The sequence below is a fragment of the Haemaphysalis longicornis genome, unplaced genomic scaffold (genome assembly GCF_048455015.1).
Source record: "Haemaphysalis longicornis isolate Haplotype H1 unplaced genomic scaffold, Haemaphysalis longicornis Haplotype H1 scaffold_7, whole genome shotgun sequence".
Lineage (NCBI taxonomy): Eukaryota > Metazoa > Arthropoda > Arachnida > Ixodida > Ixodidae > Haemaphysalis > Haemaphysalis longicornis.
This window is the reverse complement of record NW_027526422.1, coordinates 129,692,145-129,836,323: the sequence shown is the minus strand read 5'-3', so window position 1 is coordinate 129,836,323 and position 144,179 is coordinate 129,692,145. Positions and strand designations below refer to the sequence as shown.

At 45.7% G+C, this 144,179-nt stretch overlaps 4 protein-coding genes across 6 annotated transcripts in view; all 4 read left to right on the top strand.

Annotated features, from left to right (window-relative positions):
• The window catches only part of LOC144146974 (uncharacterized), a 35,928-nt gene extending 21,754 nt beyond the window's left edge, over positions 1-14,174 (top strand). Inside the window, exons 4-5 of the mRNA XM_077678963.1 lie at positions 1,062-1,145; positions 13,333-14,174. Coding sequence (XP_077535089.1) covers positions 1,062-1,145; positions 13,333-13,454 — 206 coding nt within the window. The 3' untranslated portion in view covers positions 13,455-14,174. The remainder of the gene's footprint in view (positions 1-1,061; positions 1,146-13,332) is intronic.
• Positions 14,175-23,015: 8,841 nt separating this feature from the next.
• Positions 23,016-46,026, top strand: LOC144146530 (uncharacterized). The gene is made up of 5 exons (XM_077678472.1): positions 23,016-23,042; positions 28,449-28,585; positions 40,712-40,779; positions 42,833-42,916; positions 45,006-46,026. The coding sequence occupies exons 1-5, from the start codon at positions 23,016-23,018 to the stop codon at positions 45,143-45,145; spliced, it is 456 nt and encodes a 151-aa protein (XP_077534598.1). The 3' UTR covers positions 45,146-46,026.
• Positions 46,027-62,872: 16,846 nt separating this feature from the next.
• Positions 62,873-87,779, top strand: LOC144145122 (uncharacterized). Of its 3 annotated transcripts, none has more exons than XM_077676627.1 (6): positions 62,873-63,015; positions 63,139-63,185; positions 66,783-66,916; positions 74,625-74,692; positions 80,279-80,362; positions 84,754-87,779. In XM_077676627.1, exons 3-6 carry the CDS (start codon positions 66,834-66,836, stop codon positions 84,882-84,884), a joined length of 366 nt encoding a protein of 121 aa, XP_077532753.1. In that variant the 5' UTR covers positions 62,873-63,015; positions 63,139-63,185; positions 66,783-66,833; the 3' UTR covers positions 84,885-87,779. The 3 variants fall into 3 exon arrangements, with proteins under 3 accessions (XP_077532753.1, XP_077532752.1, XP_077532751.1); XM_077676626.1 differs by having other exon boundaries at positions 62,885-63,057; XM_077676625.1 differs by lacking the exon at positions 62,873-63,015 and having other exon boundaries at positions 63,037-63,185.
• A 29,268-nt stretch (positions 87,780-117,047) lies between these two features.
• On the top strand, positions 117,048-139,275 carry LOC144146973 (uncharacterized). Its single transcript, XM_077678962.1, has 5 exons — positions 117,048-117,420; positions 120,576-120,709; positions 121,320-121,381; positions 127,217-127,300; positions 137,941-139,275. The coding sequence occupies exons 1-5, from the start codon at positions 117,316-117,318 to the stop codon at positions 138,069-138,071; spliced, it is 516 nt and encodes a 171-aa protein (XP_077535088.1). The 5' UTR covers positions 117,048-117,315; the 3' UTR covers positions 138,072-139,275.
• Positions 139,276-144,179: the final 4,904 nt, after the last annotated feature.

Genomic DNA, 144,179 nt, shown 5'->3' with positions numbered 1-144,179 from the left:
GGCGTGGATATGCTGATGATGATGATGATTATAAAGGAAACAGGACATTAGGCATAGCATCGGGCGTCTAAAACATACCAAAGGAGGACCATCACTGTAACACAATGCTGCCTACAATATTGGATGGGACGAAAGACAGGTGACTCTGCTATGGAATGAAGAGTGAAAATTCGGAGTTAAAAAATGAATGGAAAGCGGCGTTTCATATGCGTGGTTGTTATGGAAGGGGCGTAGTGCTGGAGCCAACGTATGTGGACTGACGCTGTAAATGTTTTGCGGCATTTTAGACGAAAACCTTAAGTGCCACATTAATCGAAACACCAATGAACGTTCTTGTGGCTGCGTTTCGATAGAGGAAATGGTCGCTGGTGTAAAGAGTAAACGACACAGTTTAGTGTGTAGGGGGTTTACACCCGAAGCTACAGGGTGGGAGCTGAATGATTTACCGCCTTGCTACCTCAACACGTTAGCAGTGGTACACCAGAAGTTACAACATTGCGTGCCGTCTGAAACACGACTGCTACGGCACGTGAGTAGAACAAATGTATCCCTGTCTCAACACTGGGGACGCAGCGCCGTGTGTTTTCAGTGTAGTTTTTCATTTATTTCCTGCCAAAATACGAAAAAACTAACAGGAAGCAAAAACGCGAACTTTCTGTACCAGTAAAAAAGTCTAAGTAATCTTCGCCCAGAGGTGCGTAAATAAAAGCAACGAAAGAAACAGAAATACAATGAAGTAGGAAAGCAGTCTCTGACAAGTATCAGAAGGCTCTCGCCTTCGAAGCACGTAAGCAGACGTACTTGCCCTAAGAACAATTTTTTTTGCGGCGTGCGCCAATACCTTTTACCCACCATAACATTACTATAATCAGTAAATTATTGATTCGCAGAGATATGGTGGGACATTAGGGCCGCAATAAAAAGGCAATAGCCCCAGCAGCAGAGAAACGTTGGAGCAGATACAATAGGGAAATTAATGATTTGTCTTGTGTGATTGTGGGTAATGACAGTAAAACAAATTTGGTGCACGCGCATTTTCTCTTTAACCTTCATATTTACAGACCCCGACACGACTTACGAAGTACAGATTCCTTTTGGTGACTACGAATCCTGCTATGTTGCCAAGTACGACAACGCAACTTTAGGTAAGAGAACTTTATAGTTTAAAGGAAACTGTATCACCCTCACTCTGCTCTCACTATTAGCAGTGTCTATTTCAAGGTTATCCCTCCGCAATTGTAATTCTGTGAACAGTACATTCAGACAACTGGATGTTTACAGGAGCTGCTTGTGATATATAAAAGTGTACTACAATTCAAATCCCTGTCGGTGAGAATTGCTGCATTTTGGCATTATAGCGAACAAGACGAGAAAGAAAATTAACAGACAATCGATTACTGGTGATTGAAGGGCTTGTGACACAAAAATACGACGTCGTCGGCGGCATATATGTTGTTCTGGGTACGTTTGCTTTTTAGCCGCAGGAGTGAACTTACTGATAGGGTGTTAGGATTGTATGTATTAAACACGTTTATCGTGTACGGTATAGTTAGATGCTGGCGATAGGACCGTGGAGCGACATTGGACAGCGACGGTATTCTCAAACATTCAGTCCTGCCACCATCAAATATTGGTGCGTTTCACGGTCTGCTAGAGAACGGTGCAAAACTAGAAAAGACAAACAATTTTTTTCATACAATCCCGTGGCGCATAAAGCAGTTCAAACTGACCTCCTGGTCTCAAAAAAACATTTCCATGGGCCTCATCATGATGAGGTGCCGGTCCTCTTGGCAGGCTAGTGGTCAACCCGACGAGGCTGGTGGTAGTTCTCAAGACGTGAGAGGAACTTTTCAAAATTGTTCGCTCCTGAAAAGACAAGAGCAAAACGAAAGCGGCATTAAGAATAATAGGTTTAGTGAGGCTCTAAAATGTTAAGAAATATGAGAAGCCAGTGATTGTTTTACTGCGGTATTGTGAGCGTACACTAAAAAGTGTAGTGTCCTAGTTCTTTGTGTCAGGGATGATAAAAATAGAGATGATTTTAGAGGCGGCACGGTGACATCTGTGATTCCGTTGATTAGTTTGAGGATAGGAGCTCAACGTCCAGTTTTCGGTTGTGCCAGTAGCCCAAATAAATAGCGGAAGAAGTGCTGAGAAGAATGTTTTCCCGCGGTCGGTAAGAAGAATGGGGGTAGGCCGTGACTCAAAATGTCATGCACAAAGAGCTCAAAGAGTTCTGATGCGCAGCTGCTAGAATTTGGGGCTGTTTCGTTGAACCAAGTTAACCGACGTACCTCCGGGACGCCCTGTCGGTTACCTGTTATGCCGTACGGATGAAAAAGGCTTATAAAAAATAATTTCGACAATGTAGAATGGAGCGGATGGAGATGGAGCGTTCTTCACCCGGCCTTCAGGCACTGTTGATTTGTTTGCGTTGTCGGCAAAAAACGCAAGACGTAGGGCACTTGGCGGCACCCGTGAATAGTTCAGGCCAAGAACGCCGGCTAATGACGGGATGGTACGTTTTGGGGAAAGCGAGGCGGCAAACATGCGTATCATCGCTGGACGCTCCTAAACGCTCCTTTCGAAACGAACTTAAGTCGCGGGAACCTGACTCTGGAGAGATGGTAGTTGTCCTGATAAAAAGTGGAAATAAGGAAGGAAAATGTGCGGCGTTACCGGCGCCCGTGACCGTTAGATGATGTCCCGACAGTACATGCAGGGTCACTGTTGGGAGATTAGGGTGTTTGCAAAGTTCCACCGGACGGTTATCGCTTGTTTTCCTCGCTAGCTAGGTTCTCTCCTCTAGGGAAGTCCTCTCTAAATATGCCCTCCTTGTTGTCAAGGAACCACAGCTACAACCGTGAGGTAGAAACCAATGTTTAAAAACCAGCTCGTCGTGCCTGATTCAACAAGCTAATTTGGCTAGAATCGTCTAGTCAGTGAGTACGAAATTTCAATCCATCCCTAAATGAAATTGAGGGAAGCCCGACATCTTTTTGCCGACAAAAGTCTATCCAAAGTGCGTCAAAAATATCGCTGAAAGTACGTCCAACTTCCGCTGAAAGTGCGGCCAAGTCCTCTAGCCTTCAAAGGCCCAAATCGCAAAAGAAGAACGAGCCCATGCGAAGATTATCCGCCCATAAGTATACATATCTAAGAATGGTCTAAATGTATGTTATACGCAGTTTATGATATAGTAATACACGGTTGTACTCCTTCTTCATCATCGGTGGGTGTAATGTCTTATGAAGGAGCGTTCCTCTTTCGGGATTTTTATGTAACCATTGTGACACAATAAAAGCCGGTTTCGCGTACGCGCCGCGTGTCCAGTGATCTTATCAGAGCTTTTCGGTCGACTATCCTGTCTATGGGGAATTTGCATTACACTAAGAGAGCTTCCTCTAAAATTTGGCGCGTCGCCCAGCCGGCCAGTGTCGGCCCAAATTGGAGGAAAAGAGCGCTGACAGGCTTTTCGCCCTCAGCAGGGCAGATATTACCCCCTTCCCAAGTGTTTAGAGCCGAGACAGGCACGCTCAAGGTGCTCGTGGGTCGAGAGACACCCTCATTACTTCCGAGTATCGAACATGACAAAATTTTGAGAATGCGAGCTATCGCAGCTCCACCATTTGCGGGTGATGTGAAGCTATATATATATATATATATATATATATATATATATATATATATATATATATATATATATATATAGAATATTATGTCAGCAGTCTACAACGCCAAAGGAGGCATAGGGGTGTGGTTAGGCTCTTTCTGTTTTTCACTACGGTTAATTAAATAAACATTTTTTTTAATTATACAGCAGAAAGAAAGAAAAACACGCGCCCAGAGTGGGGACCGAACCCACGCCTTTCGATTACATGTCGAATGCCTTACCCATTCGGCTATCTGGGCGATTGTGTGCTCCTTCACTTTCTGGGCTATTTATATTTACTAGAAGTGTATCTGACGCTTGAGGGTGGTAGCCAGCGCCACATATATATATATATATATATATACTGAGGGAGACGTCAAGGCCAGCCGCCACCCAGAAGACACGTCGCAGAGGTAGTGGAAACAGCGCGTTTATTCCGAGCGGCAACCAAGAACTCCAGCCCCAGGAGTGATGATGAGGATAGGTATGAAGAATAGATGAGGTACGGCATGATGATGATAATTGTCCTGTCCTGGGAAGCAGACGAACTATACGATGAATTGGCCATGACAGTACAAGGGCCCTTATCCATGTCTCCTTGAAGTGGGCACTATCGCATCGGACAGATTGATTCTCACAATATATATATATATATATATATATATATATATATATATATATATATATATATATATGGAGAGAGAGAGAGAGAGATGAGACAATTCGAAGGAGCAGTATAAAAACTGGAAGTGGATATATTGCCGGCAGCCGCACTTCCTACGGCAGTGATATTTGACCGCCCTGTCTTCCGATTGGCGGCCTAGGCTTACCCCATTGTGGCTGCTATGTCTGCCTTTGCCAGGCACAGAATCAGCCGCGGTGAATCTGGCTCTCTGGTTACTCCTTTGGTGTCTGATCTCGAGGTCGCACGTTCGATCCCGCCTCCATTCATATTCTGTGGTGATTTTTGTAAGGTTTGTTCCTTATGATTGCCTTTGCCTTGTTCGCTGGGTTTATTCACTCAAAAGCTCCGCTATGTTGCAGCATTCCGTCTTTTTTAATGCGAAAGTGTTTGATTCCCGGATACAAAAACATTTCGGTGACGTCATATCTGTCACGGAAGTGACGCCAGTACAAAGAAGCAAAAGGCTGTAAAGGGTGCACCCCTGCACGAAAGGTCTTCTTGCTGGGAAGGAACCTTCAGTACTAAAGAGTACGCCATATTTAGGGTTGTTCATGTTTGTGTTTTATAATTTACCGCCAAAGTGTTTTATGCCCCGATAGCCCAATATGCTCTAAAAAACGGAGGCATCCTGAAAGCAGTGAACAGGCGTTTAGGCATGAGGAGAAATCAGATGTATGCACTTGAAGAGAAGCATGACAATGCCATCAAAAATACCAATAAAATAGTCATAGCCGCCGAGTAGTTCTACAGAGATCTGTACAACAGCCGGGACATCCAGGATAATGCCGAACGAGGAAGTAGTTCAGAGGAGATGGACATCCCACCAGTAAAGACAGAAGTAATGAAGGCTTTGAAAGGAATGAAAGCGGCCAAAGCACCTGCTGAAGATCAGATAACAGCAGACCTTTAAAGTATGGCGGGGCAATTGTACTACTAAAACTGGCAAACGTGTACACGCAATGCCTAATGACCGCGAGTGTACCAGAATCTTGGAAGTACGCGAAGATCAACCAAATACTTAAGAAAGGTCACATAAAGGACTTGAAAAATTACTGGCCGGTCAGCTTACTGTCAGTCGTCAACAGGCTACTTACCAATGTAATCGCTACGAGAATTTCTGCCTCCTTAGATATCAGTCAACCTAAAGAAAAAGCAGGGCTTTGTAGATGGTATCAACAATGAACCATATTCACACGACCAATCAGGTAATAGAGGAGTGCAAGTAGTATACTTAACCCCTTTATATAGCCTTCATTGATAATGCGAAAGCATTTTACTCGGTCGAAACCTCAGCAGTCATTCAGGCGTTACGGAACCACGGTGTAGACGAACATTATGTAAAAATACTAGGTGATATTTACAATGGGTCTACAGCTACCATCATCCTCCAGAAGGAAAGCGGTAAAATACCCATAACAAAGGGCGTCAGACAAGGCGACACTATCTCTGAATGGTTATTCATACCATGTTTACAAGAAGTATTTAGAACATTGGATTGGGAGCAGGTGGGAGTAAGGGTTAATGGAGATTACCTCAGTAACCTCAGATTTGCTGACGACGTTGCCTTGCTAAGTAACTCGAAGGACGAATTGCAAACCATGCTTTCCGCACTGGATAAACAAAGTAGAACAGTGGGCCTGAAAATTATTAAGCAGAAAACTAAAGTTATTATCAATAACCTCGGAACAGCACAGCGATTTGAGGTAGGTGGTGAGGCAGTAGAAGTGTTAAGCGAATATAGAGCACTGCACGGGCCTGATTTTAGGGCCAGAGCCCGGCCCGAGCCCGCTTTGTGAAGCCGGAGCCCGACCAGGGCCCGTAACACCGAGCCCGGGCCCGGCCCGGGCTTTGGCATTCATAGGTGAGCCTAGCCCTGGCCTGGCCCGGGCCCGTCGTCTCAATCCCAGGCCCGGTCCGGGCCCGTCGTCTCAAGCCCACGCCCAGCCCGGGCACAGTCTTTTTTCTGAGCCTAGGGAAGGCCCGCATGTGTGTGACCAGGCCTGATCTTAGACGTTGAAGAAAACTTGTTTATTATATTTCGTCGAGTGTCTTCGTAGCGGGAAATCAGACGGAGCCTCTAGTCTGTACAAGCACCCCCTGAATTGTAACGCAAAAATTAAGGGTTTAAAAACACGCAGTTTAGCTCACACCGTCTGCAGTTCAGGCCACATTGGCGTAATAATAGCTCGTATTCTCACACGAGAGACACCATCACCTTTGATGACCAGACTCTTGCAACGTCATGTGGTTGTCTCGGTCACAAGTTGGTATTAATCAAATTTCTTGCTCTCCATTTGAATCCACGAGTATGTGCGTGCGTTGAAATATTTCCCCTGGAGTGGTTGTTAAGCGGTGGCGCTGATCTAGGTCGCGAGTTTGATTTCCAGCCACGGCAGCCGCATTTAGATTGGTTCGACATCTAAAACACACGTACACGGACATAGGTGCAGAGCTCCAGGGTGGCTTAATCAATTTCGTCTCCGCTACATCATTTCTTGTAACCCTATCTTTGATATGTTATACACCAAAATATAGAATATTGATGCAGTACATGAAATGTCAATAGAGTTGCAGTGTAGTGACCATCAGCCCTAGCAAAACACGTTTTTGAAACAATGTGCACAACTAACATCAAGAAGCGCGTAAAAGTATACTCAGAATATTCAATTTTATGCTCTTTTCTACACGTCACGTCGAAAGTATTAACGGCCGGGGCTATGAATTCAAGCCCGAGCCCGGCCCGGCCCCGTGGCGTCGAGCCCGAGCCCGGCCCGGGCCCGTGGCGTCGAGCCCAAGCTCGGCCCGGGTCCACTGTACTGAGCCCGAGCCCAGCCCGGGCCCGCGGCACGGAGCCCGTGCCCGGCACTGGCCCCTCGATATTCAACTTCAGGAGGCCCGGCCCGGCCCGCGGGCCGGGCCGGGCTTGGGCTTTCGGGCCGGCCCGGGCCCGTGCAGTGCTCTAAGCGAATATATCTAGTTAATCCGAATTGTAACCCCGGATCCCAACCATGAGGCCGAGATAATTAGAAGGATAAGAATGAGGTGGAGTGCATTCGGAAGGCATTTTCAGATAATGAATGGGAGCCTACCATTGACCCTGAAGAAGAAAGTGTATGACAGTTGCACCTTACCGGTACTCACTTACGGGGCAGAAACGTGGAGGCTCACTAAGAGGGTTCAACTGAGATTGAGGGTGACTCAGCGAGCAATGGAACGGAAGATGATAGGTGTAGCATTATGAAACAAGTAGAGAGCGGAGTAGATCAGGAAAAAAACGCGTGTTAAGGACGTATTAGTCGAAATTAGGAAGAAGAAATGGACCTGGGCAGGGCATGTAATGCGAATGCAAGATAACCATTGATCATTAAGGGTAGCAGAGTGGATCCCTAAAGAAGGCAAGCTTGGCAGAGGGCGGCAGAAAGTTAGATGGGCAGATCAGGTCCAGAAGTTTGCGGGGATAAATTGGTCGCAGTTAGCACAGGACCGGGTTAATTAAAGATTAAAGGGAGAGGCCCTTGCCTTGCAGTGGGCGTAGATAGGCTGGTGATGAGGATGATGATGATTATGCTAACCCCAACGTTTTACTGACGTCATATCCGTCACGAAAATGACTCCAGTACACTTTTTCCGAAGCGACCCTCCAGCAAGACGTCGCTCGCCAAGCACACCCAGGTGCCCACCCGCAAATCATGCTCAGCTGTAGATTTCGCTGCACATTTCACTTTCGTGTTTTACTGAATCTTAAGACAGAGGAATCAACGACAGATTTTTTGCTTATTCGACACCCGCCTTTTTGCGTGTGGTATGGAGTGTTGTGTTGTGTTGTGTTGTGTTGGGTTAGGGTAGGTTAGGTTAGGATAGCTTGGTAGGACACACTTTGCGGATTTATTGGTTTGGGTTAGGTTGGGTTAGGTAGGACTAGATAGGTTAGATGTTTGTTTAAAATACATATGCGAATAAACAATGCCCGAGAAAAAATTCATTAGCTCGGAAGATCGTAGAATACCGACTACCGGCAAGAAATGCCGACCGATAGTTCACTTGGTCGCGACAAACAAAATATTGTGTTTGTTCATATTTGAACACATTAATCCCCCAATGGAATACAGCCGGCACGATATCTGGGCAAGATAAATTGCCAGCTTCTAGCACAATATCCGGGGACGGTAAAATGCCGGTGGCCGGCAAGATATCTGCGACCGACGAAATGCCGGTGCCGGCACTAAACCCACACACATAAAAAAAAATCCCCCCACCTCCCCGAAGGGGATCGTGCGGAAATGCGAATGCATTGGGTGCGCCGATGAGTGCGGTGCGAGTAATTATTATTAATGGCGTACTTAATGAAGAATCGCTATCAAGGCGCCAGGCGCACGCTCCACTGCATTATATAGATTCCGAGCACAGCGAGCGGAGAGAGGGTACGCGGAGAGGAGAGAGAGCCCGCCGAGCTCCGCGATGCGAGCGCCCTCACACGCCCGAGCGCGCTCCTCCTCTCCCCTTGCCCTCCGCTACTCCCGCCCTAGCTACCACCTGCTCCGGTTGCTAGGCGCGCCACAGCTGTTGCTAGGGGCGAGGAGGAGCGCGGGGAGATAACACCTGCGGGTGCACGCCGACGGAGCACGACAACCCCCGACTAAGAAATGCATTCGCATTTAAAAGCAGAGGAGGAGAAAGAGGAACTTGCACGCGCTTTGAACGAGGAGGAAGTAGAGAAGAAGAAGAAGAAGGCGAGCTTGCTCGCGGCATCTCGTGTTCTCTCGCGCAAGGTACACCTGCGGGCGCACGCCGACGGAGCACGACAACCCCCGACTAAGAAATGCATTCGCATTTAAAAGTGAAAAAATTTTTTCCTTCGGCCGACGAGAACACCAGCCACGTCCATCACAAGGTGCAGCATAGCCGGCCGGCAAGTCCCATCATGTTCGCCGGTGTTACAACAAAAGAGATGCGCCAACAGCAACAGCTGGGCAAGACGCTAGACAACTGCATGAAGATGGCATCGGCAGAGTCCTCTTCGGATAAAGAGAACTCCTGCAAGTTTGTCTGGCAAAAGGGGTTGTTGTACCGTCGGTACTCGTTGCCGTCTGGCCGCCCCATACAGCAACTTGTAATTCCGCATCCTTTTAGAGACGCGGTAATGAAGAAGGCACATGAAGGAGTACCAGGCCATCATAGATTCCTGAAAACAAGTAAAAGAATTCTCGGGATTTTTATTGGCCAAATGTTTACGCTGACGTCCGAAGATTCCTTAGGACCTGTGAGCCGTGCAAGACGGCAAATCTAAAAAGGGAAGTGGGCGTCAGTCCTTTGAGAAAGATGCCGACTGTTGGCCTGTGCGTAACTAAAAGTACGGTTTTAACGAAAACGACAAGCCCATAGCGCACATACCGACCACGATGAGCCTAAGCATCTGTGCCCTAAGGTCAACATTTTCAACCTTGTTTTGGCGTCTCACCAGTGAGGTGTAGTGGTGTCCGGACGATGCTTAGGGCCGGTTCGAAAAAATTGTTGACTGTGCAAACAGTGTTTTGTTTTCTTTTCCTGCACCACCTTTCGCCCACCGGTGTCTTCTGAAAGTCTGTGTGTGGCCTCACCCCAAACCACTTTCTGCAGCCGGGGGTAATGTGATGAGCTGCAGTGAGAAAACAGGCGCAGAAAAGAAAACAGCGGAAGGAGAGGAGGCCAATCACCCTCTAATGGGTATGCGCCTCGAGGAAAGAAAAGATCCTGGAAGAAGAGGAAGAGGCGAAGGAACGCAATCGGGCTTTTGGGCGGACGAGCGTTCGGGGTGCGCCAGCATCAGCTGCGAATACACCCATCGACGGCACCCGTGCGACTGCACCGGGACATCACCAGGTACCACTTGGTCACCAACCGGATCCGTTACTGCACCGGGAAACAGCGCCGGTATCTCTCTCCTGACGTTTTCGCTGCGCCTGGTGGCTTCGCCTTCCATTTCGGTCCGCGTGGAGCCATTGAGCCACTCGCAACCGAGCCTCAATGGACTGCACGAGTGAGACTGTTCTGGTTTTCTTTACGCTTGTGCGCCTTCCCATGAATCGCCAAGAAACTGCTACAGAAAGGACTTCGTCACGCTTTCCTCTCTCGTTGTGTTTCATTCTTTTATTTCTCTATTTTGTTATTCTTTGTCCGTCCCGTTCTGCGCATCCCAGCTTTCCGGCTCTCTGCAATATATTGCATCTATGCTTCACCTTCGTGTTGACGTCTCTGTCGTCATTGATCTTGCGTACACGTTTCGTGGTTACCACCACCGAACACTGAGATCATCACAATATATATATATATATATATATATCTGTCTCACGGTATCTGTCTCGCAGAACAAATTAGAGACCACCCTTTACCGAAAACCGACGGACTCCCATCAATATTTGGATTTTCAAAGTAGTCACATTAAGCACTGGAAAACGGGCATACCCTACACTCAAGCGCACCGCTTCAGCCGGATATGCTCCAAGGAAACAGATTTTCTTTCAAACTGTGAGGGACTAAAAAACAATCTGCTCAAACAAAAGTACCCGCTCCAATTAATTGACGATTCCATTTGCCGAGCAGGAGCGCTGAGCCGCAATGAACTCCTTAACTCCAGGAAGCCGGCCGACCGACCCCCTTCAAGTAACCTAGTTCTCACTCACTCCGCATCTGTGCCGAATGTTTCTGGCATACTTCGAAAGCATCACAACATATTAAATCAAAGTCCTCGACTAGCATCTATATTTTCCGAACCACCACGTGTTGTCTATAGGCGAAACAAAAACCTGCGCGACATTCTGACATCTTCGAGGCTCAGCCATTCACCAGTGACCGGTTGTGGGCCCTGCAACAAGCCTCGTTGTCAGGTATGCCCCCACATGACGAAAACAAAACCGCCTCTAGCACCGCCTCGCACTTCTCTGTAAAACTGAAGGGAAATTTTAACTGTGACAGCGCCAACGTAGTTTACCTGCTCGAGTGCAATACCTGCCACCTGCAATATATTGGCCAGACGGCGAACGCTTTTAGATTAAGGTTCAACAATAATAGGGCACACGCCAAGTCTCTTCCTAACCTTCCTTTGTCCCGTCACGTCGGAATCCCGGGTCATTCATTAATAATTTGAAGGTAACAATAATTGAATCCAATTTCAACAGCAACCACGCACGCGAAGTTCGCGAATCATATCTCATATTTAAGTTCAAAACCGCATCCTCTGGGCTGAACGAAGGCGTAGGCGCGTTGACATGTTTGCCACAATAATTACTCGCCTTTCTTCCGTTCGCTTCTTGCGTGACCAATCCTCTTTTTAGGCATACCAGCGCCGGCTTTATCCCTCCAGGTTCACTCAATTAGCCTCTTAGCGCCGGCTTAGCCACATAGCGCCGGCTTCACGTGACACATTCCTAAGACGAAAAGCGAAGGCGCGCTGACGCGTGCTCCCCAGTTCCTTATCTCGTTCTGCCGCTTTCACCCCGCTTCTTCTGTTGACACGTTCCTAAGACGAAAAGCGATGACGTGATGACGCGCGTTCCCCACTTCCTTATCTCGTTCTGCCGCCTTTACTCCTTTCTCTTCCCCGCCCCCGCTTCTTCTGTTAATTCCTATGAGGAGAGGCGCCAATTTACCTCCTTCCTAGACGCCCCTTTGCATTTTTCTCTTCTCTTTGTTGTACCACTTGCCAATAACTTGCCAATAACTTGCCAAACAGGGCGCATTGTAGCGCACCTTTTCTCCCAAAAAAGAGGGAGGGCAGTGCATTCCCTCTCATGTGTATGTCTTGCGTTTTTTCTTGTTTTGCTGAATGATGACGTATGATTTCTTTCAAAGAGGGCGCACTGTAGCGCAACTGCCTCCTCTCTCCACACGCACCTATAAAAGCGTTCTGCAGTGTACTGTAAATGTTACTCCGATGAAGACTGGACCACCAGTCGAAACGTTAGTAAACGTGTTTGTTTTTGTTTTTTGAGACTTGCGTCGGACTCTACTTTTTGATATTTTTTCTGGACCATTGGAAACTTCTTTTGTTCGACCGTATATATATATATATATATATATATATATATATATATATATATATATATATATATATATATATTCAGGTAAAAGATATGACCAACTTTGCGGTTAACTTGTTTATTATAAATTAGTCCAAGAGTTTCGGAGGTGGAACTTCCTTCTTCAGGGAGAATCTTACAAGGCGTTGTAAGATTGTCCCTACAGAAGGAAGTTCCACTTCCATGACTGTTGGACCAATTTATAAAAAGAAGTTAATCGCAAAGTTGTTCATATCTTTTACCTGAAAGTTTCTTCTGGCCCGTTGCAAAACTCATGGAATTCATATATATATATATATATATATATATATATATATATATATATATATATATATATATATATATATCTACATATTTATATATGTAGTGAAGAAATGAGGGGCTCGTTGAGGAAATGCAGAAAGATAGGTCGGCAGTCTACAACGCCAAAGGAGGCATAGGGGTGTGGTTACTCTCTTTTTTTACTATGGTTAATGAAGTTAACATTTCTTTTAAATATACGAAAGAAAGAAAGAAAGAAAAACACGCACCCAGAGTGGGGACCGAACAAAAGGCGTGGGTTCGGTTTCCACTCTGGGCGCGTGTTTTTCTTTCTTTATTTCTTCCGTATATAAAAAATCGTAACTTCATTAACCGTAGTAAAAAAAGAGCCTAACCACACCCCTATGCCTCCTTTGGCGTAGTAGACTGCCGACCTATCTTTCTGTATTTATATATGTATATATAGATATAGATATTTGTGGGTGCGTGTGTGTGTCTGTCTGTGTGAAGATATGCAGGCTTACATGTATAACCTCCTGGGCGTGTGGATGACCCTGCATGCGTCTTTGCATGCCAGAAATATGCGGAGCATGTATCTAGCTTGCGTAACATTTGGTAGAATGTGATCGAGAATACCGCACTAATCCAATCACTATGAACATCATTCTTTGTGCGTACAGGTTGCCGGCTGTGGATATCGAATAACAGGACGGGCGCACAGATCGAAGAATGTATGAACGGCCTTGCCCAGGTTTGCTCAGGAACTGTCTACGACACCTGGAACGAAGAGGTGTGCGTCTAAAGATGGAGTCTACCGATGATTGTAACAACCTCAGGCGCTGTTTCATATTTAGCGGACTGCACTTGCAAGGGTCCTAGCGAGAGATATACTAGTTCGACCGTGATCTTGTGTTTCGCAGGTGCTTTTGCGTACGATTGTTCCCTCCCCTCCTTTTTACTCTGAATTGTCGATGTGCTAGTTTACTAGTTTATTTGATTAGGTGAAACACTCTAAGCGAAATATAGGTGCCTTTTGTGATGCTGCCATCTTATCCAAGAAGACGTGGACACAAATCATTGATAGAGCAGTTTTATATCAGGAATTTGTCATGACAAGGCAACCTTGATAAAAGGTGCTCAACATATATTTTCTTGAATTACTTACAACAGATAAATCTCACCGCAATACCACAGATTGGTCGATGTGGAACAGTTGCCACATGCTTTATCAGTCAAACACATTGTTGCGGAAAAGCCCCCATACTTTTTCTAAAAATAGGAGAGACATAAACACAACGACACTGATGAAGAACGCCGAAAGGAGCGCAGGCCTGTTTGTTCCGCCCTTCTTCTTGTGTGTGGGTTTGTTTAACGTGCTCTATTTCTTGGAACAAATGATCTACCCTGCCAAGGAGTGTCTGGGGAACGAGCTCAAAGTAATCTGTGGACACTATACATGTATAATTCATGTTACGCTGCTATTTTTATTATTCTTTCAATAATAAATGTCGTTGCTGCTGTGCTCGTATTTAAATTTCTCTACACGCATGGGATAATTGCCCCGCCATGTTGCTGCTCAGATGTATGTTACATGTGCTGTCTCGCTTTCTACATTGTTTGAGTGCTTGCGTCCGCACTAATGTCTATGCTGTACGTTAAATGACCACCGTCCCCCCCCTCCCGCCCCCCATTGTTCCTGTTTAACCACTATGCACTACTGCTGACAATCTCGAACACAGAATTTCTCAGGTAAGCCTGCAATCTCTGCGTACTACAGTTGATCAGCCTGAGGAAAAACATGGAAAAAGAAAGCGTTCAGCGCTATCGCTCGCGACCTGCCAGGTGCCAATGAAGAGGACAGACCAACTACGCATGAGGCACTACTCAACAGTGTCAATGCCGCCCTTCCGCAGTGCCAGATGCTTGTTTAGAATATAATTTTACGGGGAAGCTGGTGCAAGGCACCTGCATTTCTTGAAAAACCAGCATAAACAGCCGTGGTGAAGGGAAGCTGGCGATCATGCCCTAGGTTCCTAGCCTCCTCTTTTCCTCGTGGGATTGTGCGCCGTGATACCTAATATGGGCCCCCTTTGTGTTCTATATTCTCCGTACACGTGGTCTATAAACGAGGTACACTTTGCTTAGTGAACCGGTCCCGGAAAGTCACCTTCCCACCTAGCTCCCGTGGCGCTAAATCAAAGAGCGAGAGCGGAGTAGGAAACGCAACATGTGTTGAAGAAGCAGTAATACTTCAGACGAATGAAATCATGCATGTCTGTGGCTCACTGATGAGTCTAGCAGAAGTAACAGGATGCCAAATCTCGTTAGTGCCGGTAATGACCTGAATGATTACGAAGTAAGTACCGGTGCACTATGGAACAAGTTTTTCAGAGGTCCACGTGACGAGAATTTGAGTGCAACAAGGCAGGTCATAATGCAGGAAAAGGGTAGCTTTCGTTTTTGAGGTAACGAGAAATTTTTTTGCTATCTGAGAAGCAGACCTACGGGTACGGGCAAACTGACAGGAGTAATCCGCCAGAGCTATGACATCAGTGGTGCACTGTGTCGGTGATGCAAGCGAGGGCAATAAGGTGTTCAGAAACAGGGTAGCCTCAGGGACGTGCAGAAGAGAGAAAATCTTCGAGAATGTTTACCGGCTCAATTTTATGCAAATGTGACGGAAGAAAATTAAATCTCCTAGTGGAAGGGACGGGTGGACACGAACAGGGAGTTGTTGTTCAACACGTTTATTTCACATTTTTATGCCTCCGAGACCCCCAGCAGTAATGCTGGGCCGTCCGAGCGGAAAGGAACTATCAAGTGAGGGGAAACCCAGACGGCTACTATCGCTCGTAGGGAAGCACTGCGAAACAATGTAAAAATAAGAACGGTGACAATAAAATTGCGAAGGTAAACGTTCTGTCGCTTGATCAATGGCTTCAGCCGTGAGGGGAAAGCAATCTAATGTTTGTGTGGTTTTGTCCTTCCGGGGGACCATGAGTTTGCTAAGCCCAAGGTTGCGGGTACGATTTCGGCAAGCGGTGGCTGGTTTTAGGGGAATGCGAAAGGCCAAAATACTTGTACATTGATATTTCGGCGCGCGATAAACATCCCCAGATTCCCAACATTACTCCGGAGTGCTCCACTACGGCACCCTTCATACCCAAGGTGTAGGTTCGGCGCATTAAACCCCATAATCTGATAGCTTCAATGAAGAGTGCGTAAACTTTGACTAGCAAACAAGTACGAGAAAGACTACAAAACAGGATGAAGTGCAAACTAATTGTTCAGTTGTTAGTTTGCGCTTCGTCCTGTTTTGTGGTCTTTCTCGTCCTTGTTTACTAGTCAAAGTTTAAGCGCTTTAAATTCAAGCTACCCAGCACCAAGAAGCCCCTACAGATGCCCTGTTGACCCAATATCTGAGACCATTGATTTATGTGTGGCACGCAGCGGCGAGGTCGCGCTCTGTCGCTTAAGGTCGGGAGGGTGGTGGAACATTTGAAAGAAGCAGCGGCCTGTGCTAGCAAGCAGTTGCTGAGAAGCGCCGTAGTGCAAAATCAAATCGTGGCCGAGAGAATCAGTGTCCTTAGAAGCACAGCGGGTGGGGATTGCACGGGTAATTGCATAAACCTTGCGGTATATTGTTGTAACCGCTACGCAGGTGTTTTTGATGCAGATGTAATATAATGCCGAACGGTCCATTCCCACGCAAAACAACTGCAGAAAGGGTACTTTGAGCGGTTGGAAAGCGCCATCAGGAAGTGTGGGTGGCCATTGGTGTTTTTGGCAGGGGTTCGGCGTTGACACAGCGCCGTGCGCACCGATAAACTCTCTGCCAAAAGAAACACCGCTGTGCTAAATCGTACGTGCGTGCCAGACACACACGATCAGCCCTAATCCCGTTGGGGAACTAATCAAGAACAACTGATCGATGTTGCTCCGAGACCACCTGCAATAATGCTGGACCATCCTAGCGGAAAGGAACTATCAACTGAGGGGAAACGAAGACGGCTAATATCTGTTGTAAGGAAGCATTGTGGTACAGCGATCGTGTATGTGAGCAGGTTGACGGTGTTGAGGACGTGACTGTCTGATTGATGCTCAGCAAAGTCTCGGGGGGCCCAGAGGATGGGGATTCCGCCGGTCGGTATGCTCTTTAATTTGCCAGACGTATATCGCTTACCGAGAGGTATGTTCCTGGAGGATCAAGTTGCACCAAAAATTCCTGTTTCTAGGTTTTCTTTAAGAAGGAAGCAAACCCATAACGGGATCTGCGGCAAATTAGAAAGGGCTCCCACAAAGGTAGGGGTGGAAATTTGGAACTGCAAGTACAAAAGATGCGCCCTTACTTGTGTGGACGGTTATGCTCTTATGACCAAATTAATCTGATGGCACACACTGTAGTTCTCTGCGAACGTGTTGACGCTGGCCGAAAACGACTATTTTATCGTTGCCAATGACGCCTGTGCATATTTGTGCGGTCTCGGAAGGGTCAAGGGGCCCAGATATATGACTACCTTAGATAGCCAATAACCACAATAAATGTATGTACCTGAAGTCCTGTGAGGAAACGGGCGGTGTTTGCAAACAAGTAAACCATAGAAACCTTCGCGTCGTCATGTGCAATAAGCGAACACATGATGGGAACATAGAGCATTCACCTTTCATCTCTCCACTGTTCCCAAGACCTTCTGCGCGAATATTTCGCCTTAAAATTTCATTTGGCGACCACAGGAGTAGCATTCTTAACAACGATGAAACGGGCAGTCAGACTCAGATAAAAATTGCGATAAAAGCAGAAGTGCAGCTTATGTCCGCAACTTTAAAAAAAAGGTATTTGGTAGATTTGCCGCCAAGCAAAACGGGAGGAAGAAACTCAAATAAGGCTTGCTGTTGTATAGTTAGTTCTAGCACGCTACATACGGACACGCACTGTCGGCGCAAAATTCCAAGTACAAAAACAATGATGACTGTGCCCCCTGGAAAGTCCCTTGTTTCGGCAGAACGCAGAGATCATGCAACTCTACGAGGAAATCCTATGGTGCTATGGCGTTGTGAAGAAAACACGACTGGTTTCAGAAAGTTATTTAGGAAATTTTGTCGGCATCTGCTAGAACACTGCCAAAAGATCTTCGCAAGTAGCCAGTCTTACCGCTGGACCTTCAGTCACTGAGTCCCTAAAAGATACAGGCGCTCGCAAAGGCGTCCTGCCCATGCACGCGATAGCATACACGTGACACTACGATATCAGGATTGTACGTTCAAATCAGAGCTACGCAAGCAACATTCTAACAAACCCTTGGTATTTTCTTACTGTGAAATCGGAGTGCATTAAACCTAGTTGGGGCTGTAAATTAGGTCATTATATAACGATATTTGTTCTAGCAGTAGAGGTAACAGTAGAGCTGCAAGTAATCGGCAATCTGGGTCGCGAAAAAAATTCAATACTAAAACGCATTACTCTAGGTGGTGAACACACTATAAACAAGGTGATCATTACCTTTCTTCTTGTGGCATTTAAAACTAAACGCAAGGAACACGACAACGTGACATTACAACAGAAGAAAGTTCTGTTGTACATTTCTACATTGCTATTCATTTAAAAAAGCATGTGATGTTCATCTGGTGGCTTCCACAGCACTGTAGGATGAAGTTTTCTACAAGTCTACGCCCGCAAGAGCTTCTTCTACTTTTATAGTTTTATAAACTGCTATGCTCTATTTTTAAGATAGCTTGCGAGAGAGAGAGAGAGAGAGAGAGAGAGAGAGAGAGAGAGAGAGAGAGAGAGAGAGAAAGAACTTTATGAAACCAATTTTACGACGTCTTCTCCCGGCATCGTCAATGGGAATGGTTTCCTATTCTTTCGACTCATATGCCTCTCTGGCCTTTTGTCCCCTGGTAGCCAGCTTGATTTGGTCTTCCAAAGTGGGGCTGATTAGTATGGTCTCCCATCGCTCGGGGAGGGAGGGGGTAGTGGGGGAATGGTTGAGGGATGGAGGGGTGTTTTTGGTAAAATCACATTCTCCGATTATGTGGCGGAGCATGCCGGGTTCTTTTTTCCGAAAGGGGCAATTTCGGGTGTAGCGTTCAGAAAACGTCTTATTTTGAAGGATAGGGTGTGGAAAGGACCCAGACTGTATTTGTCTGTACATTGATTGCTGGTCTCGTTTCTGTGACTTGTGTTGGTCAGAGAACAGGTTTCTTTGTTTTTGTAGTATTGCGTTATGTCGCGATAGCTAGTGATGGCGTGTGGCTCTGACTGCTCTGTCTGGTATTCCATTTCTCGGGCGAGTTGGTGGGCTAGTTCATTGCCCTCCATCCCGAAGTGTGCCGGCGTCCATATATGCTCCACCTTTCCGTTGGTGGAAGTGCGGCATTTCTTGAGTACTTTAAGTGCTTCGATAGACACCCCCCAACCTGCTCTGTAGATGACGTATGCCTTTTTGGAATCCATGAGTATTTTATTCACTTGTTGTTGTGTTAGTAAAAGCGCAAATACTGTTTCTTCGGCCACTCCTGGATGGGACGTCCTGATGGAGGCGCAGGTGACGAGTTCACTCCGTGTTGTTATCGCCAAGGTGGCCCTTGTGGTGCCCTTATTTATTATTGCGTCGGTGTATAGCGTATAACAGTGCTTCTCCGGGAAAATTTTCTGTGATGCGAGGAACCTCCAGTAAGAGAAGGACTTTCAGAAATCAATGCCGTGACATGAAATCGTGCAGAGATTTTGGCAGCGGGAGCTCTGCTGGGACTTTTGTGATACCGCATGTCACTAAAGAAACAAAATAATGGGAAATTTAAGCTTCGTAAGTGATTTGAAGGCGACAGCCTGTGAATATCAAAGAGTTCTTCACTGCAAGATTGTGTTAGCGGTGCCGTCACGTTCACGTCTCACGCGGCACGCATCCAAGTAATTCTTGTTCACGGCTGGCACGGTACCCGGTTGGCACTGTAGCTACCACACTTGAACGCGGATCTTGCGGCTGAGGTTTAAACCCCATTCGAAACCAAATTGGTTTCTGTGCATAATTTAGTCGTTTTGTTTTACATCAGCTGTAATTCAGTAAGTACGGTACGTTTTCGCGTTTCATGGAGGTATGTCATGGTTGTGATAGATCTATGCGGAATCGACTTTTTTTCAATTTTGGTATATACATTGAACTTCCTTTAAGACGAAACAGTTAACACAAATATTGGCATATTACGAACAACATGGGAACATTTGTTTAGTTTTCCATAGACCCAATGCAAAACAAATTCGTTTTAGGGAAACAGCCTTGCACGTACTCTTCGGTTAAGAAAAACAACGTTCGGGGTGACCACAACTACTGGCGCATTTGGGTAGCGAACATGGCAGTCTTGGCGGGGTGCTGTGGGGTATCCACGTTACCAGAGAGAAAGAAAAGTAAAATAAAACCACAGTACCAAGCAAACTCCTGCCCGGAGGAAGGGAGGGAGCGAGAAAAAAAAAGACATGAGGATAAGCGCACAACGTCTCCCGCCCTTCAACCAGTGGGCCCAGAGGCAAAGATAAAATGGGCGATGGCGAGTTTCATGGCCGGTCTGTTCTGAAGGAGAGGGGCGCAAAACTAGAAGGATTATACAAGTAAAAAAAACGCGATGACGAAGATTTCCTGTTTGCAAGGTAGAAGCTCTCCTGACCAATGCTGTTTCTCAGCGGGAGCATGTGAGTTCGCGTCGGTTCGCATCGCGAGTCCCACACTGTCACCGCCGAGAAGGCGAGCAGTTCCCTTTTTGTGTCTGCTGCGTTGCCATTTGAGGTAGCGGGTTTACAGCCACCGTCCAAAGTAATAACGGTCTCCTAAATTTACGGGAATTTCTTCTTTCGGATACAGCCTGGCTGCATTGAAGTGGACGTAAAGTAGTCCTCCCTAATATAAAAGGCTTCCTGTTAGGAGCTAATGGCTGTCATAAAGGAAGTAAGACAAATATTTTTCGATATTCACAAATCGTTGTTCTAATTTCATATTACGGCACCTGTACCCTCTGGTCAGCGCTTGCATTGGATAAAACCCCACAAGAGCACTCAAAACCAGTCTACCATAAAGTTCCGCAATGAAAAAAGATTTTCGTTTCTTTTCCTCCATTAAAAGTCTACTTCATTCACTGTCTTCAAGCAGTATATTGGCATCCACCTGGGTGTGTTGCCAATATTTTTTGAGCGCTATTGATAAGAAAAATGTCTGATAATACGAACACACCATCATGGTCCCTTCGAGTTTTCCTTAACGGGAGTTCACTGTATTTTTAGAAAAACACGAAAGAAACCCATATTTTTTCACCCCCTTCAAAATGTTATGAAAAGTTACATCTGTGTTCTTGGCCTCTGCACAGTAGTTGTGCTATTCCTCCCTGTGCCGTGGATCGGCAGAGTTCAAGCTTGCGCTCGGAGTCGCGGCCTTGTAAGCGGCCTTGTTCTGCTTGATGGGAACCATATCCGTCTGATGGGTAAAGTAACGAATTTGGGAAGTTGGTGTAAGCTCATATCGTATATCGGGCAGAATACGTCACGTGGTCTTAAGAGGATCCCATTGCGTTTGTGGCAAGATGACACTTTAGGCACTAATTTACAGCTAATTTACAGTTGTGTGTAGAGGGGTCACTAACCCTCATTAAGCCCCATTCCATTTACAAGACACCTCAAGAAACGAGAGTTTTCTGCACTCAGAATTTCGTTTGTGTTTTCTTTCTCTTTCTTGCGGACGTCTCTCGGAGACGTCAGCAAGAAGAAGGACGAGCTTACGCCACATACCGACGCCGTGACACCAGCCCGCCACACGACTACAGTCACCAGCCTTTCGACCACCGTCAGCACTCTTATGCTTCTTCCCGCCGGCTCTCCATCTCCTTGGACACCCGCGATTTCCAACCCAACTCCCGTCTTCGGAGAGGTCGTTCTTCTTCACGTTTTCGTCACTCCTCCTCTCCTCTTCACCCAGCTACTCAAGCCTTCAACCTTAGCCCGGAAAACTAGAAGGAGCAGTTTTTGGTGACATACCTCCATTATTTTAAAATTTAACTCCTCCATTACGCCCAACAATGACATTAACTGTTTTCGTGAAATGCATTCGTGTAGAAGCTCTAGTAGACAACGGTCCTAGCAATTCCGTTATTCAACCCGCCGCGGTGGCTCAGTGGCTAAGGCGTTGCGCTGCTGAGCACGAGGTCGCGGGTTCGATTCCCGGCCGCGGCGGCCGCTTTTCTGATGGTGGCGAAAAGTAAAAACGCCTGCGTGTACGAGATTTCGGCGCACGTTAAAGATCCCCAGGTGGTCAAAATTAATCCGGAGCCCTTTACTACGGCGCGCCTCATCGCCTTCGTTGCGTCGGCGCGTTAAACCCTACAATCAATCAATCAATCAATCAATCAATCAATCAATCAATTCCGTTATTCATTCTGACTTGCGCCCGCGGCTGAGTAAGTTTATAACACTCTATTGTGGGCCAGTTCTGCGTGGTGCTAACGGTGTCGCGATAAAACCCAGCGGATATTGTCAACACGCGTGTTCATCGACGCCGTGCGCCCTCATATCCAGTTTGCTGTGCTATCACCCTGTGCGGATCAGCTAAACCTGGGATGGCACTTTCCATCCTCTGCCTCTGCTGTTATTTCTTGTCGGCAGCCTTCTATTCACACCAGTGACACCGATATTGCCAAGATTGCGGAAACGGCAGAGTCACGGTTAGTGACAGCTACTGATTTTGTTTTGCCGCCTGGCCAGGAATGTGTTATTTCCACTTCGTCAAGGGATATCAGTGTTCGTTGCGCCAACTAGAAATGTCGCACCTAAATGGGTAGAGATGGCTCCTTGCTTATTACGATTTTAGCACTGCTCCGCCCTGCTGGCCGTACAGAACACTACCCTGGAACCTGTCCTACTGCTACAGGAAGCCCCTATCACTTCTGTTCCCCGTGATAATGTTTTTATGTCTGCGGTATTGGCCCATTGCTTCTAATGTGCCTGCATGCAAATCCAAACTTCAGCGTCGGCCTTGGATACGACAGTAAGCGCAGAACTTACGCCCGGTCACCTGAAAGCTCTACGAGGTCTCCTGAATAAACACAAAACACTCATTCTCCAGTCCTGGGGCATACAGAAGCCACGACTCACCGAATAAAAACGGATGGGTCCGGCATTTTACGTCGTCTCCAGTACCTCGTTTCTTCTGCTGAGCGTAAAGTGGTACACGACAATGTTGATGACATGCTCAAGCGGGACATTGTGCGTCCATCATCGAGCTCCTGGTCTTCAACCGTTGGTCGGGTTAAGAAAAAGGACAGTTTCGTGCGATTCTGTGTCGATTACAGCGCCCTTAAAATCACCTTATTGATCCATTGTGACATGGCTGAAGCGAACGCCAAACCGCAGGTACCGATTCGCGTCGTACACCCAGAGCCCAAACATTCTGCCTACGGAGTGCGCACGCGAGAGATGAAGTAGGTATTTTAGAAAAGTGGCGCGAACCTCAAGAGTAGCACACACTCACGGTGTTAAATTAACCAACGAAAGAATCCATCCCAAGAGAGCTTCGGGTTCAAATATCGTCGTCGTTAGACGGAGGGGTGCATGATTACTTTTTGGTTTGCATCGATTGCTTAACCCGGCGGATTGCGAGATGCGGGGCAGCCTCTAGGAGTGCTGCTGTTACGACTGCGAGAAGCAGCGAAACACGGTGGCACGGCCTATATGGTGTTGTCGTAAGAAACGTACGTCGGAGCAATGCTTCAGCGACAGCGGCGTCCAGCTTCCGCTTCTGGGGAGGGTTGGGGGAAGGCAAAAAGAAGCGACCTCGAGAAATGAAACTCGTGAGAAGCCATTAGGTGAAGTTTGAAGTTTATTAGGAAGATTGCACATAATACAGTACATACATTGGTAAAGAATACAGAAAGAGGTCCCATAGTTTATCACTGTGGGGGGACCTCTTGTTAAAAAGTACCTAAAAAACGGTAAAGCAAGATCAGTCAGAAGAGATAAGCAGAAATATGAAGTAGATTTATACACAACCCAAATGGACATGGTATAACGGTATAATGAACAATTGCGATGATCGTTCATTAATGATTAGGCCAAAATTTCAGAGCGGAGGTTTAAAAAAAATGACACGTCACTGGACATCAACAGTGTCGAAATATAGAACAACCGAGTTTAATTGCGCCAAAACAGCCTAGGCTCATTTGTTCAGCCTTCATAAAGAAAGCAGAGCATCAAAACAGAATTAATGTAAATTAATATTACACAATAAACGCATTAATGGGATCAGTCAGGCAACATTATTGTTATTATTGTGTTATTGCATGAAATGGTAATAAGCAATATGTTTTTGAAATTGTGCGTGTAACCTAAGCTCTCTCCGCTAAGCTGTCAACGAAAAGGGGGTCGGGGCCCCGTCAAGCTGTTCAAACAGCTTTTTGTCTCGCCTCCTCCTGTAAAAAAGGAAATAAAAGAATGAATGAATGAATGAATGAATGAATGAATGAATGAATGAATGAATGAATGAATGAATGAACATGCTTTCACTGGGATGGATTAAAAAAAAATTGCAACACAGAAATCAACGTCGGCGAACTGGAGACATACAGTTTCCCGGATTTTATACACTTTCCTTGGATTTATAGGGTGAGAGTGAATGAAGGACTATTTAGGAAGAAACATTTAAGTGATCTCTTAATGGTTGATAATGGCTTTCGACTTTTCAAGGCTACCGGCAGGTTGTTCCACAATCTTATCATGTTGAATTCAACTGACTGTTTTCCGTGGTACGCGTGGACTGGAGGAAACAAGAAATTATTTAGCATTGCCAAACGCGTGTTGTTATTGTTGGTAAGACTTGTTCGCCCTATTACATAACGAAGGTGAGAGTGGCTGAGTGAGTTATGAGTGGTAATTCCTAAGTTGTACAAAACGAGCTCACTGATTGGGAGAAGGTTGAGTGATCGCAAAAGAGGGCTTACATGGGTGTATCTTAGGCTAAAGGTGATTATTCTGGCTGCTTGGTTTTGAATATGCTGCAGTGACGCAAGGTGAGACGAGTAAGTGTTCCCCCAAGATGTTATGCAGTAATTTATGCGACTAGGGATGAAAGCACTATAAAAAGTAATTAATGTGGGCAAGCAAAATAACGCCGAGCTTTCACCAGTACCCGAATTCCAAAGGCTGTTTTTTTTACTAAGTAAGAAATATGTAAATTAAACTTGAGGTGCCTGTCTAGTTGAACATTAAGGAAAGAGCTCTGAGAAGTACTTGTTATGTGGTGCGAGTTAATCATAACAGTGACACTATCAGTGTGCTGGACACTAGAGCCGAATATCATAAATTGAGTTTTCGTAAGATATATTTTTAAATTATTTTTTTGACACCACAAGTTAAGGTTTCGGAGGTCAGAGGTTAATCTCTCAGTTATGGCTTCAGTACTTGCATGGGACGTAAAACTTGTGGTGTCATCAGCATACAATAGGCATTCCATTTCCCGGCTGAGGCACTGCGGTAGATCATTAATATATAACAAGAATAAAATTGGTCCTAGGATGGAACCCTGAGGAACCCCAATGTTAATTATTTTGGTATCTAACAGCACATCAGATAAAGAAACAATTTGTTTGCGGTTAAGTAGATAGCTTTCAATCAGTTTCAGGGGGGCCCAATTATTCCATATGAAGCAAGCTTACGGAAAAATATGGTATGGGTAATCGTGTCAATGGCTTTGGCAAAGTCTATGAGCACAGACCCTACAATTTTTCCCTGGTCGATTTCTTTTTTAAGTTTGTTAGTTAAGGCTATTAGAGCAAGGTTGGTTGGTAAGCCATAACGAAAACCCAATTGCCTTTTGGTTAACTTACTCTATTCTTTTGTTCGAGGTAATTAGATAAACGCTGTTGGAATAATTTTTCAACACCTTTACTGAGAAATGGAAGAATTGAGATCGGTCGGTAGTTTGAAATCAAGGTTCTGTCACCCTTTTTAAACACAGGTTATGCACTTCGCGAAACGCCACTACGAATATTCGCCTTATGGAAACAGTCACGTTTTTTTAGCAGTGGCGGAGGGGGAGGTGGGTAGGTTGGTCCTGCACCGACATTAAAGTTAAGCTCCTAAAATGCGACTAGGCTGTATGTAAAAAACCGACAACGTGAGATTAACCTTCTTTTTTTACATGCTCGACTCAGTCTTGTGCCGGCACTTGCATCCGGGCAAGTATCGACCGATACAAACCTGGTTTACTTTTTTTTCGTCTTTACCAATGAAATATTCATTTGTGTGCTAGCACAGTGACAGTGAGTAAGAAGATCTTTACGGTTAGAACCTAGAAAATATCGGTACGGTGAAATCATAGGTAGCCGAAATGATCGCTGGCCATGTGGGGACAGAACGACGAACAATAGAAAATTAATATGATGGGATGAAGTCAGCGCACAATTTTCTTCGATAATTTCTCGTCGCAGTTTGTACGAACAATATCCCCATGCGTGATTCCAGCGATAGGTTACCTAAAGTGATCGCAGTTAGGGCTCACATGTGTTTACGTACTAACCTTCACGATGAAGGACAAACCAAGGTTATCATAACGACCGCTGCTGTACACAGCGGGGGAACATTGGACCAGCTAAATGCAACTAATACAAAAAATTCCAGTTTCACGAAGGCCAGTGCCATATTTTTTGAAAAAAAAAACTAATTTTCGCGACAATATTTCTCAACTATTTCCTGTTGCTACTTTCGCAAAAGGAAGGGAAGTTGGTTGTTTTTGTTTTTGTAAACCCTGCTTTGGTAAAAAGTGTTGAGCGAATCACACTGAAAATATTGCCAACCACTGTCGCAGGTCGGAATAGAGACGCAGAAACGTGATAAATAAAAATTAAAAGTAGTAAAAAAATCCAACAAAGCAATCGCAAACTCGTTTTCGGAATATAGTGCGTACATGCGTAGACCGCAGCCACGAGGTTAAAAAGTAAGTAGAGGTAGCGGCCTTGTAAAGCAAGGTTGAGCTGTATAACGTTTATTGTACAAAACAGAAAACGCTATGAAAACAGCCTCACTCTCGGTAGTAGGGGCGGCTCAGATACAGTCTATTTTTGCGCTTTTACCGAGAGCGTTATTTACGTTGCATTAGAAAGCGGACCTGATTGGGCAGAGATGCGGGATGCCTGAACTGTTTGCCGGAAAGATAAGGTACTGCGGGAGTCAGAAGCGCACATACAAGCCTTGCGCTGAACACTGAGTTAGTGGGTGCGAATCAAGCACCACAAACAAGATGGTCTTACTGTTCTCTCCTTTCCTGTTTTGCACATTCATGCCCGTGGCTATCAACGCGGAGATATGCGGCGGAACTAATGGTCAGCCATGCAACGCATCAGCGGGGAGAAAACATATTTCCTTGATCTCTGCGAAAACTTGAAATAAATCTACATCAGTCTAAGTACGTATTGTAAAAACAACGTTCGGAAATGAAGCAGGTTGCAATGTCTAGAAATGCACAGCAGTTTCATTCATGTGCCTGGATTTCTCGATTAAAATCTTTAGCCCTGCTTAGCGCTGTGATTTTTATTTTATACAGACGAAACCCGTTGGTACGTACCGGGTTAAGATGATTTCCCGATTACTACACTCTCAAATGCGAGCACTACAATATGCCCCATAGCTTTTGGGAGTTTTTCTAGGTGCGGAGTACCTTGGGGCCACACAATATTCGTCCACGTCAGTGGGCATAGCATTTACAATCGAAAAAAAGCACACAGGCACTGGGAGGTTTCGAGCCTCTGTTTGGTAGACCAGAGTTAGTGTCAGTCGTATTACCCATTAGGCTACGACCGCGAGTTAGTACCCTGGGAGACAAACGGTTTATTCTATCGCCTGTAACGGTGGGGAGTACCTTAGGACCTCCCAATGTCCGTCCGCGTCCATCCGTGGGCACACCACCACCAAGTGAAAATCAAGCGAAATTCGATTTGAGCCGTGAGTTGCAGTTTTATACAGGGAATAGTCAAGGAGCAACTCACGACTAAAATCAAATGATGGTTGGGGCACACATCGGATATCACTCGGGGTGCAATATAGATGTGATTTTGAGTACCCGAACTCCGCACCCTCACCCTCATCCACGGAGTGGAGATGCTGTCATTTTTTTCCATTACTGCGTTCCCGGATAGCACAATTTCTATGCTCAAAATTTAAAAATTGTATGCGAGGACCACCTGAAGATACGTTTTTATGGAATTCAAAACCAGCTGACTATCGAGGTGCAGATCATTTACAAGTTTAGGACTCCGTTCTCATCTCGAAAAAAAAAACTTGCAGTAGATATTGTTGCACATATATAAGACCAGTGTTCACTTCCAGTGTCTTTTCAATACGGGTGCTCTGTGAGATGCCGACGCACGTCAGTATTTTAAAGATTCAAATGATTTAGCATATTGCACACAATGAACGCATTATTCAACTTTATTGCTTTTTGGATAAATGCTGGTTTAAGTGGTGGTCTGCCCTCAGCATGTGGCTCAAGGCCTTTTCCTTCAGGGCCATCAAAGTTACGCAAATCTACGCTTTCGAAAATGAGCAAATATGAATTTGCCACCAGCCAGAAAGAGCGCACACAAACTATAAAAGATGTAATAGATTTCTTGTTCATTTCATAAACCAAAACGCTCGTTAAATCTGCGGACCAATTTATGACCCGGTTTCCCAAAAAAGGGCGGTTGTTTATAATTATCAGTTGCTATAAAAAGCAACGTGATTACGCTCGAACTATGAAGCAATACCGTATGTTCTGTCCTCTTTTAGCTGTACGCGGACTTCGCAAGCGTCTACCTTGCAGCCGCCACGTCAAATTTGACCCAAGGATTGTGCATTAGCCTGGAACGCCAGCCAGATGAACAGGCCGTCACCGTTCATTACGGACTGGGGAACGGATCAGAAATGTGAGAAATGTGGCCAATGTGTTCGGTTTGATGTCTTGCAGTAGCGTGCACTCAGTACAGGGACCACGCCATGCACTAACTAAGTAGTTGTCAAACACGACTGACCACTGAGAACGTTGTTTTTTATAAAATAACACACCCCGGGTAGAACGACGACTGGGTGGGCACTGGGCATGGCGTATAATCGCATCTTCAGCGTTTAGGTAGCTTTTGCCTGCCAGCTAAAACGACGGTGAAGCTTTCTTCACATGCGGCGTCAATCGCCGTGGAGCCTAAATTTCTTTCATCGGCTTTTTGCTGATAAAGAGACTTTCGTTAGGACAGGGAAAGGAGAAAACTCTTGCAGGGAGGCAGAAGCTCTTCGAAGCGTGCATGTTTGGTAGGGCCTGACGTAAAAGCTGCGGAGAAATTCATGTTCCGGTCTTGCTTCGGCATTTCCCCCAGCGGTATAGGGTGTGTTTTAAAAGTAGTTTCGGAGTAACTGCTCTTCGATGGAGCAGGGTGCACTGCGCCAGAGCTCGGCGACAGCTCCCAATCTGGCAGTGACATTTAACATAAGTAAAATTGCCGCTTGGAGAGTTTCGAACCAAGGTACTTATAAATGTGAGCCACACAGAACACCTCGACCACCGTTTCTTTTTGTTTTCTAAATAATATTTTTTCGATGAAATCACTGTAGGAAATAACACTTACACAGATATTCACACCTCTGTACACATAGATACTGATTGGTAAACAAGGCGAAAACGAAGGCAAAATGAATAAAAAATAAACACGTGTACCACTCAGGGCAAGAGTCATTTTGTTCGTAGATAACTTTCAGATTGAACATCATTTGCCAAATGTGTGATCTTGAAGAAGTCATAGGCGATTGAATGCAGTATCACCAAACTTCGACGATCTTCGCTAAGTCGAAGTTAACCTTGTAAATGAAAGGCGACCGTCGACTAATATACGTGTATTGTTGCGCATAAACTAAGCACTGCAAGATAATTTTGAGGATTACATTTCAAGAAGCAGCAATTAGATGAATACCAAAGTACCCTTCTGCTAATTGCGTAATTGCGCGAATTAGAAGGTCGTTTGGTGAAGTAAATTAAAGAGGGAGGTAACTTCTCATAGGCAAAAGGGGAATTAAGATGACAATGATGATAATGAAAGGACATGTGCACACCACTGGACACGAGCCTTTATTGACACCTCGTTATTACGGCGCATAATACGTAGGCACTGGTTTTAGCCCAAGTACCGCTCAAAAAACTTCATTTGTACGCCTTCCGCGGCGATCGCCTCTGCCCATCTACATTAAACTGTCGCAGACAACATCGCCGTAATTGTTCCACAGTTCACCAATAATGCATTCGTATTCGGGACATCACAGATTGCTTAGGTGTCCGGAGAGTTCTTGAAATAAACAACCCTATAAATACGCAATGTTTACAAAAAGGGTTTATTCGAACTCATTAAACATAAACGCTTAAGTCTCGCATAGATAACTTTAGGCAGATAGCGTTCGGCCGCCATCACTGTAAATCTTACTAGAGCTAAAGCATAAGCAACCGCGTCTGTATGTCTTGTAGCCTGCGATGCACCTTTTATTTCATGCCACTTCATACTGAATGGCCCGGATACTAGATTCTTGGATACAATACCTATGCTTGGACGTATGTGATATTTCGCACGCGAAAAAAAAAAACAGAAAAAACTACTACACACAGACGGTTGCTAGAGTGCGGTTGAATAGCTATACACCTTTGCTCGCAGTAATCTCACTAGTCTGTTGATGCTACTTAAAACAAGAGAACTGGTATGACCTCTAGCTTATTTGGGAATATGGAGAAAACATGGTATTAACTTCAGGTTACTTTTGCACGAAAAGAAGCTTCCACATCGTGCGAACCGTCGGAGTGACTAGATTAAAAAAAAACGAACGTAGCAAAGAAGACCTACAGGAATACCCTCACACGCGCGGACGCAACAAGTAAAAGACGCCGTGCTCAAAAATCATAGTCCGCGGCATCCACGCGATTCCGACAACTGCCGAGCCCCACAAGGACTGAACCTGACAGAGACCAACTCAATCCCGACATTATAAACAGAACTTATGAGCTTTTTTTTTCTGCCCCCCCCCGCCCCTTTCCCACACAAAAAAATACGTTTTAAGAAGCTTGGTCATTAAACTCCCCTTCAATGTTGTTTCGCATGCTTCTGCGTGCTGTATACTTTTTTGATGTAATTTAAACGCAATGCATATTTTCAGCTCAAATATTTCTACATGCATAGACAAAAGAACACCATTTGACCATTTAAACAATTTTTATTGCTGGTGGGTAAACTCTTGTCGGAGTTGGTAATTCAACAACCACAGACATTTTCCACAATTATAAGCGAAGAGTTTTTAGGTTAGGGCTCGGTGTGTTTTTCATGTCAGTCAGCAAAAACGACCAGCAGCAAAGTAGCTTTAGGTTAATGCTCACCAGAAAATGCGTGTAACCTTTGTTTTACTCAGCCTTTTCCAAAACAACTTTATTGGAGTGGGCCATTAAGATGATTTAAATTCTTCCGAGTTTGTTTTACTTGCCATTAACGACTTCAAAGACAAAGAAGCTCATACCCTCGGTTTAGACTGCTCTTGATGCTTTTTTATGTTTCTTTTATGGTTCTTTGTTCAGTATCTCCGTGAAATAGATTAGTGTGACCGTGAAGGCACCCGAAGTCGGACAGTACTCATCAGTTTTGCTGGAGTGGACACTGACAGTCTGCCTGACTCAACACACGCGAACCACCTCGAGTGTTCGGCTAACCTTAACCGAGAAGTTGTGGCCCTTGCCGCGTGGCAACTGTAGCTGCTACCGCTGTGGTCCCGACTATTCTCCTCTCCACCATGCCAACTCGAGTACCTGCAACAGGACAGGCTAAAGACGCAGCTAAAAATCTATGAGAGACCCTGCCGGAAACCAAGCTATAGCGCCTCCTCCTCGCTCCCACGCCGCGGTGTACCCTCACCAAAGCACGAGTGACAGAGCTTATTTTCAATAGGAAAAAAACACGGAAACTGCTGACACTCATCCGGAGATCCTTCCGGAACACCACACCATGGAAGACGACTACAACAGCGGTCGTTCCTGCGCTCCAGGAAGACCGTCCGCAAACAAGAAAATAGTCAAGAATAGCCCAAATCTTTAAACACACCCCTACCCCAGTTCAACCTGGACGTTCCAATACAGCCAAAGAACCAATGCGTAAACACATCTCTCAACCCTGCGAGGGGCCCAGAAACGTAACAGCAGCTAACCAATCCCGCCGGCCTATCCTACTCAAGCTCGCCGACAGCGACACAAAATTATCTACCGCCCATCCGGTGTGGCTTTGCCCGTCACACTAGCCCGAGAAAATAATCCCGCTAAGATATGCCACACCTGCGAACGTACCTTTGATAGATTTCTACACCCAAGTTACCATTCCCAGTGTGATCAAAACCTGGTCGTCGCTATTCGCAAGCGAAGGCCTGGCAGCACCATCACTAAACTTAAACTCGAAGGCCAGCCCTACGAACTATCTGCGTAAGTCAAGCGCCTCTATATACATTCCGCGGGGTTATTCACGGCCTCAGAAATCTCGCAGCTATTTTAATCACCACTGGCCTCCCGATTATTCATGTCAGGATGGTGGGACGGCGTTCTACCGATGCGGTAACAATTCGAAGAACCCGACGTTTTTTTACGTCAAGAAACTCTGCCCCTTTACCTGATGCCGACCTTACAAGGGAAAACACCACTACGGTTTTCTCTGCGGGCGCCTGGTCATAGACTGGACGTATGCCCTACTACGGTTAAGAATCTCTGTCCCTGGTGTGGCTTGTACAATCCGCTGCCTGATAGCCAGGCGCCAAAAAGTGCAAACTATTTGCTGTGTCAAACGAATCCGCAAGCAACGACTACGAAGGCAAGATAAAGCCAACCCCCCCACTGCATGACCTCAGGAGCTAAGCGGACAAGACCAAAACAAAAAAAAAAACTTAACATCCATGGGTATGCGGAACCCTCTAAAGGACAGGGAACAATGCCCCCATTCCGGCCCACCGAAGACCCACAAAAGAAGCAAGAACAACCAACAAGGATAGCTGGGGGCAGACGATTACCACTCCTCATCCTCCCATTGCTCAACCTCTCCCTTCACACCCTAGACAATTTCTCAGCAGGCAGCAAATACGCAATAAAAACAACCTACTGCATTGCAGCCGCCCTCAACAGCAAAGACCACAACTCAGATTTACGAGGACGAAAATGGTGGCAACCCAGGATGTACTTCAGTGTCCAGATAGAGCCAATCATACATGTCATTGCAAAACAAGATGAAGTTCAATTTAGCCTCGTCACGGCAAACATTACGGCAAGCATAAACTTGTTAATGCAGCTAGGCGGAAAGACAAATGAACGCGTAGCTGCAATAGAACCCCGCATGGCAACCTTAGAAGAAGCACTTCAGCAACAACTGTCCTGCTTCGACTATGCCTTTAGGCAACAACAATCGCATGTCGAACAAGATATACATCAATCACTCGCACAGCTTGATAGGATAGATCAGCAACTCTCCAACCTAAAAGAGAGGAGTGATCAAGCTCACAAGAAACAAAAAACATCCCTGACGAAAACTCAACCTGCATGACACCCCTTCCTTCCGGATGACCGGTCTGCAGAATACTGCCCGAATATCCAACAAACTCCAAATGTGGCTTTGAAACAGCAAATCCATAAGTAGCAAAAACATAATTTTGCTCAGTACGTCCAGTTACAAGACCCAAGTGTCATCGCAATTCTGACGGCTGAGACAGGCCACAACTATCCCCGTGGTTAAACACCCATTTACTACAGGCATGTACCGCAGTCTACTAATCATCTTCAGGAAAGACCACACCACAGCGAGGACCATTTTCCTTCGTTACTGCAATGCATGTTTATTGCGCTGCTGCCAAAGACAAAAGTCCGAGCAAGCCCCTACCTCTTGAACATCTAAAGTCCACCACATCCATCCTTCCTCCGTTCGAATCATCTGATAAAACTAGCAGAACAGCAAGCACGGGGGGAAAAACCCCTCCTCTTAGGTCACTTCACTGCACGCCATGTAACCTGGGGCAATCGCGTAACCACAAAAAAAGAAGCAGACGTGCAATACATGGGACAGCGATGTCAGCTAACTCTCTAGAATGACCTAACCACGCCTACCAGAATATAAAATTGTGTTGGCCGTGGTGGCTGAGTGGCTTAGGCGTTGTGCTGCTGAGCACGAGGACGTGGGTTCGATTGCGGGCCGCGGCGGCCGCTTTTGTGATGGAGCCGAAAAGCAAAACGCCCGTGTGACTGAGACTTCGGCGCACGTTGAAGATCCCCAGGTGGTCAGAATTGATCTGTAGTCCTACGCTACGTTCGCGCTTTATCGCCTGCGTTGCGGCGGAGCGCTAAACCATACAATCAAAATCAAAATAATGTTTCCTGGGTCACAACCCCTGATATAACCTTCCCCTACACTATCAGAAACCTGTAGTGGCCCCGACTGGATGAGACATTTGGGAGCGACCACTGCATAACGGTATGTTGGTGCCCTTCACAGAACCACGACACGCCTAGGAATATGAAAGATACTGACTGGAAGGTATTCCGTGAGGACACCAAACCACCAACTTTATTTCCATCGAGCAATGGTCTAAAGAAATAAACCTATCAGTTTCAAAACAGACCAAACCAATTCAGCTTACTTCCGATTACCATAGCTCTGATCCGCACCTCCTACACCAATGAAAGATTCGAAGAGGCATGAACAAGCGATGCTAAAAAAGAAAAAGCAACAGTGCCCTGAAGTTTTGCGTAGGCCAAATTACTGTGGAGGTCATAGAATATGCACGTCACCTCAGCTGAAATAATTGGAACAAATCTTGCGACACAATACTAGGCACGCAGAGAAATTGCCAGACTTGGTACATTCTCAAGAAACTCATCGGCAATACGGAAACGAAGGCAGTCGCCACACACCATGTACGCCGAAATATTGCCCGATATGAAGGGGATGATCAACTGCTCAGAGACCTGGCCGGCAGTTACATAGGCCATATCCCGCCACACCTGCTCTGCTCCACTCCTACACTGTTAACCCCAACCCATACTTTGACAGTCCCTTTACGGAGGCAGAAATCACCACGGCTTCTGGCAACCTGCAAGCGACAAGAAACACAACGCCTGGCCACGACAAAATCAACAAGACACTTAGACACCTGGACTCTGATTCCATAGAATGCGTACTGCAAGGGTCAACTATCCGCTTTCTGGAAGCACACCGACCTCAGCCTAATTCCCAAACCTAAAAAACCCATAAATTTCGCAAATTTACGTCCCATCTCTCTGGCATCTTGCGGGGGCAAATTATATGCACAATTGGTGCGCAATAGGCTTTCTTCTTACATCGAACAGTAATCACTGTCCTCACAGCTTGTATGACTTTTGCTCCCACATCTATACTCGATATACTCCTACAAATAAAGGAAGACGTCCTCTACAAAGTAAACAACCTACACCCAAGTGACATTTTGTCCCTTGACGTCAAAGCGGCCTCCGATTATGTCGCACACCACGCTATGTTAGGTCTACAGTCCAGCCACTGCGGCAAGAGGACATACAAGTTTGTGAAAAACGTCTTGACAGCCCGCACTGCGACAACTGGCATCGGAAACCTCAGAACAGACAAGCTACCGACTCCCCCGAAAGGGCTCTGTCATATCGCCGCTGTTTTTCAATCTGGCCATAAAACGCCCACCCGCACCATTGAAGAGTATCACAGGCGTCAGCCACGCTATCTACGCCTATATCACAATATGTACATGCGCGGGCTCTGCCGGCTAACAGCAAGAAAAACTGCAAGAAGCAATTGAAACCACGCAACAAAACTTCCGCCGATCTGGCTTTCACTGATCTCCAGATAAATCCAAGTTAGCGCTTCTTAGAAAACAGACCAGAGGCCGATCCCCGTGCCCATTCCCGATATAGAACTTCAGATAAACAACGCTCCGATTCCAAATGTCAAAACTTTCCGCCTACTAGGACTTGCGTTATAGCCAGACTAGACAAGGAGAGCTGCGGGCTCCCAGGGCATGGCAACGCTTCATAACCGGCTAGCCACAATCGATCAAGTTCCACATTTCATCCGCCATGTCACCAATAGTCGACGTGGATTCAAAGAATCGCACACCATTAAAATTGTACAACCGTTAATAACGGGTAGAATTACGCATGCAATTTCATATCTAGCAAATAAAAACAACAAGAAAAAAACCTAATATCTTCATGCCAAACCCTGTTTTTCCTCGCGTTACCCGTCACAGCTTGTAAAGATAAATTACTGCAATTAGGCTTGCACAAAACTTAGAGGAATTGGCTGAAGCCCACGAAACTAGCCAATTGCAAAGCCCAAAATTCACCCAGACGACAAAACCCACCTACAAAAACTGGGTTGTGATGTGCCAACAGAGGATAACGCTGACAAACGAATTCCTCTGCATGTTAGAGAGTAGATCACTTTGGACCCGATACCAAGGAACCTGCATCCAATTCACAAAACAAGCACGACGCGAGGCAAGAGTTAAAGCCCTTGGAACTATATACGGAAAACCGCCTGACGACAGGTATGCAGACGCATCAGTATACACCAGTCGAGTAGCCCACGCCATCAGCATAGTTATTAAAGGCCAACTGCACTCAATTTTTTTTTTGTCCAAATAAGTAGTCTATGCTCTTAAAATCACCATGGCGAAATCCTTAGCTTCGTAATCACAGAGAGCGCTAGGTACCGCCGTTCAAAGTACCTCCGAGCAGACGACGTTTGCACCTGGCGGAGAGTCGCCGTAACAAGTTCCGAGCGGCCTGTGACGGAGGTTGGGGAACCTGTCCCGTGAAGCTCGCGCTTCTCCGGCGACTTGCAGGGCGCTCCGCCGGGCGCAGGGATGCGTTCGCCCGGGGTTTCTCTGCTACACCAGCGCGCTGTACCGGCGTCGCCATCAAATGTTTAAACTAACCGCATACGCAGTAATATCCCCCATTTTTCTCAATGCAAAAAAAAATGTTTAGAAGCCTAAACCTATTCAGGCGCTTGCGAACGTGTTGGAGTTAGCAAAACTCTTTTTACTTGAAAATAATATTTTTACTCAAAGAAAAAAACAGCGCGAAAGGAGCACTTGCCTTACATTTGTCATTCCTATTGCATTTACCACAGAAAAAAAAGATATATTATAAATTATTGACCACTTGCACTTCCGCGTCCAATATTGGCCTCATTTGGGCTGGCCCAACGCCACCTCTATCCTTTAGACATTTTCCAAAAGTTTTACGACCCAAATAGAGTTCTTGTACACGCGGCTATAAACATTTGTGCGACTTTTGTCTCCCTAGCTAAGTGAACCCAAATCAGCCTTTCTCGTAGTAACAAATACACCCGCACAAATATTGGCCGTCGTATTTGGGAAGTGCGAAAACTAAACTGCTCCTCTCCTAAACAATAGATTATATTTTTGTTCGATTCCCAAGTGAAGTATTTACTTTGAGCGTTAGATTTAATTTATTTGAAAGTAAAACATTTTCAACAGTACCTGTCTCTGGTTAAAGTAGAAAATAGCGGTAGATAGGAAGTGTTTTCGTGTTTTAGTGCGTCATTTAGCTCTGGAGGCGGGCTTATAGTTTCAGATCCCTTTTATAATTCTATTCTCGATGTGCACACAGGTGGAAAAATACTGGGCCGATATTCACGAAGCTGTTTGCATGTAATGTATAGTAGAAATAGTGATTTATCTCCGCCCGCGTGCGATTTGTTCCCTTCAGAGAGGGCGACGTGATAGCCGAGGGGTCGGCTATAATAAAAGATGCTTTTCGATATCGTATACGAGCAAATAGCTTTGTAAATGAGGGTCCGTTTTTTACTCGCAATGCCGAAAATTGCTATTCTGGCAGTTATTAAGATGGAAAAAATTACTGTCGGGCGGTCTACTTCATCTCGATTGATAGCAACGGGATGCCGGAATTGCGCCCAACTCCATTATCATGGGAAAACGTTAGTGGAAGCTCTTCTGTGGAAATAAAAAAGCGAAACGCGGCGCTACCACGCGCATTTGAAGGCGGCTCTGAGCGGCCGCCGGCTCTGGCGCGGTCGCTTCCGTTCCCTCACGTACGTCACGTCCGGCCGCTGCTATGGGCGCCTTTTCTATTCAGTTTCGGTTCCGAAAACGCGAATGTCGCGAGCCGTTTGCGTAGCGCGCGTTGATGTTTGAAGCGCAGTATTTTGCATTTCGCACCCTTTTTATGTGAACTGTTAGGTGACATTATTTTTACGTTGTCGAAAATTTGAGTGCAGTTGGCCTTTAACCAGGGACTGGAATTTGCCTCTGCTGACATACATTCCACGGACATCCACGCCGACGAAGAAGCAGCCATTGTTGCCCTTGCCGTCACCACAGATGTCACCGACACATGGCACTACCAAACTGTGTGTCTAAACTTCCTAGTGGCACGCATTTTATCAGCAGCTGGAAACATTCTGCCTACCGAACTTGATTTACCGGATATTTTCATCACTTCAACACCGGCACATTCATCCCTGGAACGGAGTGAGACGACTTGTGCCGCAGCCCGAGGTCACACACACCAGGCGTCTCCTTCTGCGATATAAGCCAGTCTTTGCGTTGGCGGAACGCGAGAAATTATTCCCAGAAGATACACTGACATCGTGGAATATTACCGCTTGGGACAAAAAACCTTCCCACCTACACGTATGAACATGCAGTTCAATTTTTGCGCGTTCGTTGATGCTTTCTCTAATCACAGGCGTACCGTAAAAGCCTGTGCTATTTATTATAGAAACAAAGAATCAAAGTTTCCTGGAGTGAGCTGGACAAAATACATAACAACACACAGACAAGTGTCCCAAAGTCAATGAAAGTACCAGGACCTTCGGACTGTGGCTGATGTTTGCCAACCTCACCTACTGAGATAACACTTCCTATGGATGAGTAGTTGTTAGAGCACACTATGTGTCACAGAATTGAGCGAGGTAATAATTTAGTGGCCGATGTCTCGGACGGGAGGAGCGACAAACAACTCCCCCTTACGTGCGAATTCGAGAATGTGGTTCGGACCTGCTAACCGGCGATAGGTCCACGCCTGATTGGCCGCTGGCGTGAGGCACGAGACGGGGCACGGGAAAACAGTTTCAAAACAACGGACATTTACTTCACATTCACAGGAAATTCGAAACAGACAGACAGGAGGGTTGACGAGTTAATACACACTGCAGTTGACACCCCGTTGGGGTCAGAGCTGCCAAGACACCGACACGAAGTACATTAATCACAATGAAAGAAAAGGTACACGCCGTTACGAGCCCGAGGAGAAGACGACAGTAAATGAAGGGGACAGTAGAGTATACAATAGGCGGGGTTGGAGGCTTCCCCCAACTACTAACAATAGGCCCGCTAGAAACACATACCGCGTGGTGCACTGAAGGAGGCGGATAAGCCCGTGCAGTCCGCTTAGGGAAATACAACACAGAAGATGAATAGGAAGAGTCCGAAGAAAGATGGAGAAGGGGAGAACATCTTAGCTGCGGTCCGGCTGATGGTCTCGCCGGGGTGACGGAGGCTGTCGGTCGTCTGTGGTGGGGCACCGCTGATCAGCGACGCAATTTGGGTGAACTCCGGCCGCGCACTGTCGCCTCCTTGAGGAATCTTCGGGGGCCCGAAGTTCACCGCCGTCGTCGCTCGGCCTCCCCAGCACAGCCCTCAAGGCCGACGCCGCGTCCCGGCCGTACGTCCGGCCACCACCAGTTCTCAGCCCATTCTCCCCGGAAACCCCGCGCTGCACCACGCACACAGTCCACCGGGCCGCGCGTCTTCCGAGAATTCCCGGGGCGCAGCCTTCAGTAGGCCGCGGCACTCTCGCCCACCTCTCTCCCCGAAACACATGGCCAGCCGACCCGGGTGCGACAATGGCGGCGAGAACATTCCTTCGCTTTGCGGTACGGCTCCTCTCGGCGAACGGCAAGAAATGGCGAGCGGCAAGAAAACCCGTCAAGGAGGGACATGAATTTCGCGACACTATGTTTGTAGAATTTCTTACGGGATAGTTCCAATAAATGACGACATTCAGCCGTTTCCCAAAACTACACGCCATCGAGAGGAGCGCATGTATTCACAGTACGCAGGACTTTACAATTGTTCACAACTCCAAAGGTAACTAACAAAGTCTGTAATGGAACATATGATTGATATATTGATTGATTGATTGATTGATTGATTGATTGATTGATTGATTGATTGATTGATTGATTGATTGATTGATTGATTGATTGATTGATTGATTGATTGATTGATTGTAGGGTTTAACGCGCCGACACAACGCGGGCATTGAGGCGCGCCGTAGTCGAGGGCTCCGGAATAATTTTAGCCACCTGGGGATCTTTAACGCGCCCCAAAATCTCGTACATACAGGCGTTTTTGCTTTCAGCCACCATAATAAAAGCGGCGGCCGCTGCCGGGAATCGCACCTGCGTCCTTATGCTGAACAGTACAACGCCTTAGCCACTGAGCCACCGCGTGGGTGCCACGGAACAGATAACTCATCTTGTGTTGTACGCATTAGTGTCAGTAGTATAGTTAGTTGATGTGTAATTTATAATTATTGAGTTGGCATTGATATAGTTAAATCACTCCAAATTTTTTTCTGTCCCTTCTTTAGGCTGTGCACCATGCTGTTGATTTTTAGCCAGTTTTTTTCGAAAGTTCTGGCCCTTCTTTCGCTCAGTAACAATGTGGCCTCAGCTGCAAACTATCACCGGCATTGAGCACCCTTCGTCAATGACAAACCTCAGCTGGTTTTGGAAACGTGGCTTTCGGACTACCGTTATTTCTGCAGTTTTTTCCCAAATTATGTAGCTCGCCTACTTAGTAAAAAAACCTTATTTTTAACACAACATTCAAATGCCACATTCGCAACGAGATTTTTATAGTTTTTCTTGTACTGTGCCGAATTCTATACGCGGCATAGTGTTCGTCTAACCACGCTTCTGACTACCAAAATGTGCGTATCTTTTCAGATTCCAAGATGAATTCACTTATACGGTTACTGATGCTGCCGATGTGATTAATATCACTTATGAAAGTGGTAAGTAACAGCGGTTATTCCAAAAATTCTACAACTTTCTGACGCAGTCACAAAGCCGATCATTCGTCCTGTGTTTCTTTTACCCAATGTCAAGAATGACGGTCCCGGTATAGAGGTGTGTCTTGCGAGAATCTCTTCAGATCGGTGTAAAAGTTCTTCTAATAGGTGCATACTATTGTTCATTGTGCAACCTATGTGTTCATTAGTTTGACATACAATCATCGAAAGGCCTGCTTGGCTTTTGTGCCTTAGCGCCACTAAACACAAGCACAAACACCACCATGAAAGTAGGACACCATCTGGGCGCCTCCGTTTAATACGAAACGCACTACGCCAATTCGAGGAAGGACGGTGTAATTTCGCTGGCAGGTCGAAAATTTCTGGTTTTGTGCTGGGTGCCCCCGCTCACGTGGCGCCGCAATTTCATGCTGGATATGGCATACGAGATGGGTGACGATGTTGGCTGCAGTGTTACAGCGGGCAAGACTGGTGGCTTGGCTGTTGCGGCTAGGCCGAGGTGGCGGCCGTTCGAGCACGGTTTGCGTTACTCGGTGTGTTTTGCACGGCTGGCGGATTTTGCTCGCAGAGGGCGTGCGATGAACACCCTGTTGCGGGCTTTCGAAGCGTGAATAATCCTTCCAGAAGATCGACTCGAAAAACCAAAAAGCATATAAAACACAAAAAAGGCATTTTAGACGTTAAACACGAGTATAGGCCCATATAAAGGCACAATAAAGTTTGGCTTGTGATGCTCGCATTTCTAGTTCATTCTTATATGCTGAATAGGCCGCATACGGACTCAATAGAAAAATAGGCATTTCACATAAAGTTCCGGTCCGTGGTGATGGGTGTGCTCGAAGTTCTTTCCTGAATGCCGAATCAGCAATAAATGAAATACACGCTGAGTGCATAATTGTGATCCGGGCTTCAAAAAAAAAGTTTCTGCGTTTTTGCGGCCGCCCCTTTCGATAGGGGCGATTTCAAGTGCAAGCCGAATGAACTTCGCAAGCGTTGTAGTCCCACACAAGGGTCGAGCGCCAGGCCGGGGAGTCGCTTGTACCTATTTTACCGGTAGGTGCCCTGCACCACCAAGGCACACGAATGCACATGGTGCCTTCCACAGCCACGGTAGACGCTCAACTCGCTACCGACTGTGGCAGGACATTCCGCGAGACTCTTTCACCACCGGACTATGGTGCAACGCGGCATGATGGCCGAGCGCCCCGCCAGATGGACAAGGGTCAGGGGAACCTCGAAAGGGTAAAGGCTGTTAGAAATGAAGCAAGTAGTAGAAAAGTCGGGGCAATGTTTCGAACTGCCAAACGATACAGTCGGGGTGAGGAACTGGTTGAACTTCTGAAAAGAAATAATCTGGGTATAACGAACACAAGTATGCTGCTTTAAACGTGTACGCGTCATATTGAGCTTCCCTTTGGGAGGGAAGGGGGGAAGGGAAGGAGCCGGTCAAGCTTTTCCTACAGTATTTTGTCCTTCTCTCCCTCATCTAAAACGATGAAATATGAAGGAGTTATTATTATTGTTTTTATAACAAAAGCCAGAAGTGCTCCATTTCCCAAAAAAAAAGAGAAAAACTCGTGGCTGTCAATATTATGGGGTCAAGAAAATTTCTTCCACTGTAAATAGTAAATCAAAAGCGCATGTGTGAAAGATTTGATGTGAACCCATATCTTCACATTGGCAGCTTGATGCGCTAGCACTTCGCATCGTGAGCGCTGGATAATACGTTATGATGGTTGTTTCTTTATGTTTAGCACATACGCACATTTCCGCATGCCTACAGAAATTTTTTACCGCGCCTAAAAGCACTATTGCAAAGAAATGGGCATATCTGATAACTGTAGTTATTTTTATTGATTAGAAGAAACCGGAAGGCAGCCGCCTAAAGTAGCGGAAGAAACTTTATAAATAGGAACATCGAGTTGGTGATCGCAGTACGCTGCTTGTCTTGTGTTTTTGTGCTCTTCGCTGCTTGTGAAGGCAACAAAGCCAGTTTCATACATACTCTGTTTATCGTCGACGTCTGTATTTGCAGATCCCAACACTACTCGCCAAGTCCAGGTTCCGTTTGCGGACTATGCTGCCTGCTTCGTTACGGAGTATGATTATCCATTTCCTGGTAAGACGAGTTTACGTCTCGAAACCAATGAGTGTCGTACTATTGCTCTTGTCGCTACTAAAAAGATGTATAACAGTTTGCGGATACACAAGAAAAACTAAGGGTGAAAATTATATGTGCAGTCGCCTGAGAGGCACATGACGTAATCTTCTGGTATATTTTTACGGTAATTAGGCGGAGTTGGTGTGAGATGGTGTGAATACAATTTTTGCATCGTGCGGTAAAAGGACATAAAAGAAAAATGGCTGGGCAAGCGGTCACTGAGAAGAGGAAAGTTTTTTGGAGCGGACATACAATTGGGACTCCGTCAGCTTTACTAGGTTGCAGCTGTGAGCACTTGATTTTAATGACATAGGCTTTCGTAGTGGCAAGAACGGTTTAGGTGGCGTGACTTCGGTGGAAGACGCCCGACGTGTATTTGGTTCAATATGCACGTATAGGGTAACGTCAAGGTAAGTCATCGAAGAAAAAAAGCTCTTCGAAGACGAAAATACAAAAAGACAGGATTCTCCAAAGGCATGTTCAAAAATTGATACAGTTAAGCACGGAGCACATCAACAGGCAACAGGAGTCCTCATTAGAAGGTCCAGAAAATAGCTGCCCACTTGTCGGATATTTTATGGAGTATTCGCTCTTTACGCCACTCTTTCGCTGAATTGCACTAGCATATGTGGCCGCTGTTTATTTAAAGGGCGAGCACATTCACTATACTCTGAAATTTCCCACTAAGTGTGTGCGTTTGACATTTTTTTCTGAATAATGGCTTGCTATGCCCTTTTTCTCACTTATAGTCTCCTGTCACGCGGTCAGCAATGAAAGTAGATCGACCATATTTAGGCTATGAAGCCGACTCGCCAACGTTCAGCCTGCACTAGCGCAATCTGTTGGGTAATATGATAGAGCCGGAAGCGAACCTCCATTCGTTGGCCACCGCAGAGATCTCCTCATCGCTGTCGTTGTTGACCCATTTTGCGGAGTACATTCTTGTCTTTAGTTCAAGACAGCTATTTTCTGTTTGTGGCGAAAAAAATGTATAAAAAGAAGCCGTGGTTGATTCCTGTGTCATAGGAGTCGGTAAAACACGAAAGTGAAATGTGCAGCGAAATCTGTAGCTGAGCATGATTTGTGGGTCGGCGGCAGTATCGTTCGTGTGCTTGGGGAGCGACATCCTGCTGGCGGGTGGCTTCGGCAGAGGTGTGCTGGCATCATTTCCGTGACGGATATGAGGTCAGTGAAACCTTGGCGTATCCCGGCATAAAACACGTTCGTGTTAAAATATAAAACTCGAAAACGAACAACCCTAATAATAACATACTCTTTAGTAAAGGTTGCTTCCCCGCAAGAAGACCCTATGTGCAAGGGTGCACCCTTTACAGACTGCTTGCTCCGTTGTCATGACGTCACTTCCGTGACGGATATGGCGTAAGTGAAATCTTCGTGAATCCAGGAATACAACACTCTCGTGTTAAAAACACAACGCATGTAATAACCAACGTTGCACGCTTTCACCAGCACAACCACCGTCAATGGGAGATTTTTTTTATAGAGAACATACTATATTTCATCTCACAAGCTAGCTGCAGCACTGTGGAGGCTACATTGTTGTCCCCCTCAGGGCGCCCAACTCACCGCGAAGGAAGCGACAAAAGGCGCCGGGGCCGTGCGGTGCCACTTGCCGAGAGGGGAGAAGGGAGTGTCCTTTCAGGGCCCCCTTCACGGCGGATTAGGCGCCCTCAGTGGGCGCACTATTGATAACAATGTAGCCTCCACAGTGCGGCAGCTAGCTTGTGAGATGAACTATAGGTCTGTACGTTACAAGGAACCGGTGAGGTGCACAACATTCTTGTGACGCACAAGAAATCGAGGAGATGACCGGTGCGAGCGCCTGGAAAGGCAGGCAGAGTGTGACTTTGAGATAGGGAAATGGAGCGCATGCCGGGAAACGGACACTGCAGCTCTTAAGGAAAGCGCTCGTGTTGCGTGACCACAGCGTGTATGATACGTTCCGAAATTCGGCACACGTACACATTGCATGTGGGCCGCAATATGGTGTCAGAAGCTCCTGAATTTATTATATTGGTTCTCGCAGGCTGCCGCCTGTGGTTAAGCGATACCGCAACGAGCGACCAGATGACTGCATGCATGAATGGCCTCGCCGAGGTTTGCCAAGGAAGTACCTACGATACCTGGGACGAAGAGTTGTGCGCTTCGACTACGGAGTCTACTTAACCTTCGGAGCAATCTGAACCCTCGGAGCAGTCTGTGGCGCATTTAGTTTTCATACAAAGCACTACTGTTTCGGAAGAGCGGGCGCGAAAGCATTTTATCCGCGCATGGTCTTGGGTGCCGGCAATCATATTTTCACTAATTATTGCCTAATTATTTCTTATTCTCAACTGGAGACCTGTTACTTATTAAAAATACCTTAAACGCACGGTGTTGAGACATGTTTGCCTTTTCTGTGTCTGCCGCGTCGACCAAGAAACGATCTGAATAGTATTCGCGATATAGCAACTTTTTTTGGTCATGTTTATTATGCCAGTAGTTCTCGGTAGAGAAGTCTAGAGGCTAGAGTTTCATACCGATACGTTGCGCGAGGATATTGTGCGGAAGAGCTTCATTTGCAACAGCGCGGTAACGGAATAATGTGCTCTGAAATTACAACACTTAACTTGCGAAGCAGCTCAATACATTTCGTAGTTCCAATAAATTTTCTTTACTTTATCATTTGATTTGCTATGTGCACAAGAAAGTGCAAGAACTGTGGCACAGGTTTGCGGGGCGGTTTTTCTTTGATGCACGCAGGAGAAAATAAACTCACTTGATTGCACGTTGAACGCAAAGACCGGAGCTTTAATGTATGTTTGTTTATTGATTACTTTACCTGATCTGATGTTGTCTCGCGTTTGTGCGAATGAAAATTATGTGTAACCGATACTCTAGCGCGCTTCCTGTTATTGCAAAAACTGCCGATTGTTTGTTTTCCTCTTATTGGTGATGTGTTTTTTCTTAGTTGCCCTGTTTCATTTTTGCAGAGTATGCTGCTTTAAACTTGAACGCGTCAAATTGTACTTCAAGTTGGGAAGGGGGCGGCGGCGGGAGCTAGTCTAGCTGTTTCCCTGCGTCCCTCAAATGGAGGAATTGAAAACAAAGGAATAGTTAACGTACGCCGTTCTGCCGGCGCGATTGTTAAGCTGTAGTCACAAGGACCCGACATACTGCAGGTGTCTGCACATTCTTTGCTTGCACAAATAAATATCTTCTTGTATACTAAACATATTACCAGCCACAACAAAAGCTTGAACGAAAAAATTAATATCGGCAAGGGAGCTCCGCAAGACGCTGACCTTGAGGCAAGGTAAGTAATAATGGAACTCTGCCTCGTGTTGCCTATATGTCAGATAACTACAGCGCCAAATGTCACTGTAGCATATCCAAGTACAAAATGGTCTACTCTGGAAGGCTGTTTGCAAACTGACTATAATATACAGTAGCAGGGCGGACTGTATCTCTGTTTCAGCGGTCCGCCACAAGCTTCAGTTCTCAATAAAGGTTTTATCACACCGTTATTCTTACGTAATAAGGTTCAATTTTCTGTATTTCTACTGATACATTCTTCTTCACAATACGGATCGTAAGGCGTTTTTGTGTTCGCTAGCTGTTTTCCAGAAAATTTTCCCTTCCAATACATTTATGTGTGAATTATTATCAATAACAGCCATATCTGATGCATAGGCTGATCATTTTGTTGCATGCAGGTGGCGTTTTATCGTGTATCTGGTTATTTTAAATCATTTCTATTGCTTCAAAATGTGTTGTTTGGCTGTCTGAACCGCCTTGAACAATCAAATTTCCGTTTTTCCTTACACTTTCCAAATAATTGAGCACATAATGTGGGGAGCGCTACCTTCTGCACTAAGGCTGCGGCTGGTTTCCATCAAAAGTAACTTCTGGGAATGCAACTGCGTAAAACTAGTCAGCTCACAAGTGGTGTTTTAACACCAGTAACCCCCTTTCGTGTACCACTGAGAGCACGGCCATTTCTTTTTTCAAGAAATTATCGGCAAATTGGAAGTCTTGAGCAGAATTATTAAAAGCCACGTGAAATACTACGCACAAAGCTTGCAAAAAAACAACGGACAAAGAAACGGAGCGACGGTATTGTGGCCCTCCATGGTAGCAGAATGAACAGATCCCTGCTTTCATGGAAGTGGGAGGGTGAAGTGGAGAAGGGTGTAAAGTACAGACTTCTCGCTTTGTTTGCTTCACTGCTAATGACACATAACAGCTGCCGTGTTCGATGCACGAAAGGGGAGGCCAAGTTTGTGCCGCCTCCATGCACCGTAAAAATATTTTCCCCGATCACAGCCGCTGCACAGCTAAAGTTTGGCTTCGTGAGTGGGCCACTTCCGCTCTATAGCGAATGCGCCATTTCTGTTATGCACGGGGTGCACAACGCAAGGCCGACAATGCGCAAATGTGACAGGCTCGAGGAGTACGGTGTTCTATTCCGGTATTTGGCAAGGGCGTTTGATGACACGTGCTTCCTGCTTACACTGTTTTGATGCTGCTGCAGGTGTTTTTTGAATTCCGTTCCCTCCCGTGCGTACATACGGGCAATCTCCGCAACAAACGACGTAGAAAATGCCGGGATACTTTCGTTTCCACGTTTGAAGCACAGCATGCGCGCAGAATGCCCGGTGTACTAGAAGTGCACGTGATGTCGCCTTGCTGATTCCGAATACGTACGGAATTGCAGATCGCTACTGATCGCCGACGGCGAGTGCACAAGTAGTATGAGTCCCGAGTTTACTGAAACAAGTCGATAAGGAACTCAGGATAGCAGCGCGAACATGTTTTATGTCCCACTCGACAGCAGTCCACAACCCGTCCTCAATTCATGAAGCAACATAATCAGCTAACTCTGGTCGTCGGTACTTCGGCATCGATGGCGCACAAAATGGAGGACGGCTCAGAGATAAATAGCTGGTCAATGCATGCTTGGGATTATTCTCCATATCAGACGAGCGTCTCTAAACCAAGTAATTATTTCAGTTAAAACAATTAGGTGAATGCCTATTTAGCTGGTATTCCAAACATGACCCACAGGAATCACAGGCGAGCAGGGCACTTCTGGACCACCATAACTTTGATTCCAACTGGCATGGGGTGAACCTAGGTAAAGGTTGGCGGCCTCCGACTTCGAAACACCTGCTAAAGATGCTGCTCGGTGATGCAGAGAAATTTCAGCATGAAATTTAAGAAGTTACCAATAATTTGAGCAACAAAACACATTCACGCTAGTAGCCTGGATATAGGGGAAACTAGGGCGATTTTCACATACGTTCAGTCAATTTACCGGAAAAAAGAAAACGCGCAAGAGAGAGCGGGAGAGAGAGAGAGAATAAAGGTTTATTAGAGCAAAACGGGGGTGGTTCAGCCGTCACTCGGTGCAGTGGGTTCGCATCAGACCAGGTACACTTCGGCCTTGGTTATAGCCCTGGCACGGGTGACCAGAAATATCTGCTCAGCGTGACAGGAGCTGGTCAGCAGGCCCTCCGACTGCTCGGGGAAAGGGGGGGGGGATTATAAATGAGCGATGGGGTGTGCTGACAAGAGAAAAAGGATATGGTTGTAATAAAAGGACGTGCGTATGACTGGATACGTACCGCTATGAGGACGTGTTTGGAATAATAAGAAACGCACCACCTTCCAAACGACAGTAAATCTATAAATTCTATCACTGCGGTGTAAATGGGGAAGGGGGGGGGGGTGGACCATGAATCATGGGTGTTAACCGTAGTTTCCAGAACTGCCGGCGCGCACAAACGTGGCATATCGGTTTCTAATTCAACCAATGATTTTTCGTCCACTGCACCGAAAGGAGCGCTCAGGTGTCCTGGAATTTTCGCGATGTGCCACGTGATGAAAAAATAATTCGGGAAGCTTGCACACAGAGCAAGACTTGAACGTCGAAGTTGTTGTAGGTGAGCATTGCCGGACACATAGTTAAGTTTCAGTATCATTCTTTATTTTCACTGTTGCGGGTCTAGTTATCCTTGTCATATGCATCGATGAGGTCGTCGGCTTCTTCCCGACGAGTGGTGGATGCAAAGTCATCCTCAGGATTGTAGACGTTCACCAGCTAAACTGGCCAAGCTTGGCCTACGTCCTTCAAGGCTTCAATCATGGCGTAGTTACAGGATTTCTTTATACGGGAACACTGAATTACACATCACCACGCATTTTTACAAGTTTGAAATTGTTAATTTACATCTTCCGTCTTTGCTTTGCAGTGTGTAAGTAGTAGTCATTGTTATATGCATTGATATCGTCGTGTTCCTCATGCCAAGCGCTTGATGACAAGGCTGGATTTTTTTGCTAAAGCCAATGCGGATTGAGGGAAAACTCGGTTGTCGCCGCAAGGCACGCGCTCATGAGTGCTACGCATTTTCTTGGTATCTTGTACTGAAACCCCGAACTAACGGCTTCTACATCAGCTCCGCTATTAATAATTATGCCCGTCACTACGGATTGCGTTATATATACGTCTGCAGAGCTCCCCGTCGTATTTCTCAGTGATATTAGGCAAAATGTACTATTCAGTGTTTCCGCGACGCGTGGGTCGGGTGTAAAGAAACCGGTCTCCTTGTTGGAAATAAAGAAGGAGATGGGCGTAGGCAGAGGGCGACAGATTGTCACGTTGGATTATTACAGCATACCGGTCACCCGCCATGGCTAGTCCCCCCAATGCATTTAGGCAAAGGGCCATATCGTCATGGAAGCGCCGAAGCCTCTCGACGTCCGAAGAAGTCTTCGCTGGAGTTATGGCGAGGAGGGCATCGGCCTGATCCGCCATACGATAGTAATCCGCCATACGATAAGAAAATTAAATATTTCTATTAAAAAAAGAAGAAATACAGCCCTCTGGGGTTCGAATCCAAGTCGTCAACGCCAGTAATGAGCACTCTACATCGAGGCCACAGATCCCGAACGGTAGGCTCTGTTTAGAAAGTGCTCACGAGAATAGCGCGTGCAGTGACATCACAAATTTGAGGTGGGTGCTCTGTGCAGCGAAGTGTTTGGAATCATGGAGCAGGGGACGCCCGGCGCTCGCCGCGAGGCAGGGGCTCACGTTCGCTAGGCATTTTCTTTGTACTTTTTAACTGTCTTCGCTAGACGTTTTTGTGTCGCCCTCAGCAGCTTCGCTGTTAATAAGTACTTCGTACAATGCAACATAAAAGTAGGAACAGAATTTCCGCGACATAAAACAAGCATACGTATATTACGTATGCCCTCCAGCAGCTCGGGAGGTTGCTTTATTAGGTCTCTCTCCCGCCGTACGAAGTGTTCGTCATTGGCTTGCTACACTACAGCAGGGATCGGCAACCTGTTAAGTCACAAGGCCGAGTTGCATGACGCCGGCATGGCGGGGGCCGCATGGAAGATCGAGAGGGGAGGGGGAAGGAGGGCTTGGAGGCAGACAAGTTCGAGAAATATAAAATATGAATGAAATATGAAAATATAAAATGAAATATAACTGGCCTTAGATGTTTCTACTAGTGCCCCAGTCAGCGAAGCGTCGCCTGTGCGCCTGTGAGAAGGAACTTGAACTTGGAGCTTGATACAGTCTAAAAACTAACCAACAAAAGGCTTATTCTTCTGGGCTCCAACGTGTCGTGGCTTAGCTTAAACTGAGCGAATGAATTGATACGACCCGCTGGCGGACGGGCGACTAAAAGCTGAGCCGACCGATGCTGTCGGAGGTTGGTTGAGCCGTGGTTCAGCGCAATCAAGTCAAGCCAGCGTGTTTTGTCGTCATACGAAACATCACAGGAAATCGGCAAGAAGGATGCAGAGATGACGACAGTATTTTTTAATTGATGTTTCTATGAAATGAAGTCGCGTAAACGCAGCGATAGTGATCGAAACATGGCCTAGAGGCTCCAAGTTACAATTTACGTTAGTAATGCTGGAATGCTTACAAGTAACTTCAGTGTCCCTTTCAAACAAGCTTACTTTCCACCTCTTTTCTACGAGGTGGTTTTCCACCTCTTTTCTAAGAAACGAAAAGGGGCCTTAATTTCATAATCAATTCCAGCAAGGTGCCTGCAATGGCTGTGCAGATCTGTGAAGGAAGATTAACTAGCTACTTAATGTGAGAGTACACTTCGCTGCTGTCGAAGAGCTCGTTTCTCAAGGCCGTCGTGTGCACGGAGGAAATGGTGAAGCGTGATGAATACCAATACATGCAGCAGGACACATGTGCATGATGCAGAAAAAAACTGTAAACGTGGATGAATTCTTCAGCATAAGCGAAAGATTCGCAGTCATTGTGATCAAGTTAAACAAGTGATATACGTTAAAGACAGTCGTAGCATATGCACTAACAGCCAGCTAGAAAGACGAAGCCTTAGGCAGTTTAAACGAGGACTTAGAATCAGTAATGAAGAAGAGACCAGCTCAGTTCTTGACTGTGAAGAACGATTGAACGAAAATGTGGGGAACGCGGAAGTGGGAGGAATGTCAATGGGAAACTTTGGAATAGGCCGTCGCAACAGACGTGGAGGTACAATGGCAAGATTTTCAGAGAGAAATAACCGGATAGTAATGAAGACAATCTGCTGCAACCGCAAGAACAAAAACTGGTCATTGAAACGTTCCAACGATATAACAAGAAATGCGATTGACATCTATTTAAGTGACAACCCAGGTGTTGTGCAGGACGTAGAGGTGCTAAGCAAAATTCGGAGCAGCGATCATAGGATGGTTAGGAGCAACGTAAGGTTGAAGCTCCGGATAGAAAAAAGAAACTCGGGGAAACTAAAAAACCCAACATGGAATAAGCCAGAGCTACGAAGCGGGAATTTTAAATAACCAATCGAAGAAACAGCGCTCTTCTAAACGACGAGAACAAGAATAGTGTGGACAGTCTAAATAACAACCCAACAACGGCAGTCACAAAACCAGCAGAAGCTGAGGGAGAAGGAGTCTGTAGGAAACAAACTGGAAACCTAACTCAGAGAACGAAGGACCTAATTGAGAAACGTAACATTAAACTTTCTAGTCTGCCGGAACAAATTTATTTACCAGGGCCGTCGAAATTGAATTAAAATGAACTACACTCGTGCGTACAACAAGGAAGGAAGCAAGCAAACGCTGGAAATAGGAAGAAACATGAAAAGAACCCAGAGGAAGCAAGATATCGGCAAAGACAGGATGTACGCACTCAGTAACGAGCAAGGTAACATCACGCACAACATGGACGAAATCAAAACATTAACTGAACGAGTATACACCAGACTATACAGCAGCGACGTTAAGCCAGGGGCAACTTCTTAGCGTACAAGCTTCGCTTGTGATGTCCTCCTTCAGAGGAAGTAACTAAAAAGAAAGTAGAAAGCCCTTTCAAAAGCATGAGAAGATGAAAAGCTGCTGGTGGTGATGTCATTCCCGTGGATCTATTAAAGTAGGGAGGAGATATTGCACTAGAAAAGCATGCTGCCTTATCTTCAGAATGCTTAAGGAGACTACAAGTGCCCACAGCGTCGAAAAAGATAACATGATTCTCATTCGCAAAAAAACAGATTCAAGAGAGCTTAAGAATTCCATGCCCATTACCCAACTATCAGTTGAATACAAGCTATTTACAAATAGTGATTGCTTAAGTGACAGCCTAGATTTCCAACCACCCATAGAGCAGGCTGGGGGTAGAAAACGGTGTGCAACAAATTTGATATTACTGCATCAATCAAATAGGAAAATCTGCGGATTACTCTAAGACCCTTTAGTAGGCATTTATAGACGCGTTGGACTCAGTACAGTCTGCAGCAGGGCTTGAAACAATAAAGGACCGGGGATTAGAGGAGACCTACATACGTCTCCTAGACGACTGATATAAGCAACCTATTGGCTGCAAAACCCTCCGCAACCAAAGTTATAAAATTCCCTACCCGAAAGGGCGTACGACAAGGAGATACAACTCGCCAAATTAGTTTACAGCATGTCTGGAGGGGTATTGACAAAACTTGACAAAGAAAACACAGAATTACGGATAAACAAAAAACGCTTTAGTGATTTGAGGTTTACAAAAGATATAGTCTTGCTCAGTGTCTCTGCAGAACACCGCGAAAAATGTATGAGGAACTACAATCAAAAAGCATTACCATGAGGCCGAAATAATTAACGTGAGACTGCCGGCTAGTTGGTACTCCATTAAATTATTGCATACAGCGCGAACAATTGCACAAAGAGAGTGGCTACATAATGAAATATTTGCATAAATAAATAACTAGATCAGTAGATATGAATAAATCGAAAGGAATGTTTACTCCTCATGCCAAGGGTGCCCTCTTCAGCAAATGTCATGAAATACTAGATCAAGTAGAGGAATATTGTCACGACAGCGCTTGCTGTGGAGTGAAGATATGAATACGACGACGACAACTAAGTCTTCCTCAGCGCGGCGCGTGGAGGAAAGCTCGTGCAACTGCTCCCGCTGAAAAACGCTGATTCCGCAGGCCGCTGCCTCGCATTTGACCGCGTTTTTCGGTTGCTCCTTCTTCTGGAACAAGTTCGCCTTGTTAAATCTCCCTTTTCTATCACCTCCGGATGTCAATTCTTGACACGCAACACTGGGGGGAGGAGCTGGGTAAGCCGCTATATGTCTAACACGGCGCCTGGCAGCCGTGCGTCGAGCTCCGCGAGGCCTCCGCTCATCGACACCCCTGATCACCACAGCAGCCGTCGCATGCTAGGCCTCACCCCCGAGTTCGGCCTCCTTTCTGGGTGCGCAACGGCATGCAAAAGTCGCTAAACGCCAGCTATGGAGCAACTGTCCACCCCCCAGGTTACTTTCCAGCAGCATCGGGAGCAAATCAACTTTCATAGATGTGTTTGAGGTTGTCCACCACTTGCTTGACCAATTCGAATAGGTAGCGTCGTTGAATCTTTGGAATACTTACCAGAAACTAAAGCACGTGTATTTTTCGTTATAAGGCGGTGCCGGGACGTGGTTCGAAAACCGTGAAGAGAGTCTTCGTACAAAGGAAGACTTCCTCTACCGGGTTCGCGACACCTTCTGGAGCACGGACCTAATAGACGACACACTGCGACTCCTTGATTAGCGCATGCTATTCAACAAAATCATAGCCATGTATGCTGAAGACATGGCGCGTCTCTTTCGACTGGCAGACCCCGAGATGTCGGAGCCTAAGAAGCTACTGTACCTCATGCACAACGTAAAGGAGCAGCTTTTTGCTGGCCTCGTGCGAAACCCAGACCCTGCAGTAGTCTTTTAAAGAAGCTACGGCCATCGAGCGAGCGCTACGGGATCGTTGCCGCCAGTACAATAGCTGGAAGGCCCAGCTTCGAGACAGGCTTTCATCATTTCTACAACCAACAAAGCTCGCTGCGTGATCTTGTCAGGAGCATTGTGCTAGAAGACATGTGAAAACTCAACGCCAGTTCTGTCCAGCCCAACGTTGGTGTCATCACCGAAGTAGTACGCCGTATGATCCAACGAGCGTCCGCTCCGCCACCACCAAGCCCCGAACCGGTGAACGTGCGCTACGTGAGTGCCCTTGGTCATCAGCCGTCTATTCCTTTTGCAGCACATCGACAGCCGCGTTTGAAAGCGAGGCCTCGATCCGAGCCTTGCCGGCAGCCGTCGATTTGCAGGACTGACCTGTGGCCCACCACAGACAACCGACCGCTGGGTTACCATTGCGGAGAAGCGGGTCACGCGTTCCGTCACTGCCCTTATCTTGAATTTGGACTGCCTGGCTTTTTATACGCCGCTCGTCGCCCTCGTTTCGGGGAAAGGTCACCTGAGATCGACACCTGTATAACAAAAAGACAAGAGCAGCCTGCGTGGCTACGTCCTCGCTCTCATTTGCCTTCTTGTATGAACACCCCGCTAAATCATCGAAGCTCACCGGATGCTACAAGGGGTAGGTCCCCAATGCCTCGGCGAGAAAACTAGAAGGCGCATCCTCTGGGGGAAGGTTGCCAACGACTGAACCCTCAAGACACTCCAATGTAGCAGGCATACGATCAGGGACAGCAGAAGAATGTGCAGATAAAGACGTTAGCACTGAGCTGTTCGTTTGGATCGACGGGTAGGAAATGAGGCCTCTGATTGGCACCGGCGCGGATTTTTCAATTATGAGCCAACAACTCACCTACAGGCTCAGGAAAGTGCAAACTCAATGGATTGAGCCACAGACTCGTTCCGCTGGTTGTGACCTTATAAAGCCAATTGGCAAGTGTACACCAAGAATCCGCATTGATTGATTGATTGTAGGGTTTAACGCGCCGACGCAACGCAGGCGATGAGGCGCGCCGTAGTGGAGGGCTCCGGATTTATTTTGACCACCTGGGGATCTTTAACGTGCGCCGAAATCTCGCATACGCGGGCGTTTTTGCTTTTCGCCTCCATCAGAAAAGCGGCCGCCCCGGCCGGGAATCGAGCCCGCGACCTCATGCTCAGCAGCGCAACGCCTTAGCCACTGAGCCACCGCGGTGGGTGAGAATCCGCATCCAGTCTTCGGACTTTATCTCCACATTTACAATGCTTCAATGTTGCAAAGACCTTTTCCTGGGCATGTAGGGGTTTCGAGAATACCATGCCGTTACAAATATTTTGGAACGTTCAGTCACATTCTCCACGACCTGCACGACGCAAAATATTGAAAGCAAACGATGCTCGAGGGGACGAATAGCGGGCGTAGATGTGTTCATTTTCTCGCGATCATGCGCTTTGGTTTCTGTTAATTGCGAGGATTTGTGGTGCTGCGAAGGGGTAGGAGAACCAACTAGTGCCCTCTTGTTTAACCGTGGCGGTTTCATCGCCCGAGGAATAGTGAACCAGTTTGATGGCTGCAACGGCGTTCTGCTTACAAACTTTAATAAGGAACGGCAACAAATTGCAAGAGCACGCACCGGCTTAGGCAGCTTTAAGGACCTCGCCGACAGCTCAGAATGTTGCGCTTCACAGGCAGAAGAAACAATTAGTAGCACACAAGCTCACTTCCTCGACTTCGGTCCTGGTATATCAGCTGCAAAGCAACAGCCGCTCGACCTGCTGCATCAGTTTACGGACTGTTTTTCTTCGACTACAGAGGTGCGACAGACGCCGCTTACGAAACATACCCTCATTACTCCAGATAACGAGAGACCTATGCATCAAAACCCCTACTGCGTCTGTCCCAAAGAACGAGATGCCATACAGAATCAGGCGAAACAAATTCTGGAGGATGATGTGATGCAGCCGTCACAAAGTTGGTGGGCATCTCCCTGTGTTTTTGGTAAGGAATAAAGAAGGTAGCCTACGCTTCTGCTTTGACTATCGCAAACTCAAACAAGTCACCAAAAAGTATGTATACCCTCTATCACGAGTCAGTGACTCTTTAGATAGACTGTGGCAGGCTCAGTATTTTTCGTCGATGAATCTCAAGAGCGGTTACTGGCATATCGAGGTCAATAAGCGAGATTAACAAAAAACTGCCTTCGTGAAAGCAGATAAGGCGTACGAATTCAAGATGCTCACTTTCAGATTATGCTCTGGCCCCACAACGCTTCCAAGGCTAATGAAAGCTGTGCTGACCGGCTTGAACTGGCAAACTTGCTTGGTGTACCTTGATGACGTAGTGGTGTATTCCATAACTTTAGAGGAACACTTGCAAAGACTCGCGTTTGCTCTTGAGGCCGTAAGACCTGCCAGACCCACACTCAAGCCGGAGAAGTGTCGTTTTGAATACGAGGAGCTTCTCTTCTTCGGCCATGTCATCAGCCGCCCCGGCACCCAACAAGACACTGGGAAAGTTTCTGCCGCCAGTGAATGTCCTACACGCTCGATTAAAAAGCGGTACGTCGCTTTTTGGGCGTGTGTTCGTATTATCAAAGTTTCATTGCGGGCTAGTCTCACATTGCGTCCTTCTGACCTGTCTAACCAGAGAAGATGATACATTTGTGTGTACCGAGGCGCAGGAAGCGGCTTTCAAGGAGCTAAAGCAGCGTATGCAGACGCCACGTGTATTAGCTCATTTCGATGAAGATGCTGAAACAATGATCAGCACGGATGCTCGCAATGTTTCAGCACGGCGGTGAGTCGCATTGGACCGCGTTTTTTAGTTGTTCCCTTTTCTGACACGATTTCGCCCTAATAAATCTCCCTTTCAAATCCCCTCCGGTTGTCAATCTTGACTCGCAACGATATAACTACCCTGAACATGTAACCAGTGCCGATCCTAACCACGAGAGAGAAATCAGGCGCAGATTAGTTATAGGCTGCGGTGCACTCTTCACGCCCCACCAGATAATAAAAGGGAAGGTACCTCTACTACTCAAAACAAGAACATACTACCCATGCATGTTAGCGGGGAGGACATATGCAGCAAAAATGTGGTGGTTTTCTAAACAACTTAAAGCAACCTTAGCCCTCCTCATTGGGCAAAGGAAAAAATATTGATAGGAGTAACACCTCGGGACAGGAAACGATCTTCTTGGATCCGGGAACAAGCCGGAGTGGATGATATCATGGGTGACATAAGGAAAACGAAATGAACTTGGGTGTCCATTCAGTGAGACACCACGACAACCATTGGACCCCCAGGGTAACCAAATGGATATCGAGAGAGGGGTCTAGAGGAAGGGGAAAGACAATAACTCCAAGTAAAGATGAAATAACGACGTTCGAAGGCATGCCTCTAGCAGCGCCAGGCCGGAGTGGTTGTAGGTGAAAGGGAGAGGCCCTCGTCCTACACTCAAGTAAAGTGCTGTAGATGATGGTGTTAGATGTTCGTATTTGCGGAGCAAGTTCTCGTTCCAACGCCACCTGTCCGGAGCATGAGCCTGGATCGCGCAGGTGCGAAATGAACGCAAGCTGTGTAGCCGATCCTTCTTAGGCAGAACACATGCACGTTCACCCACGCTTGTCCGGCCCCGTATTCCCAAATGCATATCTCGTGCGGGCCCGCGCTTTGGGGTGGCACGTATCACAGTCTAGAATAGACTTACATAATGCAGACAATAAGCATCTTGAAGGAAGCAATGACAGGCAAAACCAATTTAAACTGCATAAACCACACCAATTAAAAAATCCCGGGCCATCTGCACTAGCGTGAATCCTTGGGAGGGCTCGAGCATGCAGTGTATAATGTATTCTTGGCGCCTTGCGTTTTTGCCAACGGAGATAAAACCGTTGAGAGCTATACGTTTGCAGCTTTGCTGTAAAAGTATATTTTCTTTGAACCACGAAGCTCTCTATCGCGTGGTGTTAATGAGTGTCCCGGTGTTCTTTTAGTACGCGTTTCTCCAGAGCGAGCGTAAACAAAAGTCCCGGTCTTTTTTAGTGCGCGTTACGTTCTAGCGCTGGGCGTAGACGAGTTTTCCGGTATTTAATTACCGTGACGACATAAAACGACGACTACTACTATGACGACGACAGGAAACACCAACAGCCCCGGCCCTAAAACCCTCTTCCTTACGCTTGTGCAGACCTCGTTAAGCTAGCTACGGGAGCCTTAAAACCTACACAAAGGGGACAAAGCACCCAACTGACAAAAAGTTCTCAACCGGAGCCCACCTAACATTCATAAAATCATGCTGTGCAAAAATATTCTTGACAAGCAGCTGAAACCGAAATAAACTGGGATCAAACAACTCAAACAAAAATTACAGTAAAAACCGACTCAAAGAAAACAAAACCACGCGAAACTGTGTTTAAACGCTCAAATGTGCCACACAATACATAACACGCGTTGCAAACAGATATTTCTTTCAAGTAAAACAAGCAAATTAAACGAAAAAGAAAGCACTCCAGAGGGAAGTGAACGTGGGATTTACGATGTCTAACAAGAACCTCAACCTCTTCGGTACGAGACATGTCAACCCACACCGATTTATACCTTGTATAAATGCACGTCGATATACATTCAAAGGCTCCATCACAAGGCTCATGTGTCAGAGGCCCCTATGGGATGCCGAATTCTAATGGGCTACCTGTCGCTCGGGAGCTCTGCGATGGTGTGCTACCACCGATGTTACGCAGTGGGTAGTGAATGTTTGCATCAGCTAAATAATTGATTGAATCTATGCACAAACGAATTACAATGCAGGCCCAAAGTTTTCCGTGCCCCACTTTATCACCCTGTTGCGGGAACCCATGAGCCCACAAATGCCCATCAGTACCGAACCAGCGTCAATAAGCAGCCCAGCACCACCCGCGTAGAAGGCAGGGTAGCCATGGCTGCATTGAAGAGACTTGGCGACAGAACATCGGTCAAAAGCTCGCTTGTCAATATATGCGGATGACAGCTGGATCTGGCTCACCGGATATCAGACAAAGAGATTCTGTGTAATAGCGCAACATGCTGTTTCGTCTCTTCAAGCATATTTTTAAACAGTAGGGGTGACACTATCAGAGGATAAATCGTGTTTTGTTGTATTTCCTGGTGTACGACGCAGGTCTGCACATATCAGAATAAAACTGAATGGCATCCCCATCCGCAAAGCTACTCATGCACCATTGCTAGGAATCGCTTTCGACCGTAGGTTGTATAGGCGAGAGGCGGTCGACTCGATGGCTTCCTCTGTGGCGCCCAGACTTAATGTACTACGGAGAATTGCCGGTGTGACGTGGGGAAATCACCCAGCCTCTATGGCCAAATTGCACGAAGACGTGACCTCAAACCGAATGCTCTATCAGATGCCTCTCATATCGCCTTCAGAGACTCAATACAAGCGTTTGGAACACTTACACAGTAAAGAGCTTAGGCTATCTCTCGGCGTTCCTCAAGCAGCTGGAAACAACGAAATCCTCCGCCAGGCGCAGCCAACTCCTCTTCGTCTTCAGGTGTCTCAAAGTTTGCTCATGCAAGTGTGGCGCCTAGGCGAAACAAGTACTGGATTAGCATTACTGCGGCATCTACGATTCAGGGTAGAGCCTCATGCCCATGCAACCCTAAATACTCTTAGAGTGCTGTGTCCCAAATGGCCAGGGAACAGGGCTACCTTGGACCCGCCTTAGTCCCACGAGAGTGTGGATTGTGCATTGACCATCCCTCATATGCACTCGACACGTTGCGTATACCTATTCCTGTAGCACGATCACTGGTGCTGGAGCATTTGGAACGGGAGTGGAGGACTGTCTTCACATATACACTGATGGATCGGTTGGCACAAAATGGGGAGTGTGTGCGGGGGATTTTTTTATACCCAGGTTCAATATTTCGTGGGCTGCCAGGGTGACGCCTTTGGTTTCATCTACAGGGAGTGAGAGTGTTGCCATAGAAGGTGTGTTGCTCCAACTGTCATCGCTGGAAACGCAAAAAGTCGCAATATTCAGCTATTCAGTCAGCCCTTCACCTACCGCGGCGGGCTGTACCTGTGGAAAAGACGTGTCAGCGATCCCTAGTTATACTAAAGCGGCTCAATCATGAAGGCTTCACAGTGCAATTCCAGTGGATCCCGTCGGACCTCGGTGTAGCGAGAAACGAACATGCTGACAGCTTAGCCAAGGACGCGTTATCATCTACAAGGATGGTGCAAACGCGGTGCAATTTCGAACGCACACAGAAACCGACCGTTCGCGAGCACTTTAGGCAGCTGTGACGTCTACTACATCAACCAGTCGTGACGAAAGGCCTGAAAAGAGCCAAAGCCTGTCTGCTCCACCGAGTAAGAGCAGACACAGTGCGTACACTAGCTTGGCTATATAAAATCAAGGTTGTTTTATTCCCTTTGTGTCTCTTGTGGAGTGTGACTGGCGACATTGATCAATACATTATCAACTGCTCCAAAACCAACTCTGAGCGGACGAATTTTTTCCGTGATCGCCAGAAGTTAGGAGTGCCTCATGCTACATCGGAGGATATTATTTTTCCTAGGGACCCCTGGTTTGTGCCAAGAGAGGTGTCTCGTCTCCTGCTGGGATTCTTGCAGCCCATAGGACTAAGTGAGATGTGGTCACTTTGTGTGTATGTTATTATAGGACTAACTGAGGTATGGTGACTGGTCCTGATATCGTACTGGGGACGATTAGGCGAAGGAATTGCCGGCAGCCATGCAAGGCTAAGTCCGCCTCATTCAACAATACATACATACACACCTACATACCTACATACACAACCCTCGTGGTTTCGTTCCGCTAGCGGAACAATGCTAGGTTTAGTTGTTTCGCTCAAACGAACAATAAGCGTTAGTCTGGTGCCCGTCAATTGAATATATGTCGGGTAACAGACAATGACAATATTTCACACGTGATTACAGGTTATGACATCCAAAATAAATGGTTAGGTATTGATATTAATCATTATTTGAGTGAATCTAAAGCTGAGCGCGAAGAATTACAAAGAAATAATCTAAATTGAAAAGATTTGGGTAACAGCTAATGACGACAATTGACACGTGATTCCAGGTAATGATAACCTAATTAAGTGATTAGTAATAGATAGCAATTATTGTTTGGTTGAATGTAAGGTTGAGTAAGAAGAATTAGGGTGAAATAAATTGAATATAAGAGATTCAGGCGAAAGATTGCTAAGACTAAATATTGATTGATTTGTGATTGTTAGTGATCAATACTTTGGTGGGATTAAAGTAGATTATAATAAATGACGATGATCTAAAGTAATGAAGGGAGATTAGGCTCCAGTAAATACGGAGTGAAAGGTTCAAGTGAGATGAAGAATAAACTAAGGCTAATTAGGATATCATTAGGTTGGATTAAAATAAATTAGGGCGGAATAATAGGATTTATGGCGCATTCCTATCAAATAACATGAACTTAAGTGGACTTTCACAAATTAAGAGGAATTCCAAAAGACAAAATAGCCTTGCTGCGGCATCGGCGGGAGGACTTCTATACAAAAAACAAGCCTCACAATAGCATGTCAGAATCCACATTCAAAACGACGTAATGAGACTTTACTTAAGTCCCGTGATATTTCTTTAGTGGCATGAAGAAATGAACCAGCAATAATTATGCAACGACAAATTCATGTCCCCATTTCCTATCATGGAACCATACAGCCATTTAATAACCAGAACGATAATAGTGCCCTTCACACGCTTGCCGCTCGGCTTTAGAATGCGCGTACTTATTCTTATGCCCAATATAGCAGACGAACGGAATAAGCAGCGACAAATGTAGTTCACACAAAGCGGGAACCTGGAACAAGTCAAATGAAGTTATTTCAGAAAAGTAAAGTTTTTTTAAATAAGCCTGGTTGACTGTATTCTCGAAACCCGGCTATTCTGTGGACGACTGTTCTATTTTTTTTTTCGCTGCTGCTTTTCAATACTTCCGTTGTCGAGAGGGGACGGGGTTCTTGTTTTGTTTTTCAGGGCGGCCTAGAGTGAAACGTTCTACTTTTGTTACACATATAAAAATTTTATGGGTTTTAACATATTTTCGTTTTCTTCATTCTGGGATCTTCCATTTTATCAGTGGGCTTTTTTGCGGCCCTACAATTGCCACAGTCGACAGGAGAAAGTAACTAGGCATGCGCACCACAGCCCAAAACATGCCCTGATCTTAGTAAAGATAAACGGATTAAAGGGTTTGTAGGCACGCTGCCAGAAAAATTCCACAACGATGTCCTAAATTGCAATCATTCCGATTTTGCGGGCAGCTTAAAAGCAAGGTTGGTGGCAAGCCGGAATGAAAGGCAAGTGCCCTCCTAACCTGGAAGTGTTCTAATATTTTCAGAACGATAAACGAAGCCAGAGCTTACGGGCACCTTGAAATGAAAACACTATGACGCCCTAAATAAACTGAGAACCGAATATAGAAAACTATACCGGAAACGGCACACTTTTTATGGAAGTGCGCACGTGCGTAGGGTATCTACACGTGGCTCCAAACAAGTAAAGATACGGAAGGGCTCACGCACGAACAAGGACAGAACACATAACGTTCCAGCAAAAAAGGAAACAAAACCAAATGAGCAATAAGGCCGTTGGTAGGGATGGCTTGCCTAGATGTCTTTCTGCCACTTTTATGAAACATATGTTTTGTGTTGCATTTAACAACGGTTCTGATTGGTCAGAGGCGCGGCCTGGCTGATGCAGTAACGGGAATATAAGCTACCGCTCAGGTCAGCAGGACACATCAAATTCATGAGCTGAATGCTGAGTCAGTAAGTCAAACATCACGAACAAGATGCTGTTACTTTTTTGTTCCTGCCTCCTTTGCGTGCTCATGCCAATCACTGTTACAGCGGATGTATGCGGTGGCACTTCTGGTCAACGCTGCAACTACTCGTTGGTAAGAAAACCTACAGCTTTCTGGTCACAGGAGATTGTCATAAGAGCAGGTGCATCCTGCATAGCTACCGTATATATCATGTCCTGGAAAATACGCAGAAAAAAACCTAAAAGCAAGCAGAGCAGGTCCATCGGTATGCCTAACTTCCTATGTTTGAATGCTTGGGCTCTCTTCACAAATGTCTCTCATGGTTTGTGTTGATTCAGTTTTCAAGGCGGAGCTCTTTGGCGCTCGGTACCTGGGTTTGGCGAAACCAGCGTCCCTAAATATCCGCGTAACCGAGTGAGCAAAGGAGGGAGCGAACGCAGCAACATAACCGCGACGAGTGACTGGCGAAAGTGTGAGGTGAGAGCGGCACGCGTGGCTATGGCGTCATCTCTGTCACTGCCTCCCCCTCACATTTTCGCCATACGTGACCGCGAAGTAGCGCCCTCCACCTCACACTTCCTCGGGCGCTGTTATGTTTGCCGGTCATCCGAGCGCCGCGAAACTTGCGGAGGAGGTTCAAACGTGGTTTGTAACAACATACTCGGCGGCGGCGTCGCGCTGCGAGATAACATCAGATTAGCGCGCTCTGCCATGCGTCGGCTGATCGCGCGATAAATTCTTCAGAAGAACAGATATGTGTCATGACCGAGAAGACAGTATTTCGCGCTGCGCACTAATTGTGCATTGGGAGGTCTAGTATTCGTGAGTGCTTCTTAATGGAGATCGGATTGCACAGTTCATACATTTCCTTGGCTGAGAGCTTAGCGCCAATGTTCCACCGCATTTTCTAGTATAATCAGGTAATGCCAGCATTGGCATGATGACGTGTTTCTGCGGAAACTTCATGAGCGCGGCTGCTCAGGACAACTAATACCGGCAAAAAATAACCAAGTCAGCCTAATAACGGTATAGCGCAAATACACAGAAAAAAATGTATAACTTGGAGCTGGCAAAAAAGAAATTTGTGTTGGTGTGATCTAGCGCTTGGTGGTGATTTTGGTTAAAAAGCGATATTGTTGTTCCAAGCACCAGTAGGAGATACTCCGTAAAAGGAGACTGCTATTTGCGGTGGAATCAACATAGGGTAAAAACTAAGAATCGCCCCGTCCTTTTGTCACCCCCAGGAGTGTGTCGTCGACATAACCAGGGAGCAGCAGAATGAAAAAAAGCACCATAATTAGGACTATAATGAAGAGCAAGTTGGAATGAACCAACCGTAGCACCAAACCTACTGCAAAGAATCCTTTATGAACACCACCTACGCAAATCCCTAATTTTTGCATCCGATGTCCATGCATTTTTGAGAGTATCAAGCACATCAGGATTTTCCACACGCAGCCAGGTACCTCGCCCCAAAGATTACGAATATGTCTGAGTGCTCTTCGCTAATTACCTGACCAGCAGGCATCGACACCCTTTCCGGACAATTCATTCATTCATTCATTCATTCATTCATTCATTCATTCATTCATTCATTCATTCATTCATGCACTCATTCATTCATTCATTCATTCATTCAGTCATTCAATCATCGATAAGGTGATTTACTGCCGATGCCGTGCAGCTCCTCTCCCAAAATGGAATGTATCAGAAGAGTGGTCAAACAGCGTGACCAGTTCATACTCTGATTAGGGTGGGTTGCTTCTCCCTCAGAAAACATTACTTATCTGCACTGCAACCCCTGGGCAATTGGTACATCCTAGTAACATATGTAATTGCTTCAAAGTGTGAAATGATATCACGCTGAATATGAGCTCAATGTTACTGAATAGATGAAACGGCGTACGCTCGCCGCAAAGCGGAAATGAGCGGTACTACAAAACCAGGATGCACAAACCAGACACACCAGCAGTGGCAGTGAAGTGTACGGCGGCCGGTGATGCGCAAGTGGCACTTAATGTCAGTGACGGGATTTTGTTCGTTACATCGTATTGACGTATACGGACATAATTATGCGAGAAGCCTTCTCCATATATGTCAGTATGTTTACCCAACTGTTCAAAACGAGGCAAATCACCATTTCGCGAAATTCACCACTGCTGTAAGTGTTTGTAAAGCTTTTGTAATGCCACCGAACGTCTGCCGAATAGATTATTCTGTGAGCCGACGCTACATTCCTCAGCAAAAGTGACGAGGCAGCAGTATAGGCAGCATACAAAACATTGGAACGCGTATGGGTAAAGCATCAGGAGTTCTGATTATATCGTACGTCTCTTCCGGTACCGCGGGCATCAGTCAGATGATCACGCCTTGCTCCCTTTTTGACGAAGGTAAGATGCGGCGCTTCTTATTCCCCAACTGTGCCAGCAGTCGAAGCGTTTAGCAGTCACACCCGTTTTCTTCAGCAGCGGCACCACCTAGTACTATTTTCCCGAATGTTCGCCTTCCAGCACAAAACTTTTGTCATCATACCTATTGATTTCTCTGTAGCTGTCATGCAAGCTGCACATTTCATTTACAACGCGTACAAGTAACGGCGCCAATCAAAGCGAGCGGCGAGACGCCATGCGACAGGCGCATTGGCAGAGGCAGGGGGCCAGCCGAGCTTCGACTTGATGTTTCCAGAGAAACTTCGCAACTTGTCAAGCGGAGAGGAGGCAACGCCAGTTAAGACACGCAGTTTCCTTCTCTCTTCTTTCGCTCCCTGGACGGATTAACGGCGAAATCGGGTAAACATATGTCATACCCCAATTTATTTCTCAGCAATGATAAATAAGTCGCACATTGTGAAGATCCGCACTGACCTACAAAATTCCGTACTGAAGAAATTTACATAGCAGAAAACAAGCCCAACTCTACTTTTCTGGAAGTTTTTTTGTGCGGCTACCAACTAAAATATTAATCTAGAACAAATAATAGGAGCAGGATTGTGGTTTAACGGTCAGTATTGTTACCCAATTAATAAAGACGGCGCCAATGTTATTTTTGTTCTAATGAATTATGAATATGTCGTTCCTGCTATTGTGAATAATAGGAAACGTAATGCACATTGTTTTCTGCTATTGAAAACCCGCCTATCAGTAATAAAATGTTTTTCAAAACGCGCAGGTGTTTACTAGAATATCAAAGAGCTTGTAATGGGAATTTTTTTTGGTACATGACAAAACATTCCCTTCCGGTGCAGTTCTCACCGTACGGTCTTTTGAAGCAGCCGAAAGTTGTCAGCCTGTGGCAGCTTTGTTCTTTTTGTTACTTGAAAGTGCTGCCCTAAGAATCAGAATACTTCGAGGGTAAAGCAAACACTCCACTATTTCTTGCTTATTATAAAATTGACTGCTGGTTTACACGGGGGGCTCATCTAAAGGGAGGTCATTTCTGCCAAGAGTCCTCGAAGCTAGAATATATATACCTAGAATCTATAAACACGTACCCATACCGGCTTGGTTCAATCCACCAACGCTTTGGAAACGCAAGTAGCACCACAAATTCCTGTATTTGTTGTTCAGGATACCAATGAAGGTGTCCATTAGAGCCCCGGCTCATTTCCTGCAGTATTTCCTAAAGAGGGGACCTCGAATAGAGATCGGTTCAGATTCTATAAGCCTTTGCTAATCCCAGTGTAAGAAACTTAAGATAATTTAATGGTTTTCATGTTCTCCTTGCCTTCAGGTATACGATACCTTCGAAAGCGCCTACATTTCCGCCTCGACGACGAACACAATGAATGGACTGTGCGTTAGCCTGAGACGAGAGGAAAATAAACAGGCTAGCGTCATTTACAACTTCGAAAATGGAACACGAGCGTGAGCATTTTCTTCCAGTTTGTGGTTTTGATGTCCTTAAGTACATTGGCCCCATATTATTGAATTGTAACATTTTTTATACAGTTTACCTAGAACTGATGCTTCCAGCATGGAACACGAAGCGTGATGCGGGCCTTTAAAAATACCCAATATGAACCTGTTTTGGGGGGGGGGGGTGCTTTCACGGTATAATTTTTCATGTAATAGCACAAAAACGTGCGAGCTTTTTGAAAAAAAAACACCACCAGTTAAGTTAAGCTACTCAAGTTTAAAAGTAAGGCCAAGGATACGGACTTCTTACCAAACGCTTGAAAGAACCATTGTAAATAAAATGGTGTCAACGGCGTATGTACAATTTGAGGATGCTCCACAATGCGAGATTCTCCTTCAAGGTGATCGAACTGTACTGTTTAGACAGAGTCAGTCACAGGAGCACTTGTTGCTGGGAATGTTGGTTTCTCTCTAAGAACCTACTGAGCAGCGCTAAAATCAACACCAAAAAGAGGACACGGACAGGTGCTCCACAGAGAGGTGTTTGCCAGCACAGACAGCATCGTACATTTATACATACATCCAGACATGCGCAAAAAACGTTCCAAAAAACTCAGGGAAAAGATTTTTTTATCTAAACACCCAAAGTCAGCGTTGAACAATGTCATCAAAGTATCACTAATGCAATCTCTTGCCATCAATCTTATGCGACGCGCCTCCAGCAGTTATCGGGCCTTCCGATTCCTTCTTTTCCCCAATATCTTGGTCTCAGAAAATGGTGGGTCGCATTGTGTGCAGGAATGACAACGCGTTCTCAAACCCGCGCCATTATTAGACTCAAAATTTTGCCCATGCTCCCTCGGGAGGTTGTTGGAACATTTTCCACTTTTCCTGATAAACGGCGTTCCACAGGCTAGGGTTTTTTTTATACCACCCCCCCCCCCCCTAAGCAATCAACGAACGGCTTCTCATGCCGTTTTACACAGGCCGTCTTTTAAAGCAAAGCTTTTTACCTCTACCCCCGAAAGGTTCTTCCGCGATCGTTGGTGTCAGCAGAAAACTCCCGTGAACAAATAATTTACTGGCACCACCAGGGATCGAACATGGAACTAACAGAGTAACAAAGCCAGAGGCCGTTGTCTTACCGATTTCACTACGAGCTCACGCGGAGTCGGGCAAGACAAGTGGTGCACTCACCAAGCACATCTACGGGTTTAACCCATGCATTCCCGCTGAATGCCAGGCGATAGCGAATAAAGAACGCTCACACCAACCCATGGCATCTCACTTCTAGTACGCCAATGTGCTGAAGCCTGTGGCTTCCAGTGTTCACGTAAAAAACCTCAGCTTTCTGTCATCCGCCCTCACCCCAAACGACACCTAAAGGAACAGATTCAAATAGTCTTTGAAGGCCAGGCCATCACTCCAAGCCCCAGCATCAAGATCGTCGGACTGTATCTTCAGGCCAACACCAAGAGTGACGCATCCTTGCAGCCCCTCAAAAGCAGCATCAATAAAATCATACACACAATCAGGCGAGTTGCTACCAAGAAGCGAAGCCTGAAGAAATCTGATACCCTTCGATTAGTTAAATTAGTTCAAGCCTTTGTCCTCTCGACAATCACTTACTTGAACCCCCTGTCTTCTTCTCGGTACGGAGGACACAAAGATGCTTTATAAAAGAATTCGAAAGGCAGTTGAGCGAGCCAGTGGTCTTCCCATGAGTGCGTCGACAGAGAGGCTGCTTAGCACGGGGGCTCTACAACACGGCGGAAGAGCTGATAAAGGGCCATCTTTCAATCCAGAAGCTCCGAATGAGTAGAACTGCAGTGGATCGCCGCATCCTTCACCACATGTGCGGGACAGCACAGAATGTCACTCGGCTTGATGTACTCCTGGACGTTTGGCGAAAGGAACTAAAGATGCTCCCTTTGCTTAAAAATGTGAACCCCTCCCATGACGAGGGGCACCGACAAGCACGGGCTCAAGCGCTCAACACCACCTTCGGTAAGAATCATGCAGTTATCTACAGAGACGCCTCCCAACATCGAGGTTAGCAGTACGCCATCATCGTGGCTACCTCCGGAACCAACATTCTTTCTTGTGCATCATTCAAGACCGAAGACATGACGACAGCAGAAGAGGCAGCCATCACGTTGGCTCTCGCTCAACCTGGGGTCCGTAATGTAGTCGGGTTTAGTGTCGTATCCCGACCTGCATTGGGTGTGCTGAAACACGCCTCCCCAAATGGTTCCAATCAGGTCATCTAGACAACCCCTCACGCTTCCATAGAGGGAAACGAATACGCCCACAAAGCCTGCGCTTTTACCCCCCGTGCTATGCAGCTGCACGAGGACAGTCATCCGCTTGTCTCGTTCAGGGACATAGCTCAGCATTACCGCCTTCTGAAACAGACCCTACCTTAGCCTTACCCTCAGCTTTCCATAGAACAACAAACTACCCTACGGCTCATACAATCCGGCTCCTTCCCACCACTGACGCGTCTTCACCAAATGTACCCGAATCTCTACGACACTGAATGTAAATTTTGCTCAGAAGTAGGTACACTCTTCCACGTTGGGGGTTTGCGACTTTAGCGCTGAGAACCCTCCTCTTTTTCCGTAAACTACCGAACAAGAGCAACGGGAGATGTTGCTGTACAGCCCCTCTCTGCCTACCCAACTTCAGCTCGTGGAGACAGCACAGACGGCGCGGTCTCAATATGGGCTACAATGAAGAAGGAACCACTCCCCAGGCCGCTCTTAGGGTCGTTCAGAAATCTTTATAGAAGTATTTCCCCCTGCTTCTCCTCCTTCTCCTCCTCCTGAGCCACCTCTCTCTCTGCCGCCGATCTCGTCACCTCCGTCCGTGACGGCAGAGACGGATAAGTGAGATCGTCTAAAACCGGGGTTGAGCTTTCATTTTATAAAAAAAACCTTCCACTCATGTGCTACACCAATACAACTGAACCAACCACCATTAAAGCATCATGCATTAATTTAACCTGACCGAAAATATCTCTTTGAAGTCATAGAGGGAGCGGTTAAGTGCATTTTACTCCTCTCTGTTTTCACTATTTGTAAAGCACCGCGATTGAAGTTAAGTGACGTCACATGGGTAATCGTTGTGGGTTCCGTTTACAGCTTTGCTTTCCAACCACATTCACCGGGTAGATTGGCGCTAATTTTTTTTTTTTGGTCCATCAGTTTATAGGACCACATATTTATGACTACACTAGTAGTAGTACTCGGCGATGCCCAGGTCGGCACCTATACAACTTACGAGAAAGGTTAGAGCCAGAGTTAGTCGATTTATAACTGTTGCGGAGGTCTCCATAGGCCCGACGTGTCAAATACTGGTCTTCGGTTTGCCTCCTTGGGCTGGGGTAAGCACGGGGTAAGTGGGTCGTCTATCTTAAGAAAGTTGAAGTAGCGCTCAAGTGCTTTCGGCTGATGCTGTAACTCATAAAACGAAAAACCGTAAAAACAAAAGTAAGTGGCAGCTAATCATGTTTTCTAGTTTGAAAAGCAACCTTTATTTTCGTAAAAGTTTGTGATTGAGTAATGGCTTAGCGAAGTCCAGTTTTTGCCCCCTAGGGGCGCGCCATTAACTTTGCCCATTAACGCAGACGACATTGTTCTTTTAGCTGATAACCAAAGAGATATGCAGCGGCTAATAAATATTAGCGGCCAGGAAGCCGCTAATATTTAGTGCAGAATTAAATTTTAGTGCAGAAAAATCAGGAATAATGGTTTTCAATGACGCTACCACCGACGTAGTGTCTATCCAGCAAGGCGAATTACCTAGAGTGAAGGAATATAAATATTTGGGAGTGTGGATAAACGAAGGGGAGAACTATTTAAGTACTCACGAGGAGCAAATTAAGGGTAAGGGAAAGCGAAACGCAGCTATAATGAAGCATGGAGCTCTGGGGGGTATAAACAAATATGAAGTAGTAAGAGGAATGTGGAAAGGAGTAATGGTTCCGGGTCTCACGTTTGCGAATGCTGTACTCTGCTTAAAATCAGACGTTCTATCAGGCCTTGAAGTAAACCAGAGAACGGTAGGACGTTTGGCCTTAGACGCGCATGGAAAAACAACTAACGAAGCGGTTCAGGGCGATATGGGCTGGGCGTCGTTTGAAGTTAGAGAAGCTCAGAGTAAAATATGCTTTGAGATGAGGTTGAGGGTAATGGATCAGCGAAGGTGGGCAGCTAAGGTTTTTAGGTACCTATACTTGAAAACCGTGGACACGCAGTGGTTAAGAAAGACTAGAAGGCTAACGATAAAATATGGAAAGAACAGTGGAGAATCCAAAACAGCCAAGGTAACCAAAAAGAGGCAAGGCAGATTGAAACGAATAAGTGGAGGGAAAAAATGGAAGCTAAAACGTCGTTAGAGATGTACAGGGCTGAGAAAATGAACATCAGAAAGGAAAACTTCTACGATAATTCCCAGGGCAGTGCTTTGCTTTTTGAGGCTAGAGCAGGTTGCCTGCGAACTAAGAGTTTTGTGGGGAAATATTCACAAAATGATGGGGTATGTGCGGTCTGCGGAAAAGAAACAGAAACTATGCGGCACATAGTGTTAGAATGTGAGGGTATCCATCCAAATCTACATGAAGGGAATATTGGGCTTCCAAGGCCCTAGGATTTAAGGGTATCAGAGAGGAAGTTAACTTCAAGGCTGTCTCGAGGGGACGAAAAGAAGATTAGAATGCTGGTGGACGAAAAGCAGAGAGGGGAATATTGCCTAGGACAGTTACCACCTGTAACAGGGAAAAGAAAGTATTTCGGGCCTAATAAGCTTTAGTGCCTGCCCTAAGCAGCGCTAGTAATAAACCAATAGTGTGAAACAAGGTTATATTAATCCTTTTTGGTAAGATGGCATGTCATCACCCCGCTTCAAAGGGGAAACCAATCGTAATCATCATCAATCATCATCATCACCCCCACATTCAACGGAGCAAGGGGGCCCACGCCACCGGGATTTCGAAACGGAGTTTCGTAACTACTATATATCGAAAAACTCTGGGTAGCACGGTTGTTGAGTTATCTCTTATGCGTCATAACTGGGAAGTTCACCATGTAGAAGTACAAAATTAGTAACTCCTGCTTGGTTTCAATCCATGGCCTCATCCTAGACGCGTGTGGTTATTGAAAACGAATGGGACTCGTGCTTTCTACGGTTTATGTATAGAGAAATTGTACAAGGAGGGGTGCTGACAGGACTACTTCCTCATGGGAACTATTAATTGGAAGGGGTGAGGAATAGCCATCAGGCACCGATACATAATGAATGACACGGGCTCCAGCCGTAGGCGTGTAGTTGCAGATATCCCCACCACATGCCGAGCGCTAGCTATGCTACGCGGTAAAATTGAACTGGATTCAACTCGATAGGAGTGTAATTTGAAGAATCCCGCTCACCACCTTATACACTTGTTGAGCAGAGCCCTGAAATTTGTTTTAGGACGATTATATGGACAGCCTTTATAAGCAAAAATAAATTAGACATATTAACGGATTGAATGGTTTTCGGGAAAATCCTAAAAATGGGTAATTTGCCCAATGCACAGATTCTCCCTGTTACGTGAATGTTATGAAAAAATTTTGTGAAACAGTTTTTGCGAATTTGCAATGCTTACCTATATCAACAAAAACTTGTCCGATATCGAGCGGGCCTTCCATAGAAACAAAAATTTGGGAACAAATTATGGCATTTCTTACTCTCTCAAATGTGTAATTCTTTAAAACTTCCGCCGTATTGATATCCCAGATGATAATAGAAATGTGCTCCTCAAATCTGCACCTTCTACAACCAGTAGTTTGCGTTGGCTTTCACCTCAAATGTTACGCCTTTTTTGGCGCGTCATGGGTGTAATTTCAGAAAATTCTTTTCGCCCTTTTAGTGGCGTGGCTGGGCCAAATCTGTAAAATTGTTTTTCTTCTTTTTTTAGGAAGGACATTTAGCAACTAAAATATTTGGTTGTACCAAGCAATGGAATATATATATATATATATATATATATATATATATATATATATATATATATATATATATATATATATATATATATATATATCAAAGTTGCAGTCCTTATTGCCAGTGCTGTTTGGCGCTTTAACACCGTTTTATAGTGCCGAATGAGGTATGATTGCATTTTGTTGGTAGGAATAAATAATTGAAAATTCAAGTCGAGAAAAAATGCGCCGTTTTTTCCGGAAGCGGGAATCGAACCCACAACCTCCGCATAACGCGTGCGGTGCTCTACCATTGAGCTAGTTCCGCGGCGACTTCTCTCTCGACTATACAGCGGGGTTTTGTATTTACGACTGTTCAGAGCCCGGTCAACTAGCGCCGCCCCTCAACCACCGCGGGGAGACGTAGAACGTCTTTTCCCAGCGGCCGCACGTAAGACGTGGTCGGAAGTCGGGGATAGCCAAAGGCATTTCAGACTGCTGAAGCCAGAACCCTCGTAATGCATTTTGTAGAACAGAGACGTACGGGACGAGGGATTCCGTAAGGACACATATCAAAGTTGCAGTCCTTATTGCCAGTGCTGTTTGGCGTTTTTAACAGTGTTTTATAGTGCCGAATGAGATATGATTGCCTTTTTTTTTATGCAGAAATAAATTATCAAAAATTCAAGTTGAGAAAAAATGCGCCGTTCTTTCCGGAAGCGGGAATTTTCGATAATTTATTCCTGCATAAAAAAAAAGGCAATCATATCTCATTCGGCACTATAAAACACTGTCAAAAAACGCCAAACAGCACAGGCAATAAGGACTGCAACTTTGATATATATATATATATATAAATATATATAGGAGAATCTGTAAAGTCTCAATTCGCTCCGAAACGCATATTCACTCTATTAGTGTTAATTATGCAATAACCGGAAAACCGCTTTTGAAACACCACTTACGTAGCCCGTTAGACTACTTTTACGGGGTACATATATCAGCAAAAAAATACTTGGACATCCGAAATGGTGAGGCAGAAAATCATTAATTTAGAAAAACAATCTCCTCCCTCTTCTCTTCCTCGGTTAGGGGCATAATTATTCGAAAATCCCACCTTTGCGATCCCCTACGCCCTGAGAAACATACTACCAAAGTTTCATGTCGCTAGGTCCAACAGATTCGTCTGGCCGCTGATGAATCAGTCAGTGAGTCAGTCAGTCAGTCCGTCAGTCGGGTACATCATTGAATAGCTATATATATGTAAAGAACAATAATTGAGGCCTGGAAACAATTCCGCGACGTATGTCCTGGCCGAATTTTAGCTGACAGGCCACCCTTCCCAATTCCCTTAAAGATTGTGTCATTTTTCTGTCCGTTTTTTCTCATAACCACCTGTTTACGTGGTATTCATTTCCAGCAAAACGAGCTTCAAAATTTATGGGCTTTTATTTGTTTCGTATAATAGTGACACCAGTAGAACACTGCCGTGCACATTAAAGATTCGCTTGGTAGCCTCAACTGTTTTTCTTCCTACAACACTGACTGAAAGAATTCAATTCCACGCAATTTTGGGCCCTTACTGCCTTATTTGCTTGCCTACACTTATAAGCTGGTTGGGCTTGAAAAATTGCTGAAATTCAACGTACGTACCGAAATCTGCACTGCCTCATGTTCCGCGCCAAAGCAGCTCATCGAAACATTGTGGTTTCTATGCATACCACTGACTAGAGTACGTGTGCTGCTACTTTTAGATATGAAGACACGCAGACATATACACCTACGAATGCGCCCGATGTGATCAACCTGAATTTTTCGAGTGGTAAGTGCATCTCTTTTTGACATCTTTTACAACTCTTCAAATCAGTCATCAGGCTGATCATCCCAATTGGATTCTTCTGGGGAACGTCCATACAGATGTAGTCATCAAAACAAAAAAAAGGATAGCTTCAAGTTTGCACACACCCACTCACCATCTTGATATTATGAGGGTGAGGCTGCTTACAATGCTCGCAAGAATGTCTAACGGGCAATAAAAAAAGGTAAATATTCAAACACAACACTGACGAACGACTTCGACACGAAAATGAGAGGGAAAAGCGTCTTTGCATCTTGGTTATAAAAAAACCTACGACCGCATTAGCAGTCGCTACTTCTGGCCTGGACTCCACAGAAATGGCCAAGTATGTTTCCTCTGGCGCCAAATGCCAACACCGGACCAAACCTTTATCATAACTTTATTCTATTTTTTAACGCGAAAGATCATGCGTGTTTTTCCCATGCCTCGGAAGAAGCGCTCCCTAATATAAGGAAATATCTGAAGCTAAACGGACATATTATGCAGCCTGTAGTCAAGGGTTTGACAAAAGTTCGTCTGGTCAGGCATTGTTTGAAGAAACAGTAAGGTAGTCACCGACCAAGTCAAAAAAGTAAAAAGACATTTCCGAACCCGTACGGGTTCCGAACGTCTTTTTGTACGGGTTCCGAACGTCTTTTTACTTTTTTGACTTGGTCAGTGACTGCCTTACTGTTTCTTCATTATGCAGCCTGTCGCAAGATGTAGTGCACGAGTGTTCATCGGGAAAAATCGTCATCGTATCCAATTTGCGGTCCTGTCACCGTGATCTCACGAACTAATTTTGGGTTGGAACTTCCTCTCTTCAGCTTCCGCCGTCATATCATGTCACCTCCCTGCCATTCAAATCAGCGATACCGCGTTTACATCTGCTGCGACCTTACGACGTCAGGTTTGGATTCTGCCATGTCCTGCCATGTCTGCTGGACATGGCAGGACATGTCCTGCCGTCTGGTAGTGAAGAAGTCCTGACGGTTTCATCCGGAAACGTTTTTGAAGGCGACGGGATAGATTCTCCAGCGATCCGCTTGATTCCCCGCCGAATCGCCATGTCTACCTGCCTTTTTCGCTTTTCGCGGATATTTGCAGCTCTGGAAGCGCTCAACACCACCGGTGAGCCAATATTGCTACGCAAGGGAACGGCTGTTGTTTCTGTATTAAACAGCGAGCCTCTTTCTATCTTGTCTAACACCAGTACACCTTCGCGCATGTGGAATTCGGCACCCTCGGCTGTTCTGCCTAGCATCGCTGCCACTGTTAGCCTAGACCTCACGGCTGCACAGACAAAAAAATTGCTGACGGTTCTGCAATTTCGACGTTATTTCGACGTCGACGTTTCGACGTTCGACTGTTCTGCATCATTCGACGTTACATCCAACACACTCAAACGTACATCTGTCACCGCGCATCGGATTGAAATAGACAGCTCAGCCATTTTACGCCGTAGTCTGTACCGAGTATCTTCGCACGAATGTAAAATTATGGAAGAACAAGTTTCTGACATGCTGAACCGCGATGTCATACGCACCTCATCAAGTTCATGGTCATCGCCGGTTGTGCTTGTGCAGAAGGATGGTTCCGTTCGGTTTTGCATTGAATACCATGTGCTAAATAAGATAACTCGAAAGGATGTATATCCGATGCCTCACATACATGACGCGTTGGACAGTCTCGTAGGGGCAGTACACTTCTCTAGTCTAGACTTACGCTCCGGATATTGGCAGATACCGACGCACGAAAATGACAAGGAAAAAACTAATTTCGCTAGTCCAGACGGCCTCTACGAACTCAATGTGATGCCCTTTGGCCTGTGTAATGCCCCTGCGCCATTTGAGCGAATGATAGACACTGTGCTCTGCGGGCTCAATAGGAAACGCTGTCTGTGCTATCTGGGCGACATCGTTGTTTTTTCGATTACGTTTGATCAACATCTGCCACGTCCAGACGAAGTGCTTAGATGCCTCTCCAATGCAGGAACGCAGCTGAATACAAAAAAGTGACTTTAGCCAGAAATTCGATAAAAGTATTGGGACACGTCGTCAGAAAAAACGGTATCCAACCCGACCCAGAGCAAATTTCTGCGGTTTTAAATTTTCCCCGACCAGTACAACAGAGAGATCTCCGCAGCTTCCTCGGGCTAACATCCTATTTTCCGCCGCTTCATACAAAATTTTGCGACAATTGCTTCTCTCCTGCACCACCTCCTGCTTTCTGGCATCGCTTTTGTTTGGAATAAGGAATGCGAACGGGTTTTGCAGTCCTTTAAACACGCCCTAACATCGAGTCCAGTGCTTGCCCATTTTGATGATGCTGCGCCAACCATTCTGCACACGGACGCCAGTGGCCAAGGCATCGGCGCGGGTTTGTTACAACTTGACTCTCACCAGAGGGAGCGAGTAGTCGCCTATTCCAGCCGGTCCTTCACCTCAGCAGAGCAGAACTACACCATAACGGAGCAGGAGTGCCTCGCTGTTGTATGGGCCATTTAAAAGTTCCGCCCCTACTTATGCAGCCGGCACTTCACAGTCGTCACGAAACACCACGGCTTACGCTATTTGTCCACGCTCAAGAACATTTCCGGCCGCCTGGGTCGTTGGATTCTTCGTCTCCAGGAGTACAATTTTACCGTTGCCTACAAGTCGGGAAAGGAGCACATAGACGCAGACGCTTTTTCACGCCTTTGCCTCAGTTGTCCGCATCTGCCTCCGTTGCAAACCAAGCTGCTCTCCCGATCGTACACATTCTTTCTGCAATGGTTGATATTCCAGACGACTAACCGGCAATGCAGCGAAGCGACACTTATTGTCGTACCATAACGAACAGGATGGAGGGCTCCGCCCCACCTTCCAACAGCCGTCTACGTCGACAGCTAAAGAATTACCGGCTTGTTGGTGGAATTCTTAATCGTTGTAGCCATCATCCTGAAGGCAGCACTTGGGTCCCAGTGGTAACGCAGCCACTATGGAGAGCCACCTTGAAGGCGTTTCATGATGAAGCCACAGCAGGACATCTTGGTTATGCAAAAACTTACTACCGCATTCGCAGTCATTACTTCTGGCCTGGACTCTCTAAAGACGTGGCCAAGTATGTTTCCTCTTGCGCCAAATGCGAACACCGAAGCGCAGTACGTCTCCCGCACCAGGTATGCTACAACCGCTTCCTTGTCCGTCGCTGCCTTTCGAATCAGTGGGCATTGATCTCTACGGACCGCTTCCATGCACACCAGCCGGTTACCGCTGGATTGTCACTGCAGTTGATCAATTAACCCGGTACGCTGAGACATTACCCCTGCGATCCAGATGCGCCCAAAAAATTGCAGATTTCGTCCTGCGGAGCATCATGCTGCGGCACGGTGCGCCTGGCATGCTTTTGAGCGACCGAGGCAAGGTCTTTTTATCCCAAGTTCTTGCGAAAGTGCTTCGAGTTGCCAATATCGTTCATAAAACGAGTAGCAGCTACCACCCTGAGAATAACGGCCTCACCAAACGATTTCATAAAACTCTCTCCGACATGCCCTCAATGTACATCAGGCCAGACCATACCAACTGGGACCACGTTCTGCCTTTCGCAGCATTCGCCTATAATTCGGCTTTTCAGCGCACCACCGGCTACTCCTCTTTCTTCCTCGTTTTCAGCCGTTCCTCTTCCTTTGTTATGGACACAGTTTTCCTCTCTGCTCCGTGTCTCCTGCAGCTCCATTTTCCGACCAGTTCATCTCTCGGATCAGTCACTACCGTTAGCTAGCCCGCATAAACAATGAAGCCCCGCAGCAACAACGGAAAACACAATATGAGGCCACTTACCGCGACGTCCATTTCTACTCCGGAGATCAAGTGTTACTCTCGACGCCAATTCGCTCAACTGGCTGGTGCGAGAAGTTTTTACACCGATATGTTTACCCAAACTTCTCCGGTAAACTACCGAGTGTCGCCAACAACTGTTTCCACGGACCGTCGCCGAAGCGGAAGTGAAACTGTGCGCGTTTCTCGCATGAAGCATTTCATCGAACGTGCATATTAAAGGAGCCGTCAAGAGAAAAAACAAGTTTGGTTCATTGAAAAGATTGCCTCGTTAGAATCATACTGGCACGTTTTAACGTAAACTTCGCTCAAATAAGCTACATAATTAAGAAAAAAGAGAAAGGCCTTGCGACCCACTACCACATTCCCCGCAACAGAACCTATGATTTCATACAAGACAGCTCTGCGATTCCTACCAGACAGCTCTTCTTCAAAAATCATGCATCCCTCCGTTGAACGACGACGATGATTGAACGCGAAGCTTTCCCCTGACGCATTCTTTGGTTGTCGTCTAAGTTTGAACTACGTTCTGACTATGTCCAAATGAAACAATCAGGAAGACGCTGGCTTTGTAACGCGTGGGACCTAGTTTCAATTTCGGCCACTGAAGCATTTTTTTTCAGTTTACACACAAATATTAATCATCATCTACAGAGAAAGGCCTTTTCTGCAGGGCGTTTTTGTGTTACAAATGCCATCACTGCGAACACTCAGGTGGCGCTTTAATACGTAGGAACACTTTTGGAGATAGAGGAATATAACTATCTCGGTCTCCAGGTCAGTCCTACTAAAACTGCACACATGGAATTACGCCTACAATTACGGGAGTCCATTCTACAAGCACTCACAAGTAATAAGCCCGTGTCTTAATAACGGGACAGTTTTGGTGAGTTGGTACTTCATTGAATTATTGCTTACAAGTGCAACACGTAGACTAAGGACGAATAGAGTGACACACGGACTGCGCTCTCTTCGTCCCTCACTTCGTCCTTCGTCCAATTGTTCGTGCGGTAAGCATTAATTCAATTACCTGAGCCACTCAAAATTTGCTACTGTGTGCAAGCAATCCTTTATTTCGAAAATAATGAATAAGATCGAAACTGAGTGTGTCTTACCAAGCGCCTTGAAATCAAACAAAAACTTATACCAGACCAGGCAGCTACGCGAAACCGAATGATGGCGAAATACAGGAGGGTAAAAACTGACTTTATACTAGAAATCAATATTCCAGTGGAAGACTATTCACCTCCACTTACTTAAAATACCTTCGGGTGACCACGTAACACATAAATCGTAACATCAGTGGAAGCCCTGCATTACAGAACGGCTACCGTAAACGTTGCTACACAAAAGGAAGTCATATGGTTATTTTGACGTCATAAAAGAAGTTTCACAGAAAAACTGTATTCTGATCGCAGACGAGAGGAATGGTTAGACACCTTTGCGAGAGATGTCCGTCGCGTAGTAAACATACGCAGCCGGAAGATGACAAATTCCAAGCCACTTTTTGCGTGGTGGTCAGCGTAATATGGCACCGAACAAACAATTACTGTACCAATATAATTGTTGCTTCTGAGAACCAAGGCGCTGCCGAAATTGGAGAGCGAGAAAGAAAACAGTCCACAGCAGACCCGGAAAAGCTTCAGGAACGGGAGGTTAAGAGTTTCTCTGTGTGATTTGTGGTCCGCCATGCTAGCGGTGGCAATAAGACCATATCGGCCTATTAATGTTATCGTCGACGTTCATTTTACAGACCCCAGCAGCACTTTTCAAGTCCAGATTCCGTATGCTGATTACGAAGCCTGCTTCGTTATGAAGTTCACCATTGAGGCCATTGGTAAGCAAACGCCTCGAGAGAAAGCGTGTGTTATGCTTGCTGTTCTCGCCATGAATGTAGTATTTTGGCTGTTTACGGGCACACTGTAAAACATTTGGGTTGAAACAGGACGCTTAGACGTTCGAAGTTTCGCATGGTTGTCATGTGATTCTAATCAGCACGTAGCTACGTGAACAACCGGTTACTGACGACTCAAAAGGTAAGTGAGGTGAACTCATAAATATACACTTCAGGGCGTGTTGCTATTCCAAGTGCCTTTATTTGATAGTGGCAAGGGTAATAGAATGCGAAGAATCCAAGGTCATGGCTACGTTATGATTGCATCCTCAAAACCAGTTTAGGGCTTAGGATATCGTTAAATCACAAGAGGTGGACTCGACCGTTCACATACGGATGCTGGTGTGTCTTATGGCAAATCCCCTTCTGTCATCGCCATATGAATTGTTGAATGTCCACTTGCAATTGCCAGGTTTTGCATTGGTCATGAAGTAAGAGCAGATTGGGGATCTGTCTGGTCTCCTATAGCCTCTTTGTTCTGTAAGTGCGGGCAAGTGTATAGACCACCCATTAACCGGACTGTCCGTTGTAGCGCCGTTTCCCCCCTGGTGAGGTCCCAGGGCCGGGGGGATCAAACACGGTGGTATAAAGGCACGCGTAAACGGTGAGCAATAACAAGCGCGGAATATCACGTTAGGTTTATGTCGTAAACTTGGGTGCCCTGTATTTATGTCATCGTTTCTATATCAATCACGCTACCTACAAAATACCCACATACCGCTAATAAAACACGTCCACCGTTCTCATGAGACCGTCACGGCAATACACAGGTTGCGACTTTTATAGCTATGGGAAAGTTCCCTGTTTCTAATAGAGTCGCTCAACAATTTTTCGTTTAACAAAGCATCGGTAACGGTATGTCACATGATGTAAAAAGACATCTAGGTCATGACATGTGTATATTAGTCAAAATCGTTGGCTGCTGATATTGAAGACAGCAGATAAATGCAGAGACATTTGAAAATGGGATGTAAACATTCCTCTAGCTATTGCGATTGAAAGCGCACATACATTGATTGGTAGCACGTGGGCTTGTGGCTTCTGCCTTGTGGACAAGTGCGCTCGGGGAGCGTAGCTTGTAATTTACGCTGACTTGACCACTTGGCGGGCAGTATGTGTAGCCCTATTTGATTAAAAACAGTTCATTGTTTTGCAATATATGATTCATTCGGGCGCAGTTTCCTTGGAGAATTCAGTGATTCGCCCGCTTTAGGCGTGCGGGACTCAACAATGAATGTCTATTAACGTTGCACTCAGGTTGCTTTTTTTATAGCTGCATACTTACAGTAATCCCTCTTTATAACGAAATCGCTTTACTCGAAATATCACATTATTCGAAATTTATTGTGGTCCCAACCCGAACGCATGCATTTTAGGCCGCATTACTCGAAGTGCACGAAACGTCTGACCCGCTCACAGCGAAGTGGCGAGCAGAGGCTTGGCCGAGCGGTGGCGACCCAGCGGCGAGTCAGGCTGCCAAAATGGCAGGTAAACGCAAGCTGGCCTTTCCCCGGTGATTTTCACGAGCCGATCATCCTTGATTCGTGCCATCCGACATTACACAAACGTTCCGAATGCGTGGTAGGGTCATTGAATTTTGTTCATAGACAATGGTCAATGGCGTGGACGCGACGCTGCGCGAACACCGACAATCGAACAGTACAATTAGCAGTGTCGTCGACGACGGGGCGCCGAAAAACTTTTTTTTTATTACATTACGATAAAATAGGAGAGGTCGACGCCTTATATGAGCGCCGGCTACTCTTTCTCGCTTGAGGTACTGTTCTTAGAAGACATTTCGAAACACTAGAACTCACTGCCCAGTTCGGAAAAGGTGAGCTCTTCTGATCAAGTTCTTCCAAAGTTCATGGAGTCAAGTAGACTACACTCAATATACCGCAAACGCAAATTTGTCCTCGTTGTCTCCTAATGGAAGTCAATTATCGCGTTAGTCTCTTGATGCGGATCAGGGTAAATGCCGAAAAAATTACCTCACCTTCCCGCGAGGGGAACCCTGTGGAGATGCGACGCATCTTGGGGGTTCACTTGGTATTTTCCGTTGGGTTCATTCTCTAATTGCGTGAAACGTGTGAGGAACGCGTATGATGTTGCTCGCTCTCGGCCTGAACTTGAAACAGCTACCGCTCAGTGCCCTTTTTGCACCTGAATAAAGTTGTGCTTCAATGAACACATGGTGTTTTGATTCCTTGCTGTTGTGGTGCAATTAAAGCTCAACTACTATAGCTTTTTTCGAGTGGTCACTTACATCGAATACCGCTTAGAACGAAATTTTTTGCCGTCCCGCTGGCTTCGTTATAACTAGGATTACTGTATATTATTCTACGAATCATGACTATGCGAACAATCTTCGAGAGCCACAACTTGCTTCGCATATTTTATGTGCTTACTCTTTCGAGTATTCCCATTTTTTATCTTTTTAGATAACTTTCTGTCTGCGCTTGTAGTTTCCCGGCACAGATGATATATTCTTTTCGCCCTTTTTCAGTCGGTTCGATTGTACAACCAAAAATATCTTCTTCAGTTCTCGTCATGCCAACCAGCTTCTGTTTTTGGTATCCTTTCAAACCTTTTTCCCACTCATTCCTCCCCTTCCGCGCCTCTATTTCTCTCTCTTTCCTAAGGGGCTTCGTGATCTGCCATGGACACAACAATCGCTAGTGCTTCTTACACTCCCCCACGCCTCTATTGTGTTCTTTCTGTTCTTCCGCCTATTTGGATTACAGCGTTAGAGTTCCTTTCCACCTGCGCGTAGTTTCGGCGCTTGCCTGTGGCCGCAGAGCGCGTGCTGTATTTCCGGAAAGGTTCAACGGATGACCGTACGTGGTCCAGTCCGTGACCGACGGGCACGTCGAGAGGCTGGACGTGCAATCCCTATCAACAACCTCCCCCTCCCGCCCCCCCCCCCCCCCCGACCTCATACTCTCCGTATTGTACGTTGCGTCACACCAGGACAATGCAACATTTTTAAGTGCGATGCACTTTATAAGCGACCCCAAACCATCCACCGCCGGCGGCAGCGGAGTCCGCAGCCCTGCTCTCCCTAGCAACGGCGCAGAGCGGAGAGGAGCGTCGGTAGCAACGGCGCAGTGACGTCACTCACCACGTGACGCCACGCCCTCACCGCTCCCTCGCGGCGCGGCGGTGTGCGCCGCGCGCGTCCCTCTCCTCACCCGCGCCGTGACGTCACGCACCACCTCCTTTCCCGGCAGCTGCCGTGCGCCGCTGCGCGCGTCCCCCTCCCCCTTCGCTCGCTCCTCCTCTCTCCTCGCTGGCTGCAGCTGCGCGCGCACCCCTCTCTCTCGCGCGCCCGCCTTCTCTCTCAGCCACCTGGCTCGGCGCGCTCAGCGCGGCGTACCCCCCTTTATATGCAGCGATAAACCGCCAGACCTCCGTGGGTCGGCTCGCGCGCGCTCTCTCGCTACAGTCTCCTGCTCGCTCTGCTCCAGTTTAGACCGTTCGCTGGCTGGGCGCCTCTCAAGGCGATGTCAGAATTACTACGCCGTGTACTCTCGGCGCAAGAAATGCATTCGCACTTCCTCACGATTCCCTTCGGGGAGGTGGGGGCAATTTTTCTGTCATCCTCAAGCCTTGCCTTTCTCGTGTGCGGAATTCTTGCCTCCTCTCCTCTTTCTTACGCCGTTTTTTTTTCCATATTTGTGTTTCTGTTCTTTTATATGCGGACATGCGTAGCGCCCACCCGTTTTGTATGTAATTTTATTTTCTCACCCGATAATATAATAGTCACATCCCACTCTCCTGCACTAACATCTATCTCAGAAATCCTGCTCCCGCAGAAAGGTCGGCATAAATGTGGGGTTTTTCACTCAGAACATGCAGTCATACAAGTAACACATCAACAATTAACCTTATTAATAAACCATACCTAAGTGTGTGTGGCTGTCTCTGTGTGTTCGTGTGTGTGTAAACGCACCTACGTACAGGTGCCGTCATAAGTAATTATAACAAGGATTTGAAATTATCACAACATATTTCCTTACTGGCTCTATAACAGGCATTACCCTTTAAAGGAAGTTTTTTTTCAATTAGGAAGGACTCCTTTACACGCACAACAATGCAGCCTGCGGGTTTGTGGAAGTGTGGAAGATGACATTCCTATAAATTTACGAGACCGTGTTCCAATAAGTTTTGAAGGCACGTGTTTATGCATGCTTCCGTGTTTATAAACATTGTGTGTGCTGCAGCGCGGAGTGTCCGGCTTGGGAAACATTTTATTAATGCGGCACACATGCACATGACATGTTGAGAGTAACCTAGTGCTACAGTTACGTTGAAATGTGTTATTTTTTGTGCAGGCTGTCGCCTTTGGCTATCCGGCAACGCAACGAATGAAGAAGTCACAGCATGCACGAATGGTTTCACCCAAGCGTGTCCAGGTTTATTCTATGACACCTGGAACGAAGAGCTGTGTACGGCGTCCACCTAAAACCTGAAGTGATCTGCGTCGCTCTTCGTGTGAAGCCGACTGTGATTTAAAGAGATTTATTGCAAGGGCTTCGTTTATTCGAGAACCCTCTTGAGTTCGCTATCGTTATTTAGCAATCCTCTTCCCTTACATGTGTTTTTATGTAATGGAAACATGTTACTTGCTCCAGTAATGTCAAAGATACGATGAGAGATGCTGGTGAATTCTGCAAAGATGCTATGCAGGATCCAAGAGGGAAGCACGACCCAGCACCCGTTCTCGTAAGGCGATTGAACAAACTGTGAGCGAGGCAGTGGGCGCAGCTTCGTCTTCTTCTCTACCCCAGCTATCGCCCTCTGCCTGCGCCCATCCAATTTATTTACAACACACTCCCCCCCGGCCAGAAAGCCAAGGACTGGCCTTCAAGCTGACCTTTCGTTTTGGGCGACTGAATATTGTCCCAGGGATCAGGATGATGTCGGACTGTTGGTGAGGGCGGTGCTTGAAGCGATCATTCTCATCTGATGCTGCGTCCCCCAGTTGCTGTGGCTCCCTGTGCAACAGGATCACGCACTTTGCACCACAGTTCTTGGGGTAGCCGCCGGGGTCGTAAGGGAATCCGATAAGTTTGCGTATCTTTATGCGATTCTTGATAACGAGCCCGTTCCAGAAGGTACACTGCTTGGTCGGCGGGCAAACGACTGTAGCTGGGGCAAACAGAAGAAGTCTAGCATAATTCATGGTGTTCGTGTGACTGTCACCTCCAGTTCCCAAGCTGTCTAGTTGAAGTGACGGTGATTCCTCGCTGTGCCGTATTCGACACTGTCAGGGCAGGTGCCAGATTCGGAAGCGGGATGCTGGTCGGAGCTTCAAAACTTGCGAAGGAGACGATTTGGGCAGGCATCTGTAGACTCGGCGAAATGTCCGGCGTCTAGCTGGGATGTGGTTGCGGTAAGGAAGCCCGCTGTGCTTGCTGTCACCAGAATCACTGAGCTCCTTGCTCTGTTGCGGGCGCGGATATGCCTTGCGAGAAGGGGTAAGGGCATGGTTGTCGGTTCCCGAAGGGGACGGCAGGAACGCGTCTGCCTTATCGTCACCCTGCGTCTCATTCCTGTCTCTCGAAAGCAGCATGCTCTCACTGTCGGGGAAGACGGCGAGGCTGGCAGATCGGGACAGTCAGTTCGCGCTGGGTGAGGTTCTCTGCTTCCACTGTGCACGGTTTCGTCAGCAGAGACTCACCGTGAGTGGCGTTGACAGCAGAGTCACCAGGCGCAATCCAAATGGACGAACTTATGTTGGCTGCGTGTTCTTCGTGCGTGCTGGGCTCGAGCTGCTGTTGGCGCGTCTCTGGCTGAACCGTCGGAAGAGAGACAAAGTGGGTGTTTTGCGGCACGATGGAAACACCCATGGCGTCTCGATTGTCACTCCTCCAGGTGATTCGGACGTAGCCACCGGCGGCTGAATTCACAGCGGCTTTGCCAACCGGGTGGAGCAGCACGCGCATCGGACACGAGCGCATTTTGTCGTCGAAATTCTGGGATGCGGCAACGTCTTCCTTCAGCTTGTCGCCGGTCAGTTTTCCTTGAATTGTAGCGTCGAGGGCCCGTATCCTCTCTCTGCGTGTCGTGGAAGTGGTAAATGTTGGCGGTCAGATCGGTCACGTGCGGAGCCGTGTCCTGGAGAAGGGCTTCGATTGCCGTAATGAACCCTGAGATTTTCTCTCGCAGGAGCTTGTGGTGTAGCTTCAGGCGTTCCAATGGAAGGGGCGGCGTAGAAAAACGAGGGTCGGCTTGGGCACGAGCCATGATGGGCAGCGGTCGAGGGCAAGGCCTCCTGGAACAAGTGGCGCGAAAGTTGCAGGCCTCGCGAGCCTAGCAGCCGCTGCGCTTCCAAAGTTAGGTCCACTCGTGCCTCGAATCCCGGATTTCACGGCACCAGCGTGTGGCGGATCCAAGAGGAAAGCACGACCCAGCACCCGTTCTCGTAAGGCGATGGAACAAACTGTGAGCGAGGCAGTCGGTGCAGCTTCGTCTTCTTCTTTACCCCAGCTATCGCCCTCTGCCTGCGCCCATCTCATTCATTTACAGCATATGCCGTCTTAGCCAAGAAAAGGCACGTCCAGGGTTGATGATCCGACAGCTTGGTGAAGCATTACCGTAAAAGTTTAAAAGAACGCCCACCTTTGAATTAGCGCTTCGAGGATCTGCTCGGAACGGTATTCCGGTACATCGCCCTCCCACCATCATAGTGAGCCTTTTAAGTTGTTAAAGTCCCGGAAATAACCAACACGGGGACATCCCGGAAGCCGGTTCGGGTCACGGGGTCTGATGCGAGGTAATATCGCGATCTGTTACACGAACTACGTTTCAACCTCGGAGGATACCGGAGGCGTTCGTTCGTTGTACCTTAACACCAGTCTGAAAGGGTCTGAAGGCATTAAACGCAACGAACATTGGCGTCCATCGACGCTGGAGCTCCGCTGAAAAGCTACAGCCTCGCTGGCGAGGCGTTCGATCTCATCTTCCATAGTGCGTTTGACGATTCTGTGGATAGTTTTACTGAGAGTGACTTGGTAAATAAACTAAACCGGGACTTGCAGATATTTTGCTCATTTTGTCCTTTATTATTTGAAAGATACCTCAGTCTGCTTCTTAATCCAGTTAGGTATAGCAACATGGTGCGCGTTCGTTCCGAAGTCCAAGTTAATACCCCCAATCGGTGTTGAACAGCATGCCAAAAAGTTCTTAGTGTACACACGCATATAATATAGAAATGTGAATGAGACTCGCAGTTTCGCCGCTATAGTAATGCTAGTAACTGTGATATTCGTAATTCGCTCGGCTTACGAACGAGCATAGAAAACAACTGTGGCTCCACAACCGCACCTTAGCAGCTAAGCAAATGTTGGGTAATACTCTGTCAAAAATAAAGTTTTCCAGATGTAACACTTGTCCCGAAGAGTTTTTTGCTGTCGTATGCACGAGAATGATAACCTCTAGTGTTTAAGCTTAAAGGCCAACTGCACTCAAAATTCCGACCACGTGAAATCACTGCTCCTGCATAGTACGACTACAAAGACCGCGATGTACGAAGTACGACGCCTAAAATGTGCGTAATTACGCCGCAAGCGACCAGCAAAAATAGACGATTTTGAAAACAAAAGTGCTCAAAACGCGGCCATTACGGGCAGGCGGGAGTGACGTATCAACCGTCCGCGCGAGCGGCTAGACGGCCTGGCCTGACGGCGCGAGCTGTGCGGACCAGCCGACGCGGCCGGCACGGCCGGCCAGTAGGAGAGTGAGCGCGCAGAAAAGCGAGCGCTTGTCCCGCAAGCACGACACTATTCGTGCGCTCCGACAGCAGCACACCGCTTAGGCATGATGTCGCGACGACACTCGAAAAGGAGAGAACCGTACGGTTAACGAAGCCTCTTCGAAAAAATGAAGGCCAGGCGTACCGGCGGCCCGAAATACGAGTTTCCCGGCATCTCCCGCTGCGAGGCAGCCCGATCGGCCTGGACTGTGGCGTGTCACTTCCGCTAAATGGCTGTTTGCGCGACACGCCGGCAGGTGCTTTGTCGTCTGCAAGGGCGGCATTTTGAGTGCCTGAAACTGAATAACCACGCATTGCACAGAGCTACCGGTCGCGCCGCAGTAGTTCTCATGGTACCTACTACACATTTCGACGGCATTTAGCCAGGGTGAAATTTGAGTGTAGTTGGCCTCTAATCATGTGGCATGATTCCAGATCTTCCCCCTCGCTTCTGAAATTTTCGGTGCGCCAGCGTTCGCCGTGTTCGTGATGATCTACTTAAGCTAGCCAACCGCACTGTCTTTCTTTTTATTACCTGTGTTACACGGTTAAACACAAAAACGCCACAGAACCAAATTTCTCGAATGAGCGTATAGCCCTTGCCTGCTATTGGTTATTAGCTCCACAGACTCATCAATCAGAAAATGCTGATCACCGCTCGGTAACTGCAAGACGGCATATCTGAAACCCAACCAGGTAAAATAAACAACTAACCGGCGTTCTACTAAGAGCCATTGCCACCGTCGTTAGACGGGGGGGGTCTTTGATTTTTAAAAGGAGAGTCAGAGACATGAAGGTCTGCTGCCCCAATCTGCAAGGATAAACAGTGACTTTTGGTGAGTTGCAAATGCATGTTTGCAAGTTGTGGTATATAGCATTTCCTTCTTAGAGGCAAACGTTAGGCGTACAGGATTTCTTTTCTTCAGCAGAATCTCTCAATCGATTCTGTCGCTTTAAAAACAGAACCACCGATCGGCCAACAGCTACAATGGCCACAACTTCACGCATCCGAGTATTTGCCAGCGAAAATGGCAGACGCCAAACCAATGAAGGAACAAAATTGCTTGATTCATTGACATATACCGCAATCAAGTGTTCGTACTACACAGTGTAGGGCGCCGCGCGACACCTGAACGTAATGGCACGTAATTGCAGCATATACTGAACGGCCACGCAGGATCGCGAATCTGGAGAATCTTTGGCGTGTTCCAGTCTTTTTGCTGGCGTAACTAGCGCCGTAAGACAAACAAATGAATATTAAAGATATCGGCGTACATGCTGCAGCAGAGAAGAAGAATTCACACCCACTAAACAAAAAAATATAGCGAAGAGAGTGATGCAGATATGATGTAGTAGTAGCAAACAAGATGTTACTTAGTATCCGAAGGCTTTCGCCTTCAACGCACGTAGGCGCACCTAATTTTCGGAGAAATTTTTCAGCTTGATCCAAACGAACTTGTCAGGGGTTTAGGACCCGCGCCATAGGTTATTTAAACATTACTTCTTGTTTTGCAAAGCTCTTCCGAGTTGATGCCAAGAGTGCTGGACAGAGAGGAATTTCACAGCAAGGTGGCGTCACAGGAACTGTCTACTGCCCAGTATGTGCAGGCAACGCAGGTGTTTATGCGTAGCATGCGACGGATCTATAAAGGAAACCAACCAAGTTGCACACGCTCTAGTAAAACGGACATTTTTTGCGAAACGACGTAGTCTCAAGCGTGTAGCGGGGTGCTAGTATATAGTAGGACGTACGTGGTGGCTATTGACGGCAAACTGACAGTCTATAGAGCACAAATGAGTGAGCTGTGTGTTGTTACTATACGGCAGAAATGGTAAGTCGAGATGACCGTCGCGGGAAGGGAAGACAGTAAGGTCAGAGTGCTCATCGAGAAAGTTAGTGCCGAGTATTATATCGTGGCCGCAGTTCTCAAGTACTGTAAACGACCCAATTGCTTGCAGGCCACCGATCCTAAGACGTGCAGTGCACACACCGGCCTACCACCATTGGCGACACGGATGGACGTAGTGGCAGGTGTCAACACTTTGCGTAGACGACAGCAAATGCGGGAACGTCTCAGAGATACTCAAGACACGTATCAATTATTGAGCGCACAAGTACACCGTCCTAGTCAACATCGAGTAAATTGGGTTTCACAGTCAACTTGAACAGAGGATTTTCAGGTCTGGTCGGGAATGCAACGTCACTTCTTTGAGCAGCATCGTCTAGTTTTCCTATTGGAGGCGCGGGTTAGGAATGGAAAGGAAAGGGCGGTGAGGGGCACGTGATTGCGAGGGCTGGGAGGACGGCGAGCGACCGGTTCGGTAGAGCTGAGAGGACGTTTCGATGGTTTGCGATTTAGAGAAGGGGGTGTACCGTCGGTGACCGCCACCGAGAGTTCGGTTCGAATTGTTTTGGTGCCGACGAAAGCTTCGGTTGCGGCAAGAGCGAGAGATATGGCCCACTATTCTGTAGTTGAAGCAGATTGGCTTGTCATCTGTGGTTCGCCATTCTGCAGGATTTCAGGAGCGTTAACGAGGGGGACCATAACGCTCCTGGCGGCGTTATCTAACTAAGTGTGAGGGGCGCTCGATCTAGAACGAGCTCGCGCATGGAGGATGCAGCCCGAGATGCACCAGTTCTTCGACGTTTCATACCATGGAAACAGTTGGGACAGGCTGATCGACATAACAAGACAATGCAAGAGCAAACTCAATAACCTCAATTTCGCGGTGAATCCTCTTGGCATGATTGTGCGGCGGCGATTCCGGTGCGGGGGGCGTTGACTTGGTCCGGTGGGTGGGAAGAGGTGCTCACACCATGATGTGACGACGGTGTTGGGAAGCCCCGTGAACTGTTGGGCAATGCGATGGCTTTCAGCTTGTTCGGAGCGGCGATATTCGGTGGTGATCTCATCGATGCTGGAGCTCCTTTTAAACACCAGGAGATTGAAGGCATCGTCAGCTATGGCCTGCAGCGCAAGGCCGACCCTTTCGGTTTTCGGCATGTGGGAGTCAACATTGTGGCAAAGTGTGAGTACGTCCTGAATGCACATGATGTAATGAACTTATCGCTGATGATCTAATATGATTCAGTCGTCATCTGAGCACGAGTCGATGGCTCCTTAGCAGCACACTGACGATCAACGGACTTACCGAAGATGCCACGTAATTGTTCTTTAAAGCTGTTCCAAGTAGTGATGGTTGCGTCATTAGTGTCTCACCACTCCTTGGGGATACCTTTAAGGTAGTAGTAGAGATACAAAGCATTAGGGTTGCGTCCTATTGATTGTGGCTGCTTCAAGCGCGTATATTTTGAGTCAGTCCTCGACGCTAACTTCATCAGTGCCGCTCAACGTTCATGCATCCCGAGGCTGAGTGAGTACGATGACCGGAGGGTTGGCAATCGCCGCTGTAGCTTACGGATGGGAGGTATGAGGCATTGAGAGGTCACGAGAGAGCAACTTGGCGGCCGCTCCAAAGCTGTGTTGTCACAGGTGGGATTGCTACAGCACCTACCACAACATGATAGGTGGCAGAAGACGCGAGAATATATATTTACAATATTTACGGCAGAACATGCACAGTGACAGTAGGCATCGCCAAGGCTGAAGTCGCTCTTCCAAAAGTGTACCTCTTTCTTCTTTTTTTCCTAGGCTCATGTGGAGTGTCCTCTTTGTGGGAATTCACCATACACCCGGTTGCAATATGTATTTGGTCTTTTCGTCTAAGCCGTGCAGTGGTAGGGAATATGTTTATGTTCGAGAGGGAATAAGGTCTAGAAGATCCTACTGAGAAGAGTATGCCATTTGGATGGCTGCCTTTCTCGGGGCTTGAACTGCGTATCCTCCTGGCCGCGGCGGTTGCCGCACTCTTTGTAAATAACGTGTGTAGAGGACAACTACGTTTCTTAGAGCTCATGTAGAGCCGCTGTGTGAGGACTCCCTGTTGTTTTTTTTCTTCCTAATTCGGCGAATTGCCACGGAGAAAAAAAAATTCGCCCGCCAGGGAACCTATTGCGAGCGGCTTGGAAAGGTAAGAGGGCGAGGTAACAGCTTCTCACACCATGCAGCAGAGAGCAAGAAGGAGAGCAAAAGTATTCAACTCTGGACAACACGTTGTGTCAGCCTTTTTGAGTTTGGGGCCGTGTCCCGCAGTCCTGGCTATGTCGTTGCCAGATGATGTTTACGTGGTTCTCGATTTCCAATCCAATTTTTTCTAAACTTCCTGTGCTTCTTATGGCGACTTGAAAGTACTGTGGACTCAGAAAAAACTGTCGCGCGTATTAAACATTCATTAAATGCATAAACACATGCGTCTTTCTAAAACGTGACTTGTGGAATGCAGTTCCTTCTAATTTTGAATTTCTTGTACATTTTTGGCATGTAGACTTTTTTGAGCCAGATTTTGTTTAACAAAACTGCTGAATATTCTTTATTTTCTGCTTTGCACGGCGACGCCTTGGATAGATATCTTGCGCCTTTTAGACATGCCTGTTTCTACAAAACCTGCGTTATTCCTTGGAGATTACAAGAGATTGATTGATTGATTGAGTGATTGATTGATTGATTGATTGATTGATTGATTGATTGATTGATTGATTGATTGATTGATTGATTGATTGATTGATTTCGGGGTGTAACGCGCCGACGCGATTAAGGCAATGAGGCGCGCCGTCGTGGAGGGCTCCGGATTAATTTTGACCACCTGGGGATCTTTACCCTTCTCCCAAATCTCGTATACGCAAGCGTTTTTGCTTTTTGCCTTCATTAGAAAAGCGGCCTCCGCGGCCGGGAATCAAGCCCACGACCTCGTGCTCATCAGCTCAACGCCTTAGACACTGAACCGCCGCGGCGAGTAGATTGCCACTGACCAACAGTCTTATATACACAGATGCTCCAAATGTAATTTTCGCAGTTTTTGCGGGTGGCAAGTGGAGCCATTTAAGTAGAGCTGTAGACCTTCCTAAAGCAGACATACAGCTGATCAATCGTAGCACTTCTTTTGGCGTGGTCTCCATACCGACGTTTGTAAATGTAGGCCTGCTTCTGGTAGCGCATGTGCTCTGCGTACTTCCCTTGCGGATACAGAGCGAGAAGAGGTTTTGTGAACCCCCTGAACCTAAAAATTTTATATATGTGTACATTTCCCCTCACCATTTCGCCCCTCTATTTTTTCTCACTCTTCCCTCTATTTTCCACTGTAATCTCACTGTAATCACACCCATCTGGAGTAGCACGCCGTAACGCAAGTGGGCTGACCTCAAGCTTTCATCAAAAGTCTTCTCTCTGTCTATGCCAACATAGCTCATAAAGCTCTTCGATAACATCCTACTAAGGTGTTTATAAAAAAACATTTATGATGTATTTTCTCGGCCTGTAGAAAACGCTCGCTGCATGAGTAGTAAAGTAATGGATACCATATCAAATAATTGACCCGTTCTCGTTACCCCTTCTGCTTTAACTTTAAAATTTTGAAATATCTAAGGTTAATGAAAGACACGTAATATAAAAAAATGGGACGTCTTTTGATAGTATTTTGAAAAATGTCGGTGGTCAGTCCCAGTAAAAATTTTTCCGGGTATTTCATCATTCCTGCATTTTCCTAATCCATCAACTCTTTTTTCTTGTTTAATAATTGTGATATTGTCTTGAGGTTCGGGATGTAGACCGCAAAAAGAACTGATTTTTTTCAGTACCTATATGAAAGTAAAGAAAGCTTACAATCGGCTTAAGATATTTTTCCTTTTACTGTTCGGAGATAGAAAAGTTCACAGGCATCGATATCTGATAAAAAATGGGATACTCGGGTTCCCCGTTCCTTTACCAACCACTACTGTACTTCGCTGTTGGGAAGGTTGCACATCGATCGCAGACACTATAACAGAAACATGACAAAAGGCTGGGTCTTTGTCTTGCTATGTTTCCAACACACATTTTCACATGCACGTTCTGCTTGTTTTAAGAGAACACTCAACAAAAAAAACAGCCAGAATTTTACGTTCTATATTTAAATTTGGAATGCTTGATTCGAAGAAGAAATATTTGGTAAGGTTTTTGCTTAGAATCTACAACCGGTAGCCCACCAGTGCAGAAAGAGGGCTAACAAGAGACGTAAGAGTACGAAACGAAGACCAATGAGTGTTTAGCAAAAACGCCCGTGTGTACGAGATTTCGGCGCACTGTAAAGATCCCCAGGTGGTCACAAATTATCCGGAGGCGTCCACTATGGCGCGCCTCATCGCCTGCGTTCCGTCGGCGCGTTAAACCCCCTACAATAATACCAATATGTGTTTCACGGCACTAGAAAATAAAATTTGGCAAAACAATCGATTCAGAGAGCGGATGGTGGGAGTGGTTCGAGACGATGAAAAAGGTTTCTTTCCTGCACGGCACATATGTAGCCTGAAGATGATGACTTGTTTGCGGCTTTTGAAAGGGAAACTTTAGTGCCTCAATGATGGCGACCGTAGGGTAACAAAAACGCACTGCAGGAAAGTGAACTTTGGACATTGGATTTCTCATAACGACGATGATGGTGAAGACGATGATGATCAAGAACATAGGCGATTAAACACCTCAAGAAACAAAAACGCTTCCCGTCGTGGGAATCCACCCACGGTCCTTCGCGTTACGAAGTCGACGTTTATCATATTGCGCCATTCCTACATGTTCGAAGCTGTTCAGATTTAAAACGAAGCTTTCTCTGCCTCGATGATGTTGCCTGCCCGGTTGCCAAAACTCTGTGAAACAAGGGATACCATCGGCACGTTAATCAAACACCAGAACCTCAACGACAGCGACCGAATCCCTCGCAAGAAAGCTGAGCCTTAAAACCATCGTTCCCGTCAGACGAAGGCATGTTTGAACTTATTTCACGGTGCTCAGCAAAAACTTTTAGAGCACATAAAATTGCTACAATAAACCAAATGATTTGCTAAGAAACAATGCTGCTCATTTATTTTGTGCACAGTACGGAATGAAGTCAGGGACACCAGCACATATGAGGCCTAAGGAGAAGCTTGTCAGCAGTGGCTGTACTTTGTTCTGAGATTTGTGATCCTCGTTGCTGGTGATAGCAATAAATAAATTTGCCTCTCGGCCCTTAAGCCACTGCTATGATGTATGAAGAAGAGCTGTTCTTTAGGCAGTAAGAGATTCAGTTGCTAAACTAGACACAGCCATTACTTTTTCTGGTGATGGACGTTTTCAAATTGTGTGGAACAAGGGATGGATATGGCGTCCCTTGCAACTTCGGCATGTAAGCCTTCTCAGATTCTTCCACTCCCGGCTGCTGGGAAAGAGCTCTCACAGCAAAAGCAATAACCCTGTTTTTAGATGCAAAGCATCTCTTAGTCGAAACTCCGTCGTCCGGGGTACGGCGTCCACACCTCTTCTCCTCTCCACAACAGCTGTGATAACGGTGATCTCTCTTCCCTCCTCCTCTCCACAACAGCTGTGATAACGGTGCTCTCTCTTTCCTCCCCCTCTCCACTTCAGATAACCAGGTCCGCACCGCTGCTCCGTTCAGTTGCTGCTTTCTGTCGAGACAACGCTGCGCCGTCCGATGAGCTGACGAAGGAAGGCAACAATTCTGGCAGTGAACTGGCTGTCATGCTTACAACTAGCGCCAGCCAGCACACTGTCAAACCGCGAGCACCTCCGAAAACAAGTCTGCACAGAAGAGAGCTCGCGACGCCGAACGTACACGGCAGCGTCGAGCAGCGGATTCCTCGCTTCGAGAACGAAAAGCCACTTTGAAACGCCAGCGGCGCTTAGCTGATCCAGATGGCGTTAGGCAACGTGACAACGCTTCGAAACGCCAGCGTCGAACAGCGGATTCCTCGCTTCGAGAACGATAAGCCGCAAAACGTTCCCCACTCGTCGATAAATAAAGAAGACATTTATTACGCAACTACACGTGTCTTTACTCTAACAACCAATTAACACGCTACTACTCCACTGCTTTGCATCCCCTCAGGGTTCCCACGTGGGAAGATGGTGTAATTTTTTTAATTTGGTTCTCCTTTCTTCTAAAGCCCGTTTAGACGCACAGTCATTATAGCTGGAATCATTGGATTCTCACAAAAAGCATCTATCGCGCACAACCTCCCTGATACCGTGGAAGCATAACCTTGTATGTTGTACTTCACTTGACTCCTGCGTGACCTTTTTCTAATTTGTCTCATGCTGCTGTAGTCTTCATGGAAGCAATCTCCCGACTTCTTAGCTCTAGGCTCAACAGGTGTAGTAACATCGTCACTGCATCGGGCCGTTCAGTTCCCAGTGCTCGCGCTGGTGTTTTCCTTAACCTCAGTTGGCTCAACTTGAGCACGAGCTTATATGACAAACTCTGCTACAGCAGAGTCATTCAATTTTATTCAAGTAGTCGCATTATATTACTGTGTGACGGTTCAGTGTTTTTTTCATGTGGTCGTTGATTGTTCGGATTTCGCCTGAAAAACACTGCTGAAGCTGTTCGATAGCTATTGGGTATACCTCTCGATACTTGTCTGGCAGCCACTTTTGAAGCCTTCTGCTTTGCCATTGAGATAACTGCGCAGACACTTAAATTCTCGGCCTTTGTTGGCAAGGGGTTCTTATTATTCGTTGGCTCATATTGGTCCAGAAATGCAGGACACGAAATGAATTCCCCCCAAAATGTTGAATCTCAAGTTTGCGTACACTAACTTCTTCGTGTGGTGAGGTCGTGCCAGAGCGCCCGGCACAATCTTGAGCGCCCTTGTTCTGCCAGAGCGCCCGGTTCGAATGAATTGTACGGGGCGACACGCCAACAGCGGGGCCAATTCAATCCTCGTCCAAACCTGACAAACCGCCCGTGGTGGAAAATCTGAAATACGCACCACCGCAGAGGCGCCTCTCTTTTTGGGTTGAGCGGCTCGGCCGAATCCTTTATCGGGTAAACGGCCCACAACGGGCGTGTCGGTACTCGACTGGAAGCGAAGTCATGGAGACGGCGTGGGCTTCGCCCTCCCTATCCCCATCGCGCGGCTCGGCTGTCTCGCTTCGCTACCATTCCTCCGATTTCAAACTTCAGCCAGGGAAAGTCCTGATTGGAGCGATTCAAACATTTCGGGGCTCCAACAAACTTCCGGGGGTATAAAACCCAACCGGAGACACTTATCGTCGGCATTATCCGGCGGCACGTTTTGGAGGCACCGAGTAGAGAGGTGCTGTCGCCTTTCTGCGAGCCATATAACGTTTGCTTACCCTTGTACATACTGCATACAAATGTAGTTTCAACTTTTCGTCGGCTCGAGAATTTCATCGCTCTGCTCTGCGCCGCGTCGATAGCGGACGGAGCAAGGCAACGTCGCTACACCGGTGACTGCGTTCGGATGCCAGCCGCAACACCACCCTGTACCGCACTACTTGCCTAAAGGGCGCGTGGCTGCAAGACGCCTTTTAGGGCGGAAGACCATGATGGGATAGAATCGCGGTAGTGCTGTACGGCTGCATATTCGTCGTCTAGTTTTTCATCGATGACGTGATCTTGTAGCTGTTTGCTGCTATCGCTTAGCTGAATCCACTTCAGTGTAACTCTATTTAGCTGCTCAGGCAGCTCACCGATTGGTAGCGAGGTCGTCTCTATGGTGGCATTCATGTCGTTAATAATCCGTGTAGTCGAGCCCTGCAGAGCACCGTGTATTTATTTAAGACAGTCCACGATGGTGCGTGGTACACGGAGATGAAGCTCTAGCCAGAGCTGATGCAATGCGTCGTTCGTGGTCTGTGAGTCCTCTTCTGTCGGCTGGCTTCGGTGATAGGAGATTCTACACCGCGTAGCCCTTCAAACGTGGTTACGGAATCAAATTGTTTAAGACAAAGGAAGAAGACACGGGTTAGAAAAGAATTGGTCTGTTGCGCCCTTTGAGCAGTTAGTGAAATTCAGTAGATTGTGGCGATGTCAAGAGCTTGCTGCCCGTTGTGTTGCTGCTCACCTCTTCATTTGATGTAGCCTGCTTTCGCAACCGTATTATGTTCTGTGAAATGGCCATTTCCTGTATTTCTTGTTGCCATCGCTAATTACTTATCGATCAACTTACGATGCGATCAGCTTACTGTCCTTCCCAAAACAACACTGCAGAAGCGGTAGATGTGGTCCCAAAGTGTCACTCACTTTTGGAGCTGTAGGCTAAAACTGAGACTCAGCAGAATGCCTGGCACTGCGCATCCCCTTGTTAGACACAGATATAACACTTCTTGCCATAAACAGGCCACCCTCCGCAAATGCGAACCTTGTTTTAAAGGAGCCATGAAGAGAAAACACAAGTTTGGTTCATTCAAAAGATTGTCTCGTTAGAATCATACTGACACCCCTTTTAACGTAAACTTCGCTCAAATAAGCTACATAATTAGGAAAAACGGGAATGGTCATGCGACCCACCAGCTCATTTCCCGCAACTGAACCTATGATGTCACATGAGCTAAGCTCTGCGATTGGCGGAGGCTGGCAGAAGCAGACGAAAATTAGGTAGAGCTTACAAACTAGACGAACGAGCGATTTGCGCTTAAATTTAGGGCACATTCTTTACAAACCAATAAGAATGATGGGACCAACAGTGGAAGTTACGAAAGCACATGTAGACATAGAAGTACTGATGTGTTCTGCTGTTCGTACTGCGCACAGCATGCTTGGTTTAGCTGCTGCACAGCACTACGGGGCTTGGGGTTGTCTCAGACGACACTGGCCGATTGACGCAAGCAACGGTGTCTTACGTGACTCCATTTGTCGAGCGAGCACTGTTTCAGGGAACGAATATTTTCTCCCAGAACAAAAACAAGCCAGGTTTAAATGCGGGCAAAAACAAACCAAACGCTTGCCACGGTATGGTGGCGCCATCTAGGTTACGGAACGTAAAGAAACGCGGGAACAAACCAACACCGCTGTACAGAGTGGAGAAAACCTTTGAACGGTCCCGTGCCGCCGCAATTGGGCCAACGGGCTCAACGCGTTATTCTTTTCGTTTCCCACGAGACCTAGCAACGCGAAACAGACAATATGATTCAAACTTATTCAGTAAACCGCGTTGCGGCGATAATTTTAACGCGGTTTTGACACAATGACTTGCTTCGGCGGCGAGCGAGCAACCGAAAATGGCGGCGCCAGCACGTTTCTCTACCCTGTACGGCGGATGCGTGAATGAAGGTACTCTAGGCTGCAGAGCGGTCGGTTCCCGTGATGTCAGTTGGGACCACAAAAACACACGATTGAGCGGGAAAATCAAAATTTTAACCTAAATTGTTTATTTCTCAGTGAATAAAGCACCGTTTGTATCCGGACAAGCGCTGGGGGCACTATAAAACACGAAATCTTTCGAATAAAACCAACTTGCATTTTCTCTTCATGGCTCCTTTAAGCGAGCTGGGCAACTTCTTGCTTTTCCTTGCCCTCAACATCCTCTTTGTTTGGTTCGTGATACCAACATAAACACTATCTCCGGCGCGCCCAGCTGTTTGAAAATATTTAAACGTGTTTTGCTACATCAGGGGTTATTCCAACTACCTTCCCCTGTGCAAGGAAAGAATACCATGGTGCGAAACTGGTAACTCCATGTATTTACCACGCACCGTTTAAACATAAACTGGCCAACCATTACTTTTTCTTTTCCATTGTTTACTTTCCTGTGCTTATGAAGGTTTCGGCCGAACTCTTGCAGGTATCTATTCTTGACGTGGCTAAATTCGATAGTTTAGTCAATCATTTTGACGGGAACGCATTCATGGAAGGGGCATCTCGACAAGAAAGTTATGAGAAATTTGTTAATGTTATCGACGCAATTAAATGCACTGCGCAAAAAAACTATCGCAAATAAAAAAGCGCAATATTGACTTGCTTTGGCTTGCACCTGCCTTACATACGACTATTAATGAAAAACACGAACTTTCGGAGATGTGTAGGCGCTCTCCTTATAACACTGCTCTGAGGAGCCTTTACAAAGTTCACAGAAATGAGGTAACTGCGTTCCTTCGCTCCGAGAAGCGCTCATTTTAGAGTAAATCTTTCGACGAGAACCGATGCAACCATAGAAAAACTTAATGAACCATTAATCGAATATTTCGTCGACCTCCTGCCCAATCAGTTGACGTCAGTCGTAAACATTTCGAAAATTTCGAGTCTGCCTTTACTGATTTCACTGTTCACTTCGCTAAAACATCTTTGGCTACGCATTCAGCTTCTATCCATAGATGCGACAACATAAGCTGTTTAGAGTCCTGTGCATTCCTTCCTTTCATGACTTCCTATGACTTGCACAACATCCTATTCAGCCTTAAGGAAAAGAAAGTTCCGGGTTTAGATGGCCTATCTGTGCGCCTGTTGAAACGTAACGTTCTTGCTCTGGAAAATTTTATTTTATTTATGCTGCATAGCTACATTGAGCTTGGATTTCTTCCAGATAAATTAAAAACTGCAGTTGTTAAATTATTACATAAAATTGGCTCGTATAAAAAGGTCCACAACTACAGGCCGATTTTGATTTTTCCCGCCATTAGTCAAATGTTAGAAAAACACATATCCTGAGTAATGACCAACGTTATCGAAAAACACAATTTATCGTTTAGGTCGCAATTCAAGGTTGTTGCTGAGAAACGGACTGTTGTACTTTCGGATCAATTACCTGATTTATTCTTCTCTGCTTTCAAAAACAGCGAAGTACGGACGGCTGCTTTGTTGCATGCAACGGAAGCATTCGATTCTATTATTCCAACAATACTTCGCCGCATGCTACATAGAGTGGGATTTCGGGGTCCTTTTACCACATTATTAGATAAGTATTTCTGCAATCGTTCACAGGTAGTCAAGATCGGTGAGCACATTAGTTCGAAAGTTTTCTATAATCTTGAGTCCCACAATAATCCGTATTATCACCAATATTCTTTAAATGTCAATGTAAAAGACGTATTTATTTATAGATGAGATTGCCAAATATTTCAGTATGCCGATAGCACTGTTCTTTTTGCCAGGCACTCCGCTTACAGCAAATCAGTTGCAATGTTACAAGTTGATACTCAATCTGTCACGTATTGGTTTTCCCGAAACTCTGTTACTATAAATAAACAAAAAACAAATCTGGTTTATTTTCACAATCCACACAAGCAAATTCATCATAATCTACCTCTTTTCTTCATGGTTCGTGATGCAATAATTGTCAATGCTCTCGTCTTCTACCCTCACCGAAAGTAAAGTATTTAGGAATTATCTTTGACTCTGTTATGACATTGAACGGTCACCTATCTATGTTCTCCAACAAACTCCGGGGCTAATGATGTACAATTTATAAACGCCGTTTCATCCACCCTTTACGAGTACGTAAGTGTATCGTTTATGCACTTGGTTACAGTATCTTGAGATATGGAATCACGCTATTTTTGTATTGTTCTTTCACTTGGAGTTCATAAATAAACTGTATTCTGGAATCGCTGCTACGAAATATACCTACGCTATCAACATTCCCGAAGGCACTATCTTGTTTTCTGTTTTGCAATTGCCTTCTTTTGATTCATGATTTTTGCACACTTTTATCAGCCGCCAGGTTTGGAATAGTGAGTTGTTGTTTCATTTTGTGCCTACAAGGCCCTGAGACGTTATCTTTTTTTCGCATGCACGGATGATACACGCGATTTGGAAGTTTTGTGAAATTAATATGTTCCCCGTATATTTATTTCTATGCCAACGGCTATCCACTCCATTTCATCGACACATCCTCTCAAGCTGTATTTGAGGGAAAACTTTTCTGAAGATGAGTAGCCCTGCATTTTATCTTTTGTATGAATGTATTGCACACTGATTTACTGCGTGTGATCGCTTTTGTTATTTTTATTCGTTTTTTCTTGATTTTTCTCGGTGTTTTCTTTTTTTGCGCCCTGACCTTTTTTTTTCTTTTCTTTCCCTTTGTTTTGTGCTCTAATTTATAGTGTCCTGACACTGGCTTCTGGGAACACCCCCCACAAGCCTCTTTGGCTTGTGCTGACCCTTCATGTACTCTATACATCTACGACAAGTAAAAACATCTATTATTATATTATTATTAGTAGCAGTAGTAGCAGTACTATATATGGCCAGTGCCATGACAGCAAAATAAACGTAATTTTGAATAATGTACAATTTTCTAGCTTAGAACAAATGGACGAGCATTTGGTGCTTTAGAGTCTAAGGTGCATGAAACCGTCGCTGTCGTGTGGCCCTGACGGAATACCTCCCGCTATTTTAAAAACATTCAGCAGCATTTTTGTTTCTGTTTTATCTGCGATATAAAATCACTGTTTTTTGCGATATAAAATCACAAAAATATTTCCTCGTGAGCGGAAAATTTCTCGAGTGCGCCCATTTTCAAGTCAGGCACCAAATCTGATGCAAAAAACTCTAGAGCAGTTTCTCTCCCTTGTGCTGCCTACAAACTTTTTGAGGCAGCGTTTCGCAAGGTATTGTCAAGTTCTGTACAGCAGTTGTTTACAAGTAAACAGCATGGGTTTACGTCAGGAAAGTCGACAACAACTAATCTTGCCTGCTCCATGGAGCAGTCCTCCGCTGCACTTTCCGAGCGACGCCAGTTGGACGTTAACTACTGTGACCTGAGCAAAGCATTTGATGTTGTTGGGCACGTGTTGTTACTTGATAAGCTTTTGCAGTCTGGCATTGATACACCACTCGTGGCAGTGCTGGGTAACTATCTAAGCAATCGGTTCAGTTTCGTTACCGTTAACTGGCAGACATCCTGATTGCATAGATCAAGAAGCATTGTGCCCCAAGGCTCCGTGTTAAGCCATCTCTTGTTCTCCATTTTTGTAAATGATGTGTCAGACGTAATTAAAAAGCCTTCTTTTCTTCTCTACGCCGATGACATCAAAATATTCAGAACCTGCGCAAAAACTTGAAGTCACCGAGTTTGACGATAAGGACGTTGTGGCTGTTCATCGGCTTCCAGCCAAGCAGAACGAAGCGCCTACCGTTCTCATTCGTTTTGCTTCAACATACATACGTGACATTTGGTGGGCGGCTCGTCAGAAATTGAGACCCCTCTCTACAGACACTCGCTTCCCTCCCCTATACTTGAACGAAAATTTGACGTAGGCAAACAAAGATTTGTACTCGAAGGCGCGGTCGAAGAGAAAGGAAGCGCACTACAAGTCCGTCTAGACTGAGAACGGAAAAATGTTCGCTAGAAAAGAAGAGGGAAGCCCACGAATCGGGCTAGAATCAATTGCGGACCTCGAGCAGTTAATCTGAATATGTGTCTGTGCACTTTCACTCTGCCGCTAATTTAACCAATCTTCGGACAATTTTTCTGAAGGCAAATGAACGCTCGTTTTCCGTCATTCACCTGAATATTCGCAGCTTGCAAAAGTATTGGGACTATTTTCAAGCTAGTATAACTGGTATTGCAGATTTAGTAGATGCTTTCGTGCTTACAGAAACAAATATATACGATTGCATATACGTGGGTAAAAGAAGAGGAGGCATTGCTATATTTTTCAAACCTCACTGGGCAGCTAGGGCCATCCAGATAAACTTTACAGCAGCTGAATTTCTTGCACTTCGTCTTGACTATCCTGGTTCTTCGGTATCATTACTTGCAATCTAGAGACCGCCGTCTGAAAACCCGCAGTCTTTTCTTTGTGAACTTCGAGATAACTTAGCTCAGCTACAATCTTGCAGTAACATATGCCTTATCGGGGACTTCAATATTGATCTTTTAAAGTCGAGCAAGCCCATAGTTTCAAACTATTTAAACCTATTAGCGGAACATGGTATCGAATCTGTTGTAAATAAGGCTAATAGGGAAGAGATGATACTGGGTAAATGTCCTGCATCTTGTTTAGACCACGTGTTGATTCCCGCCATTGATTATGAAGACGTCAATTCGGTTCTAATAACAGAAAAAATAGCCGATCATTACTTAGTTGGTTGCCAAATATCCTCCCCTGAAGTTTTAAAACCAACTAAAAGATCGACCTTTATAGAAATATTTGACAGAACCCGATTTGATCGATTAAATTCAACTGGAATTTTGTGCTGACGCTCTCCTGCCCTATCAAAGCTTATGAGCGCTTTACACAGGTGTTTTCTGAATTTAAGGAAGTGAGTAAGAAAAAACGTAAGGCTAAAAAAAGAAAACCTTATTTATGCTGGCAAAATGACTGTTTTCCAAGCAATAAGAGAGAAGGATGAGCTATGGAAGCGCTCTCGACAATCTCCGAGAAAGGACTTCTTAATAAATTTACACCGAACTGCACGAAACAAAGTCACGGCGTTAATTGGTTCCTCAAAAAATCAGCACTATAACACCCTGTTTTCTTTATCACGTGCCAATCCCACCAAAGTTTGGTCGCAAATAAATCAGCTTCGCGGAATTCAGACACGAAACTACCTAAATCCCATTTTAAAGGGACACTGAAGTGTTATGTAAACATTGCGGGATTACTTGCGCAAATTGTATTCCGGAGTCCAGAGGCCATGTTACGACCACTGTGGGCGCGTTTACGCGATTTTATTTAGTAGAAAAATTAATTCGAAAATGCTGTCCTCCTCTCTTTACGCTCGCCCATTTTCTGCGGCGTTTTCGTGTGACGTCGCGAGGAGCCGAGCTCGCAATTGGCTGCGCTACTGCACGGCTCCCTGGCCTTCAGACAGTCAGTCGGCCCAGCGTTTCGTCCGCCGGCCGCCGACGGGTCGTCGCAATTCGTTCGCTCAGTTGAAACGAAGCCAGGACACGTTTGTGAATGGAAGAATGGGCCTTTCTTTACTTGGTTAGTTTGCACACTGTATCTAGCTCCAAGTCAAGGTCGCTTCACACAAGCGCTGCACGCTTCGCTGACTGGTAGGCCAGTAGGAAAATATAAGGCCTCTTGAAGGCGGGCGAAGAGTCAGCGAAGTCAATATATGTACTAAGGAAATAAAATAACTGATATTTTTACCATACAGCGTAAAAATAGGGTGCGGGAAGAACTTTTTTGCGCTGGGCGAACAAGCACAGCGGTCAGCAGCACGACTACGCATCTGCGAACGCTTTTCCGTCTACGAAATGCAATTGCTAGACGTGAGCTATTGTGGAAACTCGGGGGACGCTTACTGCACGAGCGCAATACAACAAATAGTCACCTAAGCTGCTTGAAATGCCAAAACTAAATAAAAGTGTAAACTTGTTGTACAGGTACCTTATATTACCAAGGTCGGCGGAGCCCGTTCCGTGGCCTGAATTTGTTGTGAGCTCTGAGTACATGAGGGGAACTGTACGTGGATTTTTTAAGGAGCTGGTGTGGTCATACCATTTTCTTTCAGTGCGTTTTTCTTTAGAGTACCTAAGCGGGGTGAGTCAGAAGAAACTGTACAAAGATATCGTCGAGAGTGTATTGCCAGTGCCAATACACCGCAGCAAGTGTAATCTAAGGCCTGAGAGAGACGTACTTAAGCGAGTGAAAAGAATGACGATCCCAGGTGGAGTGAAATCCTTCTTTTTTAAACTCCATACTGGAACACTGGAAGTAAAGACCTGGATGGAGGAAAAGGGATGGTTTGTGCCATGGGGTGTGCACTGTTTTCTGTGTCGAAAGCCAGAAACAATTGAGCACGTGTTCTTGGACTGTTGGGGAGCGGTGTTCTTTTGGGACATCCTACAGAAAACACTCAAAAAAGATTTGCCTGTCGATGCTTACGGTATTATGTTTTTGAACGTTGAAAATGAGGACGGTGTGCCGCTTGACACAATTATGCTGTATGGACTACATAGCACCTGGAGGATGGCGGTACGCTACTCCGACCCAGATGCCAGGCTCATCAGACACTACTTCAAAGATTCAATAGGTTCTTTTGTACAGACACTGAAACTTCAGCCCTCTAAACCCGAGTGGCTACCCACAATTGAAGCATTGTTGGTAATGAAAGAATATTGACATCACCCCGCTTGCCCAAGAAGGGCTGTAGTTCTAGTGTTTGTATTGAGTATTGAGTGTACAGATTATCAGTTACGTGTGTCTTTGTTTGTTTTGTCATCCTGTCAAAGAAGGCAGTAAAGAAAAAAAAAGTGGCCGAGTGGTCTGGGGCGCTAGGTATGTTGCCGCAAGTGTTTTGCAAGTGACGAGTTCGAGTCCCCGCGGGTACTTGCTTTTTTTTTCTGCCGGTGTTTGCTCCATTGAGTTCACCTTTTTTTGGGCCGCAACGTTCATGGCTCCACGAACTAGTTGACAGAACGCGCGCAGGCTGGCACTGGCGCGCTAGCGAGTTCTCGTTAGCGTGCTGTTGTAACTAGTTCATAGAACGCGCGCAGGCTGGCACTGGCGCGCTAGCGAGGTCTCGTTGGCGTGCTGTTGCCACAAGCACCGACTGCTTGCGGGACAGCAACTGTTTGAATAATTGTCGGATTTTTTGCATGATACCCTAGAAAAAAACCACGTGGCCTGTGCACTTTTTCTAGACTTATCCAAAGCTTTTGATTCTGTTAGCCACAATATACTATGCAATAAACTTTACAATTATGGATTTCGATGACATTTTTACGACTTTTTAAATAACTACTTGTCCGATCGGTCGCAACTGGTGTGTTTAAATACAGGAAAAAGCTCATTACGAAGCTTACATTGAGGAGTTCCACAAGGATCCGTCCTGTCCCCCCTTTTATTTATTCTATATGTAATGACCTCAGTTCAGTTATAAGTAAATGTAATATATTTCAATATGCGGATGATAGGTTAATAATTTCCTGGCACGTAAATTATGACATCACCACGGCCGTTCTCCAACAGGATACCATTCAAGCAATGAAGTGGTTCGAAGTCAATCAAATAAGAGTTAACCTGAAAAAAAAACACAACTGGTCTGTTTTATAAATCCTTTAAAAATAGTGCACACCACCTTGCCCATTCTTCTTCATACAGATAAATGTTTCCCGTGTAAATGTATTCCAGTTTCTTACTGTGACGGTGTGAAATACCTCGGTATTCTTTATGACACTGACATGACCTGGAACTCTCACATGGCTTCGCTGTGTGCGCGACTGCGAAGAGTGGCATGTTTGACTTATCGTGTTAGAGCACTTGTACCCTCAACGGTAAACAAAATGATCACACATGCGCTAGCTTACTCCCATTTACGATATGAAACACGCAAATACTTTATTTGCTCTAATTTCTCGAAATCAAAAATAGACGGCTTGTTTAAAAATATCATTGACAGCATTGCCTATAGGATTGACATGCCTTCTGATATCAGTTTGTTCAGGGCGCTCGGTCTTCCTACCTTTGACACTTTATTTCTTTGCACGATCGTCCCTCGACACTTTTGGAACAAGAATTTCCTTATTCCACATTCTAAGCAAATACCTTTGCGTAATTCTCTCCGTTTTGTTGTTCCAAGAGTACGAACACGGTATGGTGAAAGTTTTAGAGCTTATTATTTGTTTAAAATTTTCAATCAACTTCCACAGTCGGTTTTAGATGAAGAAACACTACGTGGACTTAAACGAGCGTTTATGGATCTTCAAAAATAAACTGTCCTATAATTTGTGTCAAATGACTGTAACCATAAAAGATGCATGATTGAAGAAATTTTGTACGGCCTCCCTTGCAGTGTATTGCCCTTGTTGTTTTAAGGATTATGTCCTGATGCTCTATAGAATATCAATCGTCTGCTGTATGTCGTTGTTTTTATAGATCAGTTTTATTTGATAATTTCTATGGTGTGTGACGGACTAATTGAAGAGTCTATTTTGTTCGAAACCCTTTTTTTTTGCATTCCTACAACGAGGCACTGATGTTTTTTCTTCTGGTGGTTGTATTTTTTAGTGTTGCCTAGGGTGGTCTTGTACAGAGAATGTACTTTAAGACAGTATGTTATGCATTGTTTGATTCAGGGCTGGAACTTATTTTCGCCCCAGCTGCCGATTGTTGCCATACAAGCCCTTGTGGGGCTTCGGCAGGCTCGGAATTATAAAATGTATTTGTTTCAATGGAAATAAACGTATCATTATTATTATTGTTATTAATAATGTTATTATGCGCCTGAACGTTCTGTATCAAAACGTTCGTGGCCTATGGACAAAGGATAGTGAGTTTTTTTATTCCGTATCTTCATCCGATTTTCATAATATTATTCATACAGAAACCTGGCTTGAACCAGATATTGCCTCCGGGGACTATCTTACCGAAAATCTTAATGTTTATCGCAGTGCCCGGGACTGTACAAAAGGTAAAAGTTTTGGTGGGGGTGTTCGCATAGCTGTGGATCGTTCTATTACTTCCTTGAGGTGCAGTGATATCGAAACTGTGGATAAATCTGTCTGGGTTGAATTATGCTGCTCAGGTAAGCGGAATATATTAATTTCTACATTTTACTTTTCTCCAAATCTTCATCCATATGAGTATGAGTCAGGCATTTTGGCCATTGAAAACGTCGTCACTTCAAATCCCTGTCATGACTTCTGTATCGCTGGCGATTTTAACACACCTGGTATCCACTGGATGGATGGCACCGTCCAGCATAAATACCACTATGCCATAAGAAAAGGCACCTGCGTTCTCGACTTCATTTCTTTTACGGACCTCCAGCAAAAAAATGGTGTAAAAAACTGCAACAGAAACACGCTTGACCTGTGCTTTTCCAATCTCCATTCTCTCAGTGTTTCCAAGTCTGACTTTCATCTTGTGTGTCCTGACAAGTATCACCCCCGATCTTTCTTTACCGTGTTCCCCTCAGTTCATTCGCTCCTGTCCATCTGCCCGTCCTGCCTTTAACTTTGCCGATGGAGACTACGTAGGTTTCTATAACTACCTGTCGGAGTTTGATTGGTCTGAGGTTTTGAACGCTGGAAAAGTTGACGAGCAAGTCGAGCAATTTTCTTCTATTATGCAAGAGGATATGCGCAGATTCCTCCCGAGTTAGCGGCCCAGGAACTCTAGATTCCCCGCTTGGTTTTCAGGTGAGCTCCGCGTTGCCTTGAAACATAAGAAGCGTGCCCATCGGAAGGCGTGGCGGACAAATAGTGAGTCCAGGCAACAGCAATATGTCTATTACAGGTCTTTGTGCAAAGTGCTCTATGAGCGCGATCGGTTACTGTATATCTCTGCTGTTAAAAGTGATGCTACGCGGAGTTCCAAATGCTTCTGGAAGTACGTCCGTTTTCGCTCCGTCACGAAGAGCCGAGAACACATCAGCCTTCTCGATGAAAAGGGAAATGATATCGCCTCTGTTGCCGATGCATTTGCTGAGCAGTTCCGTTCAGTATTTGGACCCAATACCCTCTCCCGCGCCCGCAAACTGTCTTCTTCGAATTTCTGTAACACCCTTATATGCGAAGAAGACATTTTCAAGGCACTCACACAGCTAAAGCCATCTCTTTCCTCTGGTCTCGATGGAATTCCCTCCGTACTACTAAAAGCTTACGGGGTCATACTAGCTCCGATTCTCGCTTCTATATTTAACAACTCTATAAAATCATCTACCTTTCCGCGCCTTTGGAAAGTCGCGCGTATTGTTCCTGTGTTTAGGTCTGGTGTGAAAACAAAGGTAGACAACTACAGGCCAATTTCTATCCTCTGCTCGGCAAGCAAACTGTCCGAATCAATTTTGCACGTAATTTTGTCGAGTAGTGTCAAAAACATCCTTCTTCCAGAACAACACGGTTTTTTATCTGCCGCTCAACTACTACAAACCTTGTGTCTTTTATGTGCTTTGCCTCGGAAGCTGTGCATAGACGGGGTCAGCTCGATACCGTGTACTGTGACCTCAGCAAAGCGTTTGACGTAGTTGACCATTCCTTGCTTCTGCATAAAATATCTACTTCATTTCATTTATTGCATCCTTAAAGGCCCGAGGGCATTACATAAGGGGGGGGCAACAAATACGGTGTGAGGCTGTACAATCCAATATGAACAAATTATTATAAACAATACAGTTCTAAATACGCATATGGTAGTTTGGTCAAGAATGACAACAAAAACGAATCAAACAACAAAAAAAAGGAACGCTTTGACTGGGAATTAGAGTACAAAAAACTTGGCAAAAAAATTATACATACAGTACGCTGGTAGGATATATTTACAGCCACGGGTTATTGGGTGGAATCAAAGTGGGATTCCAATTTTGCGCGGAATGATGTGCGGTCAAGTGTGTCAACAATGGTGTCGGGGAGGTGATTCCAAAGTGTAATTGCTTGGGGGAAAAAGGAGTCGTTCATTGCGGATGTACGGCCGTTGATTCGTGCAATAGGGTTAGAATGGTTAATACGAGAAGAAGTTCTGTTAGGGGGCTGTAAAAGTTCGTGTCTCGATTTCGGGCGGAAAAAGAAACTGTGCAGGAGGCATAGGCGTGAGATGAGGCGGCGTGACGCGAGAGATGGCAGTTCGATTGATTGCTTTAGGGCGGTGACGCTGATTTCTCTGGAGAACTGTGAGGTTATAAAGCGGGCTGCGCGGTTTTGGACTGATTCTAGTTCGTTAGCGAGATATGCCTGGGATGGATTCCAAATGGACGATGCGTATTCGAGCTTTGGGCGTACGTATGTTAAGTATGCTAGTTTTTTAACGTCAGGAGATGCAGATTTTAGATTACGGCGCAGAAAACCAAGCGTGCGCAGAGCGTCTGAGCAGATGGACTGCACGTGCGGCGCAAATGAAAGAGATGGGTACATGTGCACACCGAGATACTTGTATGAGGAAGCCGAATCGAGAGGAAGCGAATTGATAAAGTAGGTGTGATGAACAGTGGCGCGCTTACGGGAAAATGACATCGATTTGCATTTTGTTAGGTTTAACGGCATCGATGAGTCTTGGCACCATAGCGCAACTGTGTCGAGGTCTTGTTGTAGTTTAGTACTGTTTTCAATGTTGTGAATGGGGGAGTATAGGACACAGTCGTCTGCAAATAGTCGTAGTTTTGTTTGAATATTTGTTGGCAGGTCATTTATAAATATTAAAAATAGAAGAGGTGATAAGCCTGCGCCCTGAGGGACGCCCGATGATACGTTAGTTAAAGAGGAGTTATGAGTATTGGCAGAGGTGAATTGTTTACGGTTAGAGAGGAAGTGTTCAACCCAGGAGACAATATTCGGTGCAATGCCAAGTGAATGAATTTTGCTAAGTAATAGATTATGTGGTACGCGATCAAAAGCTTTGGAAAAATCAAGGAATATGGCATCAATCTGAAGGTTATCATCCATGCTTTTTATTAGGTCGTTGGTAAACTCGGCCAATTGGGTCTCGCATGAGAAGTTGTTTCGGAAACCGTGCTGGTGGTTATAGAAGAAATTTATTGATTCAAGGTGAGTCGCGATGTGAGAAGATATAATGTGTTCCAGTAATTTAGAAGGAATGCTAGTCAGGGAAATCGGGCGGTAGTTTGCTGGATTAGTTCGCTCTCCTGTTTTAAAGATCGCTACTATTCGGCCTATCTTCCAATCGTCTGGAATTTCGCTTGTTTCAATGGACTGCATGAAGATGAGGCAAAGAATCTGACTAACCAGTGTGACGGTGTTAACTAAAAGTTTGGGGGTTATTTGGTCACATCCTGGCGCTGAAGATATCTTAAGACCAGTGATTAGTTTAACGATTCCTTCAGGGTTAAATGCTATTTCGGGGGATACAGCGCCGGGGCAACGGGTAGGTAGTCGTGTGGACTGTTTAGCGTTAGGGGTAGAAAATACCGATGAAAAGTAGTCATTTAAGGCGGTGGCAACGTTTTTTGTGTCCATTGGTTCTCCGTCTGGGTCTAGAAGATCTATGTTAGTACTTTGATTTTTGGGAGAGAGCATGCGCCAGAATTTAGTAGGATTTGAGCGGAGGATAGATAGTAGGACACAAGAAAACTATTTATCTTTGGCTTTTTGTAGTTCCTTAATTTGTAGTTCCTTAAAACATTCCCATTTGCTTCGTGGAGTTACTCAGCAGCTATCTTAATATTAGGTCATGTTTTGTCTCTGTTAATGATAAAGAATCTGCTGCCTACTATGCTTCCAGTGGTGTGCCTCAGGGATATGTTCTGGGGCCACTTTTGTTTTCTTTGTTTGTTAATGACGTCTCAGCCTCTATAAACAACTCTTGTTTTCTGTTATATGCTGACGACATCAAAATATTTAAAGAAGTCACTAGCGCTGAAGATTGCATAGCTCTTCAATCTGATGTGGATGCTTTTAGCAACTGGTGCTCTGCAAACTAACTTGCTCTTAGTGGCACTAAAACGAAGGTGATGTCCCACACTCGTAAAACAAGCCCCATACTTCATCCGTACGTTGTGAAAAGTGTGCCACTACTGCGTGTGTTGCAAATATCTGACCTTGGAGTGGTATTTGACAGTGCGCTAAACTTTTCTGCGCATGTAGATTCTATTTCTAAGAGCGCCCTTCGCCGCTTGGAGTTTGTCTGTCGAATATCAAGAGAATTCAGCAACCCTGTCTCACTACTAAAGCTTTCTTTGTCTGTTGTCCGCCCTATTTTAGAATATTCCTGTGTTGTTTGGAACGGCACGTGCCAGTCGAACAGTAATATTCTTGACAAAGTACAAAATAAGTTCATATCTATCCACAAACATCGTTTCTCCCGCCACAGTGGCAATGGTTCAGACATTTTTACTTCTTATCCTCACCAAAGTTTGTAGTCAAGACGAACCAATGCTGACCTAATTTTTTTATTTAAACTTGTACACGGGATTATTTCTTGTTCGGAGTTGCTTGCAAATGTAAATCTTAGAGTACAGTCAAAACTTACCAGTAAGTCTCCTATACTTCGTACCGGTAAGACATGCAATATAAACTGCACATTGTACCGCCTTCAAGAAACATACAATCTCTACTTCCATAATATTGACCTGTTTCATACACCCCTTCGGTCTTACATGTGCGACCTTCTGACTTCTGTCTCTCCCTGACTTGGTTCCGAGCAGTTTTAATTCTATTTTCATTGCCCTATTTCCGTATATGTTGCTTGCCTTTGTTACTGTTCCTACTCATATATATCTGCCCGTTTGTATTGTCAGAATCTTTATGACACTGTGTTCTATCGTTTCGTGATTGTTCCAACTTTAGTGCGCAGAAATCATTGATTTTGTTAAAGGACCTTTATTCTTCATTCTAGTTTTTTTCTTCGCTTGTATTTTCTTGTTCTTCTCACGCGTGGATGTATTTGGGTCGTCGTCTGTCTTTTTCTTAAGTGCGCCAGACCAAAGGCTACGGCTGTACCTGGGCGCTATAATAAAGAGATTGATTGATTGAATGATTGATTGATTGATTGATTGATTGATTGATTGATTGATTGATTGATTGATTGATTGATTGATTGATTGATTGATTGTTATTTCAATTGTTCAGCAAGCAATGCACATGTTTATACCAAGAACGTCCGGAAAGAAATCTAAATTACCGTACTGGTTTTCTGCGCCATTGCGAAATGCTTTAAAATGTAAAGCCCATGCTCACAAGAAAATTCGCGGGCAGCAATCCGATGCTTGAAAAAAGGAGTTTAGGTATTTCAGAGCCCTGTGTAAAGAGCTGTATGATCGCGATCGGTCAGACTACATAGCCAAGGTAGAAATCAGCGCTACGCGCGACCAGAAACGTTTCTGGCAGTATGTTCGCTTTCGATCTGCCGGCAAGGTTGCCGAAATCGTTAACCTTCTAGACGACAATGGAAACCCGATTGAATACGTTGCTAATGCCTTTGCGGATCATTTTAGCTCTGTATTTCTAAAGGGTGAAATTAAAATTTGGTCCAACTCTTCCTCTGCGTCGTCTAAATTCTACGTTCCCAGAATCAGTGAGGACGACGTTCGGAAAGCCCTGAAGCGCCTTAAACCGTCATTTTCCTGTGGTCCTGATGGCATTGCTCCCGCAATATTAATAACCAATGGGGAGCTTCTGATTCATATACTAAAAGCTATATTTATTAATTCAATTCAATCTGCTACTTTTCCAGCAGCCTGGAAATTAGCACGCTTGGTCCCTGTCTGCAACACTGGTGCTAAAGATAGTGCTAGAAACTAGCAGCCTATTTCGCTTCTGCGTGCCGCATCTAAGCATTTTGAGACTGTGTTGCACGATGTTTTAACTTCCAGTGTTAAGGGCATACTAATTTACGAACAGCACGGGTTTATGTCCGGAAGTTCCAGAACCACTAACCTCGTTTCTTTTCTGCAGCGAGCGCCTGAAGCGGTTCATCATAGAGGCAACATCGATACTGTGTTTTTTATGTGGTCAGTCACCCATTGTTAATTTCTAAACTGTCACTCCTGAACATAAATATTTCGTTTCTTGTCCTTCTAATTATTTAATTACATGGGCGGACCTGCAGCGTAAATGTTAGCGGGCAGCAATCCTATCGTTACTGCGTCTCAAGTGGTGTGCCACAAGGGTCTGGCCTAGGCCCTCTTTTGTTTTCTTTATTCGTCAATGATATTCCAGCTGCTATAAGGCATTCTTATTTTTTAGTTGATGCTGATGACATCAAGATTTTCAAGGAAGTTTCACGTCTTAGCGACTGTAGGCATTTGCAAAGAGACGTGGATGCATTTACACTCTGGTGTAAAGAGAACGAACTCATAGTGAGCGCAGCGAGAACCAATGTGTTGTCGTACACGCGTAAAACAGACTGCCTGCTTTATCACTACTTAGTTCATCATCTTACTTTGCCTCGAATCTCGATGACAACTGATCTTGGCGTGCTCCTTGATAACCATCTGAATGTTACACCGCACGTTCGATTCATCAAACAGCGAGCTCTCCGCCGCTTCGGCATGGTCTGCCGGATGTCTAAAGAATTCCGTAGTGCAAAGTCCTTCCTGAAACTGTACTCCAGTGTCTGTCGTCCCGTGCTGGAATTTGCTTCGGTTGCCTGGAATGGTACATGGAAATCTAACAGCAGGGCCATTGATAAAGTGCAGAATAAGCTGCTGTCCATACTTAGACATTGCTTCCCTCACGAGTATCACCGTCTTGACTCTGGACCACGGTATTGGCAAGTGCTGCCTGAGGTAAAGGCTAGGCGCGATACAGCTGACCTCATATTTCTTTTTAAGCTCATTCATGGGAAAATTAGCAGTTTGGAACTTCTTTCTGAGCTCCAGCTAAGAGTGCCTTATAAGCCACAAGAAAATATCATCCTTTTTGTACCCTCAGCTCCTGTAACCGACATTGGTCGCTGTTCAGGCTGCAGAGCACGTGTAACTTCTATTCTGCAGAAGTAGATATTTTTAACAGCTCCCTCAATCAGTTCACTTCAGAACCTTGCAGAATCTCATTAGCTAATAGGCTCCCTCCTATTCTCTTACATGGAACTATATGGAATATTTCTTTGTTCGGTCATACTGAATGGATCTTGTTCTGGTTATAGTAACTTCGTTTTACCTGCTCGCCTTACTTTATGGATAGTATGCTGTTTTTACGACTTTTTTGTTGTTTTTCATTTTATGGATTCCTGTTATAACGTTACACAACTATCTGTAATACGCAGATGTTCTGTTTCATCTGTACGATGTAATTACCAATTCTGTTGTATCCTGTCAGTTCTGTTTGTGTTTATTTCATGTAGTGTATACGGTATCTACGTTTTCATGTGGTTTGTACGGTATACTTCGTACTATACATTGTAAACGTTATTTTTTTTACTCTTCTCTCTTTTACGCTGTCAAAGTGTTTTTTCTTTCATTTCTTTCCCTTTTTTCACTTGTATCCATCTGTGTGCCTTCACCAAGGCCTCACGGCTGTTCCTGGGCACAATAAATATACATAATTGATTGATTTATTGTTTAATAAACACCGCAGCTCACCGCTGCCATACATCGTTATAGCAAGTGGTTTTGTCAAACGCTGACAATTCGTGTTTGGAATGCGAGTCGGTGTAACACTATATAGAAACAATATGCCATGAGATCCTGCTTGGCAGTACAGGTGAGGAAAGGTAAACGCCACAATTCACACAATGCACACGGCTCAAGAGTTGGGGTTTTATTCACAAAATGCACAGTTTAGTGAGCCAGTGATGCGTAGTTCGCACTGTAGACATTCAGTTTTGATAGATGTGGTGAGTAAGAAAATGTCTGTCAGACAACTACACAAACTTTTAAAGACCATTTTCATGGGCGTACTGGGTGATTACTTCTAGAGTACTGAGATCAGCACGGACGCGATGACATGCTGCAGTTCACTCGCTGTCTGTTGACATAAAAGCTTATGGAAGTCAGGACCCGCTGCAAATAAACTCAATTTAAGTGTAACACATTGTTTTATGTCATAACGACTAGTCGGGCCATCAGCACAAGAGGGATTCTCCTGGGCTGCCCACTTGTGCAAAATGTGTCGGCTTCGGGCTGCATTTGCCTATACATTACAGGCAAATACCTTACCCGAAAGCGACATGGCTTTTGGAATATGTGTGCGTACGTTTCTACGCAAGGTGAAACTCAAAACCAAGTTTCCTGGACAGCGGCACGTGCTTGCGCAAACAGGAAAAACCTTGATGAGGCGAAACGCAGCACGCGTAAATAAAACGATTAATCAGACAAGACTAGTCGGCTATATTTTACAAACCCTAGCATTCGCTAGAACGTCATGCCACAAGTTTTCCTCCCTGCTTCAAAACATATAACCAATGTCAGGAAAGGACATAACCAATGTCAGGAAAGGACATACCCTTGCTCCCTTTTTTGCAAGAGGGGAACAGCTACAAGTGTGCGGATTTTTTAAACACGATGGAAAGGCCGCAATTTTTTTGTCACTACTAATAACAACGTAAGCCCTTAATAAACTGATAAAAACACTGGAACAAGATTACTGTGCAAAAGGACACGCTTGTTTGGAAGAGTGCGCACCTGCGTAGGGTGTACCCACCTAACTCGTATCGAAGTAAAGGTAGCGAAGCGCTCGCGTAGCAACGACAAGCCACATGACGCGCGTACTCAAAACGGTCAAAACATAGAAACAGGAAACTTAAGCTCTCTGGTATGGGTGAATTACGTATAGGTTTTTGTGCCTTTTCCACAAAAAGAGTATTTATGCTGCAGAGAGTGAGTGTAGCGACGTGGGAATCGCGCGGAACGACCCGTACAGCGACGGCAATTTAGGCTACTGTTCAAAGCAGCAGATCATATAGGAGACTTGGGTTGAATACGAGATCGAACTGGTGGCCCGGCGGTTCTTACAAAGAAGATGGTTCTACTTTTCGCTCCTTATCTATTTTGCATGCTTATGCCAATGGCTGTCAATGCGGAGCAATGCGGCGGAACTACTGGTCAGCGATGCAACGCATCATTGGTAAGACAACATGTTACTTGGTGATCAAACAAAGTAGGCAAAAAGGTAGCCTGGACTGAGTGATTGCCGTAAAACTACGTCACAGAAAAGAAACGAGGTGCAACCATGAAGCCTCGAGAGCAGTTGCAGTGATATGCCCGCTTCGAAGTTTCAAATATTCCGGCACTTTTCACAGATGTACTTTGTTTTGTGACCGTAAAGACTGCTGATGCATAGCGGGTCAGTGCATAGAAGCTACAACACAATAAACCCGATTAGAAACAAAGGCTTAGACGTTCCATTGGCTTATCTTTTAGACGATAATCCACCTTTAATGCCTTCAATTTATTCACGTGCACCGGACGGCTGAGGACTGACAATTTTTGCCCGGAGCCTCGTGCCTGTAGAAATGTTATCTGGACCCGTGTTTTTTGCTTCTCGGATAATAATAATGGGGGAATTACGCCCGCGATATCACATAAAAAGGGATGCCAATTTGTACCCCAAGGCACTGGGCAGGGTGCCTTGCAGTTTTTTATTCACAACCGTCATCTATCGGAGAAAGAGCGCATCGGTAGACGCTCGAGGATACATCACAATAGAGACAGGACCAAGAGCAGGCACATGTTGTGTTGTGGGAGCTCGTCCTTTGTAATTCCCGTAGACATGTTTCCTTCCGATTTTTTTCGTTCTCTTGTTAACGCGAAGGTTTCACTATGTTTTACCGATGGCGTAAGTCGCCTTGAAATCGTATTAAAGGAAAGCCAACTATCTCTATGGTGGACGACGTGAAAGAACGTTCGTGGTCGTAATCGGCCGTTGGTCTGTCTAGTCATGAAGCCGCGTTATGACATTTTCGCCTTCTTACGTAGTATTTATTTTCAAATAAAGAAGCATATTTACCTGAAATACGTAAAAGCTATGGCGCTGAATATACAGCACGGAACGAGACTTCAGCACCAAACACGTGCTGAAGGTATACAGCACGGAGCACGAACATCCGGATTTCGCTATTGTGGGGTCAGTGATACACATCACTGCTGGACAGGGTACGCATCCAGTCTAAAATAACCTTGGTCCTATTACCCTATTCGCCTAAATATCATTTAAATGAAGTACAACTAAGAACATACGATCAGCTCACTATTTATTTATTTTATTTTATTTATTTATTTATTTTATTTCAAAATACTGCAACCCAGGGAGGGTTATAGCAGGAGTGGGTACAACAGTTTTTGTACAATGCAGATGTGGGATCAGTGTAATGTATCTACACCGGGTTAGGAAAAATAAAACAAGAAAACCAAATAATACATATTAATTACATCGAAAGCAACACACATACAGTAGCAAAATTTAAACAGTTATATTTTACAGAGGCGCCATACACTGTAATACAATGGGAAGACAGTGATGACGTGAACACTATTGCGATTATTGCGATTAGACCACTGTCAAAAATTGCTGCTGCGGCTGTGCACGAACAGAGCCAGGCAGGGCATTCCACCACTCTATGGTGCGGGGAAAGAAACTGTATTTGAAAATATCGGTTCGGGCAAATATTGATGTCAGGTTAAGATAGTGATGGCTTCGCGTTGATAATGGTCTCGAAAATGTGAAGTAAGTTTCGCTATAAGGGGAGTGCACGGCAGAATGTAACAATTTTAACGACTCGATGCGCCTGCGTTCGGCAAGTAGGGTTAGATTAAGAGACAGCAAAGCAGAGGTGGGCGAAAAATGTCTGTCGTAACAGCGGCATATAAATCGAATGGCTTTTCTTTGAACTGATTCGATTTTATTAATTTCGAGCTGCTTGTGCGGGTTCCACACGGGTGAGGCGTATTCGATTATTGGGCGGATTAAGGACTTGTACATAATGAGTTTAGTATCTTTAGGAGCTTTAGCTAAAACACGACGTAAATATCCAAGTTTTTTTAAGGCTTTAGCAGTTATCTAGTCTATGTGTTTCGCCCATGATAATTTATTGTCGAAGATAACGCCAAGATACTTGTAATTATTTACCCTAGACAGCGTGCAGTTGTTAAACGAGTAGCAGAACTGGGAAGAGGATATGCTGGTAGTGAAGGTTAGTATAACAGTCTTATTAAAATTAATTTTTATCTGCCATTTGCTGCACCAGGAACAGAAGTTAGCAAATGATTCGTTGAGAACTTGGTGATCGTTTTGCGAGTTGATTACTTGATATAACACGCAATCATCTGCATAAAGTCGTATACTGGAATTTATGTTATTCGGAAGATCATTAATATACAAGAGAAATAACAGTGGCCCTCTGTAGTTTTGACTCTGGCTTGACAGCAAATTCACGATGTTAACGGGCGGTAACAAGGTAACTACGATACTTTAAATAAATTTGTTTGATTTTATTCTTGCTCTAAAAATCTTGTAATGAGATTAATCCTTTTCAAAATCTCGTAATGGGAACAATACTGTACCATGACAAGCAATTCATGGTAACCTCAAAGGATGAGATGTTGGAGCAAAGAACATAGGAAAACTGAAAAAAGTCCCATGGAACCAAACATTTATTACAAATATAAAATACGCATGAACCCCACCCTTCTAGAAAGAGGCGGTAGTTTTTTTTGTAGATATTTAAATTTTTGGTACCTGCATTTTCTCCTGCAATTTCTCTAATGTAGAAAAACAAGAGAGGCAAGACAGATATTGCGATTGACAGAGGGAAACTCTCTCATGCCCCTTTGTGTAATTATTATTCCGTTAAAGCGACATTTTTGCAACTCGCATAATTGCAACTATAATTGTCTTCGTTTTTAAAACCAGCCATACTGAAAGCGTAACTGAAAGCATCGCCTCTTTTGTATAACGCTGCTGAGTGCCTGATCTCAGGGGAAAGCAATAACCCTTAACCCCCGAGCCGATTAACCATAGCATATATGCACACCAAGTACATCATACCCCATTAAGTTAGCGTCAATACGCCAATTCTGTATAATGGTCGCGACCAAATAAAAAAAAATTTTTATGGTTTCTTGCTGACACTAATCAAGCCAGTCATCAAAATACCTCTTCCATTTCTCACCTTTCACAGTGGTGCTTAACGCCGGTCGTCGGCTTCCCATCATCCATTTGTAAATCGCGGCGTGAGGACAACCAAAATTTAACAGAAAATTTTATGTTCTATTTCCGTTTAGATTTACCCGGCATTCAAAAGCGTCTACCTCGCACTTACTTCGGCTGATTGGACATTGGGATTGTGCGTTCGCCAAGAGCACCTGGACAATGGAACGTACTATATCAATTACAAGTCGCAGAACGGAACGACAGAGTGAGACTTTTTGCCCTTTTCTTGCTTTGGTATCCAGTAGTACATTGCTGTACTCACTGATGCGCTAAGAGAACGAGCTATTCTGAACCTCGGCAGAGCAGGTGACCAATGACTGCCAGCGCGGGTGACAAAAGCGGAACGAATAGAAAGTGACGGTGACGAAATGCTGACAAGGTCAATACTGTTGGAAAAACAAGGGAAAGACAAGCCAATAATACCGCTGCTAAAGCTACCAAATGTGGCTGCTGACGTGCTCAAATGACGAAGCGAAATTAGCGCGGTGTGAAAGAAAATTGCGAGAAACGTGGCCCAGAGGATGTCTCAAGTCGAAGCAAGCCACACGTAGTCGACCGAGTCTTAAATCCGCGAAGGCGAAGAACAACATGTTCCTGTATTTTGAAAGATCTAGAATACATAGCTTGTGCATGGTATCTCTTTTTTTTATTTATTATTTTACCCTGTCACTTGAAAAAAACAGGTACTTATTAAAATGAGAAAACGTCTTGAGTAACTAATATTTGGCCGGCTACTTCCAATCTTTTATAAATATTTTAGAAGTCAAGCATTCTTCAAGTGCTAGTGACCACAAAACGCTTGCTGCTACTTTCAGGTTGGAAACCACGCAGACGGTTGCGCCGACAAATGAGCAGGATCAAGTAAATATTACTATTGGTAAGTGAGCTTTTATTGTAAAGTCCTCATAGATCTCTCCTCGACAGCCATGAAGCTATCCATTCCTAACCGGCTGGTTTCGCACTATTTCCGCCACAATGTGTTTTATATAGTGCGTCTCATGCACCGACGCATTACACAGCACCTCACAAAAGCTGTGACTGTCTTCATGTCCTTTTAGAGGCCAAACACTATGAATACATTGTCGCCGCCTGAAAAAAAATGATCTATAACATAGTCTTCCCCACTTAAAAACGAGATACACTAGGATCGAAAAGAATTCAGAAGCTTATACCGTGAAGATTGTATTTAGGCAAATCAAGATACCTTCTTTAGGTATGCATTCATTTTTGAAATATTGTTTTGGAATGAATTTTCCTGACCCGTCGGTGTAGAGATTGTTGGGGTTCTTTATAACACACCCCTGTTACCCGCCCGTTCCTCAATAATTTGTGGTTTGTCAGTGAGGCGGTTACCCCTAATTTGAACAATCGCGCGTGCACCACACCGATTTTATCCTGCGGATCTACGAAAGTGTATAACCCCAGACTTTCTTCAAATGTTTTCACTTTTAGTATCCAGTGCGTGAAATTTCCACCGCATGAGCGTTGTTATATAACGGGCAGTACGATACTCAATGCCTCTTTACTTGCCAAACAACATCTTACCGCGAGGTTGGTAAGGCTGGTCTTCGAACAGGGAACGTACACCATTCGCACGAAAAAAGCTTCGTCCTACATCCTTAGGAGGTTTTCAGAGCACACGTTAATGTCTATAGAGCACTCTACACGGGTGCCAACCTGACATAAATAATGAACTAGCTTGGCGTCGAACCTCACAAGCCTGAATACTCTTGTTGAGAATATTAAATTTACGACGAAACAAATCGCAAATTCTTTTGGTATAACATGGTGTTATGTCGCACAAGCAGACGAACCAAACTTTTATGGTGCAAGCCGCCAATCGATGCCTTATTATTCCGCCTTACGAGCCCTCTACATTACGAACGTAACCTCATACCACCCTCCAAGTGATACAAGCACCGAAGCGATGTGTTAGAGTGAGCGCGTGTCGTATAAGAGCCGTGGCAAGTAGTGAGCTCATATAAAAAAACGAAAATTATCGCGGTGTTCAAAAATAAATCAGCATGCCGTAAAACTCCTTCCGTCCAAGAGCTAACCAAGAATGTGGGGGTAACTGTACACCAGTAGAGACAGGGTCACGGTCCAGTGATCGGGCTAAAAACATAATACAAACCAAGAACAGTATACGCCTATGCTTCAGCGTGTAGATAGAAGTACCATGTTGTTGATTTTTGACCAGGATGGTTAATGGGCAATTCATGTAACGACCATCAACACATGTTATTCATACGAAACTTCAACGCACAAATAGAAAAGCAGGCGTGCGAACGTGCAGTCTAAAACTTTGTAATACGCACTCCGAACCGCCAACGGGATGCGTTGGACAGGCTTGGATAAAAAATAACCTGGGAATACTCATATTTTTCCGCAACCAAGGAATATAGAAGAGACTCGCAGAAGTGCAAGCGTCACAATTAACGCTGAAGTCGACTTCGCTCCAAGTGTGCCATTGCAGGCATTCGCATGATATCAAGACGCTAAGCGTGCATTGTATACGACAGTGATTACAGAATGTTGATGAGCGGAGTGGGCGTATGTTGCAGAACTGATGGCCGATACTTGTAAAACGAGAAGCCAATCTTAGAGTCTCTCAGTGATAGTGCACAACCATATAGAATAGCATCTCGAAGAAAAACTCCCGGTCTTAACCAAATGCGCAAGAGGTTACGATGCAGCAGTTACTGTAACGACCGCATCACTGCGATGACAACAAAATCAGCATTTACTATAGGATTATAAAAATTAAGAGAATCAGTAAACTATCTAGATAACGGCGTCCATTATTCAAAATCTCCGGAGAAAAAACCTGTTGAAAACAAAGGGCCAATTGAATTTGTGGAGTTGTTGCAACTGATTATTTGACGTGAGCATGCTTAGTCAAATTACGACCTACCAAATGGCGACAAACGTTAAAGGTGGGGGGAAGCTTCAAATTACCAATTAGAAGCTTGCTATTGGCAAATTTAAATTGTATGCAACCAGGAACAAAAGGAAAAGCAATGAACAACGTGGCTGAGATAATAAAAGTGTAGAAAAGCATTATGAAAGTATCATAAAAAGAAAGTGGTGGCCATGAAAGGTTATAAACACATTTTAGTCTAATCTAGTTAAACAACAAACACGTCTAAAAGAAGGAGTTTGGTCAGCGGCGTTCCAGCGCTAAATAAAGGCGAGGACGAAGAGTCACTCTAAGGAATGAAGAGGGGGCAAGCTGCTACAGGCTAAAAAAATCGTCGACGTTTTAATAATGAAAAAGACATTCTTCGAAGAAAGATCCTGAAAATTGTCTTCAGAATGTTTCCCGACGTAAAAGGACCGCTCGCCAGCAATAAACGCTCACCTGATTCTAGCTCCCTATTAGGGAGGCGTCAAAAAGCTCAATAACTGCAGAACCATCAGCCTGCTTTATGTTCTATAAACGTTTTTCACGATGCCGATAGCACACCATTTAGGCGAGATTTAACATTTCAACCAACTGAAGAAACAGCCTGAGTTGAGGAAAGGCTGTACAACATTGAGTCCTGTTCATGCCGTCCACCAGCAACTAGAAATCTGGAGAGTATATCAAAACCGATTTGCATGACATTTCTAGCTTCTGAAAAAGGGCGCGATTCTACTAACGCTGTTGTACAAGCTTCGAGAAGCATACAAGAAAAGACTCCTACACAGCTCTTGAATGACAGCTACAATAGAAGCGCTGACAAGGTAATCCTTCCTACAAAAAATCTCTATGAATACAGAGAAATGTCCACTAATGCAAAGCTTTGTTAGACCGCTTGTCAGTAGTTTAAGTTCTGTATTGCCAAATATTGCTATAAGAACAGGAATAGGTTGGGTTTTTTTGTTGTTGTGTTTCTTTGTTTTATTTTCGCCAATGATGTGAATATATCCCATTATTGCGAGGAACTTCCTTCCCTTGGCGAATGAAGCTTTTCCAAAGATGTAAGGACTGCAGCAGAGTTGATTCTTTTAGGCCTTTTCTTTAATCGTAATTCCAACTTTCCTTTGCGGACATTTTTTCCTTTGTCTTTGGTTTTCTGTGGCACGCATAAGATGGATACTTTTAATTTTGTGCGATCAGTTTTGTGAAAATTTTATTTGTGATATTTTCCTATTTTTCGGTTCTTCAGATTTGTGTCCGACCAATTTTCTCCATTTACGCTATTATAACGGTTTAAGGTAATTCGTAAAATATTTAATCTAGTCGAAATGCGGGGATTTAGACAGTTTGACATTTCCGGTATTTTTTTCGTGATTGGGACGTTATTTAGTGAACTTTATTCGTATATTCATCTGTTTCGGGAGGAGATGTATGAGATGCATATATGTGATTTTGTCAGACGATTTTTGTGAAAAATTCAAGCTTTTTTATTTTTTGCGTTTGGAAAATTCTATTCGACTACATATCTCCCTTTGCGCAAATATGGCGGTTAAATGTGTTACCTTCACGAAATCTGCATTTGTGCATTAAGGCAAGGCGTTACGGTGTTCGCCTTTTTCGCTATTTCTTGTTTTTATCTTTAACGTTCTTTTGCAGACATTTTTTTGTTTTTGTTCGGTTTAGGGGGTAGCATATAAATGCATAAATCTCAGTTTATCGGTGTTTTTTGCATGTTGTGGGAAATACAGTACTTTACACGGTACACACAACACGAGGGGGGGGGGAAGTAATCCCCCCAAAATAGTACGCGTACAATCGAGGGTTTACATATCAGGATCGCCACCCAACCAGGATGCACCATCAGAAGTTATTCGGCGCGTGGCGAGGGCTGAATTTATTTACGTCTGTTTGAAAAAAGTAGGATGGTGTAAGCGTAGAATATATTAGCACCTTTAGATTTCCAGGTGTGTTGAGCCCTTCAGGGAGCGGAGCCCTGCAAGTAATACACCAAGACATGTGCTAAAAAGGCGGAGTCAGGAGGTTAAACTTGATTATTCATAGGTTCAAATAAAGATTAGAAACATATGTAAACAGCCTCCACCCACATCTAAAAAAATAAACGCTTCAAGAAACGTACCATATAACTCATTTGGAAAATTTGTCACTGCTAAAAAAAAACACATAATAAACAGTGAAAGCTCATCGATCGAGCTGTAGTCATTAGAGTTGCTGGGTAATTAGAACTGTACGATTTGGTGCGGCCAAGTCTCCCTAAAACCTTATCCATTCAAACGTGCGTTCATTCGAACGCGACGGGCCTGTGCCACGGTCCTTTCGAACTACGCGCCACCGCGCCCGCAGCATGGGGCCTGGCGCCTGGCGCACGGCCAGAGGAACGGGTCTGCTGTCACCTCAGGAAAGGAGCGGAAAGCAGAGTGAGAAGCTAAATCGTGTAAAAACAATCTAAAACCACCATACCAGTTCTTTTGGCTGAATATCATTTGCGGACTAAGTCGGTGTGGACACGAGTTCCCAGTGTGGGGCGTGCATACAGATTGCTTCATTACGGAGGTAGTAAGTGTAGAACCCGCCGCTGCCAGTGACCACGAGTACGTGGCGGGCGAAGGAACAGTGTGGACATCGCCTAAAATCAATGATCAAGTGGATTGCTACCGGACTCTTCTACAGTTCTGGGGCACTAGAAGTCTTTCGCTGCATTCACTCGTTGGAGAAAAAAGTGCTACCTATCGCCTTTAAGCATAAAAGGCAGGTTTCAGTCCCGGCCTTTTTCAAGCGTTCAATGTCTGACATGCTGTAGTGTTCCACACTCGCATTGCACGGCTTGTGTAGCTCACTTGCATTGGTTTGGACATTCATTAATTCGAACTGAGTCGATGTTCCCGTGGAGTTTAAATTAACGATCTATTACTTATATCAAGCGCACAGTTTATATGGGCGGGAGTTCCCGCGACGCCTGTAATCACCCGTGCTCAGCCTTAGGCTTTCTCTGCACCTACAAATTGTATACTACCAATCCGCAAACTACGTAAACACTTCAAGGGCAAGAATCATGAATGGAACCAGCGCTGAAGATAAGGTCCCGCACGGAAAAACACACAGGAAGTCCGCAAGTTCCAGGGCAAGAATTTGCGGACATCCTAAGCATTTTGAAATAAAGAGTGGGGTTGTCCCAAGGAGTCTTGAGAGGTATGGCAATAGCAGATAAATCGTTTTTATTATAGAGTAAAATTTGTGTGGAAAACAGCAAATATTAGGATGAAGAAGCGGCGTCTCAGTGGGGATTCTAGTGTGTGGAAATAACAACCGATGAACCACCAGTGAGACAGATTGGATACGGAGGCACTGCACTAAAACAAATAAAAGCCACATGACTCGATTGCGGGAAGAAACTAGAAAGTTCAAGGCCAAAAGCGGATTCAGACAGTGAAGAATCGGAGTGCTTGGAAGCTTAGCGCAGAGGCCTTTCTCGTACACTGGACATGACTGCCTTCTGCTTTGTATGATAAATTTTGTTCTGCTTTTTTTTCCCTGGTTCTCACCATAGTATTCAGCCGCAAATTAAATGGCACTACAGAAAACCAGTTGGTAATTCTGAGGAAATGGGTTTACTTTTATTCGGGCCCCGATTAATAATGGTGCCAGCAACAGCAGCGGAAAGTTTTATAGAGCAGCTTGATATGGCTGATAACGCGGCACTAAGCCGTGTCTTATTTTTTGTCCGCGTTGCTGGTAATCGCTGCAAAATCAATTATGTCCACACTCATTAGTTGTCTGCGTTCTTATTTACAGATGGTGAGCGTAACTACAATGTCCAGGTTCGGTATGCTGACTATGGCATCTGCTTCGTTGAACGATTCGACAGTGACTTCTTTGGTAAGAATATTTTATGGCTGGAAGCAATGAGGTGTTTGAGAGGTCTTTTGGGGTCTCTTTGTGCATTTCTCTCCTCAAACCAATACATATTGCCGGCAGGGGTTTTCGTTGGCGGGCCAGGGTTTTCTTATATGTTTAGCATGTGTGCGCCGGTCCACGCCGTCGTTCTACCTTCACCGGAGAGGGGAGGCATCCCGGGTGATTTTCGTCTCAGCCTACTGTAATTCTCTTCCTTTCTAAAATTTTATTGGTGAGCTGCCGTCGGTGTCTTCACATAAAAGTATGCGCAATTCTGTTTCTCCCCGTCTTAAGGTAAATTATCGCTCAGGGAAAACCAATTTCTTACAGTGATACCTTCACCGCCGAAAGGTCCGGAGCGCAGCTCGTAGGCATCCTTGCACACCACCACATGTAGCCATATGCCTTAGGGTGATGCAATATCGCTTTGCGAACGTGCCCGTAAATACTTTTGTTCATAGCTTACGCTGTATCTGGTCGGAGTCATGAACCAGTCGCTCTTCGCACTATATCCAGTGGCCGCCGTGAGTATATGGTTGTGAGAATACGATGCGGTCAAACGAGGACCTGCGTCATATATCAATGTATATTAAATGGCTGAAGCATTTACGCTGCTCTTGATGAGAGCATACCTTTCATTTTACACTTTATTTCGATAAATTTTTATGTAGGATAACCTTCTTTTCTCTGCCTTTCATAGACCTAATAGAAGCGGCATGATCTAAATGGCCCTATGATCACATGAGGATTGTAGGATAATCATGAGGATAAGCGTGTAGATTATAGGTGCATTCCATGCACCGGTAGTTCACATGAGCTATATGTACCGGTGTTCACCGTTACCGTGTCACCACATCAGATCCCTCTAGCGTGGGTAAATAAGTTGCATACTCACTTCAAAAACCTCTAATTGCCTCTTACTTAAGTTAGCTTGCGGCCATAGTCATGGGCTTGCATCATTCATCATTGCTCGTCATCGTCATTGAGTAGGTGAATTTGCAGTGACGAAATCACATGACGGTCAAGCAAATGGTACTTCTTATCGTCCTTTGGATACTTGGTCCAACTTTGACCGACGGGTTTCTGGTCTGTTTTTTAGGCAGGAAACTTTGCGACCTTGCGAAACATTATGACAGGTTCCGTCAGTTGGATACATACCGTGCTTGATACTATACGTAATGATTAGATACCGGAACTTTAGGCAAAATGCTTATATTTTTTCTAAATCCGCATCGAGCTTATTTGCTATATAAGCACCAAATAAGGTAAATCAAACTATCCAAGAATTACGTTACTGTGCCTGTAGGGGCCCATTTTGAGGTTATTTCTACGAGCCCCTCAATTCCTATTCTGATTCGCTACATGCATACCGAGGGCCTCTGTTCTGGCAGTCTTGGTGCCATAGGGAGCTTAAGAGGGTTCACGCTGGTTGACCACTCTCGACATGTCGTAGACACTCGAGTCACTGCGCGGGGATTAAAAAGAAGGTCCCCTCCACCCCGAGAAGTCAGAGTGGCGCTGGCTACCACCACCAAGCACAGGAAAAAATTACATTGACATAAATGCCGCAGAAAGCACGGGGGGGTGGGGGGCGTGGCAAATCACCCCGCCGCTAGCGTAGTGGTTATCGCGCCAGACCGGTATTCTGGAGGTCGTGGGTTCGGATGCCACCTGGCGGGCATTTTTTCTCCGCTTTCTTTCTTTCTTTCCAAGTTCTTTATCTGTTTCAGTGACCTACCACCCCTCCCTTTGCTTTCCGAGGTTTTCTTGACTGCCAACCCTTATTTCTGTGTTATTTCTACGAGCCCATTTCCTATTCTGATTCGCTACATGCACAGCCAGGGCCTCTGTTCTGGCAGTCTTGGTGCCATAGGGAGCTCAAGAGGGTTCAACGCTGGTTGACCACTCTCGACATGTCGTAGACACTCGAGTCACGGCGCGGGGATTAAAAAGAATATCCCCTTCACCCCGAGAAGTCAGAGTGGCGCTGGCTACCACCCCGAAGCACAGGAAAAAATTACATTGACATAAATACCCCAGAAAGCGGGGGGGGGGGGGGGAAATCGCCTCGCCGGTAGCGTAGTGGTTATCCCACCAGACCGGTATTCTGGAGGTCGTGGGTTCGGATCCCACCTGGTGGGCATTTTTTCTCCGCTTTCTTTCCTTCTTTCCAAATTATTTATCTGTTTCAATGACCTACAACAACCTCCCCTTTGCTTTCCGAGGTTTTCTTGACTGCCAACCGTTATGTCTGTGTTATTTCTACGAGCCCCTCATTTCCTATTCTGATTCGCTATATATGTATGTAAATATATATATGTAAATGTATGTATGTATGTAAGTAAATATATATGTATGTATGTAAATATATATAACCAGGAAAAGAAACTTCTCTAGGATCCAGACGAAATAGTTGAGAAAATGTTAGACGGATGATGTTCTCAAATATTTCCTCTGGCTCCTCGAGAAGATTTTTACTGCTTATGTATATATATATATATATATATATATATATATATATATATATATATATATATATATATATATATATATATGTATAATTTTTCACAGAGCCCCTCATTTCCCATTTTGTGATTCGCTATATGCTTAGCGAGGGCCTCTGTTCTGGCAGTCTTGGTGCCAAAGGGAGCTTAAGAGGGTTCAACGCTGGTCGACCACTCTCGACATGTCGTAGACACTCGAGTCACGGCCCGGGGGTTAAAAAGAAGGTCCCCTTCACCCCGAGTAGTCCGAGTCGTGCTGGCTACCACCCCCAAGTGCAGGAAACAAAAATACCTTAACATAAATACCCGAGAAAGTGCTGGGGAAACAGCCCCGCCGGTAGCGTAGTGGTTATCGCACCAGACCGGTATTTTGGAGGTCGTGGGCTCGGATCCCACCCGGCGGGCATTTTTTCACCACTTTCTTTTCGACTCAAAAAATTCTTCATCTCTTTCTATGACTCACCAGAACCTCCCCTTTGCTTTCCGAGGTTTTCCTGACTGCCAACCCTTATTTTCTGTCCTATTTCACTGAGCCCCTCATTTCCCATTTTCTGATTTTATATATATATATATATATATATATATATATATATATATATATTGTGAGACCAGTGGTAGCCTCGTTTGTGGAAGTTCGGAGCGCTGAATGCAATGCCCCAGTGGAATGCAATCATCACTGGCGCCTGGTTGCGGCCACGGCTTCCTCTCTGTATATACTCATCATCACCGATTCTTCTACCTTCTCGAACTATCATCATCGGTAACCTGGTTCGGTCGCCATCTTGCCGCCTGGCAGCTCGGCCTGCGAATAAAGCGGTTTGCGCGTACTGGTCTGCCTTCGCCTACCATCGGCCTTACAAGTGGTGGAAGGTGCGTTTCGGTCCCGTAATCCACCTCTCAAGCTGCCCCACTGGAGCTCCGCTCAGGTCGCCGCCTAATGCCGGAAACTACAGCGATGACGCTGGAATCGGTGAACGCTACGGCTCCACCAACCCCCCAGTGCATCATAACCAGCCCCCAGCGTGACCCTCCTTTCTTCGCTGGCCTTCGTGACGATGATGGCGACGAGTGGCTGGACAATTACGACAGGGTGAGCGCATTCAACCGCTGGGATGATAACCTCAAGCGGCAAAATATTTCGTTCTCCCTGACCAAGGTTGCCAAGATGTGGTATCTAAATAACCGGCATACCATCACCGACTGGGCCGATTTCGTTGCTCAGTTCCGCCGGATTTTCGGTTCTTCTAAAGGTCGGAGCGACAGCGCGAAAAAGAAACTCGAGACCCGTGTGCAACATGCGCATGAAACGTACCCCTCATACATCGAGGACGTTCTGGCGCTGTGTCGTCACGCCGACAATAACATGCCGGAGGCTGACCGTGTACGCCACGTTCTGAAAGGAATCGGCGTGTTCGCGTTCACCACACTGGCAACGCAGAACCCCACAACCGTCTCGGGCGTGATCTCCACTTGTAAGCGTCTCGACGAACTGCAGTCCATCCGCCTTCGTCAAGACACGGCTCCTACCCACCATCTGGGAAATGAAGACCTGCGTGCGTTGATACGCTCTATAATTCGCGAGGAGATGCACGCCAATATTTCCCAGTGCACACACTGTGTTCGCGAAGCTCCTTCTGTGCCTGGCCTACGGGATATCGTTAAGGAGGAGCTCGCGGCTATGCCCGTACTTCCGCCTCCCACCTAACATGTTTCTGTGGCAACGCCATCTTACTCGGATGTGGCTGGTCGGCATCCTCTACCGCTCACTCCCATTACGACACAGGCCCCGCCCGGCTATGTGGCCGCCATGCCTCGGTTGCAAACCACGCCGACTTATTTCCCGCCACACCAAGACCCCAAAGTTGGCCGGCCAGTATGCTATTATTGCACCCGGGACCACATGTCCGATTTTGTCGAAGGCGCCAACGTGACGAACGACGCGGCTACGCAGCCCACGAACGCGATTATGTACGGCCGAATTACTTCGACTACGTGCAGCGTACGCAGCCGTCTTTCTCACGCCGTTCACCATCGCCACCCGAGCCATCAACCGACCTTCCTCGTAGGCCGCGGGATACGCGACGCCGCTCACCATGGCCAGGCCGTCGGGCGCTGTCGCCCCTTCGGCCTGCTACCTACGTCACCGACCAGCACTCGGAAAACTAGTTAATGCAGTTTCGGGAGGGGAAACTGCATCACGTGGGAAACTTACAATGCCTCCGGAGCGTCCATCGAACATGTCAGTTTTGGTTGAAGGTGTTTGTGTAGATGCCCTTATTGACACTGTTGCCAGTATTTCGGTGATAAGTATAAGTATATACGCAAGGTCCGAACACCCTACAGTGGACCTTCTTTGCATGGCGCCAATAGCAGCACGATCAAGCCATCCGGACAGTGCACGGCACGAATTTCAGTCGGTCAACTTCGTCCTCACGTTCAGTGTGCAGTGTTGTCCCCGTGTGCGCATCACCTTATCTTGGGCTGGGACTTTGTCATCCGCATCCGCCGTCATTTCTTGCCAGCAACCGCAAATTGAACTCGCAGATACGGAGGACACCAACATTCTGGAAGAAAAGCCACAACTGAATTTGACAGCAAGTGCCGATTACGTTTTATACCCGGGCCACGATACAATCCTTTCAGTTCACTCAACCCAAATTCGTGATGGTGATGCGTTAATCGTTCCGTCAGCGCGTTTTATTCCCCAAGGAATCATTATCGCGACCTGCTTTGTCCGTTTTGCTCGTGGGTCTGCGCCGCTCGTCGCTAAAAATTCCACTTCTGAGACGATACTCCTCCCTGAAGGCACCACGCTCGCTTCCTTTGTTGCTGATGACAGTCTGTCTTTGGTTCCACTCTGCTCTGTGTCTTCCGTTCTCCTGTCTTCAGATTCCAGCTGCTCACGTCCCACCTTGGCAGCCACGATTAGCGAAGACTTCGCGGCGTTCGAAACGAGACTCCTACTTGAGCTGCTCGAAAAACACAAAAACTCACTTGACTGCATTTCCGCCAACCTTGGACAGACGTCTGTGGCAGAGCATCGTATTGAGACAGATGGGACTCACATTGTTCGCCGTCGCCCGTACCGTGTGTCGTCGTCGGAATGGAAAGTCATCGAAGAAAACGTCACGGACATGCTTCAACGAAACGTTATTCCACCTTCCTCGAGCCCGTGGTCTTCTCCTATTGTTCTGGTGAGAAAAAAAGACGGTTCCGTACGCTTTTGCGTGGACTATCGGGCTTTGAATAGGATTACCCGGATGTATATCCGATGCCGCGCATAGATGACGCACTGGACCGTCTACAAGGGGCTGAATACTTCTCTAGTCTGGACCTGCGATCTGGCTACTGGCAGATCCCCATGCGCGAGTCTGACAAAGAGAAAACGGCGTTTGCGACTCCAGACGGCTTGTACGAATTTAACGTAATGCCTTTTGGCTTATGCAACGCCCCAGCCACATTTGAGCGCATGATAGATACGGTCCTTCGTGGCCTTAAATGGAAAACATGCCTATGTTACCTTGACGACATCGTCATCTTTTCGTCAAGTTTTTCGGAACATCTGCAGCGTCTCTCCGAGGTGTTGACTTGCCTGGCAAAGGCTGGTCTGACTCTGAACACCAAGAAATGTCGTTTTGCTACCAAGTTGATAAAGGTTCTTGGTCACGTCGTCAGTAAAGATGGCATACGCCCCGACCCAGACAAACTTTCTGCTGTTGCCAATTTTCCTCGACCTCATCAACAAAAAGCGCTGCGTAGTTTTCTCGGCCTGGCGTCCTATTTTCGCCGTTTTGTCCGCGATTTTGCTACTCTCGCTGCACCTCTAAACCAGCTATTAAATTCTGACACCCCCTTCAACTTCAGTGATGGCTGCGAAAAGGCCGTCCAAGACCTCAAGCAAGCGCTTACTTCTGCACCTGTATTATGCCACTTTGATGACTCGAGACCGGCGATCCTCCACACCAACGCTAGTGAGCATGGTATTGGCACCGTTCTGTTGCAGCGCGTTGTGCACCACCGTGAGAGGGTTGTTGCTTACGCCAGCCGCTCTCTAACACGAGCGCAGAAGAATTATACGATAACGGAACAGGAGTGTCTGGCCGTTGTGTGGTCTTTGCAAAAGTTTCGGCCATATCTCTACGGCCGACATTTCACCGTCGTAACAGACCATCACGCTCTGTGCTGGCTGTCTTCATTGAAAAACTTGTCGGGACGCCTGGGACGCTGGATTCTGCGATTGCAAGAGTACGACTTTACGGTTACTTACAAGTCCGGACTCAAGCATGTAGACGCAGACGCACTCTCGCGGTGCCCGCTGATGCCGTCTTCAAACGACATGGCATCACTTTCTCATACACCGCCATCATCAGTTGCACCTGTCGACTATGCACCGGCTGACGACCGCCGCGAGTTGGTCGATCATCAACGAGCAGACAGTTACTGCCGGAAAATAATGGATTAACTCGCTGGTTCGACACGTCCACCGAATAGCCGCCTACGTAGCCAACTGCGGCAGTTCCAGCTCATAGACGGTGCACTGTATCGCAGAAACCACCACCCAAATATCGCCACATGGGTACCACTTGTGCCTCGTTCTCTCCGGAGTCGCGTCTTGCAAGCTTTTCATGACGACGCCACCGCCGGCCACCTTGGCTTTCAAAAGACGTACGACCGCATTCGAAGTCGCTTCTTTTGGCAAGGACTCTCGTCCAGTGTGGTGAAATACGTCGCATCTTGTTCACCGTCGCATCTTGTTCACCCTGTCATCACCGAAAACGCTCTACGGCACCCCCTGTCGGTCTCCTCCAGCCTGTTCCGTGTCCAACTACGCCGTTTGAAGTGGTCGGTATTGATTTGTATGGGCCCTTACCGACGACATCCACTGGTCACCGCTGGATCGCCACGGCCGTTGATCACTTGACTCGCTACGCGGAGACAGCGCCGCTTCCCTCGGCTAGCGCTGGCGACGTCGCTTCCTTCTTTTTGCGGCACGTACTGCTACGACATGGAGCCCCTCGCGTACTGTTAAGTGACCGTGGCAAGATGTTTCTATCTGACATCGTTGCCGAAGTGCTTCGTGCCTCTAATACCTCCCACAAAATGACATTAAGCTACCATCCACAAACGACCGGGCTCACCGAACGTATTCACCGCACGCTCTCTGACATGATATCAATGTACATACCCCCTGACCACCGAAATTGGGACACTATATTACCTTCAGCCACCTTTGCCTATAACACGGCAGTTCAAAGCACTACAGGGTACGCGCCTTTCTACCTTGTCTACGGTCGTCATCCATCGCACGTGCTTGATACTTGTTTCTTTACCGCTCCTGTGTCCGCTTCTGCATCGTTTCCGGAACAATTCGTGTCTCGGATCGACCACTGTAGGCGACTGGCTCGCATGCGCACAGAAGCAAGCCAACAAGACCGCAAAGAACGCTACGACGCTGTTCGCCGGTCCGTTTCTTTCCGACCTGGTGACGAAGTCTTGGTCTGGACACCGGTTCGCTCTCCAGGCCTCTGCGAGAAATTCCTACACCGGTTCTTTGGTCCTTACAAGGTTCTTGAGCCTACCTCTCCGGTGAACTATCGCATCACCCCCGTTTGTGGAAGTTCGGACCGCCGTCATCGTGGCACGGAGATTGTCCACGTTTCCCGCCTCAAGGCTTTCCACCGGGGTAATCCGCAGTAAAACCCGACCAGGCGGCCACTCCCGCCCCGGGGGGGGGGGGGGAATAGTGTGAGACCAGTGGTAGCCTCGTTTGTGGAAGTTCGGAGCGCTGAATTCAATGCCCCAGTGGAATGCAATCATCACTGGCGCCTGGTTGCGGCCACGGCTTCCTCATCTCTGTATATACTCATCATCACCAATTCTGCTACCTTCCCGAACCATCATCATCGGTAACCTGGTTCGGTCGCCATCTTGCCGCCTGGCAGCTCGGCCTGCGGATAATGCGGTTTGCGCGTACTGGTCTGCCTTCACCTACCATCGGCCTTACAATATAAATATATATATAATATGGCAAATCAGAATGGGAAATGAGGGGCCCGTTGAATTAGTACAGAAATAAGGTACAGCAGTAAAGAATACCTCGGAATGCAAAGGGGAGAGTGCGATAGTGCATTGAAACGGATGAAGAATTTTGAAAGTCAGAAAGATAGGGGAGAATACTTGCCCGCTGGGTGGGTGAAAGAATTCGACTGAGAGATTTCCCCTTTGCTACCCAGACTTCCTGTCTAAGGCCCGTCTTCTTCAGAGCTGTGTTTTAGAACACAGGTCTAACAGCATTGAAACTTAGTTTTGAAGAAGGAGGCTCTAACTCTAAAACTGTTGTCAACAAACGGGGCACGTGTCAGTCACCTGATTTTACTATTGTTATATTGGCCCATCGGGCTTTTTGATCAATATATATATCAACGATTTAACCAGCCCCTCATTTGCTATTCTGATTCGCTACATGCATATCGAGGGCCTCTGTTCTGGCAGTCTTCGTGCAATAGGAAGCTTAAGAGGGTTCAACGCTGGTCGACCACTCTTTACATGTCGTAGACACTCGAGTCACGGCCCGGGGGTTAAAAAGAAGGTCCCCTTCACCCCGAGTAGTCGGAGTGGCGCTGGTTACAACCCCAAGCACAGGAAAACAAAATACCTTAACATAAATACCCCAGAAAGTGAGGGGAAAATCGCCCCGCCGGTAGCCTAGTGGTTATCGCACCAGACCGGTATTCTGGAGGTTGTGCGTTCGGATCCCACCTGGCGGGCATTTTTTCTCCACTTTCTTTCGTTCTTTCCAAATTCTTTATCTCTTTCAATCACGTACCACATCCTCCCCTTTGCTTTCCGAAGGTTTTCTTGACTGCCAACTCTTATTTCTGTCTTATTTCAACGGGCCCCTCATTTCGTATTCTGATCCGCTACATGCACAGTGAAGGCCTCTGTTCTGTTAGTCTTGGTGCCATAGGAAGCTTAAGAGGGTTCAACGCTGGTCGACCACTCTTGACATGTCGTAGTCATTCGAGTCACGGCCCGGGGGTTAAAAAGAAGGCCCCCTTCACCCCGAATAGTCCGAGTGGAGCTGGCTACCACCCCAAGAAAAGGAAACCAAAATACCTTAACATAAATACCCCAGAAAGTTGAGTGGAAAATCGCACCGCCGGCAGCGTTGTGGTTATCGCACCAGACCGGTATTCTAGAGGTCGTGGGTTCGGATCCCACCTGGCGGGCATTTTTTCAAGACTTTCTGTCTGACTCCAAAAATTCATCTGTTTCTATGACCTACCGCATTGCCCCCTTTGCTCTTCGAGGTTTTCTTATACATATATATATATATATATATATATATATATATATATATATATATATATATATATATATATATATATAACACAGAAACAAGGGTTGGCAGTCGAGAAAACCTCGGAAAGCAAAGGGGAGGATGTGGTAGATCATTGAAACAGATTAAGAATTTGGAAAGAAAGAAAGAAAGTGAAGAAAAAATGCCCGCCAGGTGGGATCCGAACCCACGACCTCCAGAATACCGGTCTGGTGCGATAACCACAACGCTGCCGGCGGTGCGATTTTCCACTCAACTTTCTGGGGTATTTATGTTAAGGTATTTTGGTTATCGCACCAGACCGGTATTCTGGAGGTCGTGGGTTCGGATCCCACCTGGCGGGCATTTTTTCTTCACTTTCTTTCTTTCTTTCCAAATTCTTAATCTGTTTCAATGATCTACCACATCCTCCCCTTTGCTTTCCGAGGTTTTCTCGACTGCCAACCCTTGTTTCTGTGTTATTTTCAACGAGCCCCTCATTTCCTATTCTGATTCGCTACATATATATATATATATATATATATATATATATATATATATATATATATATATATATATATATATATATATATATATACATATATACATATATATATATATATATATATATATATATATATATATATATATATTTATATATATATATAGTGTTTTACTATTGTTTGTATAGGCTGACCCGCTTTTAAAACCATTCAAGAAAAAATGTCATTCGTGCACCTCAAAGGTCAACAGTGCAGAGAAACGACAATTGATAGCAACCTCATTTTATGTTCGTTCAGGATGCCGCCTATGGATATACGAAAACGCAACGAGCGCCCAGGCTGCAACATGCGAAGACGGTTTCAAGACTGTTTGTCCGGGAAAGTTCTACGACAACTGGGACGAAGAAAAGTGCCCGGGAACCGCATGAACCGTGGAATTTTCTCGGGTCGCCTTTATTTCGCACACACCAAACTGCGGATTCCAGATGCCCAGCCCACGAGCTTTGTTTATCCACGCACACAGCTCAGCACTGCTTTTATTATTGCCAAGTAATATTTTATTGCCGATATTTCATTTCAATACTGTGTACAATAACGCCAATAGTTTGGTGGCCAGATATTTTGCGAGACCTGCACTTCGGCGAAGAAAAACCTAACCAGAGTTGCAGACACAGCAGATTATACTTCAGGACCAACTGAGGGCGCTACTAAATTTTTAACATTTCTTACCATTGTTTACTACAGAAAATTCGGAATTCAGATATATATTTAAATTGCCATGTGTTGCGCAGGCATGTTAATTTTTATACTTGGATTTGCTTGCAAACAATCACAAAAATATGCCGGTGGTGGCGATATTCCGACTTAGCTTTAATGTGAGATCAAGTAAGTGTAGTACCTTATTATAAATTGTATCACAGTATAATATTGTTAGCTTGTACTTAAATTTTCTGGTACAGCCCGCGCGCAATACAAAAATAACACACGTTGTTAGTTTTGTTGCAAATAACTCCACCCTCGGTAAAAGTTTTGGCAATGTCTGTCTGCAGCCGTTCACCATGATTCTTAAGATTAAGTCCAAAGTCTTCGCTGTATTACCATTGTTCGTCGTTATCGGTCTTTCACAATTAATACCCCCATTAAAAGTGCAGCAGTCTGCATATCTCAAGCATACAGCCATTGGCTGCTGCTGGCCATCGGCAATGCGAAAAATGTAAATGGGGAAAATATTCAGTTGAAACCCCAACACGCGAGACGTTGAGCCGCAAGACAGGGAAGTAAGAGTCAAACGCTTGCCTCCTTTCCCAGAATGTAACACAACTGTAAAGCTAAATTTTTCTACATTATAGATCTGTACGGAACAATCACCGTTTCAAAAAAAGTTTTAAACCAATATGACACATCAATGCGAACATCCAGGCTCCGCACCACGAAATCACCTTCCCAATAATTGTAGTTTGGGACAGTACTTTTTATCTAAGAATATACGCTTTCTTATTCCTCTGGTGAGATTCTGTCGTGTTGGTAGGATGGCTCGCCAGTGTTTATTTTTATTTACATTTGTTACCTTAATTTTTTGCTTCGCAACATTTGTATCCACCTTTTAAGCAATAAAATGCACAATTTACGGATGTGGCAAGATTACTGTGACTTTTTTCTGGCGGTAGTTTTTTTAAAGATTACTTTAATTGCTAACACCAATTTTCTACCCAGTACCCCACCGTTGGCTCGACGTGAAACGAGGACTTAGGAGCGGGGGGGGGGGGGGGGGGGGGCATCGACCCCATTTACCACTTTTTCTTCTATTTTCGCGTAAGCATGATGCAAGATCCGCTAGCCCAAACAAATAAAGCCAGATAGCCGGCCAATCCACTACGATGAAGACACCTTTGAACAGAATGCGAAATAAATGTAGCGGACATTTTTTTCGCTATTTTACGCTACTAGAATTAACGCATTCCTTCTTTCTAGACGGGAAACAGTTAGCGAGTGGACGGTACGAAGTAAATAAAAAAGACCATAGCTGTTTGGTTCGCCACAAAGAACACCCACGCGTGGACTCGCTCCACGCACATAACGGGTGTGACCCACGCTGCCACCATGACATACAAAAGCATCTTTCCACATGTAACCATGGGTCACTTTGCGAACCTTTCAGCCAGTGTCTATTGGGATGACTTACGCTGGGTTGTTACTGTATGCTCACAGTATCTATCTCACTTCCCGCGACATGGATGGGTGGACGGTACTTTAGGCGAGTGTCGAGGGCAGTTCTCACGCAATCCGAATAATGGTGTCACACGGCCAAGCCATTGACACTTCCACAGCTGCTGAGAAGAGAACGTTTAGTCACTGCAAAAAAAATGCACATAAGGCATACATTTCATTGCATTTTATTTATTTTACCCTCAGGGTACGGATATATTATAGAGGGGAGGGGTTACAACAATAACAAAGTGATGACGGATGCACTGTTCGTAACTAAACAGCAACAATAGAACAGTCTCACAAAGGAGTAAAGAAAATACAATCCAGGTGCACAGTGGTGAATTCATTTGGAAATATTTCAAGCATATATAAAATAAATATGGCCGTAATCAATACCATAACCATCCTGCTAAGCCCTGTAAGGTATACAACTTGGACACTGAGTGGGACGTTATTCGAGTTATTTAAAGCATCCTAAATAGATCGGGGTTTTTAATACTTGTTAGTGAGCGCGGTAGATTGTTCCAATCTTTGCACGTTTTCGGAAATAATGATGCGGAATGTGTGACAGTATTTGAATGAGGTACATCGACTTTATGTGAGTGATCTCGGCGAGCAGACACGTAAGGCGCAGGACGAATCCATGAATTGTGCAACGTAAAGTTATGGTGGTAAATTTTGTGAAAGAGGCAAATTCGTGAGTGTTTTCGGCGAGTCGAGAGGTTCGGAAGGACTAAAGTTTTTTTCATTTGGGTAACGCTGGCTGTTCTGTGATAATTAGATAAAATAAAACCGGCTGCGCAATTTTGCACCATCTCGACTGAATGTATTATTGTCATGTGAGCCGGATCCCAAATAGAAGAAGCATTCTCTAATTTAGGGCGAAAGTAGGTAGTGTATAAAAGTAACTTTAACGACAAAGATGCGAGAGAGAAATTTCTACGGAGGTAGCCTAGAGTTTGGTTAGCCTTGGATGTTATGTTCTCTATATGTAGGTTCCAGGAAAGGTTGTTAGTAATAATAATGCCAAGATACTTGTAAGAGAGCGTGGTCTGTAAAGGGGAATCGTTAAGAGTGTAAGCGGGTGGTGTCTGGTTATTACGGGAAATTCGCATTGACCTGCATTTTGAGATATATAACTACATCTGCCACGTTTGACACCAAGCGGAGAGATTATCCAAATCAGTTTGAAGCTGCATAACGTCAGTGTCGTTCGTAAGTTTCCGATAAATTACGCAGTCGTCTGCAAATAAACATATTTCAGATGTGATAATCGTTTGTAAATCATTTATATATATTAGAAATAAGAGAGGTCCTAAAACTGATCCTTGCGGAACACCGGAACTAACGGGAGATGTAGGAGAGTTTGAGTCATTAGCACAGACAAATTGAACACGTGCGGATAAAAAAACGTGTATCCAGTCCAGTATTAACGGATCTATGTTAAGAACACTCATTTTATGTGGAAGTAGGGAATGGTCCACTCTGTCAAACGCTTTAGCAAAATCAAGGAATATGCAATCAGTTACACAGCCAGTATCTAGGTTATTGTGCAGATTGCTAGTAATTGAAAAAAGTTGTGTTTCACAGGAGAAGCATTTTCGGAACCCGTGCTGCGCGGGAGTGAAAAAACTATTATCTTCTAGAAATTTTGTGAGGTATGTGAAAATAATATGCTCCATAATTTTGCAGCATACAGAAGTGAGAGATATTGGCCTGTATTGAGAGGGTATTTGAGAATCTCCTGATTTAAATACTGGTGTTACTCTGTTTGTTGTCCAATCTCGTGGCAATGCGTGGAGATGGTAAGATTCCGAAAATATGCATTCTAGTATCATCGAACAATATTCACGAGCATTTTTTAGAATTTTTCAATTGATTTCGTCCACACCGTAAGAAGATTTTGGTTTCAATTTTTTTATGATGGCTGAAATCTCAGTTGCGTTGAAAATAATAGGATCCATCGGAAAGTAATTCTTTGACCGAAGCTCGGGAGACTCAGGTAGGGTTCGTGAAGATGAAAATGCCGTGACAAACGTGTCGTTTAACACCGACGCGCACAGACGGCTGGGCACGGGGCACCTTTTGAGGTAGTTAATGCAATGGTACTCGTATTCTGTGTCCTAAAAATATTCCAAAATTGCTTTGGGTTACTTTTTAGTAATGTAGGCAGAGTGGCGTTAAAAAACTTAATTTTAGTGGATTTTAGGGCGGACGAATATCTCGAGTTCGCGGTTTTATATTTTGGCCAGTGTGTAGGATCGAAGGAACGTTTTGCTTTTTTAAGGAGTCTTTTCTTTCTGTTAACAAGTCGTTTGAAATAGCAGTTATACCAGGGGGCGTTGCATTTAAAGAAAACTCGACGTAAACGAATAAATTTGTTCACAAGATCCAGTAGCTTATTTTTGAACAGCAGCCAGTTATCCTCAACCGTTCTTTCAAGGTAATGGGCTGGCACTTTCTGGTAATAGCTGGTAATAGCTGGCGAGGTAATAGCTGGCACATTCTCGCGTCACACCTTCCATGAGTAAGAGAGAACATAAACCTTTATGGTATTCTGCACAGAGGGGAGGCGCCCATAGTGCGGGACTCCGTGGGTTTATTCGCCCTAATATTTGTATGCAATCAAGGTGAATCACACACCCAAACCCGAACAAAGGGTCCAGAAGCTGGATTGGCTTCTCTGATGTAATTCTGACAGCGCCGGCTGAGTTTAATTGAGCGTTTAAGGTCGTTTAACCTGACCCCTGCAACAGCTGAAATCATATTTTTTTTTGTTCGGGAATCGCTTTTCGAAGTTCTCGAACAGCACCTCCCATAGTTTCACGTATTGACTGAACGCAATGATACTTGCAGATAAAATTACAAAACTGCAAACTAATCTGCTATATATGAGGGAGTGGACGCTGCGTAAAATTTTCAAGGCATTTTTGGCATGTTTTAGGGAATCGAGGAGTTGTAACTTCGTTGTAACTGACCTTCACTGTACTTAACAAAGCCTGACCAGGGCTAGTTGGTTGAACATACTGAATAAATTTGAGGCGCTGTATCTGTGTCCATTGTTTCCTCGGTTCCCCGTGGGTTAGCGCCTCAAATGTATTCACACTGTTACTTAGGACAAAGATCGGCTATAAAAATGCAGACTTCGAAGAAGTGCAGAGGAGTCAGAGTTACGTGTTCATGAAATCTGTCACTTGTGGCAATTTTCGGGCAAAAACTGTTCCCTGCTTTGCAGTTAATCTCAAAAGTTGAAGCGCTTCGAGTATTCTTAAAACAGCGTTAACTAAAAATCGGGCATCGGGCGTTAGCGTGTCTTAAGTATGGCCTGAGAAACAGCCAACCACCACATAAGCATAAATGCAAAACAACAAAAGAAAGTGGATCTCGGTATACGACTTAGGTGCTAAAGAATTCAATCCTCACAACCATCGCTTGAGCCATCGTAGAGGCTTTGGCTTCAGCTGTAAGAGGTGGACGGAGTAAATTCATTCTGGCGTTGTACGGAAAAACGTGTACTGGATACATGTATTGAAGCTTATAGGGGTAGTATAATTACGCAAATTGTAAAAGCAGAATAAAGAGTTATCTTAGCAGTGAGCATGAAGGGCTGACTAGGGCACAGAAGAAGTGAAGAGAAAAGACGGCAACAAGAACAGTCAATACTACTATGGCCGCAGTGACCTGGTACCCACTGATTGGTGGTGAAATAGTGTAACGGGAAGCAGCATAATAGTGTTGCGGAACATCAATGTGGACAATGCCCCATACCGCCATAACCGATTACCAATGACGACGAATAGGTGACTGGCGGCAGCTCTTTCTTTGCCGCTTGTACATAGATCATCCTTGTAAAAACATCGCTGTAACATCGTCCAATGTTTGTCTCACCTTTGCCTTGCCACCACGTAACATTTTGGTGGAGGGTGAGTGGTACATTCCCATCCCGACCCCGAGCTTCACCCCGCCTCGCCTCATGAAGCAGTCCCATCCTGGTGATGTGCCAAGCCAGAGAGGGCAGGTCAATGTTTACCTGTAGGTCAAACCACGGGCTCGCACCCGCTGCTACGCCATCGAGATGTGACCCATGTGTAAGGTTTACGATGCCTACCCGATGTATACATAGCATAGAGCCGGCCTTTGAACCAGCCGTGTCGTGACATCTCCGTGGGCTCCGCATGCGTCATGACGTTGATACCCTGGGACTGCGATGAAACCCCGTCGGACGGCTTTCCCTCTATCGCAAACATTTTCGTGTTAGCCTGTTGCAACTTGTAACGCTTCTATCTTTAGTCTCGTCTTCTTGCTTCCGTACGCTGGCTTCTTCTTCA

Excerpts from the sequence above, each read along its gene's own strand:
- LOC144146530 (XM_077678472.1), top strand. The coding sequence starts at position 23,016 with ATGGCTGAAGCGAACGCCAAACCGCAG. Across the intron at positions 23,043-28,448 it reads AAGCGAACGCCAAACCGCAG|CTGTACGCGGACTTCGCAAG; the intron begins GTACCGATTCGC and ends GTCCTCTTTTAG. Across the intron at positions 40,780-42,832 it reads TAATATCACTTATGAAAGTG|ATCCCAACACTACTCGCCAA; the intron begins GTAAGTAACAGC and ends CTGTATTTGCAG.
- LOC144145122 (XM_077676625.1), top strand. The coding sequence starts at position 63,081 with ATGCTGTTACTTTTTTGTTCCTGCCTCCTTTGCGTGCTCATGCCAATC. Across the intron at positions 74,693-80,278 it reads CAACCTGAATTTTTCGAGTG|ACCCCAGCAGCACTTTTCAA; the intron begins GTAAGTGCATCT and ends TTCATTTTACAG. Across the intron at positions 80,363-84,753 it reads GTTCACCATTGAGGCCATTG|GCTGTCGCCTTTGGCTATCC; the intron begins GTAAGCAAACGC and ends TTTTTTGTGCAG.
- LOC144146973 (XM_077678962.1), top strand. The coding sequence starts at position 117,316 with ATGGTTCTACTTTTCGCTCCTTATCTATTTTGCATGCTTATGCCAATG. Across the intron at positions 120,710-121,319 it reads TCGCAGAACGGAACGACAGA|GTTGGAAACCACGCAGACGG; the intron begins GTGAGACTTTTT and ends TGCTACTTTCAG. Across the intron at positions 127,301-137,940 it reads ATTCGACAGTGACTTCTTTG|GATGCCGCCTATGGATATAC; the intron begins GTAAGAATATTT and ends ATGTTCGTTCAG.